Source organism: Myotis myotis, unplaced genomic scaffold (assembly GCF_014108235.1).
Source record: "Myotis myotis isolate mMyoMyo1 unplaced genomic scaffold, mMyoMyo1.p scaffold_m19_p_2, whole genome shotgun sequence".
NCBI classification, from domain to species: domain Eukaryota; kingdom Metazoa; phylum Chordata; class Mammalia; order Chiroptera; family Vespertilionidae; genus Myotis; species Myotis myotis.
The window spans coordinates 76,203,677-76,347,855 of record NW_023416324.1 but is presented as its reverse complement, the minus strand read 5'-3'; the positions used below and the strand labels follow the sequence as shown (position 1 = coordinate 76,347,855).

General features: G+C 42.8%; 1 protein-coding gene and 1 pseudogene across 3 annotated transcripts; both read left to right on the top strand.

Moving 5' to 3' along the window:
- The first annotated feature begins 9,730 nt into the window (after positions 1 to 9,730).
- LOC118678073 lies at positions 9,731 to 9,882 on the top strand (annotated as a pseudogene).
- Positions 9,883 to 51,906: 42,024 nt separating this feature from the next.
- On the top strand, positions 51,907 to 131,052 carry E2F3 (E2F transcription factor 3). Of its 3 annotated transcripts, none has more exons than XM_036349974.1 (7): positions 51,907 to 52,612; positions 121,031 to 121,142; positions 122,363 to 122,564; positions 123,595 to 123,753; positions 127,215 to 127,329; positions 128,606 to 128,741; positions 130,737 to 131,052. In XM_036349974.1, exons 1-7 carry the CDS (start codon positions 52,217 to 52,219, stop codon positions 130,997 to 130,999), a joined length of 1,383 nt encoding a protein of 460 aa, XP_036205867.1. In that variant the 5' UTR covers positions 51,907 to 52,216; the 3' UTR covers positions 131,000 to 131,052. The 3 variants fall into 3 exon arrangements, with proteins under 3 accessions (XP_036205867.1, XP_036205866.1, XP_036205868.1); XM_036349973.1 differs by having other exon boundaries at positions 51,911 to 52,612; positions 122,345 to 122,564; XM_036349975.1 differs by lacking the exon at positions 51,907 to 52,612 and adding an exon at positions 53,590 to 53,818.
- Positions 131,053 to 144,179: the final 13,127 nt, after the last annotated feature.

Genomic DNA, 144,179 nt, shown 5'->3' with positions numbered 1-144,179 from the left:
ACAGGACAAAATTGTCAATGGAAGATATAGAGTTCAGAACCACACTTTTAAGGTCTCTCAAGAACTGTTTAGAAGCCGCCGATAAACTTAATGAGATCTACAAGAAAACTAATGAGACCCTCGATGTTGTGATAAAGAACCAACTAGAAATAAAGAATACACGGACTGAAATAACGAATATTATACAGACTCCCGACAGCAGACCAGAGGAGCGCAAGAATCAAGTCAATGATTTGAAATGCGAGGAAGCAAAAAACACCCAACCGGAAAAGCAAAATGAAAAAAGAATCCAAAAATGCGAGGATAGTGTAAGGAGCCTCTGGGACAGCTTCAAGCGTACCACCATCAGAATTATAGGGGTGCCAGAGATGAGAGAGAGCTAGATATTGAAAACCTATTTGAAGAAATAATGACAGAAAACTTCCCCCACCTGGTGAAAGAAATGGACTTACAGGTCCAAGAAGCGCGGAGAACCCCAAACAAAAGGAATCCAAAGAGGACCACACCAAGACACATCATAATTAAAATGCCAAGAGCAAAAGATAAAGAGAGAATCTTAAAAACAGCAAGAGAAAGAAACTCAGTTACCTACAAGGGAATACCCATACGACTGTCAGCTGATTTCTCAACAGAAACTTTGCAGGCCAGAAGGGAGTGGCAAGAAATATTCAAAGTGATGAATACCAAGAACCTACAACCAAGATTATTTTATCCAGCAAAGCTATCATTCAGAATTGAAGGTCAGATAAAGAGCTTCACAGATAAGGAAAAGCTAAAGGAGTTCATCACCACCAAACCAGGATTATATGAAATGCTGAAAGGTATCCTTTAAGAAGAGGAAGAGGAAGAAAAAGGTAAAGATACAAATTATGAACAACAAATATGCATCTATCAACAAGTGAATCTAAGAATCAAGTGAATAAATAATCTGATGAACAGAATGAACTGGTGATTATAATAGAATCAGGGACATAGGAAGGGAATGGACTGACCATTCTTGGGGGGGAAAGGGGTGTGGGAGATGCGGGAAGAGACTGGACAAAAATCGTGCACCTATGGATGAGGACAGTGGGTGGGGAGTGAGGGCGGAGGGTGGGGCGGGAACTGGGAGGAGGGGAGTTATGGGGGGGGAAAAAGAGGAACAAATGTAATAATCTGAACAATAAAGATTTAATTAAAAAAATAAAAATAAATAAAAAATAAATAAATAAATGACTTTGGTTGCCATACTCTTTATATGTCAGAAAACAGCTGTCCAGAAAAACCTCAGGATGGCTCTCTGAAGACATGGATAGCTAAAAATGATCAAGTGAGTGATCTCATCAACTCTCACTGATGTGGACAAACCACCATTCTCTTTTTCCTTTCTGTGTCGAGATTACCAGAACCTGGGACTTCACCCATTGTTCCCCATAGATACTCCTTGAGGTGGGGCAAAGGGTCAACAGAATGCTCAAACCATCAGGAAGGTGCCATAACTATAGATCAGGAATTCCTGAGCCAGAGTTCATTCCCTTTCTAGATATAGGCACGGCGATGATCAGGTCTCCAACCAGCTGGGCTGAGTTTCAGTCCTATCAAGAATAAACACTAGGAATGGGAACAATAGATCTGTTTGGTGCATAGGCCACCTACAATGAGGGTTCCTTTAGATAGAGACAGATGCAATAGATGTCCATAGGATGTCTATGGCCCTGTCTCCCCCAGAAACAAAGCAGCAGACTGTTACCAAGCTCCCTCATCCTCTCCCCCAGTCAGCGAGGAGCTGCTGACATGCACCACCTGACCAGACTCTAACTGGCTCAGGGCCTGGGAGAGGCAGATGGTTATTTCTTGCAGACAGGGGTGTGTTGCTGTGAGTTAAGAACAGTGAAGGCATGAACTTACCTCCTCTTTCTTCACCTCTCCCAGTGCTAAGGAAAAAGGCTAGCATTAATTTTTTTTTGAATTTTTATTGAAATTATTGGTGTGACTGGTTAATAAAATTATATAGGTTTCAGGTGTACAATTCTATAATACATCATCTGTATATCATATTGCGTATTCACCAACCAAAGTGAAGTCTCCTTCCATCACTATTTATCACCCCTTTACCCACTCCTACCTCCCCCCATCTCACCCCCGTTTCCCTCTGGTAATCACCATACTGTTGACTGTGTCTACGAGGTTGGTTGGTTGGTTGTTTTACTTGATTCCTTCACCTTTCTCACCCAGCCCCCTTATACTGCATTTTTATTTCCTTGAGTTAATAATAGACTTTGTTTGCATAGGTTTTCGTGTATGTATTGTTAATTCAACCCCAAACTCTACTAGATGTATGAATACTTTCTTCATATGATCAGATGAATCAATTGTTCATCATTTTCATCCATCTTCTTGAAGAAATTGTTACTGTTTTGTCCTGTTTGGACTGCTTGCCTTCTGTGGCTGGTACATAACTGTCACCCTAGAATTCCCTTTCATCATCATCCTGGGATTCCTTGATTTCTTACTTCCTGTATCATGTCTTTGTTAGATTTACTCCTTCATTTGTGTTGATCATATCATTGTGAGTAACTTTTTTGTCTTATTAGGAGTAGAAACATCTTGCTCTTTCTTAGCCCAGGCTGCTTCATCATCTCTTGTAGGTTTGTTTTATCCTTGCCTACACTCTTCACTAACTCCTTTTGGGTGTGCCATCTCTTTTTAGCTGCAATTCTCGATCTGAGTGGTTTAAACAGCAGAAATTTATTTTTTCGCAGTCCTGGAGGCTGAAAGTCAGGACCAAAGTATCAGCAGGGTTGGTTCCTTCTGAGGACTTTCTGCTGGCTTGTAGATGATCACCTTCTCACTGTGTCTTCACATGGTCTTCCCTCTATGTGTGTCAAGGCTAGCATGAATTTATGCCTCCACTTTTATTAACTGGGCTCAGGAACAATTGATAAAATAAATTTTAGTGTTTCTTTTAATTACAAATGGAGAGAGACTAGCGAAAACCAAAAAGCAAATAATGGAATTCTATCCAGCCAGAGAAAAAGCCAGTAAGAATCCTGGGTACTTTATATGTATCATAAGAAACCATTTCTATGTCCAAGAGAGGGAGACCATATGGTTCAATGCCTGCATATAGTAGCAGCCTGAAATAATTTCAGCCCATATATCTTGAAGAGGCATATGGGCATATGGTCCACAGGCATACTAAAAAACAAACAAACACACAAACAAACAAAAAGCAAAAAAAACAAACAAACACTTTTTCATCTCCTACCCACTGTCCTACACACAACAGCTCACCTCTCACTTTTCAAACCCTTCAGAAAATATGCTCCTAGCTCTAAACAATGTGCCTCCCCTACTTCTCTCCCTTTTTCTTTCTTTTCAATTCTCATCCGAACAGCTCAAAGGATTTCATATGACAAGGCAGGTCCTTCCACAGAGAATGAGTAAAAGAAAGAAACCTACTGAGCAGAGTTCAAATTCTCCTTTTCAGGAGGAGAGGGGAAAGCTGAGATAGCATATACTAGCAATCATTTTTTTGTCTTTTTAAAAAATATATATTTATATTTATTTCAGAGAGAGGAAAGAGAGAGAGAACAAGATAGAAACATCAATGATGAGAGAGAATCATTGATCGGCTGCCTCCTGCACACCTCACACTGAGGATTAAGCCCAAAACCTGAGTATGTGCCCTGACTGGGAATTGAGCCATAACCTCCTTGTTTCTAGGTTGACACTCAATCACTGGGGCTATTTTCTTGTCTTATACATTCATTTTTTTTAAATGAATGCTTTTCTACATCCATAAATATTCTTCTACGTAATATTTTTGAATGGCTTCATATTATTTACTTGTATAGATGAATTATAACTTCTTTAACCAAAGCATTATTTAGATTATTTTTAACTTTCACATAAAAGTAATATTCATTTTTACCTAAGTTTTTGCACATGTCCTCAATTATTGACTTAGGATAAATCCCCCAAAGCAGGGATTCTGGTGCGTTAGGATATTTTTGGCCTCATGTGACATGCAGTGGCTTAAATAATACTATATATATATATATATATATATATATATATATATATATATATATATATATACATATATATATCCTATCTAATAAAAGAGAAACATGGTAATTAACGTACGACCGCTACCCTTCCCATTGGCTAATCAGGGTGATATGCAAATTAACTGCCAGCCAAGATGGTGGCCGGCAGCCAGGCAGCTTGAAACTAACATGAGGCTTGCTTGCTTCAGTGACGGAGGACTCCAAAGTCCCCGCCTGCCTTGCCAGCCTCTGAGCTTGCAGTTTAAGAAACATTGTAACAAATATAGAAGCTAAACAAAACCCCAGAAATCTGCTTTCAGCGAGCCCAGGATCTCAGAGCTGGAGTTATACATTGTTTCGATTATAGAACACAAACAAACCAGATACCTGATCTCAGCAGCGGAGGCCTCAGAGCTGGAGCCAGAGCTAAAGCTGGCCCAGAATTAAAAAAAAGAAAAAGAAAAAAAGGAGCAGTTGGGAGCTTCAGTCGGCCTGAAAATAGCCCTCAGCCCCTCACCCAGACTGGCCAGGCACCCCAGTGGGGACCCCCACCCTGAAGGGTGTGTGACCAGCTGCAAACAGCCATCATCCCCTCACCCAGGCTGGCCAGGCACCCCAGTGGGGACCGCCACCCTGATCCAGGACACCCTTCAGGGCAAACCAGCCAGCCCCACCCGTGCACCAGGCCTCTATCCTATATAGTAAAAGGGTAATATTCCTCCCAGCACCGGGATCAGCGGAGCCGCAAGGCCTCCCTGCATCGGGATCAGCGGAGCCGAGAGGCCTCCCGGCACGGGGATCAGCATGACAGGGGGCAGCGCCCAAACCCCCTGATCGCCCTGCGGCTTTGTGTGTGACAGGGGGCAGAGCCACAACCTCCCTATCCGCCCTGCTCTGTTCGTGACAGAGGAAGGCGCCCCAACCCCCTGATCGCCCTGTGGCTCTGTGTGTGACAGGGTGCAGTGCCTCAACCCCCTGATCGGCCCTGCCCTGTGTGTGACAGGGTGCGGCGCCCCAACCCCGCCCCCCCATGGGCCCTGCTCTGTGTGTGACGGGGTAGAGCCATAACATCCCCATCGGCCCTGCCCTGAATGTGAGAGTGACGGCGCCCCAACCACCTGATCAGCCCTGCTCTGTGGGTGATAGAGGGCGGTGCCCCAACCCCCCCCCCACCACCACCACGGGCCCTGCTCTGTGTGTGATGGGATAGAGCCATAACCTCCCCATCGGCCCTGCCCTAAGTGTGACAGGGGGCAGTGCCCCAACTCACCTATCGGCCCTGCTCTGTGAGTGACAGTGGGGAGCTTCTCAACCCCCTGATTGGCCCTGCTCTGTGCATGACAGGGTACAGAGCCCCAACCCCCCTGATGGGCCCTGCTCTGTGCGTGACAGGGGGTGGTGCCGCAACCTCCCCATCGACCCTGCCTTCAGTGTGGCAGGGGGCGTTGCCCCAACCCCCCAATCGGCCCTACCCTGAGTGTGACTGAGGGTGGCATCACAACCTCCCAATCGCCCTGCTCTGTGCATGACGGGGCAGCGCCCCAACTCCCCAACCAGCCCTGCTCGGAGTCCGACCAGGGGCTGCACCTAGGGATTGGGCCTGCCCTCTGCCACCCGGGAGCAGGCCTAAGCCAGCAGGTCGTTATCTCCCGAGGGGTCCCAGACTGCGAGAGGGCACAGGCCAGGCTGAGGGACCACCCCTCCCCCCCGAGTGCACAAATTTTTGTGCACCGGGCCTCTAGTGTGTATGTATGTGTGTATATATATATATATATATATATATATATTAGGGGCCTGGTGCACAAAATTCTTGCATTGGGTGGGGGTGGGGGACCTTCAGCCCAGCCTGCCCCTTCTCACATACTGGGAACCCTCAGGGGATGTCCTACTGACGGCTTTGGCCCGTTCCCTGCTCCCCTTGGGGAGCAGGCCTAAGCCGCAGTCTGGCCTCCCTTTGTGGGAGGTGACTGGGCTGATCATGGAAGGCACCAGCCCCATCACCCCGCTGCTGCAGCCACTACCAGTCACCACAGCCAGCAAGGTGTTTTCATCAACACGGACTCCAGTCCCTTCACCATGAAAAAATGACAACTTTCTTTAGGCATTTTAAAGATGTGTCTTTCATAGGATATGACATTTCTTTTTCTTTTTTTCTATCCTCACCTGAGGATATGTTTCCATTGATTTTTAGAGAATGTGGGAGAGAAAGGGAAAGACAGAGAGAAACATCAAAGTGAGAGGAACACTTTGACTGATTGCCTCCTGCATGAGCCCTGACCTGGGCCCCGGCTAGGAAGGAGCCTGCAACCTAGGTACATGCCCTTGGTCAGAATAGAACCCAGACCCTGCGATTGGCAGGCCGAGGCTTTATCCACTGAGCCAAAGCGGCTAGGGCAGGATATGACATTTCTTAGCCCTCCAGCAGCAGACCTTTGTTTTTTCCTCCAGGAGTGAGGTGGAAAAACCCTAGATAACCTTTTTGGATTCTTATTACCCAAGTTACTAAGAATATTACCAGTGGCATACAGGGAGCTTAGCTAATGAGCGGTCAGAAAAGGTGTTTCCTCCATAGTTCACACTGATTGCCTGCTCAGCCCCTGCCCCAGCCTAAAGCCTCAGGGCCTGGGCAGGGGCCCCCCAGCTCCCTCCAATCACTGGCTCGGCCCCTGCCCAGGCCTAAAGCCTCATGGCCTGGGCAGGGACCCCCCCAGCTCCCTCCCATTGCCGGCTCAACCCCTGCCCAGGCCTAAAGCCTCTGGCTGAGGCTTTAGGCCTGGGAAGGGGCTCCCCGTGGCTCCGATGGCAGGCTTGGCCCTGCCCAGGAGCCCCCCTGGCTCAGGCCCTTCCTAGGCTGCTCAGGGACCACACAGGGCCTACCTCGGAGTGACCTGGGTGCCAATGATGTTCCCAGGCCACTGGGCACCTACGTATGCAAATTAACAGCCATCTTTGTTGAGTTAATTTGCATACTCATCCAATTGGCTAATGGGCGTAGCAGAGTGACACCAATTTGCATGTTTCTCTTTTATTAGTGTGTGTGTGTGTGTGTGTGTGTGTGTGTGTGTGTGTATATATAGATATAGATATAGATATAGATATAGATATAGATATAGATATAGATATAGATATAGATATAGATATATCTATATCTATATCTATATCTATATCTATATCTATATCTATATATATATATATATATATATATATATATATCTGGAACAAGTCAGAGCTGGTATGTTGATTCTATTCCATGATGTCAAAGACTCAGGTTCTTTCTATCATGTGACTGCCATCCCTAGATAATGTTCTTGTTCATGCAATCTAAAAGCACATCTCGGCTGAGATTTGAAGATGGCGGCATAGGTAAATACCTGTTCTTGCTGCCTCTCATGACCACATCAAAATTACAATTAAAATATAGAACAACCATCATCCAGAATCACTGAAAAGCTGGCTGAATGGAAGTCCTACAACTAGAGAAATAAAGAAGAAAGCACATTGAGACTGGTAGGAGGTATGGAGGTGCAGAATGGGCTGGTCTGGCTTTTTTAATTGGGAGGGAGACCATATCTGTGGAGGCAGCCTGGAGGAGCAAGGGGTCCCAGCCCCACACCAGAACCCCAGACCAGAGTCCCAGAGCTTGGAAAAGAAGTCCCTATGAGCAGTAAGGACTACAGGCTGTAAAAACCAGTGCGGATTAGGGCTCAGTGACACAGAGGCTGCTGAAAACCCAGCTATTCTTCTTAAAAACCCAGAACCATGAACTGAACTTACAAGGTCCCGCTTCCTCTGAACTCCAGCACCAGGGTGATGCTCTGGGAACACAGACACATATGAGGAGGAACTGGATTGTCTGGATTTGGGGTAGGAACTCGGAGGCAGCTTTCTCCCAGACAGAGGTGCTCACAGGGATCATTGTTCCTATGCTGGGACCTCCCAGGTCACAGGGCTGACTGGAAGCCATTTCTGTTTGTTCTGTCCTAGAGATTCCCTAAGACCCCATCTCGTCCAATTTACAACCCAAGCTGTATGCTGCAGCTTTTGCATATGAATGGCCAGTCCTTGCTCAGGCTAAAATCTCTCAAACAAACTGAAGCTGGGTCAGGGAGCCCCAAACCTATCAATAAAAAGCCCAAGACCTGGCACTAGCACCAGCCTGCCTTGCTTCATAGCTAGGCCTCATCTGGGCACTTCCAAACTTGATACAAAGAGGAGGAATCTGCAGATCTCTCTGTAGCTGCTGCTGGATGGCCCCAGGCAGTGGCTGACTTTGCACCTCCCTGGAGACCCAAGACCCAGTGGACCCAGTGGTCAGTGTCAGACCATACCAGATTACAGCTGTACACATCCATAAGTGACACACTCAAGAGGCAGACTCATTGAGCACCAAAGCCCCACTGAAACAAGTCCTGCTCCATAGGGGTGTCTCCAGCACACAGCTCTCCCACTGTAGTCACAGCTAGTCCTCAGAGCCAATTGGCCCACCAACAGCAATCAAGTCTCAACTACAACAAGACTGTGCTCACAGCCCACAAAGGGGTGCACCTAGAGTTCCCAGCTCAAGTGACTGGGGAGGCTGAGCCACTGGACCCTAGAGAACACCTACCACACAAGGCCACTCTACCAACTCAAGGAGACATAGCAGCTCTACCCAATACATAGACACAAACACAGGGAAGCAGCCAAAATGTGGAGACAAAGAAACATGTCACAAATGAAAGAAATGGAAGAAAGCAAACTATGGTTATAAGGCTACTCAAAAATCTTCTAGAAACCTCCAAAAAAGTGGAAAAGGACCAGTAAGAAATTAAGCATACACTGACTGAAATAAAGAATAATATACAGGGATTCAATAATAGAGTAGAGGATTCTGAGAATCGAATCAACAATTTAAAATACAAGGAAGCAAAAAACACCCAACCAAAAGAGCAAAAAGAAAAAAAAATCCAAAAATATGAAGATAGTGTAAGGAGCCTCTGGGACAACTTCAAGCGTACCAACATTCACATTATGGGGGTTCCAGAAGAAGAGACAGAGCAAAATATTGAAAACCTATTTGAAGAAATAATGACAGAAAACTTTCCCCTACCTGGTAAAAAGAAATAGACTTACAAGAGCAGGAAGCACAGAAAGTTCCAAACAAGAGGAACTCGAAGAGGATCACACCAAGACACATCATAATTAAAATGCCAAGGGCTAAAGACAAAGAGAGAATCTTAAAAGCAGCAAGAGAAAAGAAGTTAGTTACCCACAAGGGAATGCCCATATGACTGTCAGCTGATTTCTCAACAGAAACTATGCAGGCCAGAAAGGAGTGGCAAGAAATATTCAAAGTGATGAAAAGCAAGGACCTACAACCAAGATTACACTACCCAGCAAAGCTATCATTTACTGTAGAATTGAAGGTCAGATAAAAAGCTTCACAGACAAAAAAAAGCTAAAGGAATTCAACACCACCAAACCAGTATTATATGAAATGTTGAAGGGTATTCTTTAAGAAGAGGAAGAAGAAGAAAAAAAGATAAAAAATATGAACAACAAAATGGCAACAAATACATACCTATCAACAACTGAATCTAAAAATCAAAACACATGAATAAGAAATCTAATGAACAGAATAAACTGGTGAATCATCAGAATAGACTGATGATTCTCAGAGGGAAGGGCGGTTGAAGGGGACCGGAAGAGATTAAACAAAAATTGTTTCCCTGCCTTTTGGCTAAGATCAAGTGTAGTATCTGTTCTTATCAGTTTAATATCTGATACATCCTCTATCCGAGGACACTATATTAAACTAGAGGTCCAGTGCACAAAAATTTGTGCACTCGGGGGGTCCCTCAGCCCAGCCTATGCCCTCTTGCAGTCTGGGACCCCTCAGAGGATGTCCACCTGCTGGCTTAGGCCCGCTCCCTGGGGGATCGGGCCCAAGCTGGCAGTCAGACATCCCTCTGGCAGCCTGGCAGCCCTCGGGGGATGTCCACTTACCAGCAGGGAGCAGACCTAAGCTGCAGTCGGACATCCTTAGTGCTGCTGAGGAGGCGGGAGAAGCTCCCGCCACCACCGCTGTGCTGGCAGCCATCAGCCTGGCTTGTGGCTGAGCGGAGCTCCCCCTGTGGGAGCGCACTGACCACCAGGGGGCAGCTCCTGCATTGAGCATCTGCCCCCTGGTGGTCAGTTGTGTCATAGTGACCAGTCATTCCCAGTCGTTCTTCTGTTAGGGTCAATTTGCATATTACCCTTTTATTATATAGGATGGATTTTTGGAGCAGGGAGATGGAATAAGAGCTTGCGCTGTGAACTTAAAAAAAAAAAGATTTTATATGCATATATGTATTACCTATGGACACAGATAATAGGGTGGCAAAGGTCTGAGACAGGCTGGGAACCAGACGGAGGCGGGCAATGGAGGTGGAGGCGGGGGGAGAAGGGGACATCTGAAATAATCTCAACAATAAAGATTTTAAAAAATAAAATAAAAACTAAAAAAAAAAAGAATAAAGAAATAAAAGCACATCTCTATCCCAGACAGCAGGATAAGGAAAGGGGAAAACAAAAGACCACACCTCTGCCCCTTCCGGGCTCAACCCTGTGGTTATATACCTTACTTCTGTTCTCATCCTATTGGCCAGCACTTATTCGTGTGCCCATTCCTAGCTACAGGGAAAGCTGGGAATATAATCTTTATTCTGAGCAGCTATGCTAAAAATTCTAATATCATGGAAGAAGGTGTTAACATGCATACATTTTTAAGGTTATTCATATATACCCCCTTATTGGTCAGCAGAAAGGTTGTAGGAATTTATACTTCTATCACCTTGCCAACACAAGACATTTAAAATATCTTGCCAACTTAATAACTGAAGAAAAAGATTGTCGTGCTATTTTATTTTGCATTGTCTTAATCTCTGGTAATGCTTGCTCCATTTTTTTTTCTGTTGAAATAAATCTCACAAGTGGCTTCAGCAATTGATTATAAGTGCAGAGTTAAGTGGGAAGCCCAGATTTCAAGATTATAGCCTCTCTGTAGGCATGCCAGCTTGTCCACCATCTTTCAGGGCTATTTTGTTAAAGACAATTCTAGAGGAGCATTTGAGTTCTTGCTCCTTGGCATATGTTGTCAGTTTGGCTCAAATAAACTCTTATACACTTTTTTAAAAGACAATTATAGTCCTGGTTCTCAGGGGGGTGGTCCCTTTTCTTTCACCAAGTATGAACCTACTATTGTCAAAGTAGGTCTTCTCTTGGGTTTTACTATTTCAAAGACTTTTATGGCATGGTGAGCAGCCACTTTGAGGCTAAGAGAAAATTGCTCAGATGTGAAGGACTGTTTCTTCTGGGAATTCCAGCTAGACAAAGTTCAATGTTATCTTTTTTGGGTTTTTTTTGGGGGGGGCACATTATCTATACAGGGTGTGTCTCTATGTCTGGGTGGTGTGTGTGTTTAATTTAATTTGATGTGTGTCTGTGGTTAAGGAGGTGAGTGTGGGGTATGTGAGGTACATGGTTGGAGGCTGAGTGTGAATGTGGTGTGAAGTGTGGGTATGTGAGCTCTGTGACTTTTCTTAATGTTATCTTAATTCATTCAGTGTTATAGGTCATCCAGGACCAACAGTTAGAACGTGATCCAGGGCCACAAAACCTCTTGCCAAATCTGGGAGATGTCCATTGTATCTCTCAGGAAAGGCTAAGTTATGCTGAGGTAACAAACACTCCCAAATTTCAGTGACTTAAAACAACAACTCTTTTTCATGCCTAGATCATTGTCAATCTAGGCTCAGTATAGGTGGCTCTTCTCCAACTGACCCTTATCATGGGTCCCAGGCTAATAGAATCTCAACCCCTCCAAAACATGGCCAGTCGCTACCATGGCAAATCATGCACTCGCTCATAAAGGCTTTCACTCAGAAGTGGCCTTTCACATCCCATTGGCTAAAACAAGTCCTATGGCTCCACTTAACTTCAAAGAGGAGGAAAGTGCAATTCCACCATGTGCCCTGAAGGAAGAGAACCAGAAATATTGGAGAACAGCACTAATGACTACTATGAAAGTGGAGGGTAGGAAGTGGACTTCAGATTTCAACAGTCTTCAGAGTCATCTTGGTTTGTTTCCTAAAGAGGCTATGCATGTTTTCCACGGTCATTATGAGCCTACAGGCTCCTTAAAGACAAAATCCTCTCTTACTTACATTGGATCCCTAGTACCTGGCATATCTCTTGGCACATGGCAATTGCTCTGCAAATATTAAATGGGGAATGAAACATGGAATACCATCCCTGGACTGGCTATTATATAAAAAGTACTACAGACTGGAGAACATAGGACCAAAATGCTAAGAAGGGTGCCTACCTGCTTGGGCACTCCAAGTCACCACATGAAAGAAGCCAGAAACACAAGACCATATACTATAACTAGAAGGTGTGAGTGAAATGCTGGGTGGCTGGCTAGAAAGGATATTGTCCCACTATTCTCATTATCATACACTCAAACCCATACAACTTTGACTCACACACATCCCAGTGTGTCTGAGTTCACATATGTACCAGCTTAAGTTCCAATGAACACTATGTGTGTGTACTCATAAACATGCACACACATTCACTCAGCACAGGCTGGTTACAAATGTCTTTTGCATTCTCTAAAGAAGCTTGGTAATAATCACCACCAACTTGACAAAAGCAAGAGTAAAAATACTGAAAATTGTCCATTTAACTCTTCATAGGCAAGAGGACAAAATAAATCCATTTTCTGTGTTAAACATGTGTTGTGTCAGTAAAGATGTTGTTGTTGCAAATCTTCACATCAATTTAGGTTAACTTAAACCAGCGGTTCTCAACCTGTGGGTCGCGACCCCTTTGGGGGTCAAATGACCCTTTCACAGGGGTCACCTAAGACCATCCTGCATATGAGATATTTACATTACGATTCATAACAATAGCAAAATTACAGTTATGAAGTAGCAACGAAAATAATTTTATGGTTGAGGGTCACAACATGAGGAACTGTATTTAAAGGGCCAGAAGGCTGAGAACCACTTAAAACAAAGACAAAACAAATAGAAGAAACTAAATAACCCTAAAAATCAAAATAACTCCTAAAACCTCAAGAAAGACAGAAATCAAGGGAAGTCCCAGGGACTTCTTTTGACAATGCCAACAGAAGATTTAACTCTAAAAACTATGCATTTCTATGTGCCTATATCAAGATCAGGTTCAAGGAGTATCTGATTGACCAAGTTCAGATGATATGTATCCACTTTTATGTTGGGGGAAGGCAGATGAGAGAAGAGACATGCAGGACATAACAGAATTATAGGACTGAAGGCAGGGCAGTTGCCCAACGGAATGGACACTGATTAGAACAAGAGAAATAGATGTTTATGATGTATACTTGTAATTTTTTAAAGTAGAAAATAATTATACAGAAAAATAAATAAAATCCCCTATATTCCCACCACAGTTCATATTTTGGTATATAGCCTTCCAAACATTTCTCAAATTTTCCTTGTAAAAATTGAATCATATTGTATATTTCACATTGTAATTTGCTCCTTTTCACTTAAAGTGCCTTTTGAAAACTTTATAAATAGCAACAAGATTAAAATATAATATTTAATTTGGGATAAGGAAACTCAAATGAATTATAATAACAGATAGTGACCAGTAGACTAATCAATATTAGAGTAAGAATTTTGGAGTCGTGATTCCTAGACCTATAGTTCTATCCATGAACAACTACTACGGTACATCTGAATTTCTATCTCTCTTGCATATCTGTCTACCTACATGCACACCTACCCATCATCCTCCTAGCTACCTACATTACCAGTCATGATGGGCTAATTTATGCTCTAGTAACAAACAACCCTGAAATTTCCATGGCTGAATAACTGCATTTCTCACACACCCAGTGTAGTTTGGGGAGACTCTTCTCATTTAGGAGCTTGGAACCAGGGAAATCAAAGCTTCATTTCAACCCAGCAGGAGCACAGAACATGACAAAGCACACTCTGGCTCTCAAAGCTTTGGCCCAGAAGTGATTCCCCTTCTCACTTCCACGCACAGTTCATAGGCCAAAGCAATTCCCATGGCCAAGCTGACTCCAAAGCAGCAATCCTGCCATGTGACCCTACCGTGTCCACAGAAAAATTACAATAATTGTGAGTGGCAAGTGGCAAAGATGACACTTTGTTTGTTTGAGTTTACAAACAATTTAGTAGTAGAAATTGGACTGGGATAGAGAATAAAATCTTTCTCAATTTGCAAATCCTTTAAGAGGATCAAATGATATAACCATATTAGTTAGGGTTTGCATTATAAACCATTGCCATTTCTATCTTAAACTATATTTTGTCCATCCTCTGTTCATATAATATCACACAAAGCAGGAAGTAAACTGGTGCTGGCAACTCACACAGAAGACAATTTTGTGCTAACCTAAAAAGCCCAGTGTTATTCATTCTACATGATCTAAAACCAAATATGAATGGTTTTGATTATTTAAACTGTTTTAAAAATTACCCCCAAGGAACTGAATGTTAATATTAGAGCATGATCATCAGTGAGTCTGACCAGGAAACTATTATGAAAATAATACCAATAATAGCATGTACTAGTAGCATTGGAACCAGTTTATTTCAAGTGTTGCCTACTGAATATATTAACTGATTAAATGTTAGAGGTCTTTTTAAAAAAGTAATATATTTTACAGAATATAAGGAAACTACATCTGTAGCCACTATATGGTATGTCTAAGGTACATCAATCTGTTAATTTATTGACAGGTGCCGAGAGACCTTGGGGAAGAGAAAGATGGAATAGGTCATCATCAAAGGGCACCTGAGTTGAGAACAAGTTGGGTACCACTGGAACCAAATTATACAACCACCTGCCCTAGGTGGAAGCTGAGAGAGAAGCAAAGGGAGCCAACTAAGTCCTGTTGGAAGCTACAGATTTCAGACAGACAGTCTCCAGAGCTGACCTCTGATGAGCCTAAACACATATGCTTATTTATTTCCAACCTCATCAACTCACTGGTAAATGTGCATCTGGCATGGGAAGAGAGAAGAGGGACAAATTGATGGGACTCCAGTAACAGGTTTGCAGCTCTCAGAAGGAGGAGCCAGTGGAGGGCACAGTAGAAGAAGTTCTGAGGCCCAGGGAAAGGCATCCTAGGGTCTGGGCAGGGAAGGACTTCTGTGCATGCGGTAGCAGAGAAGGATGTATACTGAAGATGAAAGTTCACTGCAGAGGAAAACTCTTAGCTGGGCGTAAGAAGCTGGAGTTTAGCTTCCTGGTCCTGTCTTCTATACACTGACCAGATAGGAAGAGTGAAAAATGTCCCGTATCAAGCACAGACCTCAACTACTCTGAGGGGAGAGGAGAAGATCTCCCAACCCTAAAAATAGAGGGACAGGCTGAGGAAAGTGGCATGAACGAGGCCAACTGGATTCAGAAAAATGCAGTCAAATCTGCTACTGCTCAGTTAGTCTACCCTCCTTTTGGAGTCCAGAGGGTTTGGTGATATAAATACAAGTTTTAATCAAGTCAGCAAGTATTTACTCAATTCAATATAACACGCAAAATGGTTAAGAGCCATTCTTATTTTCCAATACCTCAAATATATTGCACTATTTTTTTATTTTTCTAATTACATAAGTAGTACCTGCAAATTGTAGGAATTTTTGTAATAGTAGCGTGTAAAGAAAAAAGTTTTAGTGCTGATAATCTAATTACCTAGAGATGGCTACTGTTAATATTTGATATATTTCCTTCTTGCCTTTGTATATGCAATTTTTAAATTGATTTTAGAGAGAGAGAAAAGCATCAATCAGTTACCTCACATATGCACCCTGACTGGGGATCAAACCCCAAACCCAGGTATGTGCCCTGACCAGGAATTGAATCTGCCGCCTTTCAGAGTATGTGATGCTCCAACCAACTGAGCCACACCAGGCAGGGCTATGCGATTTTTAACAAATTAGATTTTAAAAAGTATTTTAGATTATATGTTATATACAATAAGAATTCTACATTTACCTTTTAAAATTAAAATATGAACATTTGCCTTCATATTAAAAAACTCTATCATGCCTTGGCCAGTGTGGCACAGTTGGTTGGGTGTCATCTGTGCACCAAAAGGTCACAGTTTGATTCTGATCAAGGCACATACCCAGGTTGCAGCCTCGACCCCCAGTAGAGGGTGTGCAGGAGGCAGCCCATCAGTGATTCTCTCCTTCTCCCTTCCTCTCTGAAATCAATTATATATATGAATGAAAGCCAGGCCAGAAAAGAGGAAAATGTGGTATAGCCTACTAAGGTCAGGCTAATAAGACCCTACTATATATGGAGTAGGGGCTTACTCATATTAAAAGGAAAAAAAAAAATCCAACTTGGATTAATATGGAGGAATGGAGCTGCCTCATAGCTAATTCATAAGGAAATAAAAAAAAAAAAAAAAAAAAGTCCCTTCAAAATTCACCAGCAGCAATCAGATGCGAAAAGTACGCACTCTACAACATAAACCTCAAAAAGCTAGTCCAGGAAGGACACGAGATATCGGGAGCCAAGCACACAGCATCTTGGTAAGACTGCCAGTCCCAACTCGTCCTGTCGTAAGTCATAAAATCCTAAGCATTCCCATCAATAGTGAAATCTCCAAAGAGCCGATCTATGAGGTTATCCTTATCTTCTCTGCTTTCTGATTGCAGTGAATGCAAATGGCTGCAAAACTGGGTGAAACAAGACAACTGGAGACACAGGGCTGGGAGAGCTGCGGGCTACCCTCTTAACAGGAGAGGGATCCAAGCCTGTGGGAATGGAGTGCACCAGGTGAAATAAATTCTCAGAAATAAGCACAGAGCTTGCAGTGGTTCTCAACCTTCTGGCCCTTTAAATACAGTTCCTCATGTTGTGGTGACCCCCAACCATAAAATTATTTTCGTTGCTACTTCATAACTGTAATGTTGCTACTGTCATGAATCGTAATGTAAGTATCTGATATGCAGGGTGGTCTTAGGCGACCCCCTGTGGGTCGACCCCCAAAGGGGTCGCGACCCACAGGTTGAGAACCACTGGATTAGAGTTTTTAGTGATGAGTGCACACGACCTCAGCTAGCCCCTCCACCAAACAGGGTGCAAAAAAACAGGAAACATCAAGCCTGCCAATTATACCACTTTGGGGAAAACAAACTGGTCTCAGATAAGGAGGGAAGGCAGTCACAAAGTCACCCACACCATCAGAGCAAACAGGGAACTTGAGCAAGATGAAAAGAATCAGCCCTGGCAAGGAGGCACCAGTGCCTGCGGGGCTGGAGGTGGAGTAGGGGTGGGCGGAACAGAGTCTACAAAAGACAAACACACCACAGCCTGCATGAAATTTCACTCTAGGGAAAGAACTGTCCTTACCAGAGTTTCAAGGATGAGGCAGACGCACCAGGTGATCAGGGCCTTCAGAAGACTACCATAAAGAGGAAGGGTAAAGGAAGAAGCAGGCCAGCAAGAGAATTCCCACGTGTGTGACACCCGCTTAAGGCCCGGACCAGGATTTCTGGATTCCTTTGCTTGACTCAGGAATTGTGAACAAAAACTAGCCTCACAGGGTTGTCTGACCAAAACTGTAACTGGGCAGGTCTTTGGGGATAGTCAGTCCCCAGGCATATAGCTTTTTCACGAAAAGGTTTCTCTTTGCCTTAAGCAAGCCCTGTTCCTTGTTTTTGTGCAGCTCGGTTAACCTCCTTTGAAATAAGTGAAACCACCCTGAAGACAACACATCATCTTGTTATCTATCCAATCTCTGCCTTGCTTTCTTCCACCTTCATTGTAATCTTCCCTACGTTCCCTCTTTAATTCCAAATGCATAAAAGCAGCTCTTGAAATATTGTTTCCAGGCAATTGTCATAAGTATTGTCTCAATTACATGCCCATAAAAATTATCTACAAGTTTGAACTTTTGTTACATCTACAGAGTGAACCAGTCCAGCTTTAGGACCCTCACTGAACCCTTTAGAAAGATGACAGCTATTTGAGCACCACGGTGTGGTAGGTACCAAACTCTTCTTTTTTTCCCTACCACCGTTTATCCCCTCTATGCCCTCTTCCACCTCCACCCATCCCCATGTATTAGCTCATTTAACCCTTACAGCAGCGGTTCTCAACCTGTGGGTCGTGACCCCTTTGGGGGTCGAACGACCCTTTCACAGGGGTCGCCTAAGACCATCCTGCATATCAGATATTTAAATTACGATTCATAACAGTAGGAAAATTACAGTTATGAAGTAGCAACGAAAATAATTTTATGGTTGGGGGTCACCACAACATGAGGAACTGTATTAAAGGGTCGAGGCATTAGGAAGGTTGAGAACCACTGCCTTACAGCAACGGGAGAGATAGATACTATTATCACCCGATTTTACAGATAAGGAAACATTAGCCCTAGGCCACACAGCTAGGAAGGTGGTCTGGATCCAGAATCTATCCTCTTATCCATGATAATATCCCCACAGCTCCCCTTTACTCAAAACAGGTTCAACCTCCCTCCAGAGCTGGAGGCGCCTGTGGGGTACCAGGTAGACAGATAAGAGGGCTAACTCCACTACCTAGCCTGGGAGAAATTAGGAGTTCTTTGATTCTCCTCCCGACTCCTATCCTCAGAGAGTAGCTAGGAAGGAGGAAGGCACTTTCTTTTGCTAACAAGCCTTATTTTACATGTAAAGAACCAGTTGAAATTAATCTGATCTTTATTAAGTGTCCAGATCTTTCTCTTAGGTAAATGAAAATCCCTTCACCAACAGGTTTGGCTTCCCAGGCTGTAGACTACACCCCTACATAAAACACCCACACAGGTACACACAGCTTGCAGCAGTGTTTTAACACAGACATAATTATGACTCACAAATAAGCATGGCTGGAGCATAAAGAGCTCAAGCAGGAGTTACATAAGCATGGATGACATCCATTTTCACTAGAGCAGTGCTAACATAACACATAATGGATTGGAGATTAAATTAACAGAAGGCAGAATTGGCCATTTATTGTAATGAATTCCTGAAGTGAGGGATCTGTCTTATACGCGCTAGTTCACTGTGGGGAGTGTAACATTCCACCAGTTAACCGTAAGCTCAATGATACTAGTAAGTCCAAATGTTGATTCCAGAGAGGCATTTGGCCTGCAAACCAGTGACTCTAGATGCTTTCTCTGTGGACTCTATATCTTGTGTTCTAGAGTTATTCGCCTTAAGTAACTGCCACATTGTGAATCATGATACATTTTGATAACCTCAAGAAAGTGCCTAAATTGTTTCAAACTCCTCAGATCAAGAATAGGGAAGAGTGAGAAAGTCAGGAGCCTCAGCTCAGGAGCTTGAGGGAACATAAAATGCCTACAACAGGGCAGCAAAAGCATTTGGCCCAAATGTCATACTTACCTCCCTATTTAATTCCTCTCTATCTTAATTGTTCCTTGGTCCTTCTCTAAAATCTTTGATGTATGTGTGGGTGGAAATGTATGAGAATAGGAAGGGCAGAAGAAGTTGATTATGGCCCTACCTCCAATGATCTAGTCTTTATAACTATTTATCAAAATTATCATTATTATTACTTCCTCTATTATACACCTGCCTGTTGGCACATGTGAAGGTGTTAATTGTGAAGGTAAGCAGTGGGGAGTACAATTGACCTAATATGGAGAATAGTGGCTGAGAGCTATATTGGCACAGTTAAAACTCCCTCCCCAAGAGATGTAAGTTTAATGAAGAAAATGATCCCACATCTTGCAAAAGTCTGCGGCCACCCCTGAGGCAACTGTAGATTCAATATGGAATGAGTTAGTTAGAACTACTATTTCTTAGAAACATCTTGGATATATAAGTACTTTGAGTGGACACATGTTTAGGGGACAGAAGGAGGAAATACATCAGTAGAAAGTCAGGAGCCTCAGCTCAGGAGCGTGAGGGAACATAAAATGCCTACAATAGGACAGCAAAAGCATTTGGCCCAAATGTCATACTTGCCTCCCTATTTAGTTCCTCTCTATCTTCATTGTTCCTTGGTCCTTCTCTAAATGTTTTGATGTATGTGTGTGTGGAAAACTTGTAAGAATAGGAAGGGCAGAAGGAGAAAGACCAGGTAAAAAAACAATTTCACAGAAGCCAAGAGAGATGAAAGTTTCAAAAAGGAAGGATAGAGGTAAAGGTGCCCAAATATTAGGCTTCTTAAAAATTTTCACTCCTTAAAAATAGTATTTTTCTGGATTCTTCATAGTCTCTTCAGGATCTCTCCCCAACTACAGTCCAACCACACACTCTCTTCCTTAAAAGAAATTCTCAGCCCAGCTGCTTTGGCTCAGTGGACTGAAGTGTTGCAGGTTCAATTCCTATCAAGGGCACATACCTGTCAAGGGCATGTACCTCCGGGTGCAGGCTCAATTCCCAGCCCTGTGTGCAGGAGGCAACCAATGTGTCTCTCTTACATCAATGTCTTGCTCTCCCTCTCGCTCCCTTCCACTCTCTCTAAAAATTAATGGGAAAATATCCTCGGGTGAGGATTAATAACAACAACAAAAAGAAGTCCTCAGACCTTCTCACTCTCCAACCCATTACTGAATAATCCAGTCTACTTTCATTGTTTCAGTCCCAAGTCTATTCCTTCTGCCTGTCCCTCCCACTACAGTTTAGGTTCATTTTTTCCAATTACAAGCATATACATTAGAAATATTTCAGGTTCATTTCTAGACCACCACAATAAAGGGAGGCTCCCAAAAAAGCAAGTCACAACCATTTTGCTGTGGAGGGTCTTGCCTTCAATTTTTAAAAAATGCAACATCCATGGAGCACAATAAAGTGAAGCGCAATAAAACAAGGTAAGCCCATACTTGCTAAGCATTTTCTTTTCTTTTTAAATAATTTTTTATTGTTGCTAAGCATCTTCACTTGGATGTTCCATAGACCCAACTGAATCCTTCATTCTTCTCTTTAGTCTGCAACTCTCAGCTGGATTCACCATTCTCTAACACAAGCATGTCAAACTCAAAGGTTAGCATGGGCCAAATAAACAAGGTTTAAGTTTATGTGAGCTGCAAAAAAAAAAAAAAAAAAGCTTTAATTTTCATAGAAGCGTAAGTTTATTTCAGTAGAGACGTGCTGAATACAAAGGGCTGAAATAAATGAGTAATCATTAACATAAAAATAATAGAACATTTTAATAAAAATATTTTTTCTTGCACACTAACACTGAATAACTGCACAAATTAATATGCATAACACAAATAAACCTATTTTTCTTGTTCTCCAAAAGCAAAATATTTCCTGTTGCACACACCAAACAAGTTAGTCCAAGGCTCATGACGTGGCAATCAGCTGCTAAAATACTCGCTGATAGTATTAGTGGAGAGAAATGGTGCGCCTACACGTAAGGAGCATAAGAGAAATGAATGCAACACAATTATAGTAATCAGTCATTAGTGAACGTTGTAGTTCGTTTTAATAATTATGTGTAACAGGATATTGTAAAAATTAAGTTATGAAATTTTTATTAAAATGTTTCTTACATACCGTTATATTGGCTGGGCTGCAAAAATATTGGTTGTGGGTCAAATGCAGCCCATGGGCCGAGAGTTTGACATGCTTGCAACAGTTACCCAAGCTGGAAACCTGTGGGTTATCTTTGATAATTTCTCTTTCAACCCTCATTTCTAATCCTGAGACTTGCCACTTTTGGCTCCTAAACATTTTTCAAATTCATCACCCCTTTCCCAGCCTGAGTTTTAGCCACATCATTTCTCTTCTCTAACACCACTGTGGTCTTCTATTATTGGTCTCCTCATCTTTGGTCCTACCTCCCTCAAATCTATCCTTTCTACATTATCAGTCATCTGATTGCAGACCTCACCATTTCACTCTCCTGTTTAAAACTGTCATTTGCTGCCTATCATCCATGGACACCGTGGAAACAACCTAAGTCTCCATTAATGGAAGAATGGATAAAGAAAATGTATGTATACACAATGGAATATTAGCCAGCCATAAAAAAGGAAAGAAATCTTGCCATTTGGGTCAACATGGATGGACCTTGAGAGCATTATGCAAAGTTAAATAAGTCAGACAGAGAAAGATAAATATCTGTCATGATCGCACTTATATGTGGAATAAAAAAAAAACAAAACAAGCTCATTGATACAGAGAACAGATTGATGATTGCCAGAGACAGGGCATTGGGGGGTGGCAGGCGCTGCCGGCAAAATGAGTGTCAGTGGTCAAAGGTACAAACTTCCAGATATAAAATAAGTCATGGGGACATAATGTACAGCATGGTGACTATATTGTATATCTGAAAATTGTTAGGAAAGTAGATCTTAAAAGTTCTCATCACAAGAAAAAAAGATTTGTAACTATGTACGGTGCAGATGTTAACTATACTTATTATGGTGATTATTTCACAATACATACAAATATCAAATCATTATGTTGTTCACTTAAAACACCTAAATTATATGTCAATTATATCTCTTTTCTTGAAAAAAAAAAAATCCATTTGCTGCCCAGCAACTATTTGATAAAATCTCAATGGGCTCTTCATCATCCAGCCCCTGCCTCCCTCTTCAATCTCCTCTCAGTGCTCCTTCCCTAAACTCCAATGACAATGAACTTCATGAGTTTCCAGTAACAGATGATGTTTTTTACTCCTCTATATCTCTGCTCATGCCCCCTCCCTAAACCCAGCTTAGCCTGACATCTCACTCTCATACTCGAAGACTCATCTCCATTTTACTTTCTTCAAAAAGCTTATCTGGCCCTGACTGGTTTGGCTCAGTGGCTAGAGCGTCAGCCTACGGACTGAAGGGTCCCAGGTTCGATTCCGGTCAAGGGCATGTACCTTGGTTGCGGGCACATCCCCAGTAGGGGGTGTGCAGGAGGCAGCTGATCGATGTTTCTCTCTCATCAATGTTTCTAACTCTCTATCCCTCTCCTTTCCTCTCTGTAAAAATATCAATAAAATATATATTAAAAAAAAAAAAAAAAAAGCTTATCTGATCCTTCCAGGCTAGTTTTCTCCCCAATACCTTATACATTGTAGAATTTTTTTAGGTTATGCAGATAAAATACTCAGAATAATTACTTCAGTGTACTTTATACAGCTACTTCATTATATCCCATAATCCTATCAAATAAAGAGGGAATATGCTAATTGACCCTCAGGCCGTCACAAAGATGGTGGCACCCACAGCCAATAAGGAGGGAATATGCTAATTGACTGTCACGCCCTCAAAGATAGCAGTGCCCACATCCAGAAGATGGCAGCGCCCAGTCCCCTCAGTCCTGCCGGGGTGGCAGGCATGTGGCAAGGCTGGGCCCACCCCCAGGTGGGCCTGGCCGCTCCGTGCGCCTGCCTCCAGAGTCCCCCACTCCCTTCAGCCCCCCAGGTGCCCAGGGCCGGCCCGAGGTGCAGGAAAGCCTCAGATGTCAGCTGCCCAGCCACCAAGGGCCCCCTGAGGCTCAGGTAACCAGGGCTGGCCGAGGCTTTCACTGCCAGCAGTGGCAGCAGCAGAGGTGTGATGGGGTGTCGCCTTCCCCTGATAGCCAGGTTGCCTCCCGCCCCTGAGGGCTCCCGGACTGTGAGAGGGGGCAGACTGGGCTGAGGGACCCTCCCTCCAGTGCATGAATTTTCATGCACCGGGCCTCTAGTGTATTATAAGAGCCTGTTTATCTTTCTATTAGATCCTGATATCCTGAGGACTTGCAGGATACCAGATCCACTCTATCCCTCTCCTTCACTTCTGCTCCAGGAAGCTGATGTATAGATTGCATCAAATGGCTTCCTCCCTCACTGACTTGCAATTGATTTGGAAGGGGTAACAAGAATGAGGTCCAGGTATTTATTCTCGAGCTCCCTCCTTGCTAGGTTGCCATCTGTTAACTGTGCTTTTGACTAAAAGCCACTCTCTTTCAGAAAGCATCTCTACATAGCTTGCTGGTACGCTTCCTTTACTTCCCATGTTCCAGGAGCTATGCCCCCCCCCTTCACCCCGCCACCACTCCTCACCAACCCCTATTTCAGGCCTAAGGATGGTAATCTCCACTATTCCTAGCCTTACACTATCCCATGTGATTTCCCCAACTCTGTCTATATTATCCTCAAATGGCCCAATTTGAGGTGCCATCTGTTTCCTGCTGGGATCTTAACTGATACAAGGACAAAGATGGTTTCCTACTCATCTCTGGAGCCTCACATCTAGCATAGTGCTCGGCATATAGTAGTTACTCAATAATAGTTGAATAAGTAATGGAAAAAAAAGGTCTCATCCTGCTGAAGTTAGCCATGTCTGAGATAACAGAAAGTGGTAGTAATTAATGAACTAATTAAATTTAGGTTCAAGAGGAGACAGAAGGAGATGCAGATGTAGGGGATTAGTCTCCACAGGGGGACTCAGAATTGATTAGGATTAGAAAAAGAAGGGATGGTCTAAATCTTCCTGTTAGTTTTATAAGTTCACCTTTGGAATGTGTAAGAAGGTTGGAACAATTAATGTGAAGATGGAAGATATAGAAAAAAAACTGTCAGTTAGTAGGAAAAGCTGAGTTGATGTTAGTATTTTTTTACATTTGCATATTTTTATAATATGTCAGGGCAGCAAATTCTCTCACTTGGATGCAGGACCAAAATTAAAATAAACATTGTATTGAACGCTTCCACATGCCTGGCATGTGGTAGGATCTGGAGACACAGCAATGAATGGACACAATTTCTATCCTTCAAAAGTACACATTGGATAGAGGAAGACCAACACATAAACAGAGCATTTCAAAGCTACCTGTTAAGTATTAAGGTCTGAGGGGGAATGCCAACAGGAAGGGTTTTCTAACCCAGCCTTGGGGAGAGAATGGGAAAGAAGAGGAGGTAAACTCTCTGAGATATCCTAAGAGGCAGTCAGGTGAAGAAGGGCAGCCTAGAGTTGAAGTACAGTGAAAAGAAAGAAGGTCAAAGGGGATAAAAGCATAGGACCCCTTCACCCAACCCCTGACCCAAGTTCTAAACACTGTGACCTACTTAGAAAACTCTATTGTTTTTATCATTAGTTTTAATTACAAAAGATACCATTAAAACATGGCTGTAAATAATTCAAAGAAACCAAAGGAGGTTTTTGGAATAAAAATAGAAAATCTGTTTTCACTTCATTATCAATCCCCCTCCATTCCTCAGAGATAAAGCCTGCTAACAGCTAAGTAGGTTTCCCAGATTTCCTTCTATGTGTGGTGGAATAATATTGTGGTATATTAATCAGAATGGTTTGTCTTCAATATATGTCAAAGACAAACCATTGATAATTTTGGGGGGTAATTCTTGTTTATTTGTTGACTTTTTTAGTCCTACATAGACTAAAGGACCCTAAGGATTAAGGCTACTCATGACCAAAGCTTTTGATTCCAAAGACCAGAAAGAAAGGTATTTTCAGTTCCAAAATTTTGATGTTATGGATAAAAATCAAAGCCCTGAGATATTTGGTGCTTAAAGCTCATGGCATGACCGGCAGTTCAGAAATAGAATGAAGAGTCCAACTTCCTGCCATCAGAGACTAGATAGGAAGTCAAGCGATGGAAGGAAGAGGAGGTGGGGGCGGGGGTATCTATGTGGCTTAGGATGACAGACAGGAGGAAGCAACCACACCTATAGAAGAGGAGACCCCACCTTCCTTTCTGTGAGCAGCAGAGAGCCAGCAAGAGGCCAGGCAGTGTCTGCAGAGGGTGCAGCAGCCGTTTGAAGAAGCAGAACCAAGAAACACTTCAGCTGTTCTTCTGGTTGCCCTAAAAACAGCAGCCCTGGACAGCCACCAGTTGTCCAGCAGATATGATATCTGTTCATGCCCCACAGCTTTGCCCTTTTCAAGGCCCAGGGTATTTGTAGGTTTCTAAAATGAAGAGTGGAGCCAGGCTACATAAGAAGAGTTGATGTGGTAAAGCAAACCCCAGCATGCATAGGAGGTACTCAGAGGAGAAGCAGCTTGAGACCTCTCTGCTGCCTGGACAGAGGGGACCACAGCCCAATATACATTTGTACACAGATGCAGAATATTGTTTAGCACTCATTGATCATGCTACATAGACTAAACCATAATTTAATAGTTGTAACTTTCAGCACCTAGAGCAGGAAGGACAAAGTAAGTCCTAAACAAATATTTGTTTAATAAGTGAACAACATACGGGTAATCTTTCCACACAGAACATACAGATTTCCTTTGTTCTTTTAATTGACTGCATAGTATGGTATAATCTATTTAATTATTTCCCTACTACTAAACATTTCAGCAAGTGTATTTCTCTAGATTAGATGCAATTGCTGAGCCAAAGTATATAGACAGTTTGATAGATATAGCCACATTGTCCTCCAAATAGGATATACCAATTTATATTCCTACCAAAGGTAAATGATATAGCAACCAATGTTGATTGGGAGTTTATTGTACCCAAGGCAACTTCCCAAATATTCAGCATGCATTGATTAGCTTATTCCTTAAAAAAAAAAAAAAAGCCCTTTAATATGGGTATTTTTATCTTCATTTTACATAGTATTTAGAAACTGAAGCATAGTCAAGTCATAACTTGACCAAAATCATGGGTTAGTAAATTGGATACCAGAACATAGGTCCTTAACCATGTGCCTCTCCAAGGAATGGTATCTATTTCCCCACATCTTCAGTAATATTAGGGATTTATACATTTTGTCAATAATGTGGGTGAACATAATATATGAGCTGGCAGCTCCAAGTGGATGTAAAGGATTAAAGATTAGAAAGTTGACTCCATGTGGCTACTTCTCTAGTAGATGCAGATTTTAATATTTTTGTGACTAAACAAAAAGTTCTAACATTCTTGCTGACTATGTGAGAGTATCAGTTGGGGACCTGAATTGCAGACAGTAGAATCCACTATAACTAGTTTCAACAGAAATAGATTTATCATTGCTATCCGAGTTTACGGAATTTCCAAGAGGGCCAGAACCAAGTTTGGTGTCCACACAGCCAGGAACAATGCTGCCAAGAAAAACACCCAACCACACCAGGAGCCTGTCCAGCACCAGGAACCCTCTCCGCTGCTGCAGATACCACTGGCCATGGGACAGTTGTGCCACCATCCAGTTGCCCTGGAAGGATCAGTCTCCACCACAGGATCCTATCTCCCCATGGGCTGCCAGCTCATATTGTTCTGTTCACCTTCAGAGTTTCTCATGGATGCTACTTGCAATGGAGTCTGAGAAATAGATTTTTTACTTTCTAGCCTCTGAGGTACAATTGAGAAGGGTTCAGAGTAGCTTCTCTACAACTGACAGATTCTGCTACAAGTACAGTGGGGCCTTGACTTAGGAGTTTAACTCGTTCCCAGACCGAGCTCGTTAAGGAGCTCGTTAACTCAAATTACTCTATCAACTCAATGCAAAAAATCTGCCGAGAGACAGCTGGTATCTCAAAAAACTCGTTAGTCGGGACACTCGTAAGTCAGGCCCCACTGTACACTAGTCCCACCTTATCCCCCTTAGAGGATGCCTGAAATTATGGATAGTACCGAATCCTGTATATACTATGTTTTTTTCTATACATACATACCTATGATAAAGTTAAATTTATACAATAGGCACAGTAAAATATTAATGAAAATAACTAATAAAATAGGTCAATTATAACAATATACTGTGATTAAAGTTCTGTGGATGTGGCCACTCATTTCAGGGAATTCCTTCCTGAAGTCTTTGTACAGCCTCCATGATTTCTGGAGCAACATGTCGCCTGTCGCTCAGAACACATTCTGTGTTCATGCTTTTCACCCACAAAGTTAATGCCTTTTCCATCTCAGCTGAGCACTTACCACTGTAGCCATAAGTTTTGCAGTTTGAGGTGTGACAACCAAACTAGCACAAATTTCTTTTTCCTTCATAATTTCACAGAGATTTGTGCTCTTACCATAGATCTTAGCGACCTCAGCATACGGTCTTTCTCTTTCCTTATTGAGAACTTTCACCTTTTCACTCAGAGGAAGCACTTTTACAGCATCGCTACTGTATTTTCCAACATCACTACTCTTGTGCTTTGGGGCCATTATTAAATAAAATAAGGGGTGACTTGAACATCAGCACTGCGATACTGGGGGAGTCCTTCTGATAACCTAGCCAGCTCCGAAGTGACTAAGGAGAGTGGACACAGCATGGAGACACTGGGCAAAGGGATGACTTGAGTCCCCGGGGGATCTCATGAGATATCATCACACAATTATAATGGCACACAATTCAAAACTAAGGAATTGATTATTTCTAGAATTTTCCATTTTATATTTTTGGATCTTGGTTGACCATTGGTAACTGAAACCACAGAAAGCAAAAGTGTAAATAAGGGAGGACTACTATACCGGTAAACAGACTTTTTCTCCCTAAGGATTCAATAAAGTTTTGTCCTTTGAATGATAAAAACAATGTGGTCTAATATGCCTTTATTTTTGCTGAATTGGCCTTCTTGCAATTTGTCGTACAAATGAGGGCAAAGCTATGAGTGAGAACCAGTGGCTCCAGCTGTGAGAACAAAGCGTGGAACTGGAAAAATGATAAAGATTGAACATTTCCAAGATAACTGACCACCCATTAATACAGATGTAACAGTGGTGGGTATCAGTGGCATTTCCCCCCAGCATGGACTTCTCTGGTCCTGAGAAGTGCACTCCCGCCTTCACTCCCAGCTATGGATGGCTACTATGGGACCGTCCTTATTTATTCATGCTCTTTATAGTTTTTGCACCACTACAGCTCCCCAGCCAAATGTGACCAACCTGGGGGAAGGCACCTGGCCCAAGCTCAGACAATGAGTGCCTTTACTAGTAGTTTTGAATTTGTGACTCACTGGTGGAACCCATAAGATATGAAACTAAAGAGCTATTGGTATCCTCATCTCTTGCATGTCGAGGAAGTCAGTCTGCAGTGAAAGAAATTAAGCCACCCCAACTGAGAGAAGCATGCAAGGAGAGAAAGTTCTAGTAGTGTTCAAGCTTCTGGTTTGAGAGTCTCTGAGTCTCAGTTGCATGACAACCTCTTGTGACGTCCCATATCTGATCAAGTTTAAGGCACCATCAGTTAAAAGATGTACCACTATGGGTCCTGACTGGGTAGCTCAGTTGGTTAGAGCATTGTCCCTATACACCAAGGTTGTGGGTTCCATTCCCGGTCAGGGAACATACAAGAATCGACCCATGAATGCATAAATAAGTGGAATAACAAACCAGTGTTTTTTTCTCTCTCTCCCCTTTACTCTCTCTAAAACTAAAAAGAAAATTTTTTTATATGTACCATTACATTATATATGTATTTTATATAAATCACTTGCAATTAAAGCATAATGTGCTATGAATGGTTACTCATTTTATTTCAGAGACTAGAGGCCCGGTCCATGAAACCATGCACCGGTGGGGTCCAGCTGGCCCTCCTTGATGGGAGCAGATCGGGACGGGGCCGGCGGGGGGGGGGGGGGCGCTGCAGGATGCTGGCCAGCCCCCCCTCCCACATAGTAGTCCATTGAATATATACCACATCTTATTTATCCATTCATGTATTAATGGACATCTAGGTTGCTTCCATATCTTGGCTATTACATGTAATGCTTCAATGTACATAGGGGTGTATATATCTTTTTGAATTAGTGTTTTTGTTTTCTTCAGATAAATACCTAGAAGTGGAATTGCTGAATTACATGACAATTCTATTTTTAAAAGAATCTCCATACTGTTTTCTCTAGCACTAAGTTATAATCCCAGAAACAGTGTATGAAGATTCCTGTTTCTTCACATCCTCGCCATAAAATTGTAATGCAAATTTTTAGAATTAATGAAATAGAGTTGTTATTCAACTCCTCCCTGGCGTCTAAGCAAATTCAAGTTGGCTTGCTTGACTTACAATCACAAGAATAACTAATATAGTATAGACTTACATATGTGAATATGATGCAAAGATAACTTCTGGCCTGGGAATAGAATATTGTGAAAAAGACATAGTAGTAACTATTTCTTCAGGTAGAAATTATTTCATGCAAGGATTATAAAGAGCATAAATTACTTGAAGTAATTGTCAGTGTTCCCATTTGCTCCAGTATTACTTGGAAGCACTCTAGTGACCCATTTTGAGGTGAAGAATTGATGATAGTAACAACACTTTCAAGCAACTGAATTAAGATATTTTTCTATAATTTTCAAACATAATTTTGAATACTGATTAATATACATGAACAGATTTTCAAGAATTAGCCAGTCCTCAGAATCCATCCTTCTAATATAATTAAATTGTATTCTAACAATCAGTGATGAGAGAATGATTCAAACTAAAGAAAACTATGAAAAAATAAAAATTGGAAACTCTATAAATAAGCAAACTTTTCTTTGGTAACAAAACATTTGGAAACTCAGATTAACCTTTGTCAGAGCAGGTAAAGGGCCCTGTAACAAAGCCTACAGAAATTTACAAAAATCAAACCACCAAAAAAAATTTATAGAGCTAAACAAAAAATCATTCGTATGTGTCCAACTGTCCTGTAGCCCACTTTTACTTTGAATTTGGCTTGTGATCTTGCCTCTGCCATGATGTGAGCTGTGAACTCACAGTCTGCCAGATGGCAGTGGGATGCCCATTAGTTATGCATCACACGTCCTGATCAAAACTGAAAGAAATTATGCTCAGATTGAAGAGAGATGCTCAAGAGTAAGGCAATGATTAGAATTAGAATCTTCTGTATTTTTACAGAAGATTTCACATAATCATTGTCCATAAATAAACTCATTCTTATGATCTGTGGACCCAAATCTGGGATAACTTCCAAAGGAACGCTTCTCATGGTTTGGGTCAAAACGTGCATGTTCCCATGATATTCATTAGGGAATGCCATAGAGCTGATGATACTCTTTCAAGGTTATCTCGCAAAGTCTGAGAATCAAAGTGTAAGCTAATACATTAAATGGTGTGCCTTTCAGAGAAGGTCTGCTCGGTAATAGGTACTGGGGAGGAAATAAAGGAATTCAGTTGCAAAGGAAGCTTATTAGAATCTTGAAGAGAATGGGCTTGATGAAAATAAATGGGAAATGCAGTGCAGAAATACAGCTAATGAGGAAGATTCTAAGTAGTTCTTTGAAAAGAGCTGAAAAACCCAAAGTGTATAAAAATTGTAAAGTTTATAATCTTTGAAATAAAATATAAGATTGTGTTTGTTGCTCAACAAAATCACGAGACTGTATTGTAACCATACATTACCAGTTTTCTGCTAAGCAGAAGACATTTATCTAAGGGCTTGTTCTAATTTCCTCTCTTGAGAAAAAATCTTCCTTTTTGTTGCTTCAGAAGAGCCAATCACTGTTAATGTGTTCATGGAAGCTAGTTCCAGCTCTGCTTTGAATTGTCTTTTTGGCAAGGAGAAAATAAATAAATACTCCTAGACCTCGATTTCCCCATCTACAAAATAAGAATAAAAATGCCTGTCTTTCCCCACCCACTGAAATGCCATGAAGAAAAATGTCAGAGAATGACATTTCAAAGGGGGAAAGCCCTGTCTCAGATGACGAGAAGGAAAAAAAAAATCTCTCTCCTATCCTCAAACTGTCTGAGAAAGCTAGACAAAATCAACAGATATTCACCGTGTGTCTGTTATAACTCCCAAATCAGCTCTGAGGGTAGTTTATAGACCACAAAATGCAAATGCAATAGTAGAAGTAGGGAAAATATGCCGGGGTCCAGGGTGAATGTGGCCATCTAGTCATGAGGGATGCACTATAGAGCCCTGCTCTAATGGAGCATCCAGTCTAGTGTCCCGGAGAGCCCAGTGCTGCAGTGTCCAAGCCTGGCTCTGCATCAGAATCGTCTAGGAAGCCCCCTAAGAACACAATCTCAGGCCCTAACTGGTTTGGCCCAGTGGATAGAGCTTCAGCCTGCGGACTGAAAGGTCCCAGGTTTGACTCCCGTCAAGGGCATGTAACTTGGTTGCGGGCACATCCCCAGTAGGGGGTGTGCAGGAGGCAGCTAATCGATGACGTTTCTCTCTCATCGATGTTTCTAATTCTCTATCCCTCTCCCTTCCTCTCTGTAAAAAATCAATAAAATATATATTTTTTAAAAAGAACCCAATCTCAGGGTGTCTCTCCCAAACCCAGTGAACTGGAGCATATGGAATGAAGAGGGTAGACTGGTAGAGGTGATCTGATGATGTCACTGGACTTCCCATTGAACTTGCATCAGTGTCAATGTGCCCTGATTTATGTTCAGCAAGATTTTTTTTTTTGAACAGAGAATTGAACATCTAAAATGAAATAAACCTTTGACTTTGAAAAACCATGGCTTCATCATAGTCAGGAAATTATTTCTGGACTTTCTCTTATTAATTTATTCACCTATTCATCCAACACGTATTTATTGTATGCCTAGTGTGGCCCTAGGTCTCAGCAGTGAAAACAGTGAAGTCCCAGCTCTTATGAAGCTATCACTAACATACACTGGCCATCCAGGCCTCCAGCTTTTGGTGTTTTTTTAGGTTTTACTCTTTAACTGAACCAGATGTTCTTCCCATAATTCCACACATTCCTTATTACCCCACCCTCTCCTGCCACCCTCTCATCCTTTCAGAAAGTCATTTCTACTTAGTCACAAACACAGATTTTAACATTTGCTCATCTGAAGTATATTAGTCCCTTCATATTTCTGCCGTTGGTTTTGAACCAGGCGGTACAGTCAAACAAGTATGTCTGTGTAACATGTGCTTGTTCCCTTGTTTCATTTTCTTCTGTTTTATATTCAATATGACATGTGGGAAATATGTCTTAGAGCAGGATGTTTACATGTCCGTACCTTGGGTAGATATGATTTGATGGGCAACATAGACATAAACAATCAATCAACAAATACATATGGAGACAGTACTGAACAGAGAAAACAATGTCTTCATTCTCAGGAAACATATCAAGTCTCTTGTGAGGGACAACTCAGTAAAGGTGCCCATGACCTACTCTCTCTGTTCAGTAATTTAAGAAGAGGAGAAGGAAGGTTTTAAAGGTTACAGGTAAATTATTTCTTCTTGGACTCCAAAGCCGAAAGGACTGCCTCAGCTTGAACAATTTCACATTAGGTTCTGTGTGTGATGGCAAGAACACGACTAGTGGACACTTAGAGGGATAAACTTTTCACTCTTCCTGGTGGATATTGCACCAGCTTTGGGCAGGATGAAAATAAGGTTAACTCTAGATAAAACCACCCAAAGGGAAGGTGGCCCTTTGAGGTCTCTTTGTCCTCTGTTTCTCCTGCTCCCCCTCAGGTGGGCTTTCTCGTGGCCTCATCAGCCCCAACACCCACCTTTCTTCCATTCCTAGAAAACTGTTCCCCAAGACCTGGCTGTGTGTCCCGCCTTCTTAATAGGGCAAGCATGTCAAACTCTCGGCCCGCGGGCTGCGTGCGACCCACAACAAATATTTTTGAGGCCCAGTAAATATAACCGTATGTAAGAAACATTTTAATAAAAATTTCATAACTTAATTTTTACAATATCCTGTTATACATAATTATTAATAACAAACTACAAATTTGCTAATGACTGGTTACTATAATCGTGTTGCATTCTTTTCCCTTACGTGCCTTACACGCAGGCACCATTTCTCTCCAATAATACTAGCAGCAAATATTTTAGCAGCTGATTGCCACATCATTAGTCTTGAACTGACTTCTTTGGTGTGAGCAACAAGAGATATTTTGCGCCCTGACTGGTTTGGCTCAGTGAATGGAGCATCAGCCTGCAGACTGAAGGGTCTCGGGTTCGATTCCGGTCAAGGGCATGTATCTTGGTTGCGGGCACATTCCGGTGGGGAGAGTGCGGGAGGCGCCTGATCGATGCTTCTCTCTCATCGATGTTTCTAACTCTGTCCCTCTCCCTTCCTCTCTGTAAAAAATCAATAAAATATATTTTAAAAAATTTTAAAAAAAGAAATATTTCGCTTTCGGAGAACAAGAAAAATAGGTTTATTTGCATTACGTTTATTAATTTGTGCAGTTGTTCAGTGTCTGGTAAGTTAATGTTCAAGAAAAATATTAATTTTTATTAAAATGTTTCATTATTTTATGTTAACGATGACTCATTTATTTCAGCCCTTTGTATTCAACATGTCTCTATCAAAATAAACCTATGTTTCTATGAAAATTGAAGCTTTTGTTTTTTTGCAGCCCATATAAACTTAAACTTTGTTTATTTGGCCCATGTTAGCCTTTGAGTTTGACATGCTTGTACTAGAGTATGAGGATTCAACATTCATACTCACCTACAACTTCCATTCATTAACAGGGTGGATCCAGCTGCTCCAGAATGTAGCTGGTCAAAGAGAGAAGATGCCTTTCCCTGATAGAGAATGATCACTGTCCATGTAAGGAGTTTAATAGTATCTCCAACAACCCTGCAAGATCTTCTTGTGATTTCGCCACCACCAAACTTAGCTTCTCCAATTCAGAGTCCTTGACATTGCTGATAAATTTTAGCAGATCAAGTAAATGGTTTCATACTAATCAGCCAATGGGAAAAGAGCCATGGAAAATCAAGACACTAATCCTCTCCCTCTCTCAGGTGTCATCTGTGAATTATTACACCCTCTAAAGACAATGTCCCAACCTTTGTTCTCTAGCCCAAAGAAATGACTCTTAAGAGAAGGAATTTTTATCCAGAATACAAAGGAATGTTAATATTACTCATTTATAGTTGAGGGTGAAGTAAAAAGAAAGAAGGTCAAATAATCATAATAATGTTTTGTCAAAATAGCAAATATAGAATATAGATGCAGGCAAAGAGCAACTCCTAAAACTCATGAGTACGAGGTTAGCTGTAGGGTAGGTAACTTAAATACTGATCTGCTTCTTGGAGCCTCCCTCTGAGATCACCCCAAAAATTCCAAACCAAGTTCTTTCAGAGCACAACAGCCCATTGTGACCAAACGCCCTACTATAGGCCATCCCCAACCCCAAACTAGTTCAATAAAAAAATTTAGTGACCTCCTTCCAAGCCTTCTTCTGCAGAAAAGAAAAAAATTAATATATACTCCAAGTAGTATCCATGCTTTATAAACTTTCTATAATAGTTTAAGTTGAAAAGGTTTTCACACTACTATAATGTGTAAATATTTCTCTATACGTTTCCAATAAAATAAACTTGGAGTTTAAAATTTTTTTCTAATAAAATGTTGGGGAAAATAACATTAGGGATTAAATATCAATTATTTGCCCTTAAACCAAGGGCATACTATTTTTCTTTGAGCCCTTAAAAGATCATTGAGTAACTGAAAGATAAAAATCATAGTATTTCTGGCTTTTCATAAGAGCTTTAGTTTTGTTTTGAGCAACTTAAGATATAAACAGAAAATTTTGCCCTGTCCAAAAGAATGTGATCATTATCTATATATATAAAAGCCTAATATGCAAAGTGTCCCCTCGGGAGTTCGACTGATTGGGAGTTTGATCACTTGCTATGATGTGCGCTGACAACCAGGGGGCGGCGTTGAATGAAGGCAGGCCCCAGCTGGCAACCAGGGAAAGGAGGCCCTGGCCAGCAGCTGGCAGCAGCTAGGGACCCTACCCATGCACAAATTTTGTGCACTGGGCCTCTAGTTTATGAATAACTTGTTAGCAAAGGTGGTTACTTTTCTTATGTAGAATTTACCTGGTATATTAGTATTCTAGAGCTGCTGTAACTTGGTGGTTTAAAATAAGAGGAATTTATTGTCTCAGAGTTCTGGAGACTAGAAGTCGAAATCAACTTGTTGTCAGAACCATGCTCCCTCTTAAACCTTTAGGGAAATTCTCCCTTGCCTCTTCTAGCTTCTGTTAGTTGTCAATCTTTAGCATTCCTAGGCTTGTAGCTACATGTTCCGATCTCTGCCTTGACATTCTCCTTGTGTCTCTGTGTCTTTGCATGACCAGCTTCTTATGAGGCTACCAGTCATATGGTATTAAGGGTCCACTCTATTTCAGTATGATATAATTTATCTTAATTAACTATTTCAGCAATGATCCTATTTCCAAAAAGGTCACATTCTGAGGTAATAGTGGATATCTTTTTTGGGGGGTGAGAGGGACACAATTCAACCCATAACATTTGGGATCTACAATTTTATTTGAGAATGACTTGGAAACTAGATCTTGCTGTCTGGAGAAGTTGGCTTCTCAGTTGAAACCAGTGATCCATAGGCCACTGGGCTCCCATTTAGAGTAGCATGCACTGTAGAAGGATAATTGAATCCAGAGTGTGAACATTTGAGTTAGAAATTCAGCTCAGCCACCTAGCAGGTGTGACACTTTGAGCTTATGTATAACTCACTGTCTCAAGTTTTTCAGAACATTAGAAACATCTATATATTACGGAGGGTAAAAGCTCCTAGCCCAGTTGTTCACTGTAAATGATTTTTAGAATTTTTAAAAAGAAGCATATATATTGTAAAATTAAAATATTTTAATGTATAAAGCATAACGCTTTATAATCTGCAAAGTACTCTCAAATTAAGATGACATTATATTTATTTTTTATGATGCCATTATATTTCATAAAGCATACCCAATGACTTAAAAATACTACTATTACTTTTTTTTCGGTATGATACAACAGTTAACATTTATTTTTTTTATTAATTAAATCTTTATTGTTCAGATTATTACATTTGTTCCTCTTTTTTCCCCCATAACTCCCCTCCTCCCAGTTCCCGCCCCACCCTCTGCCCTCACTCCCCACCCACTGTCCTCATCCATAGGTGCACGATTTTTGTCCAGTCTCTTCCCGCATCTCCCACACCCCTTTCCCCCCCAAGAATAGTCAGTCCATTCCCTTTCTATGTCCCTGATTCTATTATGATCACCAGATTATTTATTCACTTGATTCTTAGATTCACTTGTTGATAGATGCATATTTGTTGTTCATAATATGTATCTTTACCTTTTTCTTCTTCTTCCTCTTCTTAAAGGATACCTTTCAGCATTTCATATAATACTGGTTTGGTGGTGATGAACTCCTTTAGCTGTTTCTTATCTGTGAAGCTCTTTATCTGACCTTCAATTCTGAATGATAGCTTTGCTGGATAAAGTAATCTTGGTTGTAGGTTCTTGGCATTCATCACTTTGAATATTTCTTGCCACTCCCTTCTGGCCTGCAAAGTTTCTGTTGAGAAATCAGCTGACAGTCGTATGGGTACTCCTTTGTAGGTAACTGAGTTTCTTTCTCTTGCTGCTTTTAAGATTCTCTCTTTATCTTTTGCTCTTGGCATTTTAATTATGATGTGTCTTGGTGTGGTCCTCTTTGGATTCCTTTTGTTTGGGGTTCTCTGCGCTTCCTGGACTTGTAAGTCTATTTCTTTCACCAGGTAGGGGAAGTTTTATGTCATGATTTCTTCAAATAGGTTTTCAATGTCTTGCTCTCTCTCTTCTTCTGGCACCCCTATAATTCGGATGTTGGTCTGCTTGAAGCTGTCCCAGAGGCTCCTTACACTATCTTCATATTTTTGGATTCTTTTTTCATTTTGCTTTTCTGGTTGGGTGTTTTTTGCTTCTTCGTATTTCAAATCGTTGACTTGATTCTTGCAATCCTCTAGTCTGCTCTTGGGAGTCTGTATAATATTCTTTATTTCAATCAGTGTATGCTTAATTTCTAGTTGGTCCTTTATCACAACATCGAGGGTCTCATTAGATTTCTTGTAGATCTCATTAAGTTTATCGGCAGTTTCTAGAAAATTCTTGAAAAACCTTAAAAGTGTGGTTTTGAACTCCATATCCAGTAGTTTGCTTTCCTCCATTTCTTTCAGTTATGTCCCTTTTTTTGTCTCCACATTTTTTATGCTTCCCTGTGTTGATAAAGTGGTTTTCTGTGCTAAGTGTCCTCTAGGGCCCAGTGGTTCAGCCTCCCCAATTACCTGAGGAGGACACTCTTGGTGCACCCCCTTGTGGTCTTTGTGCACAGTCTTGGTGTAGTTAAGCCTTGATTGTTGTAGGTATCCCCGGGAGGAATTGACCTCCAGGCCAATTGGCTGTGAGAATCAGCTGTGTCTGCAGTGGGATAACTTCTGTGCTGGAGACACCCCTCCGGGCAAGACTTGCTTCAATGGGGCTTTGGTACTCACTGAGTCTTCCCCCTGAGTGTGTCCTTTATGGTTCCACGGAGCTGCAAACTGGATGGTCCCACTCTGACCTCTGGGTTTCCTGGCTCCTGGATCTCTAGGGCTGCTAATCTAGCCTTTGCCTGAGGCTATCCAGCAAAAGCCTCCCTGAAGGGCTTGGGCGGGGCGGGTCCCACGGGATCAACAAGGTGGGGCTAGCAGTTATGGCTGCTCTCAGTCCTGCCCTCAGAGGCTCTGCTTCTCAGTGTCCTGGTAATCGCTGCAAGCCCCTCGGAGAGAAAGCTGCCCTCGAGTTCCGACCTATGCCAGACAGTCCCGCCTCTCCCGTATGAGTCTGGGTCCCCAGAGACTCGCCCATAACTGGAGCTCAGAGCCTGAGACTCCCTCCCGATTGAAAACGACAACTGCGCCCTCAGCCGCCAGCCCGCTCTGCATGCACCTCCGCACCTTGGTATTTTACTTCTGCACTGCACCTCCTCTGAGTCTCGGTATGCTTTTCTCTTTCCTTCTAGTTGTAGAATTTCCACTCAGCCAGCCTTCCTGTGGTTCTGAATGATGTCCGTTTCGTCTTTTAGTTGTATTTTTGAAGTGGTTGTTCAAGGTAGCCAACTCCAGTGTTTACCTATGCTGCCATCTAGGTTTCTCCAACAGTTAACATTTATTTCTTGCTCCCAAGTTTCTGAATTAACTGGGACAGCTCTGCTTCTGTGGCTGAAGGGTCCTCCTGTGATCAGTGGCCTACCCAGGGCATATCTCATGGTGATGGCAGGAGCACCAGAGCCTACTATTCCTTCTAAAGTGCCTACCAACCACCTTATATTTCACTTGTGTGAATAAAGCATTGGAGGCAATTGTTCACTTTTTACATTTGTTTTTATGTTGTTTTTTTCTCTTAGGGCTTCTTCTTCATTCAAGGGCATTCCTGAAAACACACAGGATGCTCTAATTTACATGCCTATCCTTGACTAAAGGTTTTATCGTGTGTGTGTGTGTGTGTGTGTGTGTGTGTGTGTATGCGCTCCCACGCTCCCGCGTGTGCACATGGACCACTGAGCACCTAAAGGGATATATACTCTCACTTCTCCTTATGAATATCTCTTCAGCTTTGGGCAGGATGAAAGTAAGCTCAACTCTAGGCTAAATGAAACTACAGGGGAAGATGGCCCCGTGAGCTTCCAAGTGTTTAAAACTTACAGACTTACTAGCCAGGCCTGGATCACAGTCCTAACCTTAGCGTAGGGATAAAAGGGGTCAGCTTTAACTAAATCACATAGTTTGTGGCTGTGGGGAAGAGGGACCAGCAAGCAAGAGCAGTGAATGCTTTATTGTATATATATATATGCATATGATTATCACACCCACATACATCTATTTACCCAACAAACACTTACTAAGCATGTACTATGTGCTAAGCACCAAAAAACCAAAGTTGACCGAAGAAAAAATCTACTCTCAAGATGTTCACATTTTCATGCAAGAGAGAAAAATGGAAAACAATAAGAAATAGAAAACAATAAGAAATTAGTAAAGTTTCATTTTACTTCACATATTTTGGAAAAGGAGAGAAGGAGACATCTAAGTCTATCTGGGCTGTCTGGTCTAATTCACTATGATGTCTCACTCAGATAGAGCAGAGGTGGGTACACTATTTCTGCAAAGGGCCAGATAGTATTTTCAGCTGTACAAGTTAACTGTCTTTGTCACCACTATTCAACTCTGCCCTACTAGCCTGAAAACAACCATAGACATATGAAAACAAACATACTTGGCTATCCTATATAATAAAAGCCTAATATGCAAATCGACCAAATGGCACAACTACTGGTCACTATGTTGCACACTGACCACCAGGGGGCAGACGCTCATTGCAGGAGCTGCCCCCAGCCTGCAGGCCCCAACTGGCAGCAATGGCTGCAGCGGCTGCAAGGGGTGGGCCTGGTAAGTGGGCGGCGCCAGGCCAGCCAAGGCGGGTGCCAGCAGGGGCCCACCTGGTTGTCCTGCAGATTGGCTCTGATCACTGGCCAGGCCTAGGGACCTTACCTGTACACAAATTTCATGCACCAGGCCTCTAGTGATCGAATAGAATGTTATTAATGGGAACCAAACTTTGAATTTTCATTTAATTTTTCATGTGTCATGGGATATATTTTTTTTTCAACCATTCCAAAATGTCAAATGTGTAAAAATCATTTTTGATAGCAGGCTGTACAAAAACAGACTGTGGATCAGATTTGGCCCAGGGTCCAGTTTGCCCATCCCTGACCTAGATTATTGTCACAGTCCTGGCCCCTCCAATACATTCCCCATACCTCAGCCAGGAGTCCTGCTAAGACCAAATCTTATCATGTTACAACTCTGTCACAATGGCTTTTCATTGCCTTTTCATTGCCTTCAGGTTAAATTCTAAATGTTTTATTGACTATTTATAAGATTCTTGCCCGGCCAGTGTTGCTCAGTGGTTGAGTGTTGATCCATGAACCAAGAGGTCCCCAGTTCAATTTTGGTCAGGGCACATGCCCAGGCTGTGGGTTTGGACCCCAGTAAGGGGCGTGCAGGAGGCAGCTGGTCGATGTTTCTCTCTCATCAATATTTCTATCTCTTTATTCCTCTCCTTCCTCTCTCTCTAAAATCAATAAAACATATTTTATAAAAAAAAAGATTCTTCACAATCCCCTGCTGAATCATTTTCATTTCCTTCAATGAGCCATGCACGCATGTTCCCTGCTCCCATTTGATGTTGCCTAAATAATTTCCTCTCCCAATTCTCTCCTTCAGGAAACCTTCCCTAAACTCTGCCCCAAGCCTGGGTTAGGTGTCCTTCCAGTGTTTTGATAGCACTGTGTATTGCTTCACATTGCAGCACTTATCATTCTATAATTATTAACACATAGTTATGCTATTATTTTTCATATTTTATATTGATTTCAGAGAGGAAGGGAGAGGGAGAGGGAGATGAAACATCAATGATGAGAAAGAATCATTGATCGGCTGCCTCCTACATACCCCACACTGGGGATTGAGCCCGCAACCCAGGCATGTGCACTGACTGGGAACAGAACTGTGACCTCCTGGTTCATAGGCTGATGCTCAACAACTGAGCCATGTTGGCCAAGCAAGTTATACCGTTATTGTAATTCCCTATTTGCTAGCCTATATCTTCAAGCTTGATGTGAAATGAGACTACAGAGATAACTGAGAACTTACAGGCTTGGAAACTAGGACTTGCTAAGATAAGGAATTCAGCTTTAACTCTTCAGGTAATGGGAAATTTTAGAAAGACAACAATTGTTGAGTTTACATTTTAGAAAGCTCACAGAGATCTCATTGCCCATGTAGATAGTCTAGAATTAAATTAAAGTTTCTGGAATAAAATAGACTAGGTCATTTTTGGCAGTAGAGTTGACTGGAATTTGATGCCAATTTCACATTAGGAAATAAATTTGGAGTCTGCAGCAACAGTTCATATAAAAAATAAAGACCACGCAAATTAAGAAAATGTTAGTGAGCCCTGGCCCAGTGGCTCAGTAGGTTGGAGAATCATCTCATACACCAAAGGTTGTGGGTTCGATTCCTATTCAGGGCACATACCTAGGTTGTGGGTTCCATCCCTGTGAGTATGAGGAGCAACCAATTGATGTCTCTTTCTCTTTCTCTAAAATTAATGAAAACATATGCTCGGGCCCTAGCCAGTTTGGCCCAGTGGATAGAGCATTGGCCTGCGGACTGAAAGGTCCTGGGTTCAATTCCGGTCAAGGGCACATACCTCGGCTGCAGGCTCCCAGCCCTGGTCAGAGGCGTGCAGGAGGCAACCAATCGATGTGTTTCACATCAGTGTTTTTCTGTGTCTCCCCCTCTCCCTTCCACTCTAAAAATCGATGGAAAAGATATCCTTGGGTGAGGATTAAAAAAACAATAACCTGTACTTGGGGTAAGATTTTTTGAAAAAGAAAAGAAAATGTTAGTGAAAACATAGTGGAAGTGTATATTTGAAACTCAGGAAAAGTGCCCAGGTTGGAAATACAGAATTAGAAGAAGTCACACCCTATAGATAATATGTTGTCTGATTCACTAGTCACATATGGCTATCACATATGGCTATTTAAATTTCAATTAATTAAATGGGTAAAGGGAATCAAAACTACAAATTTCCAGTTTTGAAATGAGTAAGTTGTGGAGATGTAATGTACAGCATGGTGACTATAGTTAACAATTCTGTATTGCAAAAAATAAGTAAATACAACAAAAAGTTCAATTCATTGGTCACACTACCTACAGTTCATGTGACCATCAACCACATGTGGCCATACTGTATTTGGTAGTGCAGAATTATAGAACATTTTCATTGTTGTAGAAAGTTCTATTAGAAAACACTGCATTGACAGTAGCTGAAGTTTAGCTAAGGTCAAGATTGTCCAGGGAGTTACTCAAAAAGTTAAACATAGCGCTACTGTATGACCCAGATATTCCACTGCTAGGTATATATCCAAAAGGGTTGAAAGCAGGGACTTAACCAAATATTTGTATACTAAGGTCATGACAACATTATTGACAAAAGCCAAAAGGTGGAAGTAACCCAAGAGTCCATCAACAGATGAATAAACAAAATGTGGTATATACATACAATGGACTATTCCAGTCATGAAAATAAATGAAATTTTGATATATCTCGCAACATAGATGGACTTTGCAAACATTATGCTAAGTGAAATAAACCAGACACAGAAGAACAAATATTGTATAATTCCATTATATGGGATACCTAGAGTAGTGAAATTCATAGAGACAGAAAGTAGAAGAGTGATTACCAAGGACTAGTGGGGGGGGGGGCGGTTATTGTTCAGTGGGTACAGGGTTTCTGTTGGGGAGGGGATAATAAAAAAGGTTTGGGGATAGTGGTGGCGGTTACACAACATTGTGAATATTTACTTACAAGTGGTTAAAACGATAAATATTGTGTTATGTGTATTTTGCTTTAATAATAATAATAAAAAAGATAAAGAAGAGATTTTTAAGAGAATAAAGAAGAAAATGAAGCCATCAAGGAGATCCAGAAAGTCAGGGGAAGAACGGTAAACAAGAGGTAGTGCTGTCAAGGAAACCAAGGTGCAGAAGAAAAAGTAATTTTCTACCCACAGGCCCATTTATAGTAAGTTGCCAACAATGTTCCCTATTTAAAACCCACAAGAAAGAGGTATAACCAGACTACCAACTATGCAAAGGTAGCTTGTGTTCCGCTGTGTCCTCCTATTCCAGATCTCATTCCAATCATTGCCTATGTGAACCGAGTATCTTGACTCCACTTCTCTTCTTCAGCTCGCATTTTCAAGTTTTTATTTTTTTTCTGAGAAACGAAAGAATGTAGCTCATAACTTTCCTTTCACTTGTGGAAATGTTTTCCTATATGGCATTGTTTCAGTGCCAATCCAATGTGTTAGGTTCAAAACTAATGAAAAGGAAAGGGAAAGTAAATCTGAAGCCAGTGGTGAGGCAGCATCATTCTTCCATCTCTCCTTACCCTCACGTGTAAACAACAAGGGCATCTACAAAACCAAAAATTCCCGGACAAGATTTGCTATACAGATTGGTAACAGAGTAGCCTCATGAATCCCAAAATATTAATTGGGGCAAACCACCAATTGTGTGGTATGAGGAAGGAAGGAAGAACTGAGTGGTGCCTGTTGGACTTAAGAAATCCAAAGAGCCAGATGATGGTGAGAATGCAGACTAGTGCAGCCACTATGGAAAACAGTATGGAGTTTCCTCAAAAAATTAAATATGGAACTGCCATTTGACCCAGTGGTCCCACTTCTAGGAATATAGCCTAAGACACCTGAAACACCAATCAGAAAGAATGTATGCACCCCTATGTTCATAGCAGCACAATTTATACCAGCTAAGATCTGGAAACAGCCCAAGTGCCCATCAGTAGATGAGTGGATAAAAAGCTGTGGTACATTTATACCATGGAATACTATGCAGCAGTAAAAAAGCATGAAGGGACCTGGAGAGTATTATGCTAAGTGAAATAAGTCAGTCAGAGAAAGACAAGTATCACATGATCTCACTCATATGTGGAATCTAAGTAACAAAATAATCTGATGAACGGAGTGGGTCCAGAGACATGAAAACATGAAACAGAGTGAGGAATCTCAGAGGGAAGGTGGAGGAGGGTAGATGGGTGGGAGGTCATCAACCAAGGACCTTGTATGTGCATAAGCATGGCCCATGGACATAGACAATGGGGCAATGAGGGCCTGGGGCTGGAGCAGGGCGGGGGGAGGGGCGGCGGCGGGCTGGAGAGGGTCAATGGGGAAAAAGGGGGAATATGTAATCTTATCTAATAAAGAGGGAATATGCAAATTGACCATCATGCTGTAACGGTCACGATGGCTGCACCCACAGCAGAGGCCGAGTTCCCGTAACGAGCCTTAACGAGCAATCAGCAGGGACCTAAGGCTGCATGGTGCTGGGCTGGGGCAGGGGACCTGAGGCTGCACCTCCCACCTTGCGGGGCTTGACGGGGGACCTCAGGTCATGCCCCACGCCCTGGCGCCGGGCCAGAGGACCTGAGAACACGCCCCCCACCTTGGGCTGGGGGAACTGAGGGTGCGCCCCCTGCCTAACGGGGCTTGACGGGGGACCTCAGTCCGTGCCCCCTGCCCGGCGAGGCTTGACAGGGGTGGTGCCGGCCGGGTCTGGATCTAGCCCAATGGGGGTGGGGCTGGCTGGGTCTGGGTATCACGCAATTTCGAGGTGCACATAGGTGGGCAGGGACTTGGCTCTGGTTCCCGTGGAGCGCCCTAGACTCTGACAGGAGGAAGATTTTCATATATATTTTACTAATTTTCTTTCATCTCTGACGCTTCTATTATAGAGAAAGGGCAAATAGCAATATTAAAATATTTTCTCTAATTAATTACCTTTTTATGTGCACAAATTTCGTGCACTGGGTCACTAGTACTTTCAATAATAAAGAATTAGTAAAAACAAAAGAAGAATAAAATTATTAAATTATATATCTATATAAAAGAGCCAGCAGAGCCCTAACCGGTTTGGCTCAGGGGATAGGGCATCAGCCTGCGGACTGAAGGGTCCCAGGTTCGATTCCGGTCAAGGGCATATACCTTGGTTGCGGGCACATCCCCAGTAGGGGGTGTGCAGGAGGAAGCTAATCGATGATGTTTCTCTCTCATCGATGTTTCTAACTCTCTATCCCTCTCCCTTCCTCTCTGGAAAAAATCAATAAAATATATTTTTTTGGAGGGGGAAACCAAGATGGCAGCATAGGTTAACGCCGGAGTTTGCTGCCTCAAACAACCACTTCAAAAATACAACTAAAAGACGAACGGACATCATCCAGAACCACAGGAAGGCTGGCCGAGTGGAAGTTATACAACTAGGAGGAAAGAGAATAGCATACCGAGACTCAGAGGAGGCGCAGTGCTGAAGTCAAATACTAAGGTGTGGAGTGCATGCGGAACGGGCTGGCGGCTGAGGGCACAGTTGTCTGTTTCAATTGGGAGGGAGTCTCAGACTCTGAGCTCCAGATCCGGGCGAGTCTCTAGGGACCCAGACTCAAACGAGAGAAGCGGGACTGTCTGGCTTCGGTCGGAACTCGAAGGCAGCTTTCTCTCCAAGGTTTGCAGTGGTTGCTGGGACTCTGAGAGGCAGAGCCCCTGGGGACGGGACTGAGAGCAGCCATAACTGCTCGCTCTGCCCGCCCTGTTGATCCCCTGGGACCCGCCCCGCCCAAGCCCTGCACAGAGGCATTTGCTGGATAGCCTCAGGCAAAGGCTAGATTAGCACTGCCCTAGAGATCCAGCACAGAAGTTCTCCCACTGCAGACACAGCTGATTCTCATAGCCAGTTGGCCTGGAGGTCAAATCCCCTCCAGTATTACCTACAACAATCAAGGCTTAACTACAACAAGACTGCGCACAAAGACCACAAGGGGGTGCACCAAGAAAGCATAAAAAATTCGGAGACAAAGAAACATGACAGAAATGGAGGATATAGAGCTCAAAACCGCACTTTTAAGGTCTTTCAACAATTTTCTAGAAACTGCCGATAAACTTAATGAGATCTACAAGAAATCTAATGAGACCCTCGATGTTGTGATAAAGAACCAACTAGAAATTAAGCATACACTGACTGAAATAAAGAATATTATACGGACACCCAACAGCAGACCAGAGGAGCGCAAGAATCAAGTCAAAGATTTGAAATGCGAGGAAGCAAAAAACACCCAACCGGAAAAGCAAAATGAAAAAAGAATCCAAAAATACGAAGATAGTGTAAGGAGCCTCTGGGACAGCTTCAAGCGTACCAACATCAGAATTATAGGGGTGCCAGAAGATGAGAGAGAGCAAGATATTGAAAACCTATTTGAAGAAATCATGACAGAAAACTTCCCCTACCTAGTGAAAGAAATAGACTTACAGGTCCAGGAGGTGCAGAGAACCCCAAACAAAAGGAATCCAAAGAGGACCACACCAAGACACACCATAATTAAAATGCCAAGAGCAAAAGACAAAGAGAGAATCCTAAAAGCAGCAAGAGAAAGAAAATCAGTTACCTATAAGGGAATACCCATACGACTGTCAGCTGATTTCTCAACAGAAACTTTGCAGGCCAGAAGGGAGTGGCAAGAAATATTCAAAGTGATGAATGCCAAGAACCTACAACCAAGATTACTTTATCCAGCAAAGCTATCATTCAGAATTGAAGGCCAGATAAAGAGCTTCACAGATAAGGAAAAGCTAACGGAGTTCATCACCACCAAACCAGTATTATATGAAATGCTGAAAGGTATCCTTTAAGAAGAGGAAGAGGAAGAAAAAGGTAAAGATACAAATTATGAACAACAAATATGCATCTATCAACAAGTGAATCTAAGAATCAAGTGAATAAATAATCTGATGAACAGAATGAACTATTGATTATAATAGAACCAGGGACATAGAAAGGGAATGGACTGACTATTCTTGGGGGGGAAAGGGGTGTGGGAGATGCGGGAAGAGACTGGACAAAAATCGTGCACTTATGGATGAGGACAGTGGGTGGGGAGTGAGGGCGGAGGGTGGGGTGGGAACTGGGAGGAGGGGAGTTATGGGGGAAAAAAGAGGAACAAATGTAATAATCTGAACAATAAAGATTTAATTTAAAAAAAAAAAGAAAAGACCTGGGGGGAAAATAATAATAATAAAATATATATTTTTTTAAAAAGAGCCAGCAGATCTTCACTGTAGTGTGAGTGGACTGATGTGGGAAGGGCAGCTGAAAGGCGTTTGGCCTTCTAGAGCAGGCAAGAGCAAGGGATGAGGAAGGAAGTCTGAAGGGACTGCAGCAGTCTCCACATGCCCCTCTCAAAAATGACCCTCAGAGCTTCCTTTTAAGACAGGAAGGCACCATCAAGGAATGGTTGGCAAAGGAACCCAAATTGATCAGGACAGGGACAAGAGAGATGAAGGAAAGGAAAGGACTAGACTATACTGAAGTAGGGAGTGCAGAGGGCACAATAAGGAAATATCAGAGAGTGAGCTTCCATATTCAAGAGCTTCCATATTCATTAGAACATGGGCCTCTGTTAAGGTAGACAAGTTCATCTGAACCCTCTTACTCCAAGAGTCCAGGAATTCTAATTTCACATGCAAATGAGCAACAGAAGAGTATTGAGGACAAATATCACATAAAACTATTATAAGAAAGTAAGGAGTATGAATGACTGCTAAGATCACAGAAAAGTAACAAGCAAACATTATGTGCCTCAGATTTACCAGAGGAATAAAACCAGAGTCTGATCCAGACTGTGGATCCAGCTGCAAATCTTCAGGAAATAGAGGACAGAAGAAAATGATCAACTGTACCATGAGTGTGCAATCTGCCAAATTCCTTTAATTGAGTTCCCTGGAGCTACTATAACAAATGACTGCAAACTTGGTTGCTTAAACCAACAGAAATTTATTCTCACAGTTCTGGAGGCCGAAAGTCCAAAATCAAGATGTTAGCAGGGGCCCTAGCCAGGTCCCTCAGTTGGTTAGAGCATCATCCAATATTCCAAGGTTGTGGGTTCGATCGATCGATCCCAGGTCAGGGCATGTACAATAAACGCATAAGTGGAAAAACAAATTGATGTTTTTCTCTCTCCCTCTCTCTCTAAAATAAATTTTTTAAAAATGTTTCACATGATCTCCTCCGTGTTTCTCCTCTGCTCTTCTCTTATAACAAAAAAAAAAAAAAAAATGACATCGAACTTAGGGCCCGCTCTAGTCCAGAATAATCTCATTTTGAGATTCTTACATTAATTATTCTGCAAAGACCCCTTTTCTAAATAAGGTCAAATTCAGTTTCCAGTGGACATACCTTTTGGGAGGGATGCCATTCAACTCACTACATTCTTCAATATAAGTTCTAAGGTAAGTAAAAAGGATGGATGAGGAACCATAGGTTAAGAGAATTAAAAAAGTATCAACATGTTTTAAATGGGCAAACTTGGAGATGTATATTTGGGTGATGAAACTTCAGAGGGGTGTAATGAGTATGGGGCATATGAAATGGGTGCAGATCAAGTTCCATTTCTTGACCAGGGTGGTTACAAGAGTGTTCACTTTATAATAATTCATTCATCCAAACATTTGTTTTGTTTGGTTTTCTGGATCTTTAATTTATTTTACCATAAAGATCTGTTGCAAAAAAAGGCAAGGAAATGCACACCTTCGAAACACCTTTCTTTTCCATCCAGTATATTTTACCTCTTCGTTGGATATAGATAATCTGAAATGATTTTTATCTAGAGATTCTTAATTTAGTTATATCTGCAAAGATGCTTTTTCCAAATAAGGTCATAATCATAGGTTCTGGAGATTAAGACTTAAATGTATTTGGAGGGGGGAGGGCACCATTCAATCAACTACACAGGCCAATTCTGGGACAACTATCTGCCTTGGGCCACTGTCAGAGCAAGGGAAAGGGAGTAGTGATTGGCAAGAGCAGTCTGGCTCTAGTGCTGGAACAGTCTAACCTTTAAGGGAAGGTCAAGAGGGCTCAGACTTATGAGCCATCCAGAAGCTGGCCACTAACAGAGGAGCAGGTTAGAGAGGGAGAGCAGCAGAGCTGACTTTATTTTATTACCCTAAACTTCTGAGTCAGGATTCTATAATCCCTACTAACCAGGACACGGCTGTGCTCCTACTCTTGGACAAAGCCAAGCTGTCACAGCAAGTGGATATCCAGGGACAGTAGGAAGATTAGAGGCTAGGAGTCAGATTGGACTACAAAGAGATGCAAAGTACAACCACACAAATAAGTAGAATCATAACTAGCTGCCACCTAATAAGCATGTGTTATATGTCTGGCACTTTGCATTTATTTTTGCTTCTTTTCATCATAACCTTTCCTATGGGTATTGCAATATGGGTTCCCATTTAACATGAGAAAACAGGATTTTAAAGATTAAAGTGATACAGCTAGTAAGTGTCAGAGCCAGAATTTAAACCCAGATTTTTCTGGCTCCAAAGCCCATTATCTTTCTAATAAAGCATGCTACCTCTCCACAAATTAATAGCCTACATCAAATTTTAGCATCCTGTCTTCCAACACCTCCTCTTCTCTTTGAACTCTTCCCTCCACCTTCTCATCCTGGGGTTCATTGGACATAAAAGGTCAAAACATGTGTTTCTCTGCCAAATACCCTACATTAAAGAATATAGCTTGGGTAAGGTAGAATGGTAAATATTTCAAAGCTTTCTAAACCAGAATCACAGGTGTGGATTGGGATTGTGAACACTTGCTCCCCTGTGGCTGTGTCCCTCATGGAAGCTCTAGCAGGGATCTTGTACACAGTCCCAATTCCTAAGCACTCTCCACCCACAACCCTCACCACTACCACCGACTGTATGCTACTAGTGATATTTTGCAGGGGGTCATATCTAAGTAATTACATTATTAGTTTTCAGCATAGTGACCTACAGTGGAAAGCAACATTGATGAATATCAAGGAAGTTGATAACATATTGACCTCTACCTCAACCAGGAATTGATATACCACTTAATCTGTCCTAAAGATGATGTCAGTTCTATTTATAAATATTTGGGTCAATAAATGTTTGGGTACTAGGCCATGGATCCTCAACTAGCTTGAATGCAAGACCAAAATATTACATCTGGTGCAAAATTTAACAGTACATTTAGCTTATTCTGTTTCAGACAAGGTAATAGGACTGGAATATTAAGGAGTTTGAGCCTGAACTGACACATCTTTTCAGGCCTTTCATAAGACTGAGTATATGAGTTTTTTGAAAATAATAATAATAATAATAATAATAATAATAATAATAATGTCTTGGGAAAGGGCTTGAGGTATTGAATCCTCATCACCCAGTGAACACCAGCTCACCAACTATTTTGTCCAGTTCTCAGTGTATGTGACTTATGGCATACACCATTCCCCACATTCCTGCAGGGGTTCCTTTTCCTGCTCAGTCTCACAGAGCATTCTTCAGTTTTTAGGTCCAGTGAGTACTTGCACCAATACAGATGTCATTTGACAATAATTTAATTCTTTTTTGGTGACAATTTTTAGTTTACTAAAAAAATTTTTGCTTTAATATTTTGAAATAGATTTGGGTCGACTAGTTTGCTTTTGGTCAGAGCACTTGCTAGGAAACCAAGACTGTAAAGTGCTGGTGCCCGGACGTGCAGCAGGGTTGGTTGGGAGCAAGACGTCATCGCGGGAAACGTGTACTTCTTTGGATTACTGCTTGGCGGATTAGACCCGCAGATCAGTCAGTCCGAGGTTAGCCCTGATTAACTGCCCTGGGTGCTTCTGGGCCAGAGTGAGGTGTTTGCTAGATTCAGACCAATACTGGTGGTGATATTTCACTCGACAGAACATTGAGTTAATTTTTACTTAAATCCAATCTAGGCTAATAATGAAGCTACCAAGAATGATTAAGAATGTTAACTAAATGTTGCCCGCTATCAGGTTAGTCCAGTCTTCTGCCCCCATAATTTTGTCTGCCCACATGCTTCTGTCTATCAGCCTCGGCCTCCGGATCAACTCTCCTCCTGGCATTGGTTGGATTCAGGAAGAGTGAAACCCATGATTTAAAGGGCTCACTTTCCACCTGCATCGTCCGCATGGTACAACTTGCCTTTGGCACATATTTGGGGAAATCTTCGGTTGTCCTACATCTATTACAATAACTGGTAAAAGGAAAGGGAGTTTCTGAAGCTGTCCCCTTAGTCACCTTGACAATTTCCAAAAGCGAAACTTGCGCTCTCGATTAGCTACACTGAGTCTGCGGGGCGCGGAGTCCCTGCCCAGGTCAGCAGCGCCCATCCGGCTGGTGGGCGGGGATGGGGCGGAGCCTGCACCAGGCGTGGTCTTCCGTGGGAGAGAAGGCAAAGCTTTGCCCCACCTTCTAAAAAAAAAAACAAAAACCCCTGCTCTCTCCCAGCCAATCAAGGCGGCCTATGCAAATAAACCCTTGTCGCCCGGGTAACCATGATGCATGGTAGCCAATGGAAACCATCAACTCGTGCTCCGGCTCTACGATTGGGACTGAAGTAAGGAGATAGAGGCCCAATGGGCTGTGGGAACGGTCCTCGGCGGGTTGAGGGGCGGGGATATGCAAATATGGTTTGAAAAGCCGGCGGGAAATCTGAGTTTCGCGGGAGGACCTTGGCGCGTAAACCGTATCCCTTCATTCATTGTCAGCAGCAGCTTCCTGGAGCCATTTTTCAGCTGCCGGCCGCAGCGCCCGGGCTGCCGCCGCCGCCTCGCAATCCGTTGCATCGGCCGCCCCCGACGCCTCCATCCTCCCTCGGGGCCCGATATCCCTGCGGCCGGGACCCTCCTCTCTCCAGAGCCCCGATTATTTTTGGCCCCCGGGGCCCGTGCGGTGCCGAAAAATAAAAAGAAAAGAGAGAGAAGGGGCTCGGAAGCGCCGGGCGGGGAGGAGAGAAGGAGGAGAGACTTGGAAACTCCGACTGCAAATAATAAAGAAATTGAAAAAATACATTAATATACCATAGCAATAAAAAGAGCAGGAGCGAGAGATGAAAAAGGGGATCCAGCCCGCCCTGGAGCAGTACCTGGTGACCGCCGGGGGTGGGGAGGGGGCGACTGTCGTCGCCGCCGCCGCTGCAGCCTCCATGGACAAAAGGGCACTGCTAGCCAGCCCCGGCTTCCCTGTCGCCGCCGCCGCCGCTGCCGCCGCCGCCCCGGGCGCGTACATCCAGATCCTCACCACGAACACTTCCACCACCTCCTGTTCCTCCTCCCTCCAAAGCGGCGCCGTCGCCGCCGGCCCTGTCCTTCCCTGTGCCCCCGGCGCGGAGCTGACCGCCGGCAGCCTCCTCTACACCACGCCGCACGGACCCTCCGGCAGAGCCGGGCTGCTGCAGCAGCCACCAGCGCTGGGACGCGGCAGCAGCGGCGGCGGCGGCCCTCCGGTAATGCCCTCCCGTCCCCACTGTCCCCAGCCCAGGCGGGGGGTGGGTTCGCACCGCGCGGGTTGGTGGGTGCGCTGCGGGCTGCCCCGGGAGAACGCAGGCCGAGCCCCGTGGGCCTCTGGGCTGCCCCTCCAACGAGGGTTTATTGTTAGACTTGTGCGCTCCCCTCCGCGCCCGTGGGGCTGGGGGGCTCCGCCGGACGCGCGGGGCCGTGGGGATCTCCTCGGCGCGAAGAACATCAGACACTCTGAAACTTTTCGTGGCCCCCCCTTCTTTTCCTGCACTTTTCCCTACCCCCACTCTCCCCTCCCCTCCAACTCGAAGCTTCCTCTTTCTCGGGCGTAGGATGGGGTCACGCCCCGGATGGAGAAGGGGGTGGGGGAGGGAGTAGTGAACTGGGGAGTGGGGGACTCTGGGGGAGTGGAAACCGGGGGACCATTGGGCTGATCGCCCCTCGCCGGCCTCCGAGGCCCGTGGGCGGCCGGGGGATCCCTCGGGCGTGCTTGGAGCGCAGAGGTTATGCTGGGCTGCGCTTGTCACATTTTGGGATCTGTAACTCCCGGCAACAAAGGGGCTGGGGGCAGTCGGGGGGGATCTGGCAGGGGAGGCGGTGGAGCTGGCAGTCGGGTGCGGGCCGGGGCGTGAGCTGTCTGGGGGTGAGGGGCTAGCCAGGGGGCGCCCCGGCCTGGGCGCATCCTGGCGGTGGCAGCGGCAGCGCCCGCGTGGCCCGAGCGCCCGGGCCTTCCCCGCCGGGCCCCGGGCCTGCCCTTGACCCGCCTCTCCCCTTACCCCTTCCTTCCCCGCCCTGTCCCCCTCCCCGCCCCCCGGCGACGGAGGGCGGGTGCAGCCGTGTTCCCGTCCCGCCGCCCGGTTCTGTCCCTCTCGCCGGGACCCGCCGGTGACGTTTCGCACACGTGCGCGGAGGACGCGCCTGTGACTGGGGAGGAGGCGGCGGCGGGAGGGGGCGCTGGAGGGGAGAGGGGGCACCCACTTCCTCCTGCTCGCCGGCTCCCTGGCTCGGGACGGTCCCGGCGCCCTCGCACCCGCCCCCGGCACGGCCACCCTCCCTCTCCTCTCCCTACCCCCCCACGGGCGCCCGCCCTCGCCCGGCGCCGCCGGTCTGCTCGGCCCTCCGGGCCCCTCTCCAGCCGGCCCCCCACCTCTCCCGGAGCCAGGCTGGTTTCGGAAATGCCCTTACAGCAGCAGGTTAGTGACCGGGACCGCGCGGGGGCTGCCGCCGCCACCGGGGCACGGGGTTCGGTTGGGGGGGCCGGAGCCGAGAGGGTAGGCGGTTGAGCGGGGTTTTGGAGTGGGAACGGGGGGTTGGGTGCTGGAGGGAAATGAGTAAGCAAGAAAAATCTAACTAAGTAAATGCCCCGGCCTCCGGTTCTAGGGACCTCTGGGCGCGAGTGGCCGCCCCGGGGGGTTGGTTTGGTGTTTACGTGTGTTTTTTTTTCCTAGGGGGGCCTGTGGATGGGCGATTGAAAACCGGAGGGGGCTTCTCGCCAATGGCCGAGTTGAGCTCTGCTTTCTGTCTTCCTTCCCTTGTGCTGGAGGGGGAGGGGGCGGGTCAGAGGGTTGGGTGTCCGTAGGATTCCCAGGCCACCCGCCACCCCCACCCTTTGTCCCTGTAATTTATAAAGCGCCTTTGAGAGATGATTTAGGTCAGTATTCGGCTCCTCTTTTTGTCGGTACTAGAAAGAAGTGTGGCCCGGAGGTCCGTCCACCCCCACCCCCACCCTTCTCCTTTTCTTCATTCCCTTCCTCCATGCCTCCTGTCTTCACCCTCGTGGTCAGGCTTGGCCCCCACGAGGCTAGAGACGAACCAGACTCAGTTAAACAAATGGATGGTTGATAGAACCAATCGTTGACCTCATCTTGTCTCAGCTCCAAATGGGTTTATTTTTTGGAGGATCAAGATTTTGCAGGGGTCCGTAAGAAAGTCAGCACATAAGCAGCATTTTGGGAAATGAGCTGGGTTTTGGAATAATGAAAATTTTTATTTCCTTACGCTTCCCAATTTCTCTCCTTGTTGGATCTTAACTGTTTTACAGCCCCAGAGATACTTGCTGGGGATGTGTGATACAGTCTCAGTCAAAGAAGGTGCTTTTTTTTTTTTTTTTTTTTTTTAGTGACTAGGGTCTGCCAGCAGAGGGGAAACAGTACAAGTACCTGCTTACACATACAGATCCCTCTGCTGGATTCTCAGTTACAGGAATATTCCATGCTTTTATTAGCATTAAGTACTATTATTGACTTGACCTAAACTTGCTTGGACATATTTTAAGCATATTTGCCCCCTACACAGCTCTGTTACTACATCACAAACCTAATCTTAAACAACCAGCTATTGACATACTTCTTGGATTGGATTCAGATTTATGAGAGGGTAGTTTTGATAATAGGAATTTGAGACCACCAGATTGCTTCCCCCCCCCCCCCCACCCCCCTTCGCCTGCTTGTTGGGCCAGGTCTGCAAAACTGTCTAGCCAAACTTATATGTAGTTCATTGTATTTAAGTGTTTAAAGTATAAAAAATTACCCTCACCACCTTCCAAGTTATTTCAAAACTTTGTCTTCCTTGCCATGAGAACATATATAATTCTAAAGTCATGAGCCCTGAGTACAAAGTTTGATTTGTTTTTTCTTATCAAAACTGCATTAGACTTCTATTTAATTCTTGAAGTTTACTGATATTTATTCCCTAAGCAGGAACAACATGGGGAGAGCTAAGTGATTGGCAGAGCAAAGAGACCCTTTAAACACTTGGTGTCTAAGAAGTGGTTGGGAACTTGTACTCAGGTGACCAGAATTGCAGACCTACCTGGATCTTACTCCATCCATGTTCTGTCTCAGGAACATCTGAGAACGTAACCAGGAGCAAATTCTTCATCTTTTTTAAATGAGAAAAAATATATATGAGTACGCTCTTACTAGCTGATTGCCTTTCATTTACAAGTTGTATGATCCTAGGCAAAAAACTTAAATAGGGACAGTAACGATACAAACCTGAAGGGTTTTTTTTTTTCCTTAGGTTTAAATATAATAATGCATGTAAAACACTTAGAACAGTGCCTGACAAATAGTAGACACCCAATAAAATGAGTATGCAGGAATAATCTATAATAATAAAACTGTAATGTGCTAATTAGACTGGACGCTTTGGGACAAAGCCTCAGTGGTGGTGGTGGGGGGGGAGGGGGCGGCTGAGCCCCTTTGCATGAATTTTGTGCATCAGGCCTCTAGTATTTTTTTGTAACTTAGAGAAATAGTGTAAGACCATGTGTACAACTGCCCCTTTGTTTACATATATGAGGAAAATGGTTAAAAGTTTTCTAAAGTAATTAAACGTAATTAAATTTTTCTACCTAGTTAATCTGTTTTTTTAAACCTATAAAATATAGCTATCCTAGCACTGGGTAAAACAGGGACATGTCAGTATGACAGGCCTATATAGAGGTGGTGGTGTTCAACTGCCCAAGCATGAGCTTGTACCTTGTTTGTGACAAATTTAGGCAACTCATTCTCACTTTTCTGCTGAGTTCCACTCCACCCATAACTCATGGACATGCCAACTTTTGAGAACATCTCTGCTTAGTGGCTTTTAGATAACTGAACACTCAGTTTTAGATGGTGAGCCATTGGAAATGGAAAAGCTCTAGAGAAACAGTCAGAGGTGCTATTTTCTGGAACAGAAAGGGCTTCTTCATTTTCTGCCTCCTAAAAAGAAACTGAAATGATTTCATTCTACTTCTAGAAAACTTAGGCTCTATTAATGCAAGAGACAATGGCCGGTTACATCTGATTTAATGTAGTGCAGTCATAGCAACCCACTGATTATACTTGGTAAAGAGCCCACAGTGCTTGAAATTTCCATGTAAGAATGGAGGAACCATGGGTGCTTTAGCTGGGTCTCTTTTTTCCTGTGCAAGTATAAAAGAAGAAAAATGCCAGGTTCCTGTGGTTCAGCACTCAGTAGTCTTGCTTCTGCTGAGATATATGATTGATGCTTAGTTTAAGATAGGAGATAATTTTTAGTCACTACCTACCCCATAATCGAAGTTTTAATATAATACAGTGCTCAGACTTGGGCAGTACAAATAGCTCAGTGCCATAATCAGTACCAAGGGCGCCACTCTAATCACCCTCTGAAACAAAGCACCCTTACTTAGATGTGGCACCAGGAGCTAAGGAACCCAAGCTTGTGAACAGGAAAGGATTTTTTTGTTTTTCTATAAATCCTCACCTTGTGTAATACTTGGAAGAGTAGATGCTGAGATTAAGTTGTGCTGTGTAAAACTAACTTGAAAACAGAAAATAATACTCAGCTTAGGCATGGCCAACAGCACCTGGAGATTGAAAGACTGAGGAAAAGTTGCTTTTATTCTCACTTCTCAGAGATACAATGCAGTAGTTTTCTTTCAACTCTTCAGTCTTTATTGCCATCCCCATAGACGTACCATCCACACCTTTAACTCCCTTCGAAGGCAAAGCTTCAAATATTCAGTTAATTTTCTGTCTGGGTTTCTAATGGATTTATATATATTTCATTTGCCCAGTTTACATCTACTTTCCAGACAGACCAATTCCCATTCCTTTAAAAAAATATATATATTTTGACTGTTTTCAGAGAGGAAGAGAGAGGGAAAGATAGAAACATCAATGATCAGAGAGAATCATCCATCGGCTGCCTCTTGCACGCCCCACACGGGATTGAGCCCGCAACCCGGGCATATGCCCTGACCAGGAATCAACTGTGACCTCCTGGGGCATAGGTCAACGCTCAGTCTTTATTGCCATCTCCATAGACAAACCATCCACACCTTTATTTTTCTTTTAATCTTTATTGTTCTTTTCCTGTGTTGTTTTTTTATCCTAAATATTTTTATTGATTTCAGAGAGGAAGGGAAAGGGAGAGAGAAAGATAGAAACGAGAATGATGAGAGAGAATCATTGACTGGCTGCCTCCTGCATGCCCCATTCTGGGGATCGAGCCTCTAACCCAGGCATGTGCCCTTGACAGGAATCGAACCTGGAACCCTTCAGTCCGTCACTGAGCCAAACCAGCTAGGGCCATCCACACCTTTAACTGGCCAGGCTCCCTTTCCTTTTCAACCACTATTAACATCTTAAATTAGGATGAAAATTAGTTGCCTATGCTCATCAAATCAAGTCCCTCATAGATTCCCATGAAACAACCCGAGATAGTGCCAGGCAAAGAAGGTAGATTTCACTTCTTAACAGATTACCTTTTTCATTTTAGTTTTTAAAGAAAAGAACTTCCTTGAATTCTTTGAAGTACTAAGCATGTGGTTTAATACATATTTTCGTGCTTGGTAGCAGCTTAAAAATAGTGTTTCAGGGACTATATTTACAATTGCTAAGAAGCATTCTTTGTGTTCTCCTAATCATTTTTCATGGGACTAAGAAGGTAAGATAACTGGGAAAGCGGTAAACATAGGAAACCACTAATGGTATCTCCTTCCTCCTACTCTGATCCTCTCTTTGGCTTCAAAGAGTGACTTTGAAAATGTATCTTACACAAGGAAAAGTTACACAGCAGAAGGTACAAAAAAGCAACAATTGAGATGGGGACAGGAAACTTGGAGGGAGTAGGTGGAGGGGAGAGGGATAAGGCCTATAGCTTTTGCTTTAGTAAGAAGGAATTTGGTTCATTTTCTGCTCTCACTTTTGCTTCAAACACTCTTCCCCCCAAAGCAGTGTGCTTTTAGAACTCAAAGAATATGCAGGTTACAGGAATGCGTTCTCATTCTCCTCCCAACCTTAACTGGGGCTTAGTCTTGTGGCCACAACAGTCGGCAATATAACTTTGAACGATAAGAGATAACGCCCACTGGTTGCCAGATTGTATCACAAACCCCCATGCACTTTGCTTTATGAGAGAACCTGAGTGAAGCAGGCCACTGCTTAGCTTTGAAAACTAAAGCAGAGGCTCATGTCATTGGGAGGTGGATAGCAGTGAGAATTGACAGCTGATGGAATGGGAGGAATAAAAAGAATAAAAGTAATGAATTTTAGCTTCCTTTCAATTACCATATCCCCACCGTCTGGGGCCATTTGTAGTGCCCAGGCAATGTTCTTATAACTTGACAGTCCCTAAGAACAATACTTGAGGTTAGCGTAGGCAATAATCGATGTTCCCAATGGTCTTCAAATCAACATTTGAGAGCTGTAAAGCAAGAGTCATCTCCTTTGACCCAATCCCTTTCATTTTGTAGGAGAGGAAATGAAGGCCCAATGCAGTTACGTTACTTGCCCAAGGTCACAGGCTAGCTAGTGTCCAAGTCAGAACTGAAACTGGAGACTCGAATTGTTGGAAGCAGCCTCATTCTTCAAGAGAAGGTTAACTACATCTCATGTGCCCTATATGTGAAAATTGGGATGTGCAGAGTACATTTTAAATTGTCTTCAGGAGTGGTTACATTTTTCTAAAAATGCACACACACAGAAGTGTCCTTCCAACAGTTTTCGAGTAACAACTCATTCTCAAAGACACAAAATAAGCGAAGCTATTTTAGTTGTTAAATGCAAGGTAATTTTTTTTTCAAATGGAAGGAATGACTGACTCTTATAAATACATAGTTGTATTTTTTTAAAGCTTCGTTGTATGCAAATATGATTGTTTTCTGTGGAAACCACATTTCTGGTGCTCAAAGGTGAAACATACTTCACAGAATAGAACCTAAAATGCCTTTGACAGTTTTTCAGGAGAGAGGCGCGGTGTAGCTCTGGAATTAGCGGGTTTGTCCGAGCCATCCATGCCCTGAGTGTTGTGGTTTTCAGAGGGCCCTGGGCCTTTGCCCACCAACATAGTACTGGGTCCCTTCCCCCAGGAGGTTTCTGATTTGTCAGAGGAAGCCACCATCCACTAAAAGCCAGAACTAACTTTCTTAAAATGTCTTCTTTTACTTGTAGAACCGAGAAAGCTTAAAAATAGAATCACTTCAAGTCCTGAAGCCTAAAAGTGAAACATAATCCAAGGTGGCTGTAGTTCACCGACTCATTAGGGGCAGGGATATATGGCTTGTCTCTGATCCACGAATCAGGAAGGAGCCACGTGTAGATACGGTCTCACAGCCAGCGAGCGGGAAGTAGCAGTTAATGATGAGAGCTGTATTTACCAGTGAAGCTGGTTTCCCCTGGAAGGCTTTTTAGTGGACAGAGTCCATCTTTCAGGGAGTGGAGGAACTGAATGCCCTTGGTCCTCCCAGCCAGCTCACGCCTGGCTACCCCAGAGATTCTTTTGGCTCCTCTGACTGCTGAGAAGGGCTTCGCCTCACTCGTTTTCAGGATCCTGAAGGTTGTGGCTCTGTACACTGGAGGGTCATGGAAAGTGACCCCCAATAGGTTCACCCCTGCTCTGCCCTTTTCTGTTTCTGATGTCTTAAGGCTTTAGAAGTATTAAACCAGAGCAGCAGTCCTGTAGCCCCGTACTTGTAGTCTTTCTGGGTCTGGCAGCCCTTAACAGTGGTTCTCAACCTTGGCTGCACATTAGAATCACCTGGGAACCTTTATAAAATCCTGATTTCTGGGCCTCATCCTCCGGAAATTCTGTTTCTTTGTTATGGGGTAGGGCAGTGGTCGGCAAACTCATCAGTCAACAGAGCCAAATATCAACAGTACAACGATTGAAATTTTTTTTGAGAGCCAATTTTTTTTAACTATAACTATATAGGTAGGTACATTGTTATTAACTTAATTAAGGTACTCCTAAGGCTTAGAAAGAGCCACACTCAAGGGGCCAAAAAGCCGCATGTGGCCGCAGTTTGCCGACCACGGGGGTAGGGCCACAACATTAGTAACAAAGAAACAGAATTTCCGGAGGATGAGTCCCAGAAATCAAGAGTTTAAAAAGATTCCCAGGTGATTCTAATGTGCAGCCAAGGTTGAGAACCACTGCCCTAGAAGAAGAGCAGGCTCATGACCCGCACCGTCCACCAAACAGGTGACGTGAAGGGCAGCTGAGTGTAATAGCGAGACAATGGCAGCTGGAGCCTGAGTGCCCGGTTCGCATTCCGGCTCTGCTTACTACTCAGCTTTGTGTCTTCAGGCACATCACCCTCTGCGTCTGAATTCCCTCTCCTGTAAAATGGGGGAATCATTGTAGCTACCTCCCTGGGCTTAGGATTTGGGTTCACATATGTCAAGTGCTGCCACGTGGGAGGATGAGCGAGTGTTCGATAGATTATTGGTGCACTGCCCTTCCCTTCCACAGCCTTCTCTCGGGCCGTCCTCTTGTGCTTTATTTTCTTAAAAGTATTTTTTATTATTAGTGAGAGAGGAAGGGTGAGGGAGAAAGACAAACATTAATGTGAGAGCAGAGCGTTGATCTGCTGCCTCCGTCATGCCCTGACCGGGGATCTGGGCATGTGTCCTGACCGCGAATTGAATCAGTAACCTTTGGGTGCACAGGACGATGATGCCCAGTGAACTGAGCCACACTGGTCGGGCATTGTGGTTTATTTTCTGAACTAGCCCTAGTGTTCATTGAAACCCAAAACACCTTGCTAAAAATGATGGTGATGGGGAGGAGTGTACCCCATGGGGTGGCTTTCTCCTAACTTATTCTTTAGGATCTTTGTATGTCTTTATAAGCTGCTGCCCATTAAACTTTTTATAATAGCACTTTCAGTGGTAACAGTGTTGTGACTAAAGTCTTGATTTCTGTGATTAAATATGTTAATACAGTGGCACTGTTAACATTAATTGCACTGTTAACATGATTTCACTTTTGCACAGTAACCTGGCTTAAGACTGCATGGCAGAAATCAGGGTGTTTGTCATCTCTGGGCCATTGTGGGTGGGGGGTGAAGGGCAGTCTTGCTCTCCTGAGTCAGGGAACCTGCCCCTGGGCCTTCCTCCCCATTGTCACCTCTCTCATCTCTCACTTTCTGTGTTATGACTGTTCTTCCTCTTACCCCTCACCCGTCCCTCTGCCTGGCTTTTAGAAGGATGCCAGAATTTCAGCCTTCACTGGCTGCTTCCGTGACTTACCAAATTAATTACAGCCTTTTCCCTGGTGTTCGGCGCAAGGTGAAATCTTGTCTTTCCCACGTTGCTTCCCGTTCTTCCCAACTCGGATGCTGGCATGGCTCAGCGGGTCAGCTGGCCAAGGTTTCCTTCTGGTGCATTCATTTGCTCAAGGGTTCTTTCTCCTCGCCCTCCACCTGGCTCTGGCGGCCATCCTTCCCACTGGCCCATCAAGGACACCTGCACAGAGCCTTCCCTGGTTCCCTCACATTAACTGCTTTCCTGTAGCACATCTCAGCCTGCCTCGTAGCCTCACCGTCGGCGTTCTTGACTTCTTCGTATCTGCAAGCTGCAAGAAATCAGCCGGGTTTTCTCATCATGTAGTCCTTGCAGCGCCTTCTGCGTTGCAGACTCTCAGAAATTGCAGCAGAGGCGTTTTCATTAGATGCCTACCGTGTGCTTGGGGCCCCAGTTGTCCTGTTGAGGATGCAAAGAAGTAGGAGGTGTGATCCGCCCACTCTTGGAATGGGAGGGGAGAAAAAGAATAAAAGTAGCTGGAGTAAGTTTGCAGGCTGTTTGGGGAGACAGGCTTTAAACACAGTTGATTCGAAAGCAAGACTAAACAGGAGTCAGGAGGAAAGCAAGACTCATCTAGTCCTCAGCTGGACAGTTTCAGCAGGATGTGCCAGCTGGGCCTTATGAATGGGGAGGCCACGCTCCCTGTGCATTAGAGTACACATGTGAATCACCTGGGTTATTTAAAAAATTACCAATACTCGGCCCCATCCAGACTAATTAGAACCGCTGGGGGCGGGGTCTGGACATGGGTATTTTCTTTAATGTCCCAGGTCATTTTAATGCATTCATTCAGTTGGAATCACTGAGCCTAGGCGGAGAGTGAAAACTGGGGAGGTTGTTCATGGCTGGGGGAACATCATCAGGCAAAGGTCGGGAGGCAGAAAGTAGGTTCACACAAGCAGAGACCAGTTGGACTGGAGTCGATCTGGGGGAAATCTTAAGCTCTAACGTTGGCTGAGCTCGTCTAGACTACAGACTGCCTTCCTGCAAGGGCCGGGCAGGGAATTGGGAGATGGGTAAGTAGCGTGGGGGTTGAGCATGGGACCCCTGCCCTAGGCCGTCGCGGCCAGAGGGAAAAGCAGACCTCATTTGTTGCCAGATCTTCAACCTTAAAGTGCCAGAAATTTAAAAATGTTGGCTCCATTGAAAAGGAAAAAGGGGAAGCCAAACAAAATAGGTCTGTAGGCCAGATTTGGCTTCAGGGCTGCCACTCAGCAGTCCCTGGTCTCTCGGATAATAATAGCTAATGTTTATCAAGTGCCTGTGTGTATGGAGGGCACTGAACTGAGCACTTTACACACATTAGCACATTAGCCACGTAACAACCTGTGAAGTGGGCATTATGACCAGCTTGTTCTGCACAGGAGGAAACAGGCCCTGGGGGGCTAAGGGGCTGGCTCCAAAGTCGCAACCTATTCCTGGTTTTTATCCTCTGTTCTCTGATATTGTATGAATTACATAGTAGGGACCCAAGATGCCTGTCCCCATGAAATAATCCAATGCTTTTCCAAGCCTACCTGATAATATCAATTGCCTGTAGCCCATTTCCAGGCTCCACCCACCTCTACCCTCCATCAGAGCAGCACCAAGGTCTTCAGCGTTCAGCGAGCGCTTGGGAAACACCTCTGTCGGTAGTTGAGCTCAAGCAAAGGTTTCTTGAAGCTGGAAAGACCAGGTGATGCTGGAGCTGCCTGCCAGAATCAGCGCACAGTTTGTTCATCTCAACGGCTTCCTCAGTGGAGAGAACAGCCCTGCAGATCCCAGGGACCTGGGTGGGTGCCTGGGTACTCCACACCCACCCTTGTGGTACCAATGTCTGGATTTCCAGGTCCTTGCTGAGCAAGCCATCCAAAGATGGGTCACCCCAAACCCAAAGGAGGTAAAACAAGAAGGGGTTCCCCAAGGGTTGAGAGTCTTAGCTCAGGAGGTTCGAGTGAGCACTATTGCTACGTAACAGGTAGTATCAATGCCAGCTGCGAACCTGGGCGAAAAATTCTGGACACCTGCTCTCAAAGGGTGTCCCTGACCCTATTGTAGGAAGGCTTTTCATTCTGTCAGGTCTGGGCCTGCCTGAAACAGGTTACCAAGTGATCAAAAGGCCAGGAATTTCCCTGGGAAGAGAACCAGGGCATCCCATTAGAGTAGGGGAGGTATGGATTGGACAGGTCTGAAAGCAGGACAGCTATAGTGACCGTAGGAAAAGGCAGGATGGAAGTGAGGGACAGGCTGAGGGAGAAAAGAAAGAAAACCTTTGATGCCTTTTAATTCCTGGGGCTGAAAAAATGGATGAGGTTGAGCTTTTCTGATGCCAGGGTGTACGCTGTGTGGAGGGAATGGTTAGTTCGGTCTGAGTTGGTTGTGAGTGACATCAGAGGCCATTGGGCTTTCTAAGAGGCTAGGGCTGAGCGCTGGAAATGGGGCTTTGGCATACAGGTTTCAGTGGAAGTCTGAATGAGTAATCACAAGCCAAGAACTGGTCTCCCTAGCTTAAGAAAAAAATTGAGGTGCCACAAAAACCGCTCATCATCTTCACTTCTCCCTCTATGATATGAAAACGAGACAGATTCATCAGGTTGATTTTGGGGGATCAATATTGTCAGGACTCCCAGAGATGAGCCATCGGATGTTATTGATTAGGCACGTTAGCAGGTCTGGGCTGGCTCCTGTGTGCTCTGAGAAAGCCCACAGTTTGCAGCCTTTCAAGGTAGAGAGCCAGCTGCAGAGTGCTGTGTGTAAAGAAAGGTCACAGTTGTCTTGAACGGAGGTGGCTCTTTTAACCATATGTCCTATGCCAGTGGTCGGCAAACTCATTAGTCAACAGAGCCAAATATCAACAGTACAACGATTGAAATTTCTTTTGAGAGACAAATTTTTTAAACTTAAACTATACAGGTAGGTACATTGTTATTAACTTAATTAGGGTACTCCTAAGCTGGCCTTTGCTAAAAACGTCCTCAATCTGATTGAGATACGTTCGCTGAGGTCGACCCCTTCCAACTCCCATCCACACTCGTCTTGCATACTTGTTTCATCTACTTTCCGAAAACCGACTTCTGCACATGGGCCTCGAAGTTTCAGTTACACTGTACGTGCGCGCCCGCGCGTGGTATTTTGTGGAAGAGCCACACTCAAGGGGCCAAAGAGCCGCATGTGGCTCTCGAGCCGCGGTTTGCCGACCACTGTCTTATGCTCTCTGACTTTGCTGATTAAAGAAAATCTTGAATTGTTAGCATATTAAAGTTTAAAAATGAGAGTCTTTGAGTACTGTCCCCGAGGAAAGAGCTATGTAAATTCTAAGTATCTTTGTAATTGATTTTTGGACATGTAACTTGTGTCTAACCCTACTTACAGCACACCTAGAATTGACTAATTTTTGTTGCTATATTAACTAGCAACACTTGGAAGGTCACACTAAGGTGGTGAAGTTTCCAACCTTTCCTGTTGCTGTTTTCCTTGTACACTCTGGGACTAGACTTGAGGAGGAGGATTTCAGCCCCGGGATGTGGTGGTGGGTATGGAAGGAGCTTAGGACTGGAAGATCTGGCTCCAGAAACATGCTGTCACTTAACCAGCCCAGCCTGTGACCTTTTACAAATTATATATCTATGAGCTGTAGTTACCTAAAATAGTGTCCGTGTTTCCTCCAATGGTGGCAAGGATTAAGTGAGATAGTGTTTATAGGAAATGTACTCTGTTCCTAACTAGCGTGTGCCACCTACCATGGTAGGAACTCTGAAGTGTTGGTTGAATCTATATTCTCAGCATTTTTACCCGCTTCAGGGGAAACAAATTTGGACAAACGCTTATTGAACACCTGCTTCGTGCAGAATGCAGCTCCCAGAATTCCAGGGGTTACCAAGGGGACTAAGATGCTCTGGCCCGCAAGGAGTTTATCAGCAGATAAGAGAGATGAAACATGTTCTTCGGGAACTTAAGATGAAAGACAGTGATGGTCATAAGAAAATATTGATGAAGTCTTAGGCATCCAAGCCAGGGATGGGGTGGATGGGGGCCGGGGAGGGAGACAGAGAAAGCTTCAGGAAGTTTGAAACTAGTGAAGGGTTTTGGCACCGTTGACATTGTGGCCAGATACTTCTTTATGGTGGAGGCTGTCCTGGTTGAGCAGCACTCCTGGCCTCCACTCATTAGATGCCAGTAGCACCCCACGTAAGACAATCAAAATTGTCTGTGGACATTGCCAAGTGTCCCCTGGAGGCAAAATTAACCCTCCTTCCATTGGTTCTCAGACCTACTGACCCAGACCTTTTCCTCTGGCATGCCTAACCATGGAACCCCAGAGCTGTGCCTCACTGATCCCACTCTTCCTAGCTGGTACGGCTGCTCTGGGTAGCCAGCCGAAGCCCTCCATGTCTGTTTTATGGTCATGCGTTCTATGAATAGGCCACTGGGAGCTTTTCTGTAAGTTGGGGAAGCAAGGATCAAAGTCTGCAGTTCAGGGCAGGCCAAGGAAGTTTCGCATTTATCATTTACTCAACTGGGTAATTAAGGGAGACGTTCTGCTCAGGACTAACATCACGGCATGGCTGTTGATCCCAGCTTCACCATGGCTAGTTGATGATGTGGGCACATCACTGCCCCTCTAACCTGTTTTCTGACCTGCTAAATGAGGGTAATTAGGGTTCCCATCTCATAGGGTTGTTGTGAAAATGGAATGCCACAGTGCCTGTGACATGTTGGCTCCAGGGCTGGTCAGTGCTAGACACAAATGCTTGTTGTCATTGTATTGTTGCTGTTGTTGTTACTACTGTTAACAGCCATTTCCTTTGTTGCTGATGCCCCTGCAACCACTTTTTCCCTTGCTCATCCCGCCCCATGCTGGCCAGTCTCTGCCACAGCCACGGGGCATCCTGACTCACTTGACTTTTGCTGATTTAGCTTGTGTGTGTGAGGCACCTAGTGTGTGCCAGCCCCTGTTGTAGGTGCTGGGGAAACAGGGTCGGCACAGATAAAATCCCCTGCCTTTGTGTGGTGGCTTGTGTCATAACTGATGAAGATTTTGCCACATAGTAAGTACCCTGTTCCTGTGTTTGGATTCTGTGTTTGGATTTTGCCACATAGTAAGTACCCTGTTCCTGTGTTTGGATTCTGGTTGTGTTATTTACTTACTAGAGGCCTGATGCATGAAATTCGTGTTAGAGTAGGCTTTCCTTCCTCCGGCTGCTGGCACCGGCTTCCCTCTGGCACAAGGCACCCAGGATCCGGGCTTCCCTCGCAGACCCGGCTTGTGTCCGGAAGGTCATCCGGAAGGACGTCCGGTCTAATTAGCATATTATACTTTTATTGTTATAGATTAATTTGTCTTTATTGTTGAAAGTATTACAGATGTCCCTCCTCCCCCCGCCCATTGAGTTTTTCCACCCCGTACCCCCCCTCCCCCGGCCTACCAAACTCTTGTCTGTGTCCGTGGGTTATACATATATGCATATAAGTTATTCTGGTCTGTGTTTTTAGAACAGTGGTTATTACATGGTGGGCTTGGACCCGCAGCACTTGAGAGTTTGTTAGAAATGCAAAATTTCAGGTTATTCCCCAGACCTACTCAGTCAGGAACTCTGAGGTAGAGCCAGCAGTGTAGGGTTTAACAGGCGCCCCAGGCCGTTCTGATGCACCAAGTTTGAGGGCCACTATCTGGGGAAAGATACTTTTCACCAAGGACTGGGGAAGCCCGTGGCCTTCAGTGGGCTAGTGTTATACATGGTGCCATCAGAAATGGTGTTGCTCGCATAGTGCAATTCCAGTAACAGCGGAGCTTAGGAAAGCTAGTCTTCGGTGTGTGAAGATAGTTTAGTTTTAAACTGTGCCCTGGGATCTCTCCCTGGGGCTGCAGTCCTCGTCCCCTACACCCTCACCCCCTCCCATGAGGTGGAAGGGCCTGCGTGCCACAGCACAGAACTCATAACAGAAAGGCTTGGCCACCCTTGGGCTTTCATCATCCAATGGACAGGGAGCTTCCTTCCTCCCTTTTCTCTAGAGACGTTGACATATTTCTTTGACAATTATTTTCCTTCTTTTAATTTCTTCTCTCTTAGTCATCCTCTTATCTAGCACCATAAAAAATCTTTATACCTATAATCAAATCGCCAGCCAGATGTACAAATGAAATGGTCGATCTCTTTAGATAACTTGGGCATTTGAAGATATGGTAAGGAGCAAATGAAATGAGAGACCATGGAAAGCATCCAGCCTGGAGCTGCGCACAGAGTGGCTGGCCACTCGACAGACATGGTGCAATTCCTGCCCCTACCCCCAATTCATTAAAACCAATAAGGGCAGCCCTAACCGGTTTGGCTCAGTGGATAGAGCGTTGGCCTGCGGACTCAAGGGTCCCAGGTTCGATTCCGGTCAAGGGCATGTACCTTGGTTGTGGGCACATACCCAGTAGGGAGTGTGCAGGAGGCAGCTGATCGATGTTTCTCTCTCATCGATGTTTCTAATTCTCTATCCCCTCTCCCTTCCTCTCTGTAAAAAAATCAATAAGATATATTTTAGAAAAATAAAACCAATAAGGGCAGAATAAACACTACTGTTCTTGACTACCCACCGTTTGAATGGGTGTGAATAACCATAGTATAAATTATAACCAAAGTCATGGAATCAGAAGTTTTGATTATTTAAAACTTTTACTAAATTTATATGTAATTACATAAACTTAAAACACTCAATAGATGTCACCTGACTTGTTTTCATAAAGATGGATGGGGGGATACACTTTAATCAGATTGGCAGAGATTCTTTACTTCTGCATCAGTCCAAACCTGGGTCTGCTGATAGGTAACTTGTCGATGTAACGGCCATCTTCAGTTTACAAATGCTAATTAATTACTGCCGTGTTCGAAGGGGTGTGTGGGATGGATGGCTAGTTCCTTGATAAAAGGCTGTTTCTTGAAAATGCATGTGAAGGCTTATAAGGCTTGTGACCTAGCTTTGTCTTGGTGGTTCTCTTCTAAAAATGTCCCTCTGTCCAGTGGTGGGCATTTCATTTCCCTTTCCATCCACTTTCAGCCAAAACAACTTCTGGTCACAGGGACAGTTTTAGGTCTGCTCTCTGTGGCTGTTTATAATATAGAGGTTGGGAGAGTAAGGCCAGCGTACTCATTTCTTGCTTCCTGCCTTGCTTGAGAGGGTGAGGATCAGCACTTCTCAGCCCTTGAGTTTCAAAGTTTGCTGCTCTGTATAGCAGGGTGGCCAAGGTGTGGCCCTTAAATGTGCGTCATCTCTGAACTTCCAGCGTGACTCAGCTACCGCCATCCTTTTCAAAATAAGGTTTGCGGACCAGAGTGTGAGCCTTCCCTCTGCCCTGTGGAGTCAAAGAAACTGGAATAGAGCCATGCTGTCCACATAGTTGAGTTATGAAAATATTTGTTAAGATGGCTCTAGACATGTATTGTCCCATTTGATGGTAACAACTTGCCAAGTGTTGAGACTCTTCTGAGTCTTGCTTTTCCTTTAACAACATGTAAGAATAATGTTGTTCAAATGGCCCGCCCGTTGGCTACCCCTTTTATAGATGAGATAGGTCTCCTGCTATTTTTGCACCTTAGAAAAGAGATCTCAATAGGAATAGATATAGGCCCCAACTTTGCATGATTAGGAACTCTGCTGTATTGCTCAGGGGGACTACTTTGTGTTCATCAGAGTTCTGGAGACCAATGAACTAGAATGCGAACTTATTAATTCACCTGGAGAAATAATACCCGACAAGTGGACAGTTGCAGAAATTGGTATTGCTTTGTGTTCCCGATCAGGAGATTATTAGCTGAGTCAGAATAAAGGAGCTGAGTGACTGTTAGTGTCCTCCAGCTGCGACAGCTGCTCTGGATCCTACCTGCGGAGGCGGGGTCCTGCTGGCTGCTGACGGTACGTAGTGGACACTGGCATTTAGTCAGAGGTCCAGCGCTGACTTATGAAACCCTGATTTTGTTGCCCTTTTTTTTTTTCTTTCAAAGAAAATACGTTTTGGTTTTTTTTTTCATGCTTGCTATTTAAAGAAATCAAAGAATATATGTCCATGGGGTAAAATTTAAAATACCCCTGCTTTCCTTCCTAGAGGTAACCACAATAACAGCTTGGCCTTTCCCTTTTATATCCATTCGCAAATATACTATTTTATATAAAAATTGTGGCTTGCAGTTTGTATTTAGCAAGGAGTTACACACATTTTCATAGGATGTCATTCTTCTTGGTAATAGCTGCACTCCCACCCGTGATAATGGATGTGCCCAAGTGTCGTTAGCTCTTCCCGTCTGACTGTTATTTCTCTTTAACTCTCGATATCACACACAGTGCCACATTGCATATCCTTGTACATATATTTTTGTGCACGTGTGTATTTCTGTAGGCTGGATTTCTACATATTGAATTTCTGCCATGGGGCACATATAGTAAAATGCTGGTAGATAGGCCAACTTGTCCTCCAAAAGGCTGAACCAATTCTTCCTATCACCAGTGGAGACAGGCCTGCTTTCTCGTCCTCTTTCCAGTACTGGATAACATTAGTCTCTGTACTTTTGCTAATGATGGCATGGTACCGCCTTATTTTTATTTTGTGCTTCTTTCACAATTACTACTATTACCACCACCCCTGGTACTACTATTACTGCTGCTGGCTAATATTTATTGACAGTTTTTATGTGCCAGGATTGTTTTAAGCGCGTTGTGTGAAATTTAAACTTCAACATCCCTGTGAATTTGGTATGATTATTGTGCTCATTTTGCAGGATGAGAAGTGGATTAGTATATTTATTCCTGTATTGGTTTTACAAGGCTGTTTAGAATTTTCTTATTGAATTATTGGAACTTTTAATGAGTTACAGATATTGGACTTTCTCGCGTGTATGTGTGTATGTGTAGTATAGTAAGTATTTCCCGTTTGTCATTTTTCTTTTCATTTTATCCGTGAGATGTATATCTATAGAAGTTTTACTCATTTTTAAAAAATATAAAACTATAAACTTTGAGTTTGGTGACTTGTTTTGGGAAAGCCTTTGCTAGTCCCCAAATTATAACAATATTCCATATTTTCTTTTGACTTCATAATTTTAGTATTTTGACTGTTAATGTCTTTGGAAGGGTGTTTGTGTTTTAAATTTTATTTTGTATATTTTTATTGATTTCAAAGAAAGAGGGAGAGAATCATTGATCAGCTGCCTGCTGCACGGACCCTACTAGGGATCGAGCCTGCAACCTGGGCATGTGCCCTGATTAGGAATCAAACCGTGGCTTCCTGGTTTGAGTCCCAGTTCATAGGTCAATGCTCAACCACTGAGCCACAGTGGTCAGGCAGAAGGGTGTTTGTGTTTTAAAGATCTGATTTTATATTTTTCCCAAATGGATAGCCAGTTATTCTAGTACCGTGTATTGAATGGGTCAGCCTATCCCCATGAATCAGAAATGCCACTTGTATCATATTGAAGCAAGCATTTGGACGCATGTGCGTGCAGGGATCTGTGTCGGTCTGTGTCTAGACCTTCTACTTCACTCCGTTGATATCTTTGCCTCTTTCTAAGGAAACAGCACACTGCTTTAAATACAGTAGCTTTGTGGTGTGTTTTGCTATAAATAGGGAAAATCCTGCCCCCTTTCATCTTATACTTTTTTTTTTACTATATTTTATTGATTTTTTACAGAGAGGAAGGAAGAGGGATAGAGAGTTAGAAACATCAATGAGAGAGAAGCTGCCTCCTGCACACCCTCTACTGGGGATGTGCCCGCAACCAAGGTACATGCCCTTGACCGGAATCGAACCTGGGACCCTTCAGTCCGCAGGCCGACGCTCCATCCACTGAGCCAAACCGGTTATGGCCATCTTATTTTTTTTTTTAATTAGGATTATAGTGTTTATCATTATGCTTTTATTTTCTTATACTTCATTGAAGATTTACAGATTCTCCCACGCACTGTGAACTTAGAGTAGTAAGAAAGAGGATAATGGCCTACCTCATTGGCGATTGTGTGCACTGGGAATGGTAATGAGTTTTTTGCATATATTATTTCATCTAATACCGCAACCCTTTCTCATCTGTAGATGAGGAAAGTGAGGCTCAGCAGGTAAGCCCTGTATTCCAAGCTACCGTTCTTGACAATGAGAGAGCCAGACCAAGCGAATTCAAACCTCTCTTTTAACTCTGAGGCTACCCGGACACTTGGCGACTCCTCACCAGTTGTTCATAGGCCTTTGTCTAGGATGGTGATTAGGTGTCTTTGTGTTCTGTGGGTAGCCAGTGACTGGCAATTACAGTGTTCATTGTGTGAGATGGAAGACCTAACATGATTTCTCCTGAGGACTCACATATTGGGGCAGCAAGAGTGGAAAGAGTCAACTTTGCCAAGGGAATTTGTTCTAACTTAGGACATGGTGAGAGGGGAGGGAAGTCATTTAGCAGATGCTTCTTCTTAGGCCTCACACTTGTTTAGCCCCTCCCTCAGCTCGGAGAGCCTGGGTCTGCCCGTGGTTCGGAACACAAAGGTGAGGAAGACACAGCCCTGGACATTAAAGGGCCAGGCATTCTGGTGGCAAAAGCCATACCCAACCCTAGGAGTTTGTACCTTTTCAAAGAAAAGGCAACACGTGTTAGCTCCCCAGTGGAGGAACCCAGCTCTGCAGTGGGTTTGGAGCATCTTTCCTCTGTGTCTCCGTCAATGCACCTACCAGCCTAAACCTTCCCATCCCGCCGGTGATGGATTGCCTTTAGGGTCGGTTTCTCTCAGGTGCTTTCTGTTGATTCTTAAGGGTGAAAGTCATTTTCTTTGGAGAACTTTGAAACTGCCTCCCAAACAGAAGTCCAGCTGAGTTCCCGCTGGGAGCCTTGGAAAAGTAATCCTATTTATGAGTAGTAGTATATTGATTTTGTGTGTGAAAATGGACTCAGAGGCCTGTGACAATGAGTGTATTTGAAATTATAATTTAAAATATCTAACAGAATAGCTGTGCAGAAATACAACCCCAGAATATAAATGATTAGATGCTTAGTGAATTTCTCGAATGCATGTAATTAAATTGGCAATAAGTAGGTCAAATTTGTTTTCATATCCTAATTCCTTTAATTTACCTTTTCTTTAAGAATCACTGGTGTAAGCATGGAGGAATGGCTATTAAATCTTATAGGCCTCTATAATATATAGTTGTGCTTTGTTCACTTATTTGTTTAATCAGCCCACATGCCCCATCTATTATTATAAAATAGAAGGCACCTCATCAAAGAATTCTCCTTTTTACTGCATGACTGCACTCTTCATTTTGTGAAAGCTGACAAGGTTTCCTTCCAGGTTGAAAGGTAAATGTATAATTATTTTGTTAATTTATTTAGCACATGATGCCTGACCTTGATTTTGACGTCTGTAGTTATGGCTGGTACATCTACTTCATTCCCAGCCTTCCCGTTCCTGGTATCTCCCTGATCACCACCTAGTGTCGCTCGGGGATTACGATCACAGGTGGGCCTGCCGGGCCGTGCTGGCGGTGACCGCGGGTGCTGGTGACCCTGCTGTCCATGGCTTTGCCTCGGCTGACCTGGGCTTCCTCTCACTCCCAGGCTTCAGCTTTCATCCGCCCGCTCTGTTAGCAGTTTTCTCCATATTTCCTTTAAAACAGACTTTCGCTTCTTCCTTTCCCCCTCTTCTCCCCGCCCCCCCCCCCCCCCGCCCCCCGCCCCCCCCCCCCCCCCCCATGCAACTGCCCTGGCATTCTGGCTTTTTCCATTCTTGACAAATGATCTGTCCACTGTAACTGTAGCTCCGCTATGCTGATATCTGTTGAAATTAGACCTAGAATCTAAATGTGGCTTCATGAAACGATGGGTGAGACATTTTTCTCTTCAAATAGTCCGTGGTGTGCTGGCATCCCCAGTCACCTATCTGTACCTTTTTTCTTCACGTGCTGTTGGGAGGGGAAATGGGTGATGTGTGTACTATGTGTCTGGAAGTGACTTAGGATGAAAAAGTTCTGTATGAGGGGTGGTGTTGGCTGTTTCTTTGCATCTATAATCAAGTAGAGATGTTCACCACCATTGCTGCCTGCCTTCCCCAAGCATATTGAATAGACTTCAACCTAATTGCATTTCTTATCATGTAACAGGAATCAGGAACCCTCCCTGTGCTCACTCCTACAGCTACTTCTTACCTTAACGATGAGACTTTGTAACCCAAAGATTAACCATTTCATTTATGTTTCTTGGACTGAGCTACACACACACTTTGTATTGGGTCCTTTTGCTCATAGAAAAACAATAATTTGGCCCTGAAACTACTCCTGCAAAATAGATACATGGCAAAGGTGACTCTCTTCGTGCTGGAGGCAGGCCAGGCTGTATGGGGATTACTTACCTGGAACTGGAGGCTGCTTAGGAGAGGGCTTGGCGGGGCCTGGGTAGCAGCAGGGTTTGCTGTGTAAGTCAGACTCGGGGACATGGAACCTGGCACGGGTCACAGCCTGGATGAGGTGGATCAATTCTTTCACCTCTCAGCTCCAGTTTCTTATCTGTCAAATGTGAGTCATCTTTATGACCCCCTTCCACTCAGGCCTTCCATGACTCCCTCCAAGCCCCAGGGAAGGTTTTGCAGCTCTAGATGGCTGCCCATTCTGCCGCCATGCCATGCCATGCGCCAGGAAAGGGAGTGTCTTTGGGGGTGACTCAGAACTTGTACAAGGAAGGGAGTGTCATGGGAGTGGCCTCCTGCTACTTGCTATACCCTTCCCATCCAGACTTGATGTCTCTCTCTTCTCCTTTCAAAGTCCTAAGGGTTAATTATGCTGTTTACTGTTTACATTTGCCTTCCTGATAGTGCTCTTTCAAAGGGAGTTGGCACCAGTTCATTTTCAAGTCTAAGTAGACCTCAGAATCTGGGAGTGGCTCTCCTGCTGTTGGAGGATGTTGCAGCCCTTCAGAATCTGAGTATCACTGCCTGCAGGTTGCCAGGACTTTGGTTCTTACCCTCCAACAACTCACTTTACTGCCTTAGTTCTTGCAGTGAATCTGAGAAATACTGAGAAACGGTATTTCCGGTTACAGGTGAGGAAACCATGAAGTCAGAGACACTGAATGGCTTTCTCCTCTCCTCCCCATCTCTTCTCCCCTCCTTCCTCCCGCCCCCCACCCCCATGATAAGAGAGCTGGTTAAAGGGTTAGACTTTGAATTACTTGGGTTTACAGCCTCCCCCGGTGGGATCTTGGGCAAGTTATTTCACTTTGTTAGACCTGAGTTTCCTCATCCATGACATGGGACAATTAATGACCTACCTCTCAGGGTTGATGGAAGGACACACTGAATGAGAATGCGTGGAACATGGAAAGTAGTATTCAGAAAGGTTAGTTCGTCTACAAGGGTAGGCAAAATAGGTTTAGGGTTGTTTTTATGGTAAAAGACATACAGGTTATGTTAATTACAATGACTTTATTAGCTCTGTTCTGTGTACTCGTGACTGTAAACTTTTAACATACTTTTGCCCACCCTATATATATGCATATTGAGCAAGTGGGGAGCTGGGACTAAAACCAGTTCTCTGCTGTAATTCCTGTATTAGCACACAACTTTCTGTCCATAAAGAGATTTAGAAGCATCTTTAGATAAATAGATCTATTTATTTTCATTATATTCAAATATATTTAGAACAATTTCAATCAACATAGGTTTGATGGAGACTTTGCTATAGCTTTTTCCCCCCTCTTTTGTTATTCTAAGCTGCCCTGTAATAATATTTTTAAAAATTGCTGGGGCCCTAGCTGGTTTGGCTCAGTGGATAGAGCGTCGGCCTGCAGACTGAAGGGTTCCAGGTTCCGTTCCAGTCAAGGGCCCATGCCCAGGTTGTGGGCTCAATCCCCAATAGGGGGCGTGCAGGAGCAGCCGATTGACGATTCTCTTTCACCATTGATGTTTCTATCTCCCACTTCCTCTCCCTTCCTCTCTGAAATCAATACAAATATTTAAAAAAAAAAAAAATTGCTGGGAACTCCAGAGTGTAATTGCCAGGGAGGGCCAAGACACTAGTTTTCCTAAGCCAGTGGTGCTCAACTGGGCACAGTTCTACCCCACCCCCCCTGCCCCCCCCCGGACATTTTTGGTTGTCATAACTGGGGGTAGAGGGGGTGGGGGCTGGCGGGGGGGGGGGGGGATGCTACTGACATCTACTGGGCAGAGTCCCCCTCACAACAAAGAATTTTTGGGCCCAAAATGTCAATAGTACTGAGGTTTAGAAGCTGTGCTGTTAGGTAATTCTGTTCCTATTGCTAGCAGGCTTTCTCCCATTATTGCAAAGTCAGTTAAGTCTTTTCAAACAAGGTGTATTCATTTTCTAAGGAATATTGGGTTTCCATATGAAAAAACTTCAAAATCCTGAAAGTCTAAGACTATTTCTTTCATATAGCTTGAGGTATATAAAGCTTTCCGATCCAATCAGAAATTTTCATAACAGCTTTTTGTGTGTGTGTGGGTTTCCCCTCCCCCCCCAGTATCACATAATCCACATTGCTGTTTTAGTTTTTATAAGCACTGAGTAAACAGTAGCAAGCTTTGCAAACAAAATGTATTTTTACTACATGTTAATTGCTCTTTTTATACAAATAATACTAGGCTTTTATTTTTATGCATTGATTTCTAGGGGAAATTTAATATTTGTTTTTAAACTCTTTTGTTTTTTTCAAATTAAGCTATCCTAATTGTTAGAATGAACCATCAGTTCTAAAATGAATCTTGTCAGAATAGCAGCTTGTTCTAACTAAGCATGCTTTGAGCATTCTGCTGTGGTTTATTGTAGTAAAAACAGGAAGTTTCTACTTTAAATAGAAATTATGCTTTTAAATTCTAATTTTGCTAATTTTCCATTCTGGAATATTAAGATAATAGGATGTCAAATTCAATTTGAATTTCAGATAATACATTGATACTTAGTTAAGTATATTCCATACAATATTTGGGATATACTTAACAGTAAAAATTATTTGTTTGTTTGAAATTATAATTCCACTGAGTATTCTGTGTTTTTATTGGCTAAATTTGGCAACCCTAAAGATAGGACTTGGGTAATTGGAAAATACCAGGAAATGCCACTCAGTCTGACATCTTCCTGCATAATTTCATCTCGGATGTTATATTTCACAAAAAGTGTTAAATAATAAATTTCAAACAGTTGTTTGCCTAAAAGAAGGAAATCGTTTTCTGAAGGTAATTTAGAAAATTTGTTCTCTAATCACATTCATTGATCTTTAAGGATAGCTTGAATCAACTGGAATTAGGAATCTCTTACCTGATGTTTAGAAGTACCATATATTCAACCTAAAAACTCGATTCTAGAGATAAAACTTGGATGGGGGGGCAGAGTGTTTTCAGTGGTTGGGCTTTCAGGAATTACCTACAACTTAAATTAGGTGATTATACAGTATCTAAACTCTGCTGTTCATAAGCAGAATTCATTTTACAGCTGAAGGGCCAGTTACAACTGGAACAGGTTGATTGTAAAAGAATTCAATTACCTGGGGGAAATAGCAGAAAAGCTCAACCAAAAGTCTTATTTGAAATACAGCATTTGCAAGAGTTGGCTGAAAGTGAGCGTGCCTGAGTGAGTGTTCTTCAACATTCCTCTTCATTATCTCATGACACCCATATTTACCTTTGGGAGGAAAGCATGTCATAGGACGCCAGCATCTATACATCTTTGTGGCATCAAATGGTCTATCAGAGAATCTTGCTGCCTTTGGCTGCCTTAACAATGTTTTGCCTCCAGAGAAAGAACCAGCTGTGTTAACTGTGGTCAGCTAACCACACATCCCTCTGTCCCACACCAAATCCTTGCGGCCCACCTCCCTGGCTGTGTCAGTCAGTGTCCTTGGAGCTCAGACTGTCCCACTTGCCGCATGCTGGCATCACCTTGCCCCAGGTGCAGGCGGCACTGCCTTCCTGCTTTCTCCCAGGAGTTTTTCTAGTGCCACTGCCCCCACACTGCAGCCGCCCATCTAGGAAGTTATTGCCTGGAGGCATCCCACCACCCTTGGGAATAGAAGAAGCCAGTGAGGGGATAAATATCCCTGTCTCTTAGAATAACTTAAGGGACATTCTCGGTGCTTCCAGGGAGGCCCCAGCAGAATTAAGTGCCCGTTACCTATAGCCATGACCTGGTTCACGTGCCCTTAAATAACTCACCTGCCTCGCTCTTCCTGCTCCCTCACTTTGCTTGCTCGGGACACTTCCAAATAAACTACCTGCACCCAAGTCCTTATCTTCATCTCCTTTTTTGGAAATATTGAAATTTAAACACGTGTGGTATTAGTTTTGTGGGGCAGCCATAACAAAATACTACTGACAGGGCCCTTAAACAACAGAAATGTGTTTTCCACGGTTCTGGAGGCTGGGCAGTCCAAGATTAAGGTTGGTCCTATCACGGCCAGCAGTGGTGGTTTCCTCCGAGGTCTCTCTCCTTGGCTTGCAGATGGCCGCCCTCTCGCTGTCTCTTCACATGGTATCTGTGCATGTGTCTGCCTCTGTGTGTTCAAATCTCCTGTTTTTGTAAGGACACCGGTCAGATTGGATTAGGACCTGCCCTAAGAGCCTCATTTTTACTTAATCACTCTTTCAAGGCCCCCATCTCCAAATGCAGTCGCATTCTGAGGAAGTAGAGGTTAGAGCTCCAACATAGGAATGTTGAGGTGGACACAATTCAGCTGACAGTACCTGTGAAGAAGAAAAACTTCATCTGGAGTACAAACTACCCCAACATCATTATTTAGTCTTAAGTTTGTAACTGTTTTTACAAAACATTTCTATCTTGTCTACTATAGGGCCTTGGGGAGATGGGTCTGTGAATTTAAAGGGGGATAAATTTATGGAGCAGCCTCTATCTGTCCACTTCTGCTCTGTACATTCTGATGATAACACAAGGCAAGGTTACTGCTAGCTCAAAGGAGCTTAAAGTCTAAATAAGCCGAGACCATTAGACATTTATGAGCAGAGAACAGTTTAGGTTTGTTTGAGATAAGCTATATGGCACAAATCATAAGTTTAGAGGAGACATACTGCTTCAGGGGGGTTGAGTTGCTTATCACTGAAAGAATGGTCAGATTATTATGGGTGTGGAAAACTAGATAATTTATGGAATCTCTGCCCTGAAGTTTACTGAGAGATCAGTGTGGTCTGGAGTATTTGAAAATGTGATAGATGGAGGAAAGAAGGGAATGGTATAGGAAAAATGAATAGAATCTCTTTCAGGGTCTTTTTTTTTTTTTTAAGTCATGTTTTTATTTATTTATTTATTATTATTATTATTATTATTATTATTATTATTATTTTTAGAGAGAGAGAGGAAGGGGGAGGGATAGTGATGAGAGAAACATTGATTGGCCGGCTCCTACACGTACCCTACTGGGGATTGAGCCTGCAACCCAGGCATGTGCCCTGACTAGGAATTGAACTAGTGACCACTTGATTCATGGGTTGATGCTCAACCACTGAACCACATAGGCCTGGCACTTACAGAGTCTTCACAGAGGGCTTATGTGAAGGACTGGGAGGAAATGTTGAACAAGGTGTGGTATGGTCAGGTGTACTGAGGAATAGGGAACATTTTATATATCTCAGCAAGGGCCCCACAATACAAAAGTGTTTAAGGAGGATCTATTGGACAGTGTTGTGCTGGAGGGAAGACAGGGCCAGGGAGGACAGCAGCTCTTGAGAGTACGATAAGTTAGGAGGTAAGAGAGACCTGTGCCCAGCTTCTTCTTGCCTCTGAGCCTTTGCACATGTGGTTCCTTCTGTCTAGAATGGCCCAGTCACAGGCCTTGCCATGCTTCCCTTGGCTCCTTATCATCACTGACTCAGCTGAAACTTCAGAAAGTTCTTTAGCACCATTCAGTCTAAAATGCCCCATCCTCCACCAGTCACTCTTTATCCTATTTTCATGTTTTATTTTCTTAACATTATTACTATCTGAAGTTAGGATCTGTGTTCACCCAGTACCCAGAATGTTACCTGACACTTACTAGGTACTCTGTGAATATTTGCTAAATGAATGAAGAGCTCCAAGTAGGCTGGTACTAGTGGACTGGCTGAGATTTGGGAGCTTGGGATGTCACAGTAGGCTTCTTCAGCTCCTTCCTGATGGCTTTTTAAGTCAAGATCTCTATTGATTGGCTCAGTTCACTTGATTGAGTGCCTATTTTGTGCCTTGCTTGATACTGATTAGATCTCGGAGAATCGAAGATGACTAAAGGCCTTAAGGAGATCAGTGGATGGTTCTGAACCTGGGTCCCTGATTAGAGTTCTAGATATTACTTTTTTATTATTACCACCCTCTAACTGAAATTTAGAACTTCCTCCCATTATGAGGATAGGCAATAAACCACAGTAGTATTTGCAGTACCTATAACTGTCACCCACAGAAATTCTAGATATTTTCATATCACATTACACGTTGCAGATATATTGAAATATTGTGTATGTTCATCACGACTTTGAAATTACAGTAATTTTTTAACCCACTACTAGATCTTTTTGTTTAAATTAAATCTTTATTGTTGAAAGTATTTCGTATGCCCCATTTTTCCCCATTGGCCTTCTTCAGCCTGTCCCCACCCCCCATTCCAGGCTTCCACCACCCTATTGTCTGTGTCCATGGGTCATGCATACAAGTTGTTTGATCTCTTCCCACCAACCCACCCTCCCCCGCCTTCCCTCTGAGGTTCTGCAGTCTGTTCTATGTCTCTGAATCTATTTTCTTCATTGGGTCTTTTTATTTAAAACACATAGAGTGCTTACTGTTTCATAGATTTCTTTTTTAACATTTTGAATAGCTAAATTTTAATAAAGAGTTTCTTTCCTTCATTACAAAAGAAATAAAAGCGTTAGTATATGCAAACATCGGGTATATAGAAACATTAGTCTGAGAAGGGGGTCTATAGGCTTCACCAGGGTCCCCAAGTTGTGGCACAAAAAAGGTTAAGACCTCTGGTAGAATTATGTAAAAAGAGAGGTCCTATCACCTTAGCTTAAATTGTATGAGTAAAGATTCTTATAAAAAATGGTCCCACCCCCCTGCTCTGGCCTCATGGATTCTGTTGAATCTGCGCCCCTGGATCTTTTGTAAATTTCAGGATGTACCTTTTTCTAGAGATTCTTTTTTTCAGTTTGGTTGGAAGAGGTACTCACCTTGTCAGGACTGTAAGAAGATATTGCAAGCTCTGATGATTGAGCAGAAAAATCTTAGGACAGCTGGTCAAAACAAGCTTGTCCTGCTTTGTGGGAGAGCCAGAGCTTTTCAAGTGATCTCCTGGTTAAGACCTTAATTAAAAACAGCCTAAATTCACTTGTGGCAAGAATTTATTAAAAAATCATGAGCAAATCCCTGTTGTGATATAAAGAAAGGAACACTCTAGTGCAGTGGTTCTCAACCTGTGGGTCGCAACCCCTTTGGGGGTCGAACAACCCTTTCACAGGGGTCGCCTAAGACCATCGGAAAACATATGTATGATTACATATTGTTTTTGTGATTAATCACTATGCTTTAATTATGTTCAATTTGTAACAATGAAAATACCTCCTGCATATCAGATATTTACATTACAATTTATAACTAGCAAAATTACAGTTATGAAGTAGCAACGGAAATAATTTTATGGTTGGGGGTCACCACAACATGAGGAACTCTATTAAAGGGTCGCGGCATTAGGAAGGTTGAGAACCACTGGGATAGAGGCACACAGGTTTCTTCCAATGCCTTTGTTATGTTTGTTGCACCTTGGAGGTTCATGTCTTTATTTCATTTAGGACCAGAGGGGGACTAGGTAGCTGAACATGCCTTCCTTGCCCAGACAGCTCATCCACTGCTGCAAGCTTTATAATGCTTGTGGTCACCCTTCGTATGAGTGGGGGACTGCACCTTGGGCAACACTCACTGAGCAGGACCAATGACTTCTGCTTTTCAAAATTAGCAAAGGCAGCCCTGGCCGATGAGGCTCAGTTGGTTACCCCAAAGGGTTGCCAATGTGCAACCAGGGCACATGCCAGGGTTGTGGGCTTGATCCCGGGTAGGGGGCCTGCACTATATCTCACATCGATGTTTCTCTCCCTTTCTTTCTAAAAATCAATAAACTATTCTTTAAAAAAAAAATAAATTAGCACAGGCACGTGCATATATAATCAGCTTGACAGATGGAGAGGGAGTGGGAATCTGGAGTGACCAGTTCCAGGCACAGGCTTGAAGAGGAGGGCATAGCAATATGGGGACAGAGCCAGAATAGTTGGCACTTGCCCCAGGTGCTCTGCACAGCACCCATGTGTAAATGGGTGTGGCTTCGCATGAGTGAGGTCCTGCTGGATTATTTCAGAATATTTCAGGGTGTTTTTTATTTGTTCTTCCCAGCAATAGCTCTTTGAAGTAGTTTAGTGGTGTGTCCACTTACAGAGGAAGAACTGGAGACCTATATTGGCCATAACTTGCCCAAAGTTGTGTAAGAAATTAATAGCCAACTCCAAATATTAGGAGATGAGTATTGCTTGGTCTTTGGATTAGATAATAAGATCAGGCCCCTTTAGCATAATAAAAGTTTTAGAACTTTACCAAGCCAATTTATTAACTTAAAAAAAAAAGAAGTAATAATGAGCATTACTAAAATTCATTGAATAGCTGAATGCCATAATTAAAGGGATATAGGTTAGAAGAATGGGCTTCTTTTGTTGTTATAGAACAATAATAATAATAATTAGTATTATTACAGCTCTTTCTTTCCTTGATTTCTTGTCTCCTCAATCTACCCTGGAGGAAAAATAGACCTTCACCAAACTACAGAATTGTCTTCATGAAAAAGGAATGTTTTCATTTTCTCCAATTACGATAGAATGGAGATTCTCGATTTTCATACTTCAGATGCTCTCCTTCATTAATAGCCCCCTTTCCCTCCTCCCTTACATAGGAATACTGACAAGAGTTAGGAGAACACCTAACTCTTTGCCTATGATTTAAGGCCTTGAATTACCGTAAACTTCTCATATGGACTTCTATGAAAGTGTAACAATTAAGGCCAGTTAGGGAGTGGGGAAGTCTTTCATACCTTCTAACACATCAAAAATCACTATTTCCAAGTGAGAAATAGAAGTCTCTTGGTTGGACCTAGCTTATATGGAAAGTAAAATATCGGTAATTGCCAACTATAGGTGATTGAAAATTCTGAATAGAATTAATCAGCTCTTGAAATGAATTTATCATCAGTTTCAGTGGAGTCGTTTTTGTCTCTAGGGCAAGATTATTTCTTTTTCTGTTTACTAACACCCTTGATCTATCTAGAGAGTAGAAAGATTGACTGATGTAAACCACATTTGGAAATGGAACTAAGTGGTGTTGTAACCTACAGAAAACAGTAAATAATTCTCAACATGTTTGTTCTAAAGTGTTTACATATTGTTTTACTTAAGCTGGGCAGACATTGGTAAAATGCATATTGGAACCCTGTCTTCATTCAGTTGGGGAGAGTGGAGACACTTGAGGAAGCATCTGATATCGGAGGGGGAAGAAAGTTGACCCTCCTTTGAATTCTGAGTAGGCGTGAACAGAAAAAACTGAAGCCACTAGTTTCCTAATCAGCTTGGTGTTGAAGGGACTTTAGAGGTTCTCTAGTTAGTCCTTTCATTTTACTGATTAGGAAATCAAGTCTACGAGAAATCCTTGCCCAAGCTCACACAGAGCCAGGGGAAAGCAGCCGTATCATCAGCACCACCTTCCTGTGCAGTCTATTCTCAGGCCAAGCTTGGTTATCAGATTTATTTAATGTCATGTGTTGACACTAAGACTGTTTGTGATGGTGAATACCACAAAATTTGACTGTGTAATGTGATCTTTTCTATTAGCTTTTAGTTAACCTTAGCTTTTAGCATGGTGTGATGGAAAGGGCACTCGATTTGGATCCAGAAGGCTTGGGTTCAAGTTTCAGCTTTGACGTTAGCTTGGCTTCAGCAAATCTGAGGGCCCTATTTTGTTAATCCATAACATGGGAATAATAATCTCACTCAATTTATTTTACACAATTGTGAGGCTAAACTGTGAAGGATTTTGTAAAAGTATGAAGTGCTGAATAAACATCAGGGTGTTAATCTCACATCTTTGATGATAGGCTAAAAAGACATTTAAATTTTGGTTTCTCCAATTTGCATATTCTTTAAATTTTTCTGTTTTTATGCTATTTTTTCCCTTTAGAATTTCTTTGTGCTAGGAATGATAGCATGAAATTTTTGATACTTTATTCAGTATATGATAATTGCATCCTTTAGGGCAGTGATGGCGAACCTTTTGAGCTCGGCGTGTCAGCATTTTGAAAAACCCTAACTTAACTCTGGTGCCATGTCACATATAGAAATTTTTTGATATTTGCAACCATAGTAAAGCAAAGAGTTATATTTTTGATATTTATTTTATATATTTAAATGCCATTTAACAAAGAAAAATCAACCAAAAAAATGAGTTTGCGTGTCACCTCTGACACGTGTGTCATAGGTTCGCCATCACTGCTTTAGGGCCATAGGACATTTACGCAAATATCCAAATTTATGTTGTGAAAATCCTAGCATACTCTTCACTGGGCCAGCAGAGGATCGAGGACAGTTTGTGATACGATCATCACCTCAAAACAGCCCACCTAGGCACACGGCCTTGGCAGCACAGATTGGAAGGAGATTTGGTAATTACACTCTTTAGTTCTTCTATGAATATAGCCAATTTGGGCACCAGAGTGGATACTTAGGCATGAATTATCGGGTTAAGTTAGCCAGATAATTGCCATCTGTCTCCTTTGCTCTTGCTCTGTAGACCCCAGCCTGAATAATTGTCTTCTGTTTACTCATGCAAGCCAATTGCTGGTTTCCATTTTCAAACAAAAACGAACTACATATTAGAAGGATATTTTAATTGAACTATTTTTGCTGCTGATTCAAAGGTCCTCCACCTCTTGCCAAAGGAGTTGCCTAGTTCAGAACCCACTAATTTAGTTGATTTGGGGGCTTCCCTTGTTGACTTTGGGAAAGACTTAAACATAGTAAAAGAAATTTGGGAGTGGATAGTATAAGGTTTTGTGAAACATTCAAAACTTATCTTAAATTCTGACCAAACATTTCTCTACTAATTTTCCTAACTAAATGGAAACGCCAGCTGTATAAATAATGATTTTGTTTGAAAATATTTCATCCCTTGTTTTTAGAACTATCAGGGGAATTAAATTATAAATAAGTAGCAGCAAAGAACTACTTTGTCAGTATGAAGCAGAATGCAGAATTGCTCAAATTCTAAACCGAGTGCTAAAATGTTCGAGACCACCCTTTAGCCTGGTTGATGAAGCAAGCTGCCCTTTTGGGAGGAGGAGGAAGCATACGCGGATGTTTCTTTTTGTGACTTTATTCTACTTAATTTATTTGCCCATTTCTCCAATTTTAATATTGTAGTTTTTCCATGTACTCTCAACTGCAGTGACATGTCCTTCTGCAACCATTTTATTTTTCCACCCTATTTTTTCATTTTTTAAAAATATGTTTCTATTGATTTTTTTTTTTAGAGAGAGGGAAAAACATTGATGTAGGAGAAACATCTATAGACTGCCTCCAGCATGCTCCCTACTGGGGATCGAGCCCTGGTGGGATCAAACCGGTGAGTGACATTTGGTGCATAGGGCAACGTTCAACCAACTGAGCCACTCCAGCCAGGGCTCCTCCTGTTTTTTCTTTAAAAAAAAAAAAAAAGGAAGGAAGGAAGGAAGGAAGGAAGGAAGGAAGGAAGGAAGGAAGGAAGGAAAAGAATGGTGCATTCACATTTCACTACCTCACAAATGTCATCCTACTTAAGCATATATAATATAAATAAAATACTTAAATTTGTGACCAATACTGATACTTTTCTCTCTGTATGTTTGTGTTCTGTTGATCAGCTGTAATGGAGAAAGCAGTAGCACATCAGCCCAGCCAGTGCTTCTTCATTGCCAGTCATGAATTCTCCTTATCAACACGTTACATGCTATCTGGCCCATCACAGTTTCTCGAACTCCCATTACTATGTATCAGGATTTACTCGTGCTATTGAACTACGAGCTTCATCACATATTTTGAACTCATCATTTGCTTGAGGGAGTTGATTTCATTGCATTCCTCATGCCACTGAATACCTAGCTAATGCATATTTTGGGACAGGTACATTACTACCAAAGAAATCATAGTAATTTAACTTGGTAATCCAGGAAAATTATAACTTAGATTAATAGTGTTCACAGTATCTTACATTGAACATTTTCCAAAATTACTCATTGGAAACAAATAGCTGCTGTGGATTTTTTTAAAAATACATTCTTATTGATTTCAATGAGAAAGGAAGGAGAGAGAGAAATGTCAATGATAGAATCATTGATCAGATGCTTCTTGCATGCCCCCTACTGGCGTGTGCCCTGACCAGAATCAAACAGTGACTTCCAGGTTCATAGGCTGGTGCTCGACCACTGAGCAACACCTGCCAGGCCAGCTACTGTGGATTTTCACCTGAGCCCCAGCCTGCTTCTTATCCAGGCAATTACAATTGGAGAATTGTATCCATCAGCCCAAAGAACAGAAAGGAAAATTTGACCGCAAATGATTCACCCATGTGCACATGGAGCCTTGGCCCTTATTTTTTGTCTCTTTTCATTCATTCTCTTTATTGTTAAAAGTATTACATAAGTCCCCCCTTTTCCCCCATTGACTCAGTCTAGCTCTCCCTTGCCCCCCACCGCAGGCCTTCACCACCCTATTGTCTGTGTCCATGGATTATGCATATATGCATACAAGTTCTCTTCCCACCCACTACCTCCTTCCCTCTCAGATTGGACAGTCTGTTCCATGCTTCTCTGTCTCTGGATCTGTTTTGTTCATCACTTTATTTTGTTCACTAGATTCCACATATGAGTGAGAACATGTGATACATGTCTTTCTCTGACTGGCTTATTTCACTTAGCATAATACTCTCCAGGCCCCTCCACACTGTCTCAAAACCTTTTTTACTGCTGCATCGTATTCCTTGGTGCATATGTACCACTGCTCCCCTCCCCCCCCCCCCCCAATCTACTGATGGGCACTTGGGCTATTTCCAGATCTAGCTATTGTAAATTGTGCTGCTATGAACATAGGAGTCCATCCATACATTCTTTCTGATTGGTGCTTCGGGAGGGTATATTCCTAGAAGTGGGATCACTGGCTCAAATGGCAGTTCCACATTCAATTTTTTGAGGAAACTTCATACTCTTCCCCTAATGGCTGCATCAGTCTGTATTTCCACCAGCAGTGTACTAGGGTTCCCTTTTTTCCACATCCTCGCCAGCACTCGTCATTTGTTGATTTGTTGATGGTAGCTATTCTGACATGCGTGAGGTGATATCTCATTGTCATTTTAATTTGCATATCTCTGATGATCAGTGACTTTGAGCATTTTTTTCATATGTCTGTTGGCCATCTGTATGTTCCCTTTGGAGAAGGTCTATTTAGGTCCTTTGCCCATTTTTTAATTGGATTTGCTTGTCTTCCTTTTGTTAAGTTGTATGAGTTCCTTATATATTTTGGATGTTAACCCTTTATCAGATGTATCATTGCCAAGTATGTTCTCCCACACAGTGGGCTCCCTTTTCCTTTTGTTGATTGTTTCTTTTGCTGTGCAGAAGCTTTTTATTTTGATACTAGAGGCCCGATGCATGAAATTTGTGCAAGAGTAGGCCTTCCCTCCCCTGGCTACTGGCACCGGCTTCCCTCTGGCACCCGGGACCCGGGCTTCCCTCACAGCCCCAGCTTTGTCCAGAAGGTCATCTGGAAGGACGGCAGGTTTAATTAGCATATTATGCTTTTATTATCATAGGTAGTCCCATTTGTTTATTTTCTCTTTAGTATCCTTTGTCCTAGGAAATATATCCATAAACATATTGCTACGAGATATGGCTGAGATTTTGCTGCCTGTAGTTTCTTCTAGGATTTTTATGCTTTCACACCTTACATGTAAGTATTTTTCCATTTTGAGTTTACTCTTTTGTGTCGTGTAATTTTTTAGATTAGTTTCATTTTTTTCCATGTGTCTGTCCAATTTTCCCAACACCATTTATTGAGGAGACTGTCTTGAATCCATTGTATGTTCTTGCCCCCTTTGTCAAATATTAATTGAGCTTAATGGCTTGGGTCAATTTATGGATTCTCTGTTCCATTTATCTATATGTCTATTCTTATGCCAGTACCAGGCTATTTTAATTACAGTGGCTTTGTAGTATAACTTGTTATCTGGTATTGTGATCCCTCCAACTTTATTCTTCTTTCTCAAGAATGCTGTGGGTATATGGGGTCTTTTTTGGTTTCATATAAATTTTTGGAGTAGTTGTTCTAGATCTGTGAAATATGCCCTTGGTAATTTAAGAGGGATTGCACTGAATCTATAGATTGCTTTGGGTAGTATGGACATTTTAATGATGCTGATTCTACCATTCCATGAACACAGTATATTCTTCCACTTGTTTATATCTTCCTCTATCTCTTTTTTCAATGTCCTGTAGTTTTCCAAGTACAAGTCTTTTATTTTACCTCCTTGGTTAAGTTTATTCCTAAGTATCTTAATTTTTTTTGTTGCAATGGTAAATGGGTTTGTTTAGTTTCTCTTTCTGAGAATTCATTATTGGTGTGTAAAAATGCCATTGATTTCTGGGTGTAAATTTGTATCCTGCTACATTGCTGAATTCATTTATTAAATCTAGTAGTTTTTTTTATAAAATCTTTAGGGTTCTATGCTTACATTTGTGAATAATGAGAATTTTACTTCCTTCTTTCCAATTTGGATGTTCTTGTCTTACCACTGTGGCTAGACTTCCAGTACTGTCTATATATATAAAACCCTAATATGCAAATAGACCGAACAGCAGAACAGCTGGTCGCTATGACATGTGCTGACCATCAGGGGGTGCGCGCGCGGAACATGGCAGGCGTCGGCCACGGTGGGATGGTGGAGCAGGTGAGCAGGTGCGCCAGACCAAGGTGGGGCGCTGGTTGCTGTCATCGGGGCGAGCCTCTGGTAGTTACTGAAAATTCTTTGCTTCCGCGTGCCGTGGTCCTGCCAGGCACTCGCACTGCTGCCGGTGCTGGCCCCTATTGCTCGGTGCCGTCAGCGGGTGTGAGCTGCAGCTGCCAGACCCAATCACCCCTCAGGACTTCTCCACCTCCCCCTGTTCCTGAGGGGTGATTGAGGCCACAGTCCCGCCTGGCACTCACACCCTCTGACAGCGCCAGCCCCGCTTGCACCCTCTGTTGGCACCAGTCCCCATCGCTCCACGCCATCAGCGGGTGCGAGTGGGGCTGGCGCCGTCAGCGCGTGGGAGAGGCAGCGGCAGGAGCGGGGCCCACAGCAGACGGGGGGGGGGGGGGGGGGTGCACAGAGGATGGGCCGAGACCTACCCATGTGCCCAACACAGCCTCGCGGCCCACAATTCCTTTCAAGGTGCACAAGTTTGCACACTGGGCCCCTAGTATTGACTAAGAGTGGTGACAGTGGATATCCCTATCGTGTTCTTGTTCTTAGGGGAAATGATTTTAGTTTTTGTCATTGAGCATGATGTTGGCTATAGGTTTGTCATATGTGCCTTTATTATGTTAAGGTATGATCTCTCTATTCCCATTTTGCTGAGAGTTTTTATCAGAAATGGGTGTTGGATTTTGTGACATGTTTTTTCTGCATCTATTGATATGATTATGTGCTGTCTCTTTTCTCTCTCTTGGGTTTCTTGGTAGGAAGTCAGTAGAAAAAGCCCATTTTCCTTGAGATTTGGTTTGCTCTCTGGAACCCACTGGAGAAACTGAAGATTTCTTTTCATAATGTTCTTAAATGTTGGTAGTTACTATCTCTGTGAAAACTCATTAAGAATTATTTTCCTTTGGATGGGGAGCTAACAGTAGAACATCAAGAGTAAGGTTCATAAACCTTGCTTTAACTCTTGTTCCCATATATACTTGAATCTACTTCAGCCAGGAGTAATTTCAGTGGACATCTTAAGGGGGGAAATATACAGACAGTCAAGGAGAGGGAAAGGGGTCAGAGGTAGAAATGGGAAGACCCTGCAATCCAGTGTGAGGGCATCCTTTGGGAATCCTTGTTTTGTTTGTTTTATTGTGATAAAATGTATGTAACAAAATTTAGCATTTTTAGGTAGGTAATCAGTAACACTAAGTGCATTTATAATGTTGTGCAACCATCACCACTATTTATTTTGTCACCGTCCATCCCTATCAGAAACTCTATGCCTCTGCTCCCCCAGTTCCTAGTAACCACTATTTTACTTATTGTATCCATGAATTTGTTGATTCGTATAAGGAGAATCTGTCCCTTTTTCACTTAGCATATCTGTGTGGTCCATCAATGTTGTTGCATATATCAAAACTTCATTCCTTTGTATTTATACCACAGGTTATTTATTCATTTATCTGTTGATGGACTCTGGGGTTGTTTCCACCTTTGGACAATTGTGAATAATGCTGTTCTGAACATTGGTGTAGAGGTATTGTTTGAGTTCCTGCTTTCAATTCCCTTGGGTATATACCCAGAAGTGGATTACTGGATCATAGGGTAATTCCATGTTTAACTTTTTTTTAATGTGTGTTTAACTTTTTGAGGAAGTGCCAAACATTTCCACAGCAGCTGCACCATTTTACATTCCCGAACCAGCTGTGCGTAAGGCAGAAACCTGGTTTTGACCCCTCCGAGTGTCACCTAACTCTTAATTTGCTCACTATGGCGTCATTCATCACTGGGTCTTCCATGAGTGACTGCGTTTGCTGCTTGGTAAGTTCACTTTGGTTGGGGAAGGAGCCTTTTTCTTTAGTTGTTACTGGTTGGCTGTGCCAGCCTCTTTATGAGGTACAGGAAGGCTTCCTGGCGTGGTGTCCAGCGCTGGGCCACTTTTGTGTTACACGCTGTAAGGGAGCCAACATGGGGAAGTGTGCTCACCCTGCCTCGTCCAGCAAGTCTGCCTTGGAGGCTTTTCATTCTCCTGGTAACCATCTTCTTAATAGCTGCAGGTTCATCTAAATGAAAAATTTATCTGTGTTGCCTACCCAAAGGAAGAGCTACTCACATGTCAAATATTGTTTTACCAATCATCTTGGTTACTTCCATGTTTTTTTTAAAGCAGAGTTTAGAATTATTTGAGTTTCTATAACATTGAACTTTTTAAAAAAAATGTAAATTCTTTACATCCAACTTTTTAAAACCCTTTTTATCATTACACTAGTGGCCTGGTGCACAAATTTGTGCACATTGAAAGGAAATTAATTAGAAGAAATATTTTAATATTCACCCTTTCTCTATAACAGAAGTGTCAACCAAATTCACAATTGACAATGACAGGTCGAAATACACGTGTGCGATTGGTGCCACTGAGAGCTTTATATGTATCACGCATGGGCTAGTCAACTTAGCCTTTTATATATATAGAATAAACTTGCTTAATCAGACCCGCTTTCTGATGTAGGTAAACTTTTTCCAGCCCAGTGAAACAACCCCAACTTCTCTTTCAGGTAATTGTGAACAACACAGAAGTAAATATCAACACGAAGCAGATTATTATTATAGATCATACAGGGAGAATAAAGGGTACAATATTTACCTGCAGCAATGTTTGACTATATTCTGCGCAGTGAGAAAACCTGAAGTTATTTTCAAGGTCCACCATTTCTTCTTTTCAGTAGGGTCAACTTTCTAAACTTTCTAAATCTTTGTTTTCCGGCTAATGAAAAGAAAATGGAATTCCACCGAGTCTCCTATCTGTTTACTCCAGGACTTCTGTGAGGATCAAATGAGATGAGGCACTGGAAAATGCTTCATAGACATTTGGTTAAAGTGTGAAATGTTTGCACCTGGCTTTTTTTGGCTGGACACGCCCTGGAGCCTTCCTGTGGTCCCTCCCTGGCTGGCTAACCTCCCATGTCCCTCCTTGGCCCCATCCTGCACCGGTGGGGGTCCCTCGGCCTGGCCTGTGTCCTCTCGCAATCCAGGCTGAGGGCCCCCCTCCCCCAGAGTGCACAAATTTCATGCACCGGACCTCTAGTTTGTTTATAAAATGGTGGCACGTCATTGTTATTACATCTTGTAATCAGTACCTTGTTAGAGCCAAGGAATTTTTCTCATCACTCCTGGAGGTAAATTGGTATTAGAAAGATTATTTTCAAGTCTCCACTTTGCCACTTTCTAGCTGACATCAAATTTCCTCATCTGTGACACAGAAGTTGAGGGAAGATGAAATGATACTGCTTAGCCCAGCAATTTGACTTTCAGCAGAGACTTAATACCTATTGAGTATAATTATTTCACCACAAGGTTAGGCATTTTATGCTTGAAGGCATTAGGAGGCCCTACTTCATATATAGGTGCTGTGTAACAGCCACAGCGGCACTCCTGGCGGGAAGCATTGCTGACCCCTGATGTAAAATATCTGTTCCTGGACTAGGATATGAAAAGTGAGATTTGTAATCCACCCTCTGTATTACTTTTGACAGGATAGACAACTCATACATTTAGAGGGAACCTAGGAAGTGAAAAGTAAAAAATAAATCTCAGTAACAAAAGCAGTTTCATAAAATGTCGCTGTTATCCTGCATCTTTATAAAGAAATACAGCCACCTTGGACCCAGAAGATGATAGTTTTTTAAATCATATTTCTTGGGTAATATTAGGCTGCAGTATAATAAGTTAGATTAACGTATTAGCTTGTCTTCTTGTCAGGAAAATAGATAGGTCCTCAGAGCACAGAGGAGCGAGGAACTTGGTTATCCTGTTCAATGACATTTTGAAAGGGCTAGGACCCGCCAGGGCCTGGTTTTCTGCAGCTTTTGACAGACAGGGGAAGAGCATGCCTCTCCTGAGGTTTCTCACCCAAAGGACAAATGAGCTACGCAATACTGCATCATTAGTCGTGTGTGTGTGTGTGTGTTACATGCAAGACAGAGAGGAACAGGTACACACACACACACACACACGTTTTGCTATTTTACTTTCTATCCGATAGCCAGCCCTCAGCACAGGAACATCATCATAAACCCACACCACTGCTTTCTGTGCTTGGGCCCCTAAACTAGAGCAGAACTTGGAGTCAGTTCACCAGTGCAGCAGACAGACCCATGGCTGTCTTTGGCAATTCTCTTTTTCTGAATGTCAGTGATTGCACTGATCCAGCCTCTAAGAACAGGGGAGTAAATGAAATAAGATGATTTGTTTTTAAGTCATGTCATCTTGTACAGAGACTGCTATATAATCAAGAGTCAGAAATCTAAAGCATTAGGCCGTGAAGTCATTTTGTCCATGAGCTGGGTTACAACACATTCATTCATTATAAGCACTCACCAACAGAAGAACCCCACAGTCACTGCCATAATTTATTTTTGCCAGTAAATTGGGTTTTCAAGAGACTGAATAAGCTACTGGAATTAAGTAACCTAAAGTTCCAGGCTTCGTTCATGAGTGCTTGGAAAGATCTTTGTGAGACCTCAGGTGCCACCACCACATTTTGGAGATGAGCAAATGGAGGCCCAGAGCGGGGAAGTGACTTGCCCAGGGTCACACAATGAGTTAGGGACATAATGAGGACTAGAAAACCAGTGATTCTTGATACCCTTGCCCCTGGGTCTTTCAACTCCACTTCTTGGTGACCCATGGATGGGCTTTTACTCAAGTTTCATTCCTGAGAGTTGATATGAAAGGTGTTTCAATTGCCCAAGCCATTCTTTTTTCCAAAGTAGATTACAGGTGGTACTTCAGAAACTGAGCCAGGGATGCTGAAAATCTCATTTGTGCACTGGGCTTTTTTTGGTTTGGTTGTCATGAGTGCTCTCCATGCATAGCTTAGAAGCATCTCCAGAGAAATGATAATCAGCTCTCCAAGGAGCGTGAGTCCGACCGGTATGTCCCTGTGCTTGCTGGTAAATAGTCTTCTGTAAGTTCCTGGCAACGAGTCGGTACAGGAGAGGTCAGCAGACTGGTTTTCTTTTTGTTGACAATTGATAGACAATCAGAGAAATGTAACTCTGGGGCCTTGGCATGTACCCAGAGAAAGTTAAATGCACTCCTCTTTATTTTTTTAAGTATATAACATTTATATAAAGTTTATATTAAGTTTTCATAAATTTTATATAACAGTTTGACCACAAGCAGTGATTTTAAAGTATGCTATTTCAGGAAACATGTAAAGACTGGCATCTCTGCAGGTAGGCTTAGAGGCACTAAAATAGTACCAATGGGTACTAAGACTTATTTGTATACTCCATGGGTCTACTTTGTGCAGCACCTAAAGTTGTTTCCTCATTTTGAGTTAGATAAAATCCAAGTTTGAGAGGTGGGGGGAAAGACAGATGGTATGTCTTGTGTCCAGGAAATTTTATATTCCTGAAGTCTATATTTAGGTGCTTATGTTTATAGTTTATTTATTAAAAACAAAGGTGGGAGAGATTGCTACAGAGTGAAACACATTCTATGGCAGTGATGGCGAACCTATGACACGCGTGTCAGAGGTGACACGCGAACTCATTTTTTTGGTTGCTTTTTCTTTGTTACATGGCATTTAAATATATAAAATAAATATCAAAAATATAAGTCTTTGTTTTACTATGGTTGCAAATATCAAAAAATTTCTATATGTGACATGGCACCAGAGTTAAGTTAGGGTTTTTCAAAATGCTGACACGCCGAGCTCAAAAGGTTCGCCATCACTGTTCTATGGCAAACATGCGAGCTTCTCTTAAAAGCATGGGCTGCAAAGAAATGTAAATTCATGGGCTTTAATTGGAAGAGGGTATTTATAGAAATTGAATGATCCAGTGAAACTAAAGCCTGGCTTCTTTCATCTTCAGAGACCGGCTGTAGTAAATGTTGTTCTGAAAAGCCCTGGCCTCCAAAGTGGACTTTGCCATCTGATGTCTGGCTCCCTGGAGGTCAATACCTTTAGCCTTGCTCTACTTGACTCATGTTTACTAAGTACTTTTTTTAAAATTTGGTTTGAAATTGTGCTAAAAAAAAAAAAATCAAAGGAAAAATGTCCATACATACCACATTTTTCTTATTTTTTAAAATTTTACTTTCTTGTTGAGAGTATTACAGATGTCCCCCTCTTCCCCCATTTCCCCTCCTCTACCCATCTCCCACCCCATCCCAGGCCTTCACCTGTCTGTTGTCTTTGTCTATGGCAGCGATTCTCAACCTGTGGGTCGCGACCCCTTTGGGGGTCAAACGACCCTTTCACAGGGGTCACCTAAGACCATTGGAAAACACATATATAATTGCATATTGTTTTTGTGATTAATCACTATGCTTTAATTATTTTCAATTTGTAACAATGAAATTGGGGGTCACCACAACATGAGGAACTGTATTAAAGGGTCACGGCCTTAGGAAGGTTGAGAACCACTGTTCTATGGGCTATGACTAATTTGTACTTCTAAATCCCTTCACCTTTTTCACTCATCTCCACAATCCCCTCCCATCTGGCAACATCAACATGTTCTCTGTATCTATGAGTCCATTTCTGTTCTGCTTGTTTGTTTATTTTGATTTTTAGATTCAAGTATTGATAGATATGTATTTATTGCCATTTCATTGTTCCTATTCTTGTTCTACTTCTCCTTCTTTCTTCTTCCCTTTAACATTTCATGTAATACTGCTTTGGTGGTAATTAATTCCTTTAGCTTTTTCTTGTCTGTGAAGCTCATTATCTGATCTTCAATTCTAAATGATAGCTTTGCTGGGTAGGGTAATCTTGGTTGTAGGTCCTTTCTTTTCATCACATTGAGTATTTCTTGCCACCCGCTTTGGCCTGCAAAGTTTCTATTGAGAAATCAGCTGACAGTTGTATGGGGGCTCCCTCATAGGTAACTAAATGCTTTTCTCTTGCTGCTTTTAAGATTCTCTTTGTCTTTAACCTTTGGCATTTTAATTATTATATGCCTTTTTGGGTTCCCCTTGTTTGGGACTCTCTGTACTTCCTGGACTTATATGTCTATGTCTTTTACCAGGTTGGGGAAGTTTTCTGTCATTATTTCTTCAAATAGGTTTTCAATTTCTTGCTGTCTCTCTTCTTCTAGCTTCCCCGTGATGCGAATGTTGGTACGCTTGAAGTTGTCCCAGAGGCTCTTTACACTATCTTCATATTTTTGGATTCTTTTTTGTTGTTGTTCTGTTGGATGTTTTTTGCTTCTTCATATTCCAAATTCTTGACTTGATTCTTGGTGTCCTCTACTGTTGATTCCTATAAATTATCCTTTATTTCAGTTAGTGTATGCTTAATTTCTGACTGGTCCTTTTTTATGTTGTTGATGTAAGTTCCTTAAAGATCTCACTAATTTCCATGAAGTTCTCAACAAGTTCCTTAAGCATTCTTATAACTGTTGTTTTGAACTCTGTATCTGGCACTTTTCTTGCTTCCATTTCATTTAGTTCTTTTTTTGGGGGGGATATTTATCTTGTTCTTTCATTTGTGACATGTTTCTTTGTCTCCACATTTTGGCTGCTTTCCTGTGTTTGTTTCTATGTATTAGGTAGGTCTGCTATATCTCACAGGTTTGGTAGAGTGGCCTTGTATAGTTAGGTGTTCTGTAGTGCCCAGTGGCACAGCCTTCCTAGTCACCTGAATTGGGCACTTCAGATGCACCCCTGTGTGAGCTCTGTAAACTGTCCTATTGTAATTGAGCCTTGGTTGATGGTGTCACTGAGAAGGATTGACCCCCGGGCCAATCAGTTGTGAGGATCAGCTGCAACTACAACGGAACAGATCCTATGGAGTAGGGCTTGCTTCAGTGGGGCTTTGGTGCTCACTGAGTCTGCCCATTGAGTGTGTCACTCATGGTGGTGGTGATAGGGTTGCAATCCGGTGTGGTTGAAACTAACCACCGGTACACTGGCTCTGGAGCCTTCCTGGAGGTACAAAGTTAACCACACTGCCTATGCCCTGCCTGGGGCCACCAGCATGAGCTACAAAGCAATCTGCAAATGGCCTCTACTTGTGTTGGGCTTGGAGGTTGCCAGGAGAGGCCAAGTTATGAACCAAGGCAGCCTGCTGGTAGTGCCAGACCTCGGCCACTTATAGAAAGGACATGCTCAGGCCAGCTGCTGCCTGTTTGAGAGATTTCAGGAAAGTCCGAAGTATGAGGCAAGAGAGGCTAGTAGTATGGAAAAGCCATTGGAAATGGCTTGGATGAGCCTGCAAATAGGGAGAAGCCGGGTCTCAGGGAATCACCAGGGCAGGGCGAAAAGTGTGAGCCAAGTTGATGGAGACATGGTGCTCCACCTGCCGGCTCTGTGGCAGGGAGGGCTCAGCAAAGGAACAGTGGCCTCTGCCAGCACTTCTGTCTGGGAGAAAGTTGCCCCTCCAGCCCTTGCCCTGATTCCAGGCAAGTTAGTGCCTCCCTGAATGTCCTGGTTCCTTTCAAGCTGCTGCCCCAGCACTGGTGCTCGCAGAGAATGAGTCCAAGTAAGTCCATGTGGGCCCTTTAAGAGGAACTGCCTGGGTCCAGCAGCCTCTGTGTCACTCAGCCACAATCCCGACTGGCTTTTACAGCCATTAGTTGTGGAGACTTCTCTTCCTAGTACTGGAACCCTGGGCCTTGGGATCTGGGATGGGGCTGGGAATCCTCATTCCTCAGGGAAACCTCCACAGCCAAGATATCCCCTTGCTTTTAAACTGCCACACATGGGTATGGGACAAGCAGGTTCAGCGATTCTGTTCTGCATCTCTGCCCCTCCTACGAGTCTCGATGTGCTTTTTCTTTAATTCCCTAGGTGTAGGACTTTCATTCAGCTAGATTTCAGGTGGTTCTGAATGATAGTTGGTCTGTACATTAGTTGTAATTTGATGTGGTTGTGGGAGGCGGTGAGGACCAGGTTTACCTATGCCACTGTCTTCATATTTTTATATAGTTCTGCAATTTGATCTCAATAACAATTACCAAGGAAGTTTTATAAGAAGGTATACTTGACAATCTTGCTCTCAGGCCAGTTCCCATCCACCCCACCCTCCTATACTTTTTATACATCATTATTTCCATTAGTTTCTTTTGAGTTTTTTCACTTTATGCAAATTCAAAAATTAAATCTTTTTCTTTTTCTTAGAAAAGATGACAGATGTGGGCTATTCTTTACCTTGTTCTTACATTTAATGATATACTTTAATAAGCTTTGTATGTCAGAACATACAGTACTGCCTTGTATGTTTCCAAGCTGTATAATATTCCATCATATGGGTGGGTCAATGTTTATTAAGCCAATTTTTTATGAATAGGTCCTTAGATTCTTTCAGTCTTCTGCTATTACAAACAAAATTGCACATATATTACTTCATACATGTCTAGGTGTATCTGCAGGGTAGCTTCCTACAGGGAGGATTTGAATTTGACCATATGCACTTGTGATATTATCTATTGTCTTATTAGGGCTTGTTTCATTTTATTCTCCTACCAACAAGTTATGAGAACTTCAACAGAGTGGGTATCACACTTTTTGGATTTTTGCCAATCTGATATGCAAAATATAATATCTCGATATGTTTTAAATTTGCATGCCTTTTTTTTAAAATTGTTAGGTCAGACATTTCATACTTAAAGGCCATTTGTATTTCTTTCTTTTCTTTTCTTCAAACTTTGTTCTTGTACTTGCTTTTCTATTCGGTTATTGGTCTTTTTCTTACTGATTTGTAGGACTCTTTATTTATAGTGTGATTAACTAAGTCCATGGTATAATCTCCAAATATTTTTCTCAGGTTAGCATTCTTTCTTTCCTCCCCCCCAAATATATTTGATTTCAGAGAGGAAGGGAGAAGGAGAGATAGAAATATCAATGATACGAGAGAATCACTGATCGGTTGCCTCCTGCACACACACCCCCACTGGGAAGTGAGCCCACAACTCGGGCATGTTCCCTGCCCGGAATCAAACCATAACCTCCTGGTTCATAGGTCAGCACTCAATCATTGAGCCATGCTAGCCGGGCAGGTTAGCATTCTTTTCAACCTTTGACGTTTTTTTGTTTGCCCCATACAGGAGTTTATTTTTACAGAGCATGTTTTTTCCATTCTCCCTTTATGGCTTTCAGATTTTGAATCATAGAAAGCATCCTCCACATCCCCCTTACATGCAGAAATTGACACAAACAACCCTTTTTTTGGTAGGATTTCTGTATTATTTTACATTTAAATTTTGCTCCATTTGAGGCTTGTACTGTTCTTCTGTAAAGTACAGGTTCAACTTTATTTTTTTTCCAGATGTCACTCAGTTGACCTAACTACTTAGCTATACAGTCCAACTTTACCCCCATTTAAACATTTTATAAATGAAAAATACTCACTGTTTCCTTGGGAAACAAGGAACCATAGGTCAAGGTTTGGGGGAGGAGGGTGTTTAGGTCCTTCTTTTTTAACTTAGACAGCTCTTGCACTTTCTCCTCCAGGGGTAGTGTTTACTCATGAGTGAATGAATGAAGTTAACTGAACCCTTCTGCTCCTCTCTAGAGTAATGATAAAATTTTTCCTCGTGACATAAATCTCAAGATTTATCTTAAGACAATGTCTCATTTCACTCAAAGTAATTTGTCTCTTTATCACAAACCCTAAAGCAGGATAGAAACCATTCTAGTAACTCAGAGAATGCCGTTTGTGAGGCCTTAGACCAGGGGTGGGCAAACTTTTTGACTCGAGGGCCACAATGGGCTCTTAAACTGGACCGGAGGGCCAGAACAAAAGCATGGATGGAGTGTTTGTGTGAACTAATATAAATTCAAAGTAAACATCATTACATAAAAGGGTACGGTCTTTTTTTTTTTTTTTTTTAGTTTTATTCATTTCAAACGGGCGGATCCAGCCCGCGGGCCGTAGTTTGCCCATGGCTGCCTTAGAAGTTCTCAGGGTGGTCCCCACACCACCAGCAGCATCACCTGGGCACGTGGCAGAAACTCCCATCCTTGACCTACAGAATCAGACCATGTGTGGTGGAGCCCAATGACCTGCATTTAACGGGCCCTGCAGGTGATTCTGAGCATGCTGAAGCTTGAGGCCATGACCTTGCAAGTTATATTTAATCTCTTAATGGAAAATTACAATTTTAGAGTGCTGCCCTCTAGCTGGATAGGTTTGGTCCTTATCTTCTTGATATGGAAACATGTAATGACTCTCAGGAAATGACAATGTCTGTTCTTTGGCGGCAGTATTCTTAGAGTAGAAAACTCCTTTGGGTTTTTCCAGGAGTCACAAAGATATCTCACTGGTGCTTTGGACTAGTACATCATACCTCCAAAATTCTGCCGATTGGGTCAGTGCTTCCCTTTATCATATAATAAAAAACCAGCAAAACTGGTTTCTATGATATGCTAGGAAGTTTTTTAGCATTGAAAACTTCTCTTACCCTACAAAAGTGTCATTGTTCCTTCTTGTCACTTGCTCCTCTGCCTTTGAAAATAATTTGATATCAGAACAGAATCATATTTACCTCTGATGATTGCTAGCCACACCATGATTGCGTGTGTGCTTGGCAGGATACGGCAGACTTCCCATAAATAGTAGTATCTTCTGAGTCTATTTGCCAGCCAGCTTAGAGTAGTGCTTCTGAAACTTTGCCGGATCTTTGAATCAGCCAAGTAGCTTCTTTAAATCCTGCCACCCAGACCACACTCTTATATTAAATATCTCATAGCTAGGGCCCAGGCATCAGAAATTTCTAAATTTCCCACTCCATTGCAGTGTGTATCTACATTTGAGAACCAGGACGTGTGCATTTTTGTTTGAGAGTGATGTTAGTTCTAACAAAAAGCACTATAGAAGAGGACTACAACCTGCAAGATTGTAGTTCTGAAGATGTCCAGTACAATCAGAACAATAAACTTACTGTTTAACTAGCAGCTTGCTTGAAACTTAGATTGCCTCCTTTTTGCATGACTTTGTCATCGTGTGGGGAACCCATGTTGTAGCATGTATAAGACCCTTTCCCACCTTCTGGTTCATCAGATAATTGCTTTGTCCACAGCAGTAGTTGACAAACCCCCTTCGAAGTCCATCATTTTATTAGTCGACCCTGCTGTACAATTTTCCCTGTAGCAAGTCACAGCTGGCTGAAAGGGGAGATGAGGACTGAGTTCAAACCTTTCTGAAGGAGACAGGGCCCTGCTCATCATAAAGGGAACTTTCTTTTGCATTGGCCCTGGGGCAGGGTGTCCCAAATGCTTTGACAGGGGTGCCAGTTGGTCATAAACAGTGTGGTAATAGGGTGGGGACAGAAAGAATTTCTGTTATTCCTTTTGTAACTCCAGGCAACCCTAGAACCAGTTTAACAATTGAAGGGGCTGGGGACAGAGCTTATGTGTTTGGCGAAATCATAAGCCAAGAGTCTTTTGGTATTAAACTTTTGCTTAAGGTTCTATAATGGTTTTTGAAGTGTATTTACCTTACCTGTGTTATTAACTGTAATCTAATAAAATTTTCTGGGGAATTCAGTGTTTGTCAGGTGTTGTCAGGCAGGGAATGTTGCTCAGAGATGGTTGTGTGAGTGGACAAAAGTGGGAAACTTGGTTAGCAGGTGAGGCTTCAGAGACCCTCATAGGCGTGTGGGTCCTAGAAAGTATTCTGGGGATTTTCCTAGTTCTATTCACTTTGTACAAGTGAGGAAACCGAGACCCAGGAAGGCTCTGTAACTTGGCCAACTTTTCTTGCCATTCCCCACAATCTCAAAGTTTAAAAATATATATATATTTTAGATATATTTTGTGAAGTGAGAAAAAGAATTACCACTCTGAGAACATCTTAAAGAGAATTCTCCTAAATTGTGGTTCAAATGGTCCCTGTCTGTTTTCCTCCTTGCTTTTTATGAAGTAACTAGTGGCCCAGTGCACGAAATTCGTGCACATTAAAAGGGGATTAATTAGAGGAAATATTTTAATATTGCTATTTTCCCTTCCTCTATAATAGAAGTGTCAGAGATGAAAGAAACTAGTAAAATGTATATGAAAATCTTCCTCCTGTCAGAGTCTGGGGCGCGCCGCAGGACCCAGAGTCAAGTCCCCACCCACCTGAAAAATCACACGAGACCCATACCCAGCCGGCCCCACCCTTGTCAAGCCCCACTGGGCCGGGGGGTGCTGCCCCAGGTCTCCTGTCAAGGCCTGCCGGGTGGGGGGCGCAGCCTCAGGTCCCTCAGCGCACCCTCAGGTCCTTTGGCCCGTCGCCAGTATGGGCGGCGCAGCCTGTGGTCCCCTGGCCTGGCCCCGGGGGGCGGGGGGGGCGCGCACCTTGAGGTCCCCTGTCAAGCCCAGCTGGGCGGGGGGCACGGCCTCAGGTACCCTGCCCCGGCCCAGCGCCATGCAGCCTTAGGTCCCTGCTGATTGCTCTTTAAGGCTCATTACGGGAACTCGGCCTCCGCTGTGGGTGCAGCCATCTTGTGTTATAGAAACCCCCGTCTCCGCTGTGGGCACCGCCATATTTGTGACAGTGTGATGGTCAATTTGCATATTCCCTCTTTATTAGATAGGATTAGCTGCAAACACACATTTTAGTGAGCAATGCAGTGTATGAATACAAATAGAAATAGATTTTGTAAAAAGATAATGTCAGTCTATTAGTTGAAAAAAGTACCAAAGTAATTCCCAAAATCATTAATCATTTGTTTAATAAAACAAAAGGGATTTTGGATTGGTTAATTATTTTATAAAGCACTACATTATCATATCTGTAAATTTTAACTAATTGTAGAAATCATGATGTTTTGTTTATCACACAGATAAATATTTGTTTTTTATTTTTAATTACCAGGTACTTTGCATTTGTAATGATTAATTGCAAAAACCTTAACTCTGGTAATGGGATCCTCTAGGTCAGTGGTTCTCAACCTTGGCTGCACATTAGAATCACCTGGGAATCTTTTTAAAATCCTGATTTCTGGGCCTCATCCTCCGGAAATTCTGTTTCTTTGTTACTAATGTTGTGGCCCCACCCCATAACAAAGAAACAGAATTTCCGGAGGATGAGGCCCAGAAATCAGGATTTAAAAAGATTCCCAGGTGATTCTAATGTGCAGCCAAGGTTGAGAACCACTGACCTAGAGTATTTTAGTCTCCCAATTAACAAATATCTATTGAGATAACAGCTGGTGCCTAGAAGTGTTTTAAGGTATATAGGCTAGAGCAGGGGTGGGCAAACTTTTTGACTCGAGGGCCACAGTGGGTTCTTAAACTGGACCGGAGGGCCGGAACAAAAGCATGGATGGAGTGTTTGTGTGAACTAATATAAATTCAAAGTAAACATCATTACATAAAAGGGTACGGTCTTTTTTTTTTTTAGTTTTATTCATTTCAAACAGGCAGGATCCGGCCCATGGGCCGTAGTTTGCCCACGGCTGGGCTAGAGGTAGTGAAGAGATAAATGGTTAGAAAAAAAAAAACCCAGTGGTAAGAAAAGGAAACAAGCTGTCAGTGTAGCGACTTAGCGGTAACTGCCACTCACCATTGCCCCTTAAGAGAGCCTCATTCGCTCCACATGAGTGAAAGTCCTGTTCAAATCAACTGTTGCTCTTCCTCTAATTATTGAGCTGCTGAATCAAGCTAGGTCCTTGATAAACTTTATTGCTTGTTATTGATTTTTATCCTTAATAAAGGTTAGCATTATCACCATCCCTTTCCAATACAACATATTAGCTTTTTTTTTTCAGAACTCATTTAGGTAAAGAACGTTTTTCTTTGTTCATTGAGTTCAGTATCATCAAGTTTGTATATTTTCAGAGTGATTGTATCACCACTATTCCATCCCACATCGTCACAGCATTTATTCCTAGTATGTTTCCAAGTTCTTTTTATGTGCACTTGAAAATGAAACAATTTCATATTCATTAGTAATCACTGCCATAGGCCTTTCTGTTTTATTGTGTGTGTGTGTGTGTGTGTGTGTGTGTGTACGCATGCGTGCGCATGTGTGTGCTTCAGAGGCAAGTAGCTCATTACGAAGTAGAAAAAAGCTAAGACCTTGTTGTGAATTTTTAGTGGGTGAGAGGCTTCTGAATCATGATCTCTATGAAAATGGCCCACGTGAGTATAACAGGGAGTTCAAGTCCAATTTGTGTGCCAGAACCTGGGGAGTCATAAAACTGCAGAATGAGAGTAGAGGAATTTGGTTCCTTTCAAGGAGTTGTGCCTTTTCTATGTCGATGGCTGTATTGTTTTGCCCTGAAGATCTAACTTGAGAGGATGCATACTTCATGCTGTTCAGATTGAGGGGTCTTTAAATCCTGGGTCAAGCAGAACCTACTAGTGGCATCACTGCAGCTACACAACCGGCTGTCAGTGCCACCTGCTCACCCTGTGTGGCTGCTCTCTAGACCACTTACCCATTCCTCAGACTTAGGAAGCTCACTATGGTTCTGCCCACCAGAGTGGCTCCGTTGGTTGACTGTCATACTGTGCATGACATGCCGGTTCATTTCCTGACCAGAGCACATACCTGGGTTGCAGGTTCGGTGCCAGGTCAGGGCCTGTACAGAAGGCAACTGATCGATGTTTCTCTCTCACATGGATGTTTCTACTTCTCCCTTGCTCTCTCTCTCTCTAAAGCCAATTTAAAATGTGTGTGTGGTTGGGGGGGGGGGGGGTGTCTATGTGGTATTTGTGTATTCACTTCTCATCTGAGAACCAGTGCATGTCTTATCAGTATTACTTGACTCATTTTTTAAGGATTCCATTCTATCCTTTAAACCCTAGAAGATTTCTCAAAAATAGGTAGGCCTCTTGGTAAAATCTTCATTACAACGGGGTTAATCTGTGCATGTGCTTGTGTGTAGTGCATTTTTAAATCTGTTTCCCAGAAACAGAATGCTTCTTTGGTAATTAGAAAAATGGAGGTTATTCCATCATCATGTATTTCCATAGAATAGCACCATGCAATGGCATTAACAGTACAGTTGAAGACTGTTTCCTTGCCCAATTGTATGGTCCTTTTTTCTGTATTTGTACTGTGCATGTGTTCTTTTGCTACATGGTTTCACTAAATATTGATGAAATGTTTCTCCAAAGGGGCTCCACCACTACCCCATTAGCAGGATGTAGCAATTTTGCATGTTTTCAACACTTGTTCTTTTTAGACTTTGCAATTTTTGCCATTCTGATGAGTATGAAAAAGTTATTTCATTTTAATTTACATTTCCCAGAATACATATCTTAATATTCTGCCTCTTTAGTACCATCTTCTGGGAATTGCCTAATTCCCATCTTTTGCCTACTTTTTGGGTTCTATGCCCTTTTCTTGTTGTTTTCTACTAATTCCTTATTTATTTTGGATAATAAGTCCGAGGAAGTTATGTGCATTGTATATATTTTCCCCAAATATGTGGCTTGACTTCATTATTTTATTACGGTCTTTTGATGACCATAATTAATTTTAATAGTTTTCTGTATGTATGATTTGTGCATTTCTGTTTTAAGAAAACCTTCTCTTCCATGAAGTGGAGTATTTTCTTCTTTGTTTCATAACTTTGGTTTTAAAGTTTGGAGCAAAACTTTATATAGGTCTGGAGTTGAATTTTGTGTGGGTTGAGGTGGGGGTACAATTATATATTTTATTCTCAGATAAACAATTGTCCTAGCACCATTTACTAGTATTACCTAGTTCATCCTTTCTAGTGATCTGCAGTGTCCCATTTGTAATATCTGACATTGAACATGTATGTGTGGATTTGTTTCTGGGTTTTCTATTCTAGTCTTTTGGTCTATTTGCCTAATCCTGGCCAGTACACATTTCACTAATTAATACAGTTTTACAGTAAACGTCTGGATATCTGGTAGGGCAAATCTCTCTACCATGTCTTCCCCCCCCCCCCCCAAAAAAAAAAATTGTCTTGGTTATTCTTGACTCTTTGCACTTAACCTATTCATGTTTAAATTATACCACTTATCTTACAATAATATGCTTTTATTTCTCACCTCTGGACATTATGTTATGACTGTCTTGTATTTTATACTCTTGTTATAAACTCCACAATACAATTTACTGTTTTGGTTTAGGTAGTCAATTATCTTTTAAAGAGATTTAAATGTAAGGGAAGGGGGGGGACCTCACATATTAGTTCTTATGTTCATATGTCTTTCAAGAGTATTCTTACTTCATTTATCATGCTCCTGCTCCAGCAGATAATTTATGAAACTGTGTCCACCAGGACCAAGTGCCCTGCCCCTTGGAACCAGAGTAATAATTACATACATGCTTTTTCTGAGACCTAAGGTGCTAGCACTGTGCTGCAAGCCATTTTAGCAACTGGGTTCTAAAGTAAATGCCCTAATACCTCAATGGGAGAACGTTTACTGACAGATTTTTTTTGGGGTGGGGGGGGAGTGTACTAGTAATGAAGCAATTTGATTACTCTTCTCTAAATTGATGAACCTATAGTGAGAATTTCTTTGTAGCTCTTCATTGCATCTATAAATTATTTTTTAGCTGTGAATCATTGACATAGAAAGTAGTGTCTCCATGTGTTCAATTATCATTGTTTTCTATGTCTGGGATGACATAGGATGACATCCTATTCAAATGGATAGTTTAAAAGTGGCTTTATGTTTAGTGCTTGTTTCTAGTCCTTACATTTAACACAAAGTATGTCAGATATGTAATTCCATTATCCAAAAAGATGACTGGCTTTCTTCATACAATTTTTAGTGTTTGGTATGAGCAATATAGATATCCTAAATTAAAACAGTAGTAATTGCAGGAGGGTAATGGTTTATCCTATGAGTCCACAAATGACCTGCTGGTCAAATCTGGTCCACATCCTATTTTGTAAATAAAGTTTTATTGGAGTACAGCAAAGTCCATTCACTGATGTATTCTTGCTACAATAGCACGAGTTGAGTAACTACAACAGAACTGTGTCCCACAAGGTCTAAAATATTTACTCTGTGGCTTTTATAGAAAATGTTTGTCAGCTTCTTGTGTATTCCATTGGTTTTGAAGTGAGGTAAAAGCCTAAGACCAAACCCGGCCATAGTGGCTCAGTTGGTTGAGCATCATCCTGTGCACCAAAAGGTTGCCGGTTGATTCCTGATCAGGGCACATGCCTGAGTCGCGGATGCAGGTTTCCCTGGTTGGGGGCATACAAAAGGCAACTTTTAGATGTCTCTCTTTCTCTCTCTTTCTCTCTCTCTCTCTCTCTCTCCCCCCCCCCCACCCCATCTCTCCTCTCCCCACTGTCTTCCTCTCTCTAAGCACGTCCTTATGTGCAGATTTAAAAGACAATATTAAGACCAACAACTAGGAAATGGAAAGGGAAATAGAGATAAACTAAACAGTAATCTGTTGGGAGATTCAAATATACTATTGTGGGAGGCATCTGAGCAGCAGACTTAGAGCCTAAGCTTCATTACCGCCCATCACTAAATATATTTGAAATACTTTTGCCAACCTCCAAATTGGAAATTCATATGTCTCAAGGGAATAATTCTTAAATTCCATTTTATGGTCAATAACTACATATTTAAGGTTAGCAATAATTGAAATGAAAGAAACATTATGAATTTGGTAATATAAATAAATTAAAAACCCTCTTTTCAATAGTGGTTTAATTGCAGTTTTCCCTGCTCTTTATTTTTCTGTAAAAGAATATTAAATTTAAAGTTCAAAGGGAATAATAAAGCTTAAACATTGTATGGGTGATTAAAAACTTTTGCCCACTTAGATTTAGAGACCCCTCTGACTCACAGATATAAAGAGTCATCATAGCATTTCTCTTATTAAAAATATCACTCAATTTCTCTTACTTGACCTGAGTAACAATAGGTCTATTTAATTTATTAATCAGGCCTTTCTCATATGCTTCTTCACTCTTAATTTGGTATAGATTATATGTAAAGATTAGATAGATAGGTAGATAGATAGATAGAGAATTAACTTATAAAAGGTTTTCAGAGGGCCCTAGCTAGTTTGGCTCAGTGGATGGGGCATCAGCCTGTGTACTGAAGGGTCCCTGGTTCGTTTCCCAGTGGGGGGCATGCAGGAGGCAGCCAATCAATGATTCTCTCTCATCATTGATGTTTCTTTCTCTCTCTCCCTTCCTCTCTGAAGTCAAAAATATATACATTAAAAGGTTTTCAGAGGTTTTTGCTTTTTAAGATCAACATTCCATTATTGGGGTAGAGATTTCGGAAGGAAAAATATTAGGGCTTCAGCTTCTACTTGCAAAAGAAATCATTGCCTACTTTATTTACTAATATAAAGTGCCTAGCACAGTGCCTTACACATAGTTAGTAGTCAGTACCACTTGCTGAAAAATGAGAATTAAATACATAGGGGGCCAATTCTGGTTCAGAAAGGCAGATTGTCATGCATATTTATCTCCTTCCCCTTGAAACCCTATGAAAATAACAGTAAACAGTTTTGTTTTGTTTCAGTCATTAAAAATGAGAGTGGGGACTTTAGTGGACAAGGTAATTCAATAGATTTCTGGAATACAGAGAATGAATGGGGGAGTGACAAGCAGTCTAGCAGAACAGAAGAAGCTGTGGCCAAAGAGAGTGTTAGTCTGTTCTGGAAAACCACAGAAGCTCGTGTGGCAAAACCAAGAGTACAAGAGGGATTCATGTGAAGGTCTTTGTACAGGATAAATGTCCAAAATCCGGGAGACAAATAATTTTTGAGAAGTCTCAGAATAGCTGAATTAGCACCATTCTGGCATTGTATCACCTCAACTAGAATCATGCAGCTCCCACTTGTCAGTGTCTTGCTTTATTCTAAAATATAAACAGACACAAAGCTTGACTAGATGTTTGAGAAAAGAGAAAAGACTACAACGTTCTACAGTGGGATCAAGATTTTTTTTTTTTTTTGGTTTAATGGTTAGGAAAAGATGACTATAAAGAAAACAGATTAAACAGGAAACAAAAGAAAACTTTAAAGGAAATAATCAGGGGTATCAGAGAGGCTGTCCTATTCATAAAATAAGAGCAAGATGCAATAACATAGATGCAGCAGAAGGTAAAACAAATGTTCTTGGAAACTAAAAGTAGAGTTGCCCAAATTGAAAAAAAAAGTAGTGAAGTGGGAGCTAAATTTGATGTAAGGACGCAAGTAAATAGAACCAAAAAACAAACAAACAAAAAAATAGAAGCTAAGAACGTTTAGAGAATCAATCCAAACAGAATGGGAATTTTAGAAAGATTAGACAGACAGTGAAGGAATGATTTACAACCTAAGTATTTCTTATAGCTGAAGTCCAAATGTAGCGTTGAGGAGCCCACGAGTTTCTCACACTGTGAGTGAGAAAAGATGCACACCTGAATACATAAGAGATTTTACTGTAAGGTAAGGCAGGCCTGGAAGGTTTCAGAGAGGTTAAAAATTGAATAGCTTCTAAGGCGTGAGAAGCAGTAGCTGCAGGTTTGTCATCACTGGAGCAGTGCCTTCAGTTCTGAGACAGTGGTGTTCAGCCTTCAATTCTTTACCCAGCCGAACTATCCAGTGTGAGGGTGCAATACACATTGCAGATGTATAAGGATGCGAGTTTTCTCTTCCATACTACTGTTCAGATGTGTTCCAGGAAAACAGTTGATGATAATGCAATCAACTCTGACTGACTTAAGCAGAAAAAAGAATTTATTGAGAAGATATTGGATAACTAACTAAATTGTCAAGACGATTAGAGAACCAAACTTGGAGAACAGGGAGGAACAAGGAAGGATCAATAACCAGAACCACAGCCAAAACAACAAGCCACAGAAACCAGTCCAGCATCACTAGTCTCTCCTCCCAGGCTCCCCAGCCGTCACCACTGGTCTGCTTCCTTGCAGGAATGACTCTAGACTCCAAGTCCAGGGTGGTGTGCCTGCCTATGCCAGCCTAGGTAACAGGGAAGGTTCAGGGAAGCTGAGAAAGGGCACTGGGTCTTCAGCTTCTGTGGTAGAAAGGTGGCTGTGCCTCCCACCAATACAGACAAACTGGTAAACTTCTAGTGATGGGGGGTAGGTTTAGAGGCTGGGCAGTCAAATAAAATGTTAGGTATCCACCTCAGACTTCAATACTGCATGCCGTGAGAAAACTGCAGAATGACCACTGTGCAGCAGGTTTGTAGAACAGTCAGTCTAGTGTCCAGACTGCAGGAGGTCCAGGAGCTTCAGGCAGAGGAAAAATTGAATATCCAACAGGAAGGAGAATTGGAAAGTTGATCTGAAGTCAAATGGTGCCAAAAAGCAGGAAAGACAATCTGAAACTCCTAACAAACGAGCTTTACAAGAAAGAAAATATGATCTCAGTATACTATTTGACGCTGCAGTGAATGCTATTTGTATAGTCAAAATGCACAGCACTGGTATGCAACTATTGGGTAAAAGTGGTATCAAGAAGGAAGTCTGCATAAATAACGAAAATGGCTAAGCCAAGAAATAGCTGTGTATGCTTATTATTTAAGAGATACTGAGGTGTGACCCTGGGGAGGTAATCATTATAAGCTCCTCACGCTAGTGGGTTTTAAAAAATCATGTGCATATATTTATTTTTAAATGGTCTGAAATTATTTTAGAAAACAATAAATGTACATAGAAAGGAAGGCAGTCACCAGTCCATCAGTAAATGGCTTCTATTCCAAAGTTGTGAAGCAGTTTGATATTCCTTTTCCTTTAGAAACATTCATATGTATGTGCTTAGATTTCTAAAAATAAATATAAGTTATACTGAATTTAAAATACCCTAAATCTGTAGTTTAAAAATCAAAAGAAGAAAGATGGCCAAGTTTGGGGGCCATTCTAGTAATCCAGTGAGAAACGATGGGGCAGTTTAGCTGGGGCAGTGAGACGGTCATGCGCAGGGAGACATCGGAGAGAGAAGAGAGAGACTGCTCACCAGCGGGTGTGGTGTGAGATTTAACGGGAAGTCTCGACCAAGATAAAATGCATGTTTGCTATTCCTGTTGCCACATGCCTCTGTCGGAGCTTTCTGCTTGTCTGTTCACTTCACCAGTTCTCTGAAATAATTGGGTTTCTGATTAGGCTTCTCACCTACTAGCTCATAGAGACGCCGTACATGTTAGATTATGAATTGACCTCTCGCCTAAAGAGCCGGATATGACCTTAGAGCTCTTCATCTTAGGTAACCCATCTTGGAGAAGGATTGACATTTGGGGTGTGGTTATTAGTATGGTGAGTAAGGAACCATGGCCTGGCCATTCTTTACCCTGTGCAGCAGGCCCCTCCTACCGCCAAGACTTCTGAACCAGGGCTCCTCCAAGATTCAGTGCCTCAGCTTGTGCTTGGCCAGCCTCTAAAGTCCCCCAACTCCACTCACTTCTCCTCAGGACAGAGCCCATTGACCTTCCAGGACTTGGAGCAAGCACCGCCATCTCTAACTGCTCTCTCCAGATGCCCACCCACTTCTCTGCCCAGCCTGTCTTCCTGCCCTCCTGTACCCAACCGTGGGCTTGTTCAGTATTGGTCATGCATTTCCTGTTATTTGTTTGCCTCTTATATAGCGGGGACTACCCTGTCGCCTTTGCAGGGCTTGGTACACAGCAGACACTTAATACATAATTGGATGGATTAAAAATGGTTAGTGCCCTACTCGGTTTGGCTCAATGGATAGAGCATTGCCCTGCAGATGGAAGAGTCCCAGGTTCAATTCCTGTCAAGGGCACATGCCCAAGTTGTGGGCTCAGAGCGTGCAGGAGGCAGCCCATCAATGATTCTCTCACTTCATTGATATTTCCATCTCCCTCTCCCTTCCTCTCTGAAATCAATAAAAATATATTTTAAAAAAATGGTTAGCCACATTGAGTTAATATGTCTATATCTATCTATCTATCTATCTATCTATCTATCTATCTATCTATCTATCTATCAAGATATAGATATACGGTTATATAGATGTAGATATATAGATATAGATATAGATATAGATATAGATATAGATATAGATATAGATATAAAAGGCCTAAGTGACTGTTTGACCAGTAGCTATGGCACGCACTGACCAGACGGTTGCTTAGGCTTTTATATATATACTAGAGACCCGGTGCACAAAAATTTGTGCACTCGGGTGGAAGAGGGGGTCCCTCAGCCCGGCCTGTGCCCTCTCACAGTCTGGGACCCCTCGGGAGATAAAGACCTGCTGGCTTAGGCCTGCTCCCGGGTGGCAGAGGGCAGGCCCAATCTCTAGGTGCAGCCCCTGGTCGGGCTCAGAGCAGGGCTGATAGGGGAGTTGGGGCACCGCCCCCTGTCATGCACAGAGCAGGGCGGATCGGGAGGTTGCGATGCCACCCTCAGTCACGCTCAGGGTAGGGCTGATTGGGGGGTTGGGGCACCGTCCCCTGTCACACTCAAGGCAGGGTCGATGGGGCCACCCCCTGTCATGCACAGAGCAGGGCCAATCAGGGGGTTGGGGCGCTGCTCCCTGTCACTCACAGAGCAGGGCCCATCAGGGGGGTTGGGGCTCTGTACCCTGTCACGCACAGATCAGGGTCAATCAGGGGGTTGGGGAGCTCCCCCCTGTCACGCACAGAGCAGGGCCAATCAGGGGGTTGAGGAGCTCCCCCCTGTCACTCACAGAGTAGGGCCGATAGGGGAGTTGGGGCACCGCCCCCTGTCACACACAGAGCAGGGCGGATCAGGGGGTTGGGGCGCCGCACCCTGTCACACTCAGGGCAGGGCCGATAGGGAGGTTATGGCTCTACCCCGTCACACACAGAGCAGGGCCCGTGGGGGGCGGTTGGGGCGTCGCCCTCTATCACCCACAGAGCAGGGCCGATCAGGGGGTTGGGGCGCCGCCACTCTCACACTCAGGGCAGGGCCGATGGGGAGGTTATGGCTCTACCCCGTCACACACAGAGTAGGGCCCTTGGGGGGAGGGGGGTTGGGGCGCCGCACCCTGTCACACACAGAGCCGCAGGGCGATCAGAGGGTTGGGGAGCTCCCCCCTATCAGGCACAGATCAGGGCTGATCAGGGGGTTGGGGCGCCTTCCCCTGTCACGAACAGAGCAGAGTGGATAGGGAGGTTGTGGCCCCACCCCCTGTCACACACAGAGCTGCAGGGCGATCAGGGGGTTTGGGTCCTGCCCCCTGTCACGCTGATCCCGGTGCAGGGAGGCCTCGTGGCTCCGCTGATCCTGGTGCTGGGAGGCATATTAACCTTTTACTATATAGGATAGAGGCCTGGTGCATGGGTGGGGGCCGGCTGGTTTGCCCTGAAGGGTGTCCTGGATCAGGGTCGGGGTCCCGCTTGGGTGCCTGGCCAGCCTGGATGAGGGGATGATGGCTGTTTGCAGCTGGTCACACACCCTTCAGGGTGGGGGTCCCCACTGGGGTGCCTGGCCAGTCTGGGTGAGGGGCTGAGGGCTGTTTTCAGGCTGGCGGGTGACTGAAGCTCCCAACCGCTCCTCTTTTTCTTTTTCTTTTTTATTCTGGGCCAGCTTTAGCTTTGAGGCTTGGCTCCAGCTCTTAGGCCTCCGCTGCTGGAAGCAGGTATCTGGTTTGCTTGGGTTCTATAATCGAAACACTGTTTCAACTCCAGCTCTGAGATCCCTGCTGGCTGAAAGCAGGTTTCTGGGGTTTTGTTTAGCTTCTACATTTGTAATGTTTCAAACTGCAAGCTCAGAGGCCGGCAGCGGCAGGCAGGGCACGTTGGTTTCCTCCGTCACTGAAGCAAGCAAGCCTCCTGTTTGCTTCAAGCTGCCTGGCTGCCGGCCGCCATCTTGGCTGGCAGTTAATTTGCATATCGCCCTGATTAGCCAATGGGAAGGGTAGCGGACGTATGGCTAATAACCATGTTTCTCTTTTATTAGATAGGATAGATAGACTAGAGGCCCAGTGCATGGATTCATGCACCGGTGGGGTCCCTCGGCCTAGCCTGTGGGTATCAGGTGGAAACCCGCAGTCCGACATCCCCTGAGGGGTCCGGGATTGCGAGAGGGTGCAGGCCAGGCTGAAGGACCCCACCTGTGCACAAATCCGTGCACTGTGCCTCTCGTAGTATATAGTCACAACTGGAAGCCAGGTATTCTTTTCTTAAAAAACTGCTTGTGCCCTAACCTGCTGAGCCAATGGCCAGAATCCAAGAGAGATCCAGCTGTGGCCTGGGCTCCCGCTGGAAATTTCTTCGGGTTATTTCACTAATGTGCTTAACCTGGTCTTCATTCCTTTTATTTAATTTTCATTTTCTTCTATTTCCCTTTTTCCTGTGTTCAAAATGCCTGTCTCATGTTTGGCTTTGGGACAGAAAAGTATCATATATCTAGTTCTTTCCCTTGCCCAGATCTCCTATTAACTGAGGTGAAGGGAGTTTATTTTAGTGTTCACAGTTTGTTAACCTACAGCAGGCCGGGCCTTTTTGTTGACTTAATTTTCCAGTGGCTCTGTTGAGTGGTAGGTAAGAACACCACTTGCCTTACCCCTGTGAGACTGGGATGCTCTTTCTGGAGCACAGCCCATTTCTGTTGAACACATTAAATGGTACATAAGATTTTCAAGTCTAAAAGTAAATCACCAGACTTGTTTTGTTTAACCTCAAATGGAAATGATTTTGTGTTTTTTTGTTTTGTTTCGTAAGTCAAATAACCCATGTGCACCTTAAAATAATTTAGAAATATAAAAAGCTAAGAAGAAAATAAGACCATAATCCTACCCAAAGATTAATACTCAAACTATTTGGTATGTATTCTTAATACCTATTTCTATGTAGATAATTTCCCTACAAAATTATAGTTTTACTGCTCATACCTGCTTTTTAAAAAACTTACATATAGCTTTACATCAGTATTCATTGCGTAACACTCTATTATATAAATGTACAATTATTTACTGAATTGTTATTCTGAGATTTTTGGACACGTGGAAAAATGTAAATATTCAAAATACTGGCTGTGCTGTTTTTTTGATAGATTAAACTCTAGCAACAACATTAATGTTCCCAGAATATACTTCAAGAAGTGGAGTTGCCAGGATGAAAGGGATAAATGTAACATGTGTATAGTCACATTACTTTTAAAAATACAAATACTGCAGAACTATAAACATGAAATCAAGACACGTATTTTAGTTTTTAGAGATAATCTCCTCTAACAATTGATGTGGATCTTCCCAGACCTTTCTTCTAGATACAGCCAGGGCAGGAGAGCTATAGTTTTAAAATTTTTTTACCCCTGTGAGGTCATATTATACATATCTTTATACAATTTTAACTTTTCCCCTTTATATTTTTTGAGAATATTTCCAAATACAAGGTGGGGCAAAAGTAGGTTTACAGTTGTTCATATGGAAAATAATACAATAATTAATAATTAATAATACAAGAATATACTGTGTTTCACATACATACTTGTACCCTCTCTCTATAGAAATTAATCTCCAGGATATATAAATACATATACCTACCTATACACACACACACACACACACACACACACACACACACACACACATATCTATATATATGAAAGGCTAATATGCTGTGTCTGACCATTCGACTGGTAGCTATGACATGCAGCGACCACCAGGGGGCAGACACTCAACGCACAGGTATGGAAACATGGAACAGACTAATGAATCTCAGAGGGAGGGTGGGAAGAGATTAACCAAAGATCTTATGTGCCTACTAGAGGCCTGGTGCACTGATACGTGCACTGGTGGGATCCCTCGGCCTGGCCTGGCCTGCAGGGATTGGGCCAAATTTGTGCACTGGGCCTCTGACATCCCCTGAGGGGTCCCGTATTGCAAGAGGGCGCAGGCCAGGCACCAGGCCTTTAGTGTGTGTGTGTGTGTGTGTGTGTGTGTGTGTGTGTGTGTGTGTATTTATTTATTTATTTTTTAGTATTCCCTTTACATGTTGATAACGTTGGAGTTTTGTGGTTTACCTGCCAAGAGACTTTGGGAATTTATTTCTTGGTTCATTCAAGATAAATAAGTTAATTTGAATGAGTGCACGCCATATACAAGACTCTGGGGAAATTTAGCTGCTAAAGTCCTGAGCTTTTGGTTCAGGGAGAAAAACTGGAGCATGTGTTATGATTGGCAGCCCGTAAGTTGCTATGACAGCAGAGGAGGGGCATCTCAATCAGACTAGGGAAGTGCTCACTAACATATTATTTGAACAGACCTGGATTCAAATCTTGGTATGTGTGACTTATTAATGGAGGCTATAGGTAATTTTTAACTTACCTGCCTCAGTGCAAGATGGGTATATACTAGTAGTAACTACCCCACTATGCCAACATGAATATTAATTGGGAAAATTATAGAAGAGTGTTGAACATCCATTAGTAGGATTCTCGTTAAGTAAACAAGTCATTGTATAGTAATACAATTTTATGCAGCTATGAAAAATAAGGTCATTTTAAGTATACTGATAGGAATCAAACCCTAAGATGTGTTGTAAGAACAGTATGTGGTTTGCTACCATTTGTGTAAAAATTTTCTAAAGGTGTGGTTGTGTATATTTAAAAAAAATTTTTAAGGCGTGGTATGTGTATTTACATAGACTATCTTAAGCAAATGCCAAAGTAACTTAATAGTGCTTGTCTTTAAGGAGGGGAATTCGGGATTAAGATTAGGAGAAAAATATGCTTTCTGTGTATACTCACTTGTGTTGTTTGAGTTACAATGTGCATTTATTTATAAAGGAGAGGTTTTTTTAAATAATGAAAAGTTTTTAAAAATACAATCATAAAGTAAGATGGTATCAATATAATAAATTCTTCAAATGTTTTTAATATGTTTTTATTGATTTTAAAGGGAGGGAGAGAACTAGAAACTTCAATGATGAGAGAGAATCTGATTGGCTGCCTCATGTACACCTCCTACTGGGGATCAAGCACACAACCCTGGGCATGTGCCCTGACTGGGAATTGAACCGAGACCTGGGTTCATGGGTTGAATCTCAACCACTGAGCCACACAGGCTGGGCTCAAATATTTTTTACAATCATTTTTATAAAGTGGCTATAAGCATGGACTTTGGTGTAGGCATACTTACTGGCTGTGGGATCTTAGAAGAGTTATTTAAACACTCTAAACCTTAGTTTTCTCCTGTAAAATAGGAGATAATAGAAACTACCTTATGAGGTTGTGTGAAAATGAGATAACACAATCATTTAGAAAGCAATTAACATGGTGCATGAAATACTGTAAGCACTCAAATGTTCATTGTGTTATAGTTAATACTAAAGAGCCATGTCTATGTGGACTCTTGGTTGCCAGTGGTAGTGATCTGACTCAGTTGTCCTCTAACAAAAAAGGGAGTTTGTTGGCTCACAGAAGTGAAAGCCTTCAGTAGGACTGCTTTTCAGCATGGTTGTATCTAGCACCTCCCTCAAAGGTGTTGGGACTCAGCCTCTTTCCAGGTCTTAACTGTGTCTTCTCTGTTGGCTCAGTTGCCAAGTAGTTCCAGGCTTACACCCTACTGCCTAATAACTCCCAGTGAAAAGAACCCCGTACTTTTCAACAAAAATCCCAGGATTGACTGATTCATCCTCTTTGTTCATGGGCCCATCCCCAAACTAGTCACCTTAGTTGAGGGTGCACTTAGTTAAGGAATGCACTGATTGGCAGGCCCAGATTACAGTCCTCACCTTTGTAACCTGCATGGCAAGGGTCAGTTTAAGATGTTGAGCAATAGTAGACCTTTTGTTTTCAGGCTTGGAGACATAGAAACCTTCCCCAGCAACAACAACAATAGGGGCAATAAATGCGGGGCAGATAGAAATTGGATGTTCCCCACAGCGCACTGCTTGGCTGCCTGACCATTAATCCTGTTATTTTCATATATGTGTTTTTAGAAAGGCTTAACGGTGCCACTGTTCGTTACTGAGGAATGTGATCTTAGTTGGAGCTGAGATCCCAGGCAGGTGCCATGTGGGTGGTCTGCACAGCATCTCTCATGTCCAACTTTGACTCCTGCTTAAGACCAAATGGCTAGGCCTTCTGTTGAGCACCAGAAAGATTAGTTGCTTGACTAGTAGGGGGCATGTAATATGAAAATCTGTTTATAAACAGAGTAACTCTCAGTTCAGCAAGAAGTTCACACTAAGAGCAACCAAAACTTGAGATGAGCCCTGGCTGGTGTAGCTCAGTTGGTTGGAGTGTCATCCCATGCACCAAAAGGTTGCTGGTTCAATTCCCGGTCAGGGCACATACCTAGGTTGTTGGTTTGACCCCTGGTCTGGGGGAGGCAACCAATCTATGATTCTCTCACATCGATGTTTCTCTCTCCCTCCCCCTCTCTCTAAAATCAATACGCTGCTTTTTTTTTTCTTTCTTTTTTAATAAGATGACCAAGAGAATAGATTTTAATCTGCCCTGGTGCTCAGCCCAGAGCCAGGGGGTATCGGCAGAGACTACCTGCACTGTTTAAATCCTCCAGTCTAGTTTTTGGTTTGTTTTTTTGTTTGTCTTACCAAGCGTGTGTGCTTGAGTTTGATAAGTTAAAGTAATGCCACTCCAACATGTGTAGAAATTATTAGCCTTTCCCCAAAGAGTCCAGTTATTACGCCCATCCTCTGACCTAGGACCTGCAAGTACTGTGTCCTCGCAAGTCCAATTCAACTCCCGCTCACTGAACAGTGGGGGAGGGGTAGCAGGGAAGCCCAACAGAAACATCCATTTGGAAAAGGAAAGGAATACGTAGTGGTCGTGTCCTCAGCAGGAATGCTGGCCCTTGGAGACTTGGTGGAGACGTGGCTCGCTTGTGGGGTCAATACGGTCACCTCGATTTCTACCCTCTCAAACAAAGCTCGGGTCTTGTTGGTGTAGATTTATACGCTTCAGTGGTTGATTGTCTTGGAGGCTGAGACCTCATAGGCCTTTGCTTTCTAGATGTAGAGATTCTCTGGCCATACAAGTGCCTTTAAAATGGAGATTTTTCTGTCTAGTATTTAGACTTGGTGAACTCTGACATTCGGTGCTTGGTGACCAGGACACATCACGAGTAGTCCTGGTTCATAAAGTTCCATCTCAGTTTCTAGCCCACAGTTTACTGCTTCCATAGGCCTTTGGCAAAAGTAATATTCCCCAGGCTGCTGGCCAGTGGTGGGCCCCTATTGTGAGGATTCGGAAGAATACGGCCTTGGGGGCACATGAGTTCCAGGCTCCAAATGCTTTTCCCACTTGCCTTCCTTCTGTGGCCTTTAGCATGGGCAGGGAACATAGCTCTCTATCTTGGATTAGTTTCTGCAGAGAAAAATGGCCTCCGTGGCAACACTCTTCTCTACTTTTAGGTACGCCAGCCTCGAATGAAGTGACCGACACAACTGCCACTCCAACAGCTCTGCCAGCCCCACCATACTCAGCTAATCCCACAGGCTATTGCTTACACCACACTTTCAGGTTCTCAGCTCAAAGTGCTTTAAGCAAAAAGGAAATTTTATTCACTAATGTAACTGAAGAGTCTGGGGCCCCTTTCCCTCCATCTCTCCACTCTGCTTTCCCCTGTGTGGCCTCCATCCTCAGGTAGCTTCTGGCTTCCAGCTTATCAACTTTACCGGGAAGATACCCCCCTTCTTGCCAGCAGCTCCAGAAAAAAAAAAAGGCCTAGAGTTGGCCTTGGCTCACCCAGCTTTGGTCATGTGCCACCCTAACCAGCCACTGTGGGTAAAGGGAAGAGGGAAGGGAGAACGGACCACAGTGACTGACCAGACCTGTGTGCACTCAGGCTGGGTAGGGGGGTATTCCCCAAAGAACAATCAGGGGGCATTTGCCTGGTGAAGAGGGAATTTTCCTGGGCCAAACATAATACCAGACCCACACAAGGATTGGACAGTATTTGGGAGGGGGAAATGAGTTTGAAAAAACAAATTTGTGAATTGTCATTCTTAGGACTTTAGAGTAATGTTTAGCCAATAGAAAGGTAATCTGTGCCACTAAACTAAGCCATGTAGTAAAAAAATAGAGATGTCACCCTGACTGGTTTGGCTTAGTGGATAGAGCGTCGACCTGAAAGGTCCCAGGTTCAATTCCAGTCAGGGGCATGTACCTTGGTTGCGGGCACATCCCCAGTAGGAGGGTGTGCAGTTTAAAGTCATCAATTTTAAAATTAAGATATTTTACCCTTTTTTTGTACTGTCTTCAAAATCCAATGTGCATTTTATTTCTCCAAAGACATATCTTTTTTAAAGATATGTTTTCATTGATTTTTTTAGAGGGAGGGGGAGAAACACTGATCAGCTACTTCCTGCTACTGGGGATCAAACCTGCAATCCAGGCATGCACCCTGACTGGGAATTGAACCAGTGACCTTTTGGTGCATGGGACAACCCTCAACCAAGTGAGCCATGTGTTGCTAGTTGCTTACTGTAGTGAACAATACAAACTGCTGACAACATTCATAGAGAAGCTGAATATTTATCATCAGCTGATAAATTATTACTTCCGTTTCTGTGTCATGGGAAGTTATTTTGAAATTGTGAATCCCTCATTAGAAGAACCTGTCCTAAAATAAACCTAAATACACATTGCTCTGTGTAGTGTCTTGTTGGGGCCACTTCTGTCTGAAACACCCATCACACCCATACAGTTAATACTCCACAATGATTTTAATTCTCTGCTCTTGTGGACTCTATGCCTTAGGTAGAGTATCTTCCTTACCTCTGTTCCCCAAGTCCAGTGCCCAGTACATAGAAGACACTAACTGGATAATTTTAAAGTGAAATGAATATAAATTTAAAACTTTTATGAGGACTTCTCATTTAAATGCCAGGTTTAGTGACTAAATGGCAGAAATAATACCACTTGAAGCCCAAGATTGAGTATTTGCAATATTTGTTATTGTGATGAATGACCATCTGTAGTCTGTGACCAGTTGTGTTACCACAATCACTTAGAGATTGAAGACCTACAGAAACTCAGGCTCTGTGCTGAGCAGTAGGTATATACAAAGATAAATGGGAAGCAGTCCCTGCCTGAAATTAAATGAGAAACAGATTAGTAAAATAACTCTTATATCTAATAAGTGTTATGATGCACATAAACACAGGGTGTTTGGGGAAGTACAACGAAGGGCGTCCAACCCAGGTCAGAGATGGAGAGAGGCAGTAAAGGCTCACTGGGGGAAAGTTAATTTCAGTTCCATGGTGCCTGCTGGATTCTCAGTATCTAGCCCCATGCCTGGCACATGTGTTGAATCAGTGAATAAATGAATAGCGTGGCGCCTGGATCTAATCCTAAAGGATTGCTGGATTTGTCCATCTGAGTGTGTACGGATGATCATTGCAGATGAAGAGAGAGCTTGGGGAGTGGCGAGACCCTGGGCGAGCGGAGCCAAGGTGTGAGCAGGCACGAGGCTGCAGCGCTGGGCAGGGGCCAGATCCCACGCAGCCTCACTTGTGATTGTCCATGTGACCGGGACGAATGATTGTACTTTCTTATTCCAGGCCAAGCGAAGGCTGGAGCTAGGAGAAAGCGGTCATCAGTACCTCTCAGATGGTTTAAAAACCCCAAAGGGCAAAGGGAGAGCTGCACTGCGAAGTCCAGACAGTCCCAAAAGTAAGGATTCTTTCCTCTCTGATTCTCTGTGGTGTGGGCTCCCAACTTTCAAAGCTTGCGGCTGGAAGGGCGCCAAGGTGTGAGAAACTTTGGCATGTTTTGTTCTTTGTCATTTCTTTCTGTGCCTATCCAAAAAGTAAATACCGTGTCTGCAGACACCCAGCAAAAGGTTTACCGAGTCACTCCAGTGCCTAAATACTGACCTAAGGGGAGGCCTCTTGAAATGTGTGCAGTTTCATTTTTCAACTCGGAATATAAGCTCCTTGTTCCATTCTATAATCAAATTTAATTTTAACCTTCTTTAACGGACATTATTTCAGAGACTGAGGCTAAGTGGGTGTAGACGAACTGTGCCAGAGTCGCAAATGTCTGTGTCGGTCTGAATCTCTAGCTCAGCATAAAGCAGTATAAGAATTGGTTGAGCCCAATGAATTGCTGCTAGTTTTCCTTTCCGTTGATATGATCACTGTTTCTTCTGGGAGAGAGGAAAGTAGGTCGGAGATGGCTAGCCAGTCCTTTATGTCTCTGGCCTCGTTAGACTTTGTTCTCACCTTTCCTGTAGTTTTCGTATTAAAAAATCCACAGATTGTGTGTACTGCTACATTAAATCCTTGACCTGTGACCTGTAAGAGAATAGGCACAATATTAAATAAGAAATTTTATTCAAGTGGGATAGGGAGACGATTGAAAGACACTTCCAGGGTCCAGAAAGTCTTCATCCAAATGAAGCATCATTGGATACATTGGTGAACAAGTTACAAACACACACAACCCGGGAGCCTGAAAGGCCAGCTGAAGTGGGTCTGTCTGAGCCCGGCACGAAATGCTGGGGAGATTCCTCACCTGTCCGCATGGGGTTAGACTCCACGTTGCTGATCCCATGGGGCTGCAGCACTTTCTCATTCGTTCATCAGACATTTTTGAGCACCTACTGTGTGTGGGATACTTTACTAGCTCCAGGGAATAGGATGAACCGAAGTAGAAACCACTGAGAAATTCACAAACAGGAATTTTAACTGTCCCTTCCTTTTCTAATAAAGCAGTTTCATAGCTTTCTATGTAACTTGACAGAAATGGCTTTGCTTCTGATACTAATACTTGGGCTGCAGTGGGAGAGGGGGCTTGCTCAACTGCAAAGAAACCCCTCATTTCTTTACCTTCCCCCCTACCCCCCACCCGCTCGGTTTTTGTTTTTCTTTAAGCTCCAAAATCTCCCTCAGAAAAAACACGGTATGATACTTCACTTGGTCTGCTCACCAAGAAGTTCATTCAGCTCCTGAGCCAGTCACCTGATGGGGTCTTGGATTTGAACAAGGCAGCAGAGGTGCTGAAAGTGCAAAAGAGAAGGATTTATGATATCACCAATGTACTGGAAGGCATCCACCTCATTAAGAAGAAGTCTAAAAACAACGTGCAATGGATGTGAGTATGAGTCGCACCCCCACCCCATCCCTGGCTCTGATGGAGGTCCATTCAAACATTGAGCTTCCTCTCCATCCTAACTTTCACATTCATGCCCACACTTCATTTTTTTTGTTGTTCTCCTACTCTCTTCTCTCACCTCTCTCTCCTTCCTCAACTCCTTAGCCACAAGTTCAAAGTCTCCTTAGGAAGAGACCTAATTAGATACTGTCCAAGATAATAAAGAGTTTCTATTTCATTAGCTACAAGCAAGAGGGTCCTGGGATTAATTAGGGTCCTGTAGGTGTAAAGTAGAATGCTGTTAATTTGATACGGTGAAGTCCATGTGTGTAATCTCATAAATGCTTGCACATGTCCTAACTCCAACAGGAATTTGGAAATTAACTATGGCTGTGTATTAACATATCTCGGTATACACACAGTCACCAACTATCTTTATCCATGGTTCTCACAGCAGATTAACTCACTTTCTGAATAAATTAAGGCAAGTGTCAAATGTCTCAGTTCCTGTATCTGTTTCCTTAACCTGCTTTTCTTTTTTATACGTTGGCATAAGACCCCCAGAAATTACCAAGGCCTTTTGTGCTTGTTGGATGATGTTTTGTTGAATTTTGAATCATTCTATCTTTTCTTTCAAATTGTTCTATCTTTCTGTGTTTTCCTACCTGCTTTCCACCTCTCACCCCACCCCCACCTCTGGGAGGCGTGTGGCAGGAAGGAGCTGCCTCTTTGCCCTATGAATTTGAGCCTTCTACAGACACAGGCCTCCTCTGTAGGAAAGAAAGCTGAAATAGTAGTGGTTTTTCACTTAATCTTTATGATATGAAAAGTGAAGGACTATACGTATAAAAAATATATATGTATAAATGTTCTAATTTTAACACTTGGCAAACAAGCACTGGGACCTCCTATGTCAAGAAAGGGACACTCCCCCAAAGGATCGTTTCTCCCTGCCCGCCCTTGCTTGTCCATTTCCCTCCTCCCGCTGGCCTCTCCAGTAGCCATGAAGAGTCTGTGTTTGGGTTTCTAGGGGCTGCAGTCTGTCTGAGGATGGGGGCATGCTGGCCCAGTGTCAAGGCCTGTCAAAGGAAGTGACCGAGCTCAGTCAGGAAGAGAAGAAATTAGATGAACTGATCCAAAGCTGCACCCTGGACCTCAAACTGTTAACCGAGGATTCAGAGAATCAAAGATATCCTTTGTGCCACCTGGTCATTGGGGGTTAGTGCTTTCTAGACTATTTCCAGAGTCAACAATCTGACTTTTATGCACAAGGTAGACTTTTACTTTGGTTTTATGCACATGCGTGGGGTGTCTCTGTGTGTGTGTGTGTGTGTGTGTGTGTGTGTGTGTGAGTGAGAGAGAGAGAGAGAGAGAGAGAGAGAGAGAGAGAGAGAGAGAACCCACTTTGTATTAGAAGTCAGTAGTTATGGAAAGATAATCATCTATTATGTCTATTTTACAACAAGGAGGGAACTTTTTTAAATTCATGTGTGGTTGATACATATGGTACACTCATTGCGTAAGGATACGAATGGTGTCAGTATTAATATTAATGACAACATTCCACAGATTCATCTTTGGCTTCCCAGATTTTGGGTGGGTGTTAGCTGTCACTGTTGGGGTTCTCACATTCTACTTTCTTTTCATCAGCTATTGGAGCAATTGAATTTGTTGAATCTGTCTGATTGAGCTATATAGCTGAAGAAATTGAATATAAAAAATTATTCTGTAAGTTTTAGAGAGCATTAGGCTGATTCACAACACCAGAAACTGATTTTAGAAGAACCACAAGGCCCAAGAAGTCTGAATATATTTGTTCATCTGCAAACAGTTGTAGTTCTTGGAAATAAAAATATAGAAAGCCAATTCCTGTTCTCTGTAGGCTAACAGTCTGGTGACCATCTCAGTACAGCTTACTGTTCATCATCTTACTTCAGACAAAAGATTAGGGGAGATTGCTTTGTTGTTTCGGCAAGAAGATTTTTCAGTGTTCTCAGTTATTAGTAGAAGACAAATGCAATATTTTAAATTACCCCATCTCTAATTTTAGTTCCAGACTTCGATTATTCCACATTTACCTTTGTGAGACAGGAAATAAGATGTGTCCTGCCCATGTTCTTCTCGTGTCTCCTCTCCAATAGGCTTTCCCTTAGAGGGTGCGGGACATTTACTTTCCAATTCAGGTAATTTTTTTGAAACAGCAATTGTTTATTTCTTTTGACCAAAAGATTAACTTTGTCAGCTGATGATTAGTGATATGGAGAAAGTTGTGCTGATATGAACCCCTAATGGTGGCCAGAGTGGGCTGACAGGGGCAGAAACAAGAATGGCTGTCGGGCTGTTTCACTCATTGTTTAGCTGGGAGCCCCAGCGAGGAGATGTGGCAGTTACACATGACTGGCCGCTTGTAGCTTATGGCATTGTCACCTACATTAGCTTTCTCTGCAGCCTTTGTTGCAGGGAATGAAAGCTACCTTGCAGGGGGCTGCTAACCCAAGAAGCCAATTCAGGAGGGAGCCACCGTGGAAGCACTTCTAAGTTTATAAGATTAGAGAATATGTTTGCACCATTTATTTCCATTTGCCATTCAGTTCCAAATTGGGTACAGCTTGTTCACAAATGTGTTGAAATTTTCTTTCCTGCAGCATGTTGAGTAATTGTAGATGAGTTTTTATTTTACTGAGTTCTTGTCACATAGTTTTTTGACAGTGGGCTATGGTGTAAGTACCTGGTTATCAGTTTTCCCAGTGTTCTCAGTAAAAATTCAAAGCTGTTCTAAGACGTTTTCTTTTTTCTTAATCCTCTCCTGAGGATACATTTCTGTTGAGAGAGAGAGAGAGAGAGAGAGAGAGAGAGAGAGAGAGAGAGACATTGATGTGAGAAACATGGACCGGTTGCCTCCCTCACACGCCCTGACCAGGAATCAAACCCGCAACCGTTTGGTATACTGGACAATGCTCCAATCAACTGAGCCATCCAGCCAGGGCATGTCAACACTTTTATAACGGTATCAGTGGTCTTTCTTGATGAGATAAATGGTGACCTAAAACCTGGAATCCTGCTTGAGCTGTCCAGTTAATTGGCTGTTGTCTCAATTATTGAAATTTAAAGAAGGTCGTCGTGATAAATGTATGTGCAGATTGGGGTGGATGTGCTTTTCCCCCCGATAAATGGGTTCATAGCTTCCTTCGACTTCTAGTAAAAAGCTACTGTTCTGAGGGATATTTTTTTCTCTAGGCTCACTCAGTCCTGTTTCTGTGTTAAACATGTTAGATAATAGACTCTGTTAGCTACATTATATTACCCGTAGAAATGCCTTCATTGAATTGTGATTTGCTGTTTTGTTATGTGCATTTTTTTGGTGGGTTACCATTTTTTAACTGCTGGGTAAAGACATTGTACATTATGTTACTCCATGTCCCTTATAAGAAAGCCATGCGACATGTTCTCTCTTAGTGCCAAGTAAAAAGCTTGTCTGTCTAGGCAAGCTTGCATGGATACTTTTATCATATAATAAGTACCATATTCTTTCATGGCATCCTTGCAGGTTTGGCTGCCCAGGCCCTTAAAGGAACTGTTCAGTGCTCAGATGTAACAACTAGGAGTACTGAATATTATTTTACTCTCTTTTCCTAAATCAGTGTTTCTCATATTCATTCAGGTTGCAGACCATGTGGAAGCCACTTTCTTCCTCGTGAACACTGAAATATTGATAGAGTTAATAATATCATATAAAGGATAATTTTTCTAACCAAGAAGGACTGACACTCTTAATATATAATCACAACCTGCCCATGTACACTTAAGAAAATATATTGCCTGCCTCCGCAGTATTCTGAGTTCTTCCACTAATATATCTATTTGCTACTAATTCATTCATTCATGCATTTGGGTGACTGCTGACACTTGCTAGTAGTCAAGTAGAAGATAGAAGTTTTTGGAAGTTACAAAAAACTATGTTTAATAGAGCTTAAAATTTTTTTCCTGTAAATTGGTTTCTGCCATCATTCGATTTGAGTGATAGCATACTTCATGGGAACAGGGAATATCTTCATTCCAGAGGAACCTGGTTTGAAAATCCTGGACCAAATGGGTCTTGGTTTTCTTTCTTTTATTTTTTTAAAAATATTTTTATTTTTTTTTTTAAATGTTTTTATTGATTTCGGTGAGGAAGGAAGAGGGAGAGAGAGAGATAGAAACATCAGTGATGAGAGAGAATCATTGATTAGCTGCCTCCTCCACACCTCCTACTGGAGATTGAGTCTGTAGCCTGGGCATGTGCTCTGAGTGGGAATCGAGCCATGACCTCCTGGTTTCATAGGTTGATGCTCAACCACTGAGCCACCGCAGCCGGGCCTTGGTTTTCTTTTGTTAAATTAACTTTGCTGTTTCTGTGTTTGTTTTAATATTTTAAGCCATGGACTTTTTAAAAATGGGCAGGAAAAAGGTATGCATTTCTTTTGTTGTTTGGAATATCACCCAGAAAACAAGATTCGTGGAAGATCCCATGTATGTAAAGATCTAGAAGGCAAAACAGATACAATCTTATAAACCATAAAATACTTCAAAATTTTTCCATGCGTCTATTTTGTTAATCTCATAATGGTTATCTGAGGCAATTAGTTGGAAGATTTCCTTAACACTCGTTACGTTAGCTTATGCTACATATCAAGATATTCGAAAAATTAGTGGCCTTAAAGACCAAACTGTTATAGTTGTGAAAGCCCCTCCAGAAACAAGACTTGAAGTGCCTGACCCAATAGAGGTAAGGAGATGTCTTTGTTCATCTGCAGATATCTTTCTGGAATGCCTGAAGTTAAAGAATCATTGATTCATGGTTAAAGTTCATATCCTCCTGAAAACTAGAAAGTTCTTTCCCCATCTGTTTTACTTAATGCTAACTTTAAAAACATTTCAACCAATCAATATATATTGCATGTCCAAAAGATCTAATTTTAACAAAGCAGGGCACTCAGCTCAAGGTGGTATGCAATGGCCTGTCCCTCTTGTACTTTCTTTTTTTCATAATTTGTTGGTTCCAATCAATTTGAAATTTTGGAGAATTTTATGTTGATTACTCTAAATATAATTCCCACTACAAAAGAGATAGGAATGCTGTAAAGTATCTCCCTAACTTAGCACATTTCAGAATTTATCATTTATATCATGTTTACTTTTAAGAGATGAAATGGGACTTTGGTTTGTTTCATAGGCTAGCATATTGTAAGAAAGTAGGGTGCGTATTTTTGTGATTGGTTTCAGATGTAGTTTAATAAGAGGCCCAGACTATACCTCTAAGTTAAAGAAATGTAGTAAAAAGAATATGCATAGAAAGTAAAAAGAGAATGAAATTTGCAAGCTCTCATCTAGGGTAGAGTTCTCACCTTCAGTGATAATAATAGCTCTGTGACCTAGATGAAGAGGAATTTTAAATATTAGTGTGCTGCATTCTCTTATTAAACTCCGTTCCAGTGGTTATTAAAGTTCAACACTAAAAAAGCCCTTCCGTAAAGGAATAACAACATGGAAGTATTGTATTTGGAACACTAAGAGCACCCTTTAATAGTTTGTGTGATGCTTTTTTGTTTTTTTAATATATTTAGAAAAATTCAGAATTATTTAGCATAATTCACCTTCTCCAGGGCAGGGGTCAGCAAATTTTTCTTTAAAGGGCCAGACAGTAAATATTTTTGGCTTTGTGAGCCATACAGTCTCTGTTGGGACTGCTCACTGCCCAACTCTGCGTGAGAAAAACAAACACACCTAGCCAGAGGCCATGCATCAATAATGGGAGTAAGCGTGACTCTGTGCCAATAAAACTCCTCACAAAATCAGTTGTGGACTGGATTGGGCCTTGGGCTATAGTTTGCTGACCTGTCCTCTAGGCGATGGCAGTCATTGGTACAGGCAGACTAGCTGTGGCAAAGCAAAATGAACTAAGAAAACTACCCTTGTTTCACATTTTTAGATGAATATTACTATTTCTTTCATTTCCAAAAGAACTTTCATTTTGAACCTTCCTCACTCTTTTCTGTTCATAGAGCCTGCAAATACACTTGGCAAGTACCCAAGGGCCCATTGAGGTTTACTTGTGTCCCGAAGAGACTGAAACACACAGTCCAATGAAAACAAACAACCAAGACCACAATGGGAATATCTCTAAACCCACTTCCAAAGGTAACAATTCTTGTATCTGTCATTTGAAAACTATGTTAAAAATGAAGGTGACCATATCACTGAGCTATGCCGGCCAGGCTAGAAGAATTCTGTATCAGAACTACAAGTCTAGGCAAGACACAAAATCTTCTGTTATTATTGTTATGAAGGGAACTTTCTTTTAAAGGCATTCTCACTAGTTTGCAGAATCAAATAATGACCTTGGGTTAATGACTCCTCCACCCACGAATGGAGTCCCTCAGGATTTGGCTATTGGCAGAAACCATTTCCTTACAGTGTTTGGAAACCCAACTGAAGTAGGGAGTGAAGCTGAGTGAATCATCAGCTATCCTTGGCCACACACCTTTCCATGATGCTACAGAGATCCTTAGAGAGAGAAGTGTTTGGAGAGAAAAGCCTTCTATCAAAGAAGTTTTGTCTTAATTTCCCCTTCCTCCCCCCAGTGTATTGGGGTGAGGATATGGAAGGAAACCGCCAACCAAATAAATCTAACTTCTTCCTGCACTGTTCCTGGAGCAAAGGAAGTTCTTTGTGGTTGTTTTTTTTTTGTTTGTTTGTTTTTTTCAGTATGTGTTTCATTTTTCCCCCACCTCCCAATATAGCAGCAAGAATAGCAGTGATTTAAGTGAACAGGTCTGGCTTAATACTGAGCAAAAAAAATATAGATGTCTGAAACTGGGATAGTACTGAACCCTATACAGTTGATCCTTGAACAATGATAGGGTCAGGGGCTCTGACCCCCTCACAGTCAAAAATCCACCTATAACTTTTGACGCCCCCAAATCTTAAATTGTCCCTCAGTATGTGGAGGATTGGTTGCAGGACCTCATGGATTCCCAACTGTGGATTGAAGAAAGTACGAGTATTTATTTTTTAAAAATCTGAGTATGAGTGGATCCATGTTGTTCAAGGCTCAACTGCATAGACTGTATTTTCCTATATATAGGTATCTATGGAAAAGCTTAATTAATAAATTAGGCTCAGTATGATATTCACCACAATAACTAATAAAATAGAATAATTATAACAATATACTGTAATAAAAGTTATGTGAATGTGGTCTCTCTCAAACTGTCATTGACTGAATACTGTGCTCAGCTTTCTCGTGATGATGTGAAATGATACAACGCCTACATGATGAGATGAAGTGAGGAGAATGACATAGGCATTGGGAGGTAGCGTCAGGCACGCTGCGGCACCACAGCAGTCCATCTGATAACTGATATGGCTCCAGGTGGCTAACAGGCAGGGAGTGTCTAAGGTGAGGAGATGCTAGACAAAGGGATGATTCACATCCCAGGCAGGATGGAGCAGGTCAGCACCCTACCAGAACTGTGGCAATTTAAAACTTAGGAATTGTTTATTTCTGAAATTTTCAGACAGCAGTTGTCTCTGGGTAATTCTGAAGCTGGGGAAAGCAAAACCACAGATAAGGTGGAACTACTGCAGTGGTTCTCAACCTTCCTAATGCCACGACCCTTTAATACAGTTCCTCATGTTGTGGTGACCCCCAATTTCATTGTTACAAATTGAACATAATTAAAGCATAGTGATTAATCACAAAAACAATATGTAATTATATATGTGTTTTCCGATGGTCTTAGGCGACCCCTGTGAAAGGGTCATTTGACCCCCAAAGGGGTCGCGACCCACAGGTTGCGAACCGCTGGACTAAGTTAAAAATCAGTGAATTTCTACTAGGGAGCCAACTTTATAGTATTGACCTTATATTTTGTTTTGTTTTTCCTTATATAATGACCAGTTGATATCAGAGAGAAGTTTTTTTTTAACTTATTAACCTCTAATCTTTGGAGCTAATTAAATTCTTTTTGCTAATAGTAGGTCCTTTAAAAGATGAGTGAGTGACTAGACTGCCGACAGGTGATCTGTATCATAATGCTGTCTAATTGTCATTAGCAGGGGGTGAGAGCTTTCGGAACAGCAACTTGTATATTCTACTTACTTTTGTGTTTCCACCAATTTTCTTCCTTTCAGACTTGGCTTCAACCAACTCAGGACATAGTGATTGCTCAGTTTCTATGGCAAGCCTTTCTCCTTTGGCCTCCCCAGCCAACCTTTTACAGCAGACTGAGGACCAAATTCCTTCCAACCTAGAAGGACCGTTTGTGAACTTACTGCCTCCCCTGCTCCAAGAAGACTATCTCCTAAGCCTCGGGGAGGAAGAAGGCATCAGCGATCTCTTCGATGCTTATGATTTGGAAAAGCTCCCGCTGGTGGAAGACTTTATGTGTAGTTGATTATGCTTTGTGAACTCCTTATAAACCAATATTTTTTTATTATGGAACCAGAACATCTGTCATGCAGTGTTGTCCCTTCCTACCTTCTTCCTCCAAGATAGTATCATGAAGTGAACTACAGACTTCAGAACAAAGCTGACATTTTAATGAATTTTTATATATATATATAAATTGTCTCAACGCACAGTTGCAGGCTCCCTTGGGGAAACCCTGCTTTGCCCCAGGCTCCAAAATCTCCTGGATGAGTCAGCAAGTGAGAAAATGTGCAATCAGGTGTCTCTCACCCATACTTTCCTCCCTCCCTCCCTCCCGGATTGGCTTGCTGTGCCTGACGGATGGGCTGTAGAAGGGGGTCTGGCCATCTGGGCCACTGGAATACAGCAATCTTCCTTAATAGCATTTCAAGCCGTGCCTTCTCTGCAGAATGCATGTCTTTGGGGTCTGCTAATATGGAATGGAACTGCAGGAACTGTAAACTTGAAGTCATGCAAAAGTATGAAACGGATGTCTTCAGCTCTTCTTAGGAATATTTAAATTACTGTCATAATTCAGTGTAAGCTATGGGCCATGGGTCCAACTTGGAGGTCAAGAGAACCTCCAACAGCCTTTCGGATGAAGAACCTGTTTTCGAATACTTGTTGCAGATACAGAAGAATAGTTGAGATCTGCCACTGTTAAGCTGTTGTGGATTTTCCTGTCTCCATAAACCACTCCCACTGCCCTGCCCCCAACATGTTTGTGAGTTTAAAGTTGATTTGTAGCAAACGCCTACTGAGGAGTTCTTTGTGGATTGTTTTAGACTTTTAAATTTTTTTTTTAGCTGCCATTTAAGCATTCCTGTGGCACCCATCACCATTACAGTTTAACTGTTTACTTTGAAGCGGTTTTTGCTCATTCAAATTATTTAAGCAGAGATAGAGAACCTCTCTGATCCGAGCATCTGAACGAGTGTGACCTAAGGTTTAACAGCCTCTGCAGAAGCATTGCCCCATTTGGCTTCCTTTCCCAGGAGGGGAGCTTGGAGCGAGTCTGTCCTCGCTGACATTGGTGGCCCCTTTGAAAGGAGGGCCAGGTCAGGTGATACAGCCGTCCCAAGGAACAGCAGGTGTGGGTCCCTCCGTCCTTGGGCTTCCCGGGGCCCCGTGACCGGGGAAAGGGCTCTCTTACACTGCACTCAGGGAGACCACTTCTCAGGATGCGGTCAGATGGAGAGGCCTCCAGGGAGAAAGGCATCCCATTGTGTGAGTGGCATTCTACCAGTGGCATTTACTCAGGCTGGTGAGCCCAGGGAGCTCCCGCTTTGTGGAGGGCTGCAACGCCCCTGGCCACAACCTGTCCCCCTTCCCTATGAAGGAGTAAGCTGGACCCAGGGAAGTGCGGGCGTAGAAAATGAAGCGATAGAATGCCGGGGTGTTTTCCCACTTTCCTCTTCAGGAATGGTGTCCCGGGTGGGAGGCTTCGTGTCAGTTGCAAATCCTACCAGTTATGTCCAAGAGTGGCTTTCCCATTGGCCAGGGGAGGTGGCCATTTCCCACCGGGAATGTGACTTAGTACCTCAAATCCATTCCTTCGATGCTAAAGACCAGGGGGATGAGGGAGTCTTATTTAAAAACAAAACAAAAAAAACAACCTCAACAGGAACAGAGAAACTGAAGTGCTATGTGCCTGGCCCACTGGTAGGCACATAGTAGGCACTCTATTCACGTGTGTGATTGAATTGAAAATATCCCTTAGGAAAAATACAAAACGGTCAACCACGAACACCCCAGCCAGTTTACTCTAGGTAGAGTTCCACAATATGCAAAGTGGTGGTGGGGGTCAAAAGCATGACACCAGCACTTTAAACGACTTGTGTAGGTATGCGTGGATGTGTGTTTGGGAAGAAAAACAAAGGTGCAGATTACCCTCCTTTTTCTTCAGCCTCCATCCCCAGCCTCCTCCCCTCACACACTGGACTTGGTACAAATATGTGGTCCGAGATGAAGCTTTGGGGTGGGGGAGGGGAGGAGAGCTTTGTGTCAAGTGCCTACTGGAAATGCACTGTGGGGTGTTTTCCTGGATAGGAAACCATTTATGCCAAGCTTTTCCCCATTTCCCATATTTATCTCATCTGGTTAGCTGCCTCTGCTTCCAGCTTTGTGTAATTCCCTGCCAGCTGCACAAAGCTATTTTTTTTTTCCAAAGTCTAACGACTGAGCTCACCTGGCTAGGTTGTTGTGTGTTTTGTTGAATTTCTCCTTAAACCTTTCGTAATGTAATGCCGTATTTATTGTTTTAAAATGAAAGGAATACTAATAAGTCTTAAAAGTTCCTTCATGCATAAGATTTCTCCAGTTAATGGGCTCAACTGGGGTCCATTAGTGAAATGTCCATACTTTGTTGTTCGCATTCGTCTTTTTTTTTTTTTTTTTTAACATAGTATCCGGCACACAAAGTGGGTTAGTTCTCCAGTATTTGTGTTACTTTAAGTCAAAGTATGCCGGTTTCCTGGTACCATTGAGTTGCTGCTATTAAAGCTCACACATGAAATGGCTAAAAGTTACAAGTGTGCAAATTATGACTGCGTGAGCCTTAGAAAATAAACTGTATAAAGGGCAACACATGAGCTGTCAAACAGTGTTAAGGTGTGTGTTTATATGTACAGACTTGTGCATAGCAATTGTTTTATTTAAGTTGATATGTAGTCTACTCACATTTTCATTATCTAGCAATTTTGTACAAAGATAGCAATTAATTTGTAAACACTGCCAGAATATTTTCTAGCTGGTTTGTAATTTTTTAAGAGTGTTATATTTTGTTTTTGTTTTTTGTTGTGGTCTTGTTTTCATTTTTGTTTCAAGTGTAGATCTGTAAATAGAATTGCAGTATTTAAAGCTTTAGCTTTCAGGAAGAAGAAGGAAGAACTCAGCGTGTGCACGGCAACTCGGGCGCGTGAGAGGTTTGAAGGAAGAGGCCTTGTCGAGTCAGTCAGGCAGCACTTGTCAGATTGTGGGAGTTTCTTTTCCTACGGGGTACACGATTTTGTCAAAGGGAAATATTTCTCCCAAAATTGGGAGAAGGCAAACTACTAATCAGTTTAGCTTTGTGTTGTATGCTAGTTTAAAAAAGAAAATGTGTAATATAGTGTAAAAAAAAAAGCTTTTATGATGGATTTTGTAAATAGATTTGTTACAGGGTAACCTGTTCTCTAGCTGTGATCTTACCACTTCAACTGGGTGTAATTTGAATAAATTTTGTATGGTATCGGATCAATAAAATGATTTTTTTTTTTAAGAGTTGAGATTTGTGGCTGGATTTTTACAGTGGCCTGAAGCTTCTATATTAATCTCATTCTTAAAGACATGCTTTAACAAGTTAAGGGGAAAGTTTGCACAAAAGCTTAAGATACTATATTCCTTATCCTTTAAAAAAATTTTTTTTTTATTGGTTTGGGAGAGGGAGAAATAGAAACATCAATGATGAGAGAGAAATCATTGATCGGCCGCCTCTTGCATATTCCACACTGGGGACTGAGCCTATAACCCAGGCATGTGCCCTGACCGGGAATTGAACCATGACCTCCTGGTTCATGGGTCAACACTCAACCACCGAGCCACACCAGCTGGGCTATTTGGCACCTCAGGAACACTGAGCAAATATCTGTGGAGCACTTGTGGTAGACTCCCCACTTTGGGAAGCACAAGAACTTGCCATGTCTCTGACCACCTGCAGAGACTGCTCTCGGGTATTAAAGAAGGATTTTTACACTGCGAATGTGACAAGTGGAGTTCTATAAGGTGTATGAAGCCAATACATTTTCTCAATTTTAGTAATGACCTCCCTCCTTCAAGATTCTGTATTTCTTATAATGCCATATTAATGCTTTGACTGCTATGTCACACTCAACTCTAAGCTCACCTAAAAACTTCAAAATGTATACCAAAAAAATTCCCACCCACAACCAGTCTATTTACCTCAGAAGTAACCACTGTTTTCATATCCCGTTGTTCCCTAGGCATATATAAACGTGTGTGTGCTTGTGTATTTTTTAAAATATATTTTTATTGCCCTGGCTGGTTTGGCTCAGTGGATAGAGCATCGGCCTGCGGACTGAAGGGTCCCAGGTTCAGTTCCGGTCAAGGGCATGTACCTTGGTTGTGGGCACGTCCCCAGTGGGAGGTGTACAGGAGGCAGCTGATAAATGTTTCTCTCTCGTCGATGTTTCTGGCTCTCTATCCCTCTCCCTTCCTCTCTGTAAAAAGTCAATAAAATATATATTTAAAATATATATATATATATATATATATATATATATATATTTTTTTTTTTATTGATCTCAGAGGAAGGATGAGGAAGAGATACAGAAACATCAATGATGAGAGAGAATCACTGATTGGCTGCCTCCTGCACGCCCCACACGGGATTGAGCCCGCAACCCGGGCATATGCCCTGACCAGGAATCGAACCATGACCTCCTGGTTCACAGGTCGCCAGTCCACTAAACTACACCGGTGGAGCTGTGCATGCGTATTTTAACAAATCATACCAAGTATATGCTGATCTTTAGCTTTTACTTATTTTTTTTACCAACTACATCTTGGACATCTTTCCATATTTGTACTTCTTCTAGATCATGTTCATTCTCTTCAAAGTCTGCATAGCATTCCAATAATTAAAAATATATTTAATTTATTAACCTAGGTAATTTCCTATTTGGGCGATTTTTTAAAAAGAATCTTCACCGTAGGACATGCTTTTATTGATTTGTAGAGAGAGGAAGGGATAGGGGGGGAGAGAGAGAAACATCCACTCAAGAGTGACACATTGATCAATTGCCTCCCACACGCATGACAGCTGGGGATCTAACCTGCAACCTAATGGGTACATGCCCTGACTGGGAATCAAACCCATGATCTTTTTTTTTTAATGTTTTTATTGTTTTTTTATAATTCTTTATTGTTAAAAGTATTACATATGTCCCGCTTTCACCCCCATTACCCGCCCCAGGCCTTCATCACCCCAGTGTCTGTGTCCCTAACCAGTGATCTTTAGGTGTATAGGACGATGCTCACCCAACTGAGCCACACGGCCAGGGCTTGAGTGATTTTGTTTTGCTATGAAATAATATAACATTGAGTGCCAGGTACTATTTATATTATGTCAGGTAAATTATATATAATATAAAATGAACCATTAATGACATTTAATACATTCACAGTATTGTGTAAGATCACCACTATTTTAGGACATTTTCATCCCAAAAGAAAACCCCATACCCATTGAGCCATCACCCCATCTCCTATTCCCAGCCCCTGGCAACCACTAATCTGCTTTCTGTCCCTATGGATTTGCCTGTTCTGGATATTCACTATAAAGAATCAGACAAGATGTGAACTTTTGTGTCTGTTTTACTTAGCATAATGTCCTCAAGGTTCATCCAAGTTATAGCATGTGTCTGTACTTCATTCCTTCTTATACCTGAACTAGGGGCTCGGTGCATGAAATTCATGCATGGGTAGGGTCCCTAGGCCTGACTGGCAGTCAGGGCCAATCAGAGCCTTCCAGCTGCCGTTCAGGGCCTATCTTCGTTCCGCCCCACCCCCTGCCAGTCAGCGCACGTCATAGAGAGCCATAGAGAGAGATAGAACTCCCAGTCTCCCAGTCAAATTCCCTCGGGGACACTTTGTATATTAGCCTTTTATATATATAGATTAGAGGCCTGGTGCACAAAAATTTGTGCACTTGGGGGGGTGGGGGGGGATCCCTCAGCCCGGGCTGTGCCCTCTCGCAGTCTGGGACCCCTTGGGAGATAACGCCCTGCTGGCTTATGCCTGCTCCCGGGTGGCAGAGGGCAGGCCCAATCCCTAGGTGCAGCCCCTGGTCGGGCTCAGAGCAGGGCCGATTGCGGAGTTGGGGCGCCGCCCCTTGTCATGCACAGAGCAGGGCGGATCGGGAGATTGCGATGCCACCCTCAGTCACGCTCAGGGTAGGGCCGATTGGGGGGTTGGAGCACTGCCCCCTGTCACACTCAAGGCAGGGTCGATGGGGAGGTTGCGGCGCCACCCCCTGTCACGCACAGAGCAGGGCCAATCAGGGGGTTGGGGTGCTGCCCCCTGTCACGCACAGAGCAGGGCCCATCAGGGGGGTTGGGGAGCTCCCCCCTGTCACGCACAGAGCAGGGTCGATCAGGGGGTTGGGGCGCCGCACCCTGTCACACAAAGAGCCACAGGGTGATCAGAGGTTGGGGAGCTCCCCCGTATCAGGCACAGAGCAGGGCTGATCAGGAGGTTGGGGTGCCTTCACCTGTCACAAACAGAGCAGGGCAGATAGGGAGGTTGTGGCCCCGCCCCCTGTCACACACAGAGCCACAGGGCGATCAGGGGGTTTGGGCGCTGCCCCCTGTCACGCTGATCCTGGTGCCGGGAGGCATATTACCCTTTTACTATATAGGATAGAGGCCTGGTGCACGGGTGGGGGCCGTCTGGTTTGCCCTGAAGGGTGTCCTGGATCAGGGTGGGGGTCCCGCTTGGGTGCCTGGCCAGCCTGGATGAGGGGATGATGGCTGTTTGCATCTGGTCACACCTCCTTCAGGGTGGGGGTCCCCACTGGGGTGCCTGGCCAGTCTGGGTGAGGTGCTGAGGGCCGTTTTCAGGCTGGTGGGTGACTGAAGCTCCCAACCGCTCCTTTTTTCCTTTTTTTTTTTTTTAATTCTTGGATTTATGGCTGTCACTGGAGCTGAGAGCTGTCTTTAGCTGTGAGACCTCACTGCTGAAAGCAGGTTTCTGGCTTTCTTTACTTTCTGTATTTGAAACTTTGTTGCGACTCCAGCTCTGAGACCCTGGCTCGCTGAAAGCAGATTTCTGGGGTTTTGTTTAGCTTCTATATTTGTAACAATGTTTCTTAGCAGCTCAGAGCCCAGCAGCAGCAGTTGGGGAACGTTGGAGTCCTCCGTCACTGAAGCAAGCAAGCCTCATGTTCGTGTCAGTAGCCTGGCTGCCGGCCGCCATCTTGGCTGGCAGTTAATTTGCATATTGCCCTGATTAGCCAATGGGAAGGGTAGCAGACGTACGGCTAATTACCATGTTTCTCTTTTATTAGATAGGATAATAGCCGTTGTATGGTACTACTACATTTTTATCCATTTATCAGTTGATGGACAGTTGGGTTGTTTCCACCTCTTGGCTATTGAAATGCCAGGTACTAGTGTAAGTGCTTTGTTGAGTGCTCTGACTTTTCAAAGCATACATCACTAGCTACATGTTATCGCCTCTCCCAGAATGTAAGCTCAGTGAGGAGAGGTCCTTTGTATTGTTCACTACTTTGTCTCCAGTTCTTAGAATACTCCTAATACCTAATACATATTTGAATGAATTATTCCTATTTTGCAGACGAAGAGGCTGAGGTTTAAGAATGTTTTTTTAAAGCCCAAAGGCAACAGTGCTATAATGAGCTCAAAGCTTTTTCACCTTTACTGTCACCTTCCTCATTTTGTACCTTGTATTGAAATTTTTATTACTATTATTTTGCATTTTTGCTTTCATCCTTAGTTCTGCCTAGGAGTCCCATTTTCCCAGAGTTGGGGGACCTGAATTCTGTCATCAAACATAACTACTATCTACACAGGGATCTGTACCTTTGGTCAGCAGGTAGTCAATAGTTAAGCCAGTTATGAAATCTGAACGAAATGATACAAAGATGTATTCCTTCTTCCATTTAAGACTACTGAAGGCAGTGGATGGTGGGAGCTAGTAAATAAAACAAGAATTGCCATATACAAAAGCAGCTGAAAAATGCAGGCAAGATAAACGTGAATCATGTAGGGCTGCATCCTTTAAAGAGGTGAATATATGACTAAGCTGTGTAAATATTTTATAATTCAGAGCCTTACTTGAGTATTATTTCAGAAATGGGCTCATTCTGTTCTGGGAAGAATTCTATTCTGGGAATAATATTATTGAGACAGAAAAGAAAACCATTATAGAAAAGTTAATTGTATTCACTCATACAATGTCCATTAAGGGAAACATGTTCACCTCATTCACTGCTGGTGGGAATGTAGACTGGTACAGCCACCATGGAAAACAGTCTGGCGAAACAGACTGGGGTGGGGTGCAGCTGGGGACCTATGCAGCTGGATGCACACGTGCTTGCAGAAGACTGCTGAGTAGGCACAACTCCAGCATAAATCAAGAAAAAATTAAGAATAAAGCTACCATATAACCCAGCAATCCCTCTCCTGGGTATCTACCTGAAAAACCCAATGAATTTGCATGAACATATGCACCCCTATGTTCATTGCAGCATTATTCACGGTGGCCAAGACATGGAGACAACCAAGGTGTCCTACGATAGAGGACTGGATAAAGAAGATGTGGTACATGTACACAATGGAATACTACTCGGCCATAAGAAAGGACAAAATACTGCCATTTGCACCAACATGGATGGCCCCTGAGAATATATGCTAAGTGAAATAAGTCAGTCAGAAAAAGCTAAGAACCATATGATTTCACTCATGTGAAATAAGAAAATGAAACTCATGGACACAAGCAGCAGTGTGGTGCTTGCCAGAGGAAGGGGGTGAAGGGTGGAGGGGACCTAATATATGGTGACAGAATAACAATTAACTCTGGGTGGTGGGCCTACAATGCAATATACAGATCTTACATCATAGAAATCTATACCTGAAACTTATATGATCCAATTAATCAATGTCACCATAATAAATTTAACAAAAAAAAGAAAATATGGTACATTGTAAGCACTCCATAAATGTTCCCTTTAACTCCTTAAAAAGGAGAGAGCTCTTCCCCAAAGCAGCCAGAGGTGACCTCTGAAAATGGTTTGCTATTCACTTGACCCAGAAAAACCCACATAATCATGCAAATCAAGAGGTTCAAATCTTCGTGTTCACTTTAAGAACACTCGTGAAACTGCCCCGGCCGTCAAGGGGATGCAGATTCGAAAAGTCGCCACCATCTGAAAGATGTCACTTTAAAGAAGCAGTGCGTGCCATTCCGTCGTTACAATGGGGAAGTCGGTAGGTTTGCCCAGGCCTGACAGTGGGGCTGGACACAGGATCGTGGCCCAGAAAGCATGCTGAATTTTTGCTGCACGTGCTTAAAAATGCAGAGAGCAATGCTGAACTTAAGGGTTTAGATGTAGACTCTGGTCCTTGAGCACATCCAGGTGAACAAAGCTCCCAAGATGCAGCGCAGAACTTACAGAGCTCATGGGCGGGTTACCCCTTACAGGAGCTCCCCCTGCCGCACTGAGAGGACCCTTCCTGAGAAAGAGCAGGTGGTTCCTAAACCAGAAGAGGAAGCTGCACAGAAGAAAAGATATCCCAGCAGAAACTGAAGAAACAAAAACTTATGGCCTGAGAGTAACTTCAGCATGAAATAAAAATGAATAAAATAAAGAGAGAGAGAGAGAGAGAGAGAGAGAGAGAGAGAGAGAGAGAAGAGAGAGAAACATGTCCACTTATTTATTCAGTTACTCTTTGAACAAGCATGAAGTGATTACGATATACTAGGGGCTGTTGTAAGTGCTGCAGTCTAAGTAGAGTCATAGTTCCTGTCAGCAAGAGGAAGCGTACGGTCTAGTGGGGAGAAACAAGTTTGGCTAGAAGTAAAGACTGAGGGCCGGATATTGAATAAGTGGCTTTTCTTTCTGAAGCCATGGGTGGAGGACTTGGAAGGACAGACGGTTAGAGGCAGACATGGAAGTGAAGGGAGGATGAAGCCTTTGCAAGGCAGGAGAGACTGGGGTGGGGTGCAGCTGGGGACCTGTGCAGCTGGATGCACATGTGCTTGCAGAAGCCTGCTGAGTAGGCACAACTCCAGCGTAGATCACCAATGCATGTTCTAGGACCTAGGGAGCTGGGAACCTCACTCTAGGTCTAGCCTACCACCCTGATCATCCATTGGGGTGTTAATGAGAATTCCTGCACTGGCTACTTAGAATTAATCAGCCAGGAATCAATCAGAAGTTAAAAGAAGTAACATTCATAGCAGGAAGGGGAATGCAAAAGCAAACTTTGCGTCGTGTCCTTAAATCTGGGACTTGAAGACTGAAAGACAAACAGAACAATTTATTAAAATATTCTGAAATGCTTATAAGACTAGAAATTACTATCATGCTTGTCCTGTGTGTAAAGAATATTATGAAAAAGTTGCAGAGTTCCTTGCGCTGGAGTGTCTGGGAAGCGCTGGGAAACTGGAGGGACAAAGTCCTGTACCATCAGGGATGTGCCTCAAAAACAACACGAAATGCCGGCAATGCTTCTGTTGGGATGTTTTAGAACTTGGGTGTATGCCCTAGAACACAATAGATAGTGAGTTCCTAGGAAAAGGGAGGATGTATGTATCTTCTCTCACCTATATCAACTTCAGTGGCTAAGTACACACAAGTCAGGAACACAGAAATATAGGATTAAAACCCTGGAATTAAAATACTAGTAGACAAACCAAAACATTAATCAAAGCCTACTTTTTCAACTCAGCCTAAGCCATTTCCTGGTACTGATCACAGGGTCACTAAATTTGAGTTGGAAGGCAACCTCATATTCAACAAGGAGCTGGTTTCATCAGGTGACAATTCAGTTGTCAATTTTTTTTTTTTTTTTCAAGAAAACAGTCTCCAGAATCCTAGCCCAACACTCTTTCTGCTGTATCCGTAAGGTCTCTTAGTTCCCCTGCCTCTTCTCAGTCTTGGCCCTAGAACCATAGCCTGGCTATGGTAATTCATCATTTTGAATTAGCATATCTTCTGAAAGATCCCCATCATATTGTCCCCTAGCACTGTAATTCCTTCCACTCTTCCATACCACGTTTCATGGGTGCATGCTCTCATCCTCTGTGCCTGTGTCATACACAACAAATTGGGAGAGATGGAAGCTGTTGGAAATGTAAGTCTGGAGAACTTCTCAGTGATTCTTTTGTCCTCAGTCTTGGCTAAAAGTAGATTTGCTCTATTTAAATAGGGGAAGAATCAAATTGGCAACAGCTTCTAAATAGGAAGTTCCATTTCCCCTATAAAAGACTCAGACTTCTCTTCCTGTATAGACCACTCTTCAGCCTCAGAAGCCTTTTAAGGCCCTGTGTATCTCATCCTTGACTAGTCCTTGGCATTGTATAGGGCTTTACAGCTGACAAAGTATTTTCATATCCCTTGTTTCTTCATTTAAAGCCATTTGTAACTGATGCAACAGCTGCAGAAGTAACTAATCAATCTAAAAATGACAAAACAGCATGTAGGCAGTGATGTAAACAGAGGAAGAAAAGCAGTTAGTGTTAAACCATACTCTGGAGACCCAAGGAGCAATTCCACAGAAGAGACCTGAAATAATATAATCAGTAAATAAAAATTAAATCATGTCCCCGAAACCGGTTTGGCTCAGTGGATAGAGCGTCGGCCTGCGGACTGAAAGGTCCCAGGTTCGATTCCAGTCAAGGCCATGTACCTGGGTTGTGGGCATATCCCCAGTAGGAGATGTGCAGGAGGCAGCTGATCGATGTTTCTCTCTCATCGATGTTTCTGGCTCTCTATCTCTCTCCCTTCCTCTCTGTAAAAAATCAATAAAATATATTTAAAAAAAAATTAAATCATGTCAACAAAAAGAGCTTGTTTAAATGGGTTAGGCATAGCCGAAACCGGTTTGGCTCAGTGGATAGAGCGTCGTCCTGCGGACTGAAAGGTCCCAGGTTCGATTCCGGTCAAGGGCATGTACCTGGGTTGCGGGCATATCCCCAGTAGGAGATGTGCAGGAGGCAGCTGATCGATGTTTCTCTCTCATCGATGTTTCTGGCTCTCTATCTCTCTCCCTTCCTCTCTGTAAAAAATCAATAAAATATATTAAAAAAAAAAAAAAAAAGAATGTTAGGAAAATAAATAAATAAATAAATGGGTTAGGCATAAGAATAGAGGTTGTGTATACTTAGAAATGGGAGGAGACAGAAGGAGACCCAAGATACTCCAAAAGAGCCACAAGCTAAATTCTATCATTGATGAGTCCAAAGAATGGGTGTTCCTTTCACCAAAGAGAAGATGCCATCACCATTGACTCAGAGTTTGGGTATCTATTAAGGCAGTGGTTCTCAACCTTCCTAATGCCACGACCCTTTAATACAGTTCCTCATGTTGTGGTGACCCCCAATTTCATTGTTACAAATTGAACATAATTAAAGCATAGCGATTAATCACAAAAACAATATGTAATTATATATGTGTTTTCCGATGGTCTTAGGTGACCCCTGTGAAAGGGTCATTCGACCCCCAAAGGGGTCGCGACCCACAGGTTGAGAACCGCTGTAATTAAGGGAATGAAGTGGGTGCTACACATAAGAACAGGAAAAGGAGTGTAATGAAGGAAAGGAGAAGGTAGAAAGTATAGAAATAATTCCCATACCTGGTCCCAGGAAGGAGTTAAAACAGCAAAGGAGCAGCCAAAATTAGTTGCAAGTGCAGAAGAAAGATTGGCTCGGACTCTTGCTCTGTCAATATGGCAGATTAGATAGCCAGGAGACCCTCCTCTTACAAAACATCTAGACTGATCAGAAAAAAATAATTTTCTTGTGTTGCTAACATTTTAGAAAATTCCAAAGGGCCCAAAGAGTAAAAGAGAAAACTGAGCTGAAAACCAAAGCTGAAGAGCATGCACATGGGAAAAGACAGGCTACCAACGAACAGCTACCAATTTCACTTCCAGTGTTGTAGCTTGGGCCAATAGAGAAAGATTGAAGTCCCAGATGAAGTCAGAGAAATTGGAAGAAGGCTCTAGTGCTCCAGGTGGTCGTCATCTCCCTGGCTTTCAGAAGAGCAAAGTCCTCTCTGAACAAGGCATCCTTGGTATAGGACCACAGACTGGGTCTGCTCACAACCCGCAATCATAAGATACATAAGGAAACAAACCAGCACTAATAGCAGAAGCAGCAAACATCAGATGTAGACCGCAAAGGATTCAAATAATGGAATTATCAGATATAGTATATGACAAATATGTATGAAATGCTTAAAAAAATAAAAGTGGTATCACAAAAAATGAGCAACCAGGGATGATCAAAACCTGCCACATAGATTTAAAAAAGTAAAATTTTGAAAATTAAAAGCATAGTTGCTGAAGAAAAAATAATGACAGAAAATCGGCAGATTAGATACAGCTAAAAAAGAATCACAATAAACTGGAACGTAAATCTGACAA

Excerpts from the sequence above, each read along its gene's own strand:
- E2F3 (XM_036349973.1), top strand. The coding sequence starts at position 52,217 with ATGAAAAAGGGGATCCAGCCCGCCCTGGAGCAGTACCTGGTGACCGCC. Across the intron at positions 52,613-121,030 it reads GCGGCGGCGGCGGCCCTCCG|GCCAAGCGAAGGCTGGAGCT; the intron begins GTAATGCCCTCC and ends TTCTTATTCCAG. Across the intron at positions 127,330-128,605 it reads AAGTGCCTGACCCAATAGAG|AGCCTGCAAATACACTTGGC; the intron begins GTAAGGAGATGT and ends TTCTGTTCATAG.